Genomic DNA, 103739 nt, shown 5'->3' with positions numbered 1-103739 from the left:
TGGGGCTTAAACCAGGGCAGGGCAGAGGGAATAAAGAAGGGAGAATAATGAAGGGAGAAACCTGAGAGCTGTGTCAAGAGAGAGGAGGCCGTATGATTTCCAGGTGTCTAGACAGAGCAGTTGCAAAGTGATGCTTTTAAAATGAGACGAGTGGTTCGTCTCAAACCTTACAATGCATTCAAAACACATGCAGAGCCTCTACATATGCTGATGCCCAGGGAACACCAGTAAATAAAAAATTTGAAGGGCAGGACAAGGCATCAATATTTTTTCATTTCCTCCCCTCCCCCCTCACCCCCCTCTTTCCACCATGCAGCCAAGCTGGAGAACTGCTGATTTAGAGCACAGCAGGAGGAAGACATGTTTTCAGCCCCTTGTTAGCCTGTGGTATCGCAAGTTGAGCAAGATGGAAACAGTTATCAGGTCTTCACACATTTTCATTTTATTTGGCTCAACATAATGCCAATTTCCAGGCTGTTCGTTCCATTAAAATTCACATGGACTGTAATTCATCAAATCTGCCATTGATTTGGGAAATGCACCATTGTGTAATGCACCACTAAGGAAGAAAAAGTGTAGCATGCGAAGACTTGAAAATAAAAATGTTTCTCTTAGAATCAGTGTTAATACCGGAGGGGCCAAAGTGCATTCCGAAACCAATGTAAATTACATGCTCCAACAATTTGGACTATTTATGTGATTCTTTCACTGATGAACATATGAATCAAACTCCTGGTCATGCCCAGCAACATCCTGCAATTCAGTCTTTCACTTCAAGAAACAGCCAGCCTAGTAAAGCATGGAACTCTGGTGCTTGCATATGGAAGGCTCTGCCAGCAAACTCAGATCCATAGGGTGGAGTTTGACATTCCCTCTGCCTGCAGGAGGGGAGGTGACATGCAATACACCCTCCTGCAGGGAGCTTTTTCTCCTCTGCTTCAGGTATATTCAGCTAGACTCTGAATTCTCTCAGAGCCTGCGGGGATCTGGTCCTGGGCCACGTAGGGGCTGCAGCTGTATGAGAGGGAGTCTTGCTACACTATTAGCTCTGACTTCCTTAACTTCTGCTCATGCCCTTTGTTTGGAAGGGGCCTGGAGGGCCTGAATCTCCTTCCCAAATCTAGGAGAGAAAGGCCCATGTGATGTGACTGTGGGGATGATGATAAAAGCGAATGCAGCCTTTTTAAAAAAAAAAAAAAAGTGTGCTTTGTAAATCACAGCACTCTCTCTTTTGTGCATAACACCCTTACATCCTCTTAAGAGGAGCACGGTGGGCACTGACTGTGTACTCTTGCGACCAGCTGCCAGCCTTTCCTCCGCACCAGACAGGCTTTCCCGGCACAGGGTGATAGCTGTGTCCTGAAGATACAGTTCTTCCACTTCACCACCGGCACAATAGTTTCCCGTTTGCCCATTCAAATCGCCTGGACCTATTCACATCTGTCCTTGGGAGCCTGCCTTTTGTCTCACTGAAGAGGTTGGTCTTGCAACCGAGTCTGAAGCGTATTCATGTGAACCAGTGAGTGGGCTGGGAACCAGCCAGTGAGGCGCGGTGCACACAAAAGGTACAGTCAGCTTGGTTCTCTCGTCTGTGCCTGGGAGAAAAGGGAAGTCAAACAACAACAACAAAAAACCCCAAGTACGTACTGAACATTTGTTCTGCACCAATTAGATGCTTCACCTTCACGATTGAAGACCGCAGAGTGGTCAAAGCTGTGCCTAAAGACTGATCGGGTTCAGAACCTGACTCTTCCAGGGCAGGAGCAGGTGACTTACCTCCTCGGTCCTGTTTGTCTGCCTCTGAAATGGAAATACTAATGCTGACTTCATGGAGTTTCGTGAGGAGCAGATCAGATGACAGCTGTAAAGAGCTCAATGCCCAGCGTTCTCTCTTTAACCCTCAAGGCTGTGCCCTAATGGGGACCAAATGTCCTCCTCGGTGGAAACAAGCTCTCTCTAAGCCTCTGCTCATCTCGATATGATAAACACTGGTGCTTGTAGAGAGGTCTTTCAGGCTTAGTTTTTTAGGTTTGTGTGTGTGTGTGTGTGTTTTGTTTTTGTTTGTTTGTTTGTTTGTTTTTTGGAGGAGATTTTTTTTCCCTCATGCAAGGTCTTAAAGATGCCCAAAGGACGCAAGCTAGCTAAAGGGGCTGTGAGTTTTATACCCTATTCTCTCCTTTCTCTTCTCTTTACAAATTGGAAGAAGGCAGGGCTCTGGTCCAGAGGCTGCCAGCTGCCATGATGAATGGCACTGTCCTCAAGGAACAGCCTCAAGCAACTCACAATCCGGAGGGTCTCCCAAGTACCGTGTGGCATGAAAGACCGCCATGCCCCGCCATGAGGGGTGTGTGTCATAAATGTTGGCACCTCCATAGGATGTACTGCATCTAACCATTAACAATGGTGTTTCTGAAGAATGTTAATGCTCACTGTATAAAGTTAGTGAGAGGAGCTAGTTATAAGTTTGTATGTATACTGTGATCTAAATTCTGGGTTGAGAGATATATTTGAAAAGCTAAAAGGAAATAAAACAAAATACCAACTGTGGTTAGCTATGATAGATAGAATTCATGTCATTTCAATTTTATTTTCATGATTTTATCCTTTTTTTCTTTAAATAAGCATATAATGTTTAAAGAATCAAGGGAAGATGTGGTTTTCTTTTTAAGGCTCCAGAAAGGTGCCACAGGCAGCCTCCTTGCTTGGGAATCTGTTTTTGGTGGCTTGATGGTGTATATAGGTTTTTGTTTATATAAGTAGCACAGAGAAACCATAAAGAGGTTATGGCTTGGCTTTCTGCTCCATGCATACAATTCAAACAGTGTGAAAATCAAGGTAATTCTTAATTTGGAATAAAAATGGGAAAGTGGCCGAAACCAGTTTGGCTCAGTAGATAGAGCATCGGCCTGCGGACTGAAAGGTCCCGGTTTCGATTCCAGACAAAGGCATGTACCTTGGTTGCCGGCACATCCCCAGTGAGGGGTGTGCAAGAGGCAGCTGGTCGATGTTTCTCTCTCATCGATATTTCTAACTCTCTATCCCTCTCAATTCCTCTCTGTGTAAAATCAATAAAATATATTTTAAAAATGTGAAAGTGGATTGTTACCTCAACAGGAACTAATCAGTGTAACAAGTTCAAAAAGTCAAAACAGCTGGTTCTGATTGTAACTTTTACTAGCTGTATGATCTTGAACTCAAGCTTGAGGATCTTCTTACCCAAAGTGTGAGTCCTAAACTAGCAGAATTGGCATATCCTGGCGGCTTATTCAAAATGCAGAATCTGCTCCTGGAGAGAAAGAGCTGGAGGTGATCACTTCATAAGTTACATAAAGGAAGTTGTCATCACCGAATCAGCAATCAGCATTTCAAGAAACGTTAAAGGGACTTGCTTACGAAGAAGAAAAAAGATAAAAATGTGAATAGTAAAATGTCATAACTCCACACCTATCATTAATTACTTAAAATGTAAATGAATTAAATGCTCCAATCAAAAGACATAGGGTGGCTGAATGAAGAAAACAAGACCCTTACATATGCTGCCTACAAGTGACTCTCTTCAGATTGAAAGACACAGAGACTGAAAGTAAAGGGATGGAAAAAGATATTTGATGCAAATAGAAATGAAAAAAAAAAAAAAAAAGGCTGGGTAGGGATACTTATCTCAGACTATCTGACAGAATAGATTTTAAAACAAAGGCTATATTAAGAAACAAAGAAGGACATTTCTTATACAATAGCCAAAAAATTAAAACAACCTAAGTGTCCATCAATAGACAATTGGATAAAGAAAATGTGGTACACATATATACATATATATAAAGAAATATTACTCAGCCCCCCAAAAAAAGAATGAAATCTTACCATTTGCACCAAAATGGATGGACCTAGAGGTTATTATATTATATGTTATATGTTATGTGAAGTAGGTCAGAAAGTGAAAGACAAATACCATATTATTTCACCAAAACAAACAAAAAAAAGAACAATCAAAATAAATGAACTTGGAGATACACAGAACAAATGGATGGTTGCCAGATGGAAGGGTGTTAGGTGGCTGGATGAAAAAGATGAGGGAATTAAAAAATACGAATTGGCAGTTTCACAATAGTCACGGGGATGTACGGCTTAGGGAATATAGTCAATAACATTGTAATAACTATATATGGCGCCAAGTGGGTACTAGACTTATCAGGGGTGATCACCTCATAGGTTATATTAATGCCTAACACTATGCTATACATCTGAAACTAATTCAATATTGAACGTCAACTGTAATTGAAAAGTTTTTTTAAATTAAAAAAAAAAAGAAAAAAACAGACTCTGGGCACCCCCCTTGTAGCTACTGAATGCAAATCTGTAACTTCCCATGAGCCTCAGGTGATTGGTACAAACAGTCAAAGTGTGAAGCCCTGGTCTCCAGCCTGTTCCCTCCATGGTCAGATGAGGGTGGTACTCCCGACCTGAACACCTAGTAGGTGTGATGCTGGAGAGCAGATGAGCTAATATCACACACATACACATGGTTTTAAACTGCAAAACTCTGCACAAATGCTAAGACCTAAAATGCCTTCCGATGTGAAAGACAGGGATGGTTGTGGAGGTCGTATATAAAAGGCTTCTTGGTTAATGGTGATCACTGTAATGGGATTGCTCTTTCCTGATCTTTCTCATGATGCCCTCGTGATATTTTCCAGATTATGACCTTTCAAAGATGAAGGACTTCATCAACCAACAAACGGAAGCTTATGTGGAGAAAGGCATCCTTGATAAAGAAGAGGCCGATGCCATCAGGCGTATTTACAGCAGCCTGTAAAAATGGCAAAGTGGTCCAGGAGTCTTTCCACTGTTTCAGAAGACATAATATAGCTTAAAACTCTCCTAATTCTGTGATTGAAGTTATTTTGACCCAAGGAGTGTTAGGAAGTGCTGGATTTATAGTAGATAACCTTTTAGAAGTGGTTAAGACATAGCTTTCTTGTCATAAAAACTATCTGAAAAGTAAAGGTGTGAGCTGAGATTTTGTACATAGAATCCTTACTTCCTTGTAGATTTACATTTTATAATCAGAGATGGGTTGCTTTGGAAAAGCCTGTAATGGACTGACCTTAGAACTGAACCTTTTTCCTACTGAGTCACACATATGAGCAGCCCCTGAGGAAGTGGGGGTTCTGTTTTCAAGGCATGCTGGTTACCAAAGCACCTCATAGCATATCTGTTACATGTTCTTTTCACTCCCAGTTCCCTTTTGGTTGAAATAAACTTACATTTCTTCAAAGCCTCTAAAGCGTAAAGGAAGCTACCTGCTTTTTTTTTTTCTTTCTTTTCTTTTTCTTAATAGGTAACTTTCTCTTATTTTAAATATATTTTTATTGATTTGAAAGAGGGAGGGAGGAAAAGGGAGAGATAGAAACATCAACATCGATGGATCGATCAGCTGCCTCTTGCATGCCCTCTACTGGGGATCAAGCCCAAAACCAAGGCATGTGCCCTGACTAGTAGGAATCGAACTGGCAACCTCCTGGTGTATTGGTCAACACTCAACTTCTGAACTCACTAGCCAGGCTGCCTTTTTTATTTTCTTCGGCTCTTCCTGCTAGTTCTGTATCAGGCTGAATAGCACAAAGGAACCTGAAAAATGGGCATAGGATTTTCTGGATTCATTAAGAATTTCCCCCCACTCTTAATATTTTCTATTAGTGAGTTTTAAGACATTGGTTTTGTTTATTATGAAGAATAACTATAGCTATAACTGGCTTGGCTCAGTGGATAGAGCATTGGACTGCGGACTGAAAAGTCCTGGGTTCAATTCCAGTCAAGGGCTCAATCCTTCGTAGGGGGTGTGCAGAAGGCAGCCAATTAATGATTCTCATCATTGATATTTCTATCTCTCCCATTCCCTTCCTCTCTGCAATCAATAAAAAAAAAATTGTTTTTAAAAAGAGCGATAACTACTATGTACTCTCGAGGCAGAAAATGAGGTCATAAACACTACATAAAGTGAGGTAAAAATGTATGCCAGCTCTGAGTTTTCTAAACTGGACTCAGCAGAGAGCAAGAGGACCAGACGGTGGGGTAGAAACAGATAAAAATCATTCCCTTCCTTCCCTGTGAAGCAAAGCTGGTGAGCTGAGGTCCCATGGAGGAGAACGATTCCGAATCTCTGGTCCCTGCAAATCCTCTTCCTCAGCCGCCACCACAACCCGCCCAGGGTCCACCTGAAATGTTAGTGGGGAATGTTCCCAAACCAAAGGCTGCTTTGAAAATGGGTTATGCGGTATAAATTACATATTTTTCTGTATGTTTCAGTTGAAAAATCATAAAATCACATAATGCTTTGTGTATTAGCTATCACTACTTTAAAAGGCCATCTGATACTGGTCTTAAATGCCCCTACTTGGCATCTACTTTTTGATGAGGACTGGGAACTCACAGGGAAAATGGAAGAGGCTGTTTTCAGGGTAGGAGTCCCCTACTGCTCCTCCCATCCTCTCTAGTGTCGCAAAAATAAACAAAACCAAAGCCTGGTATGCCAAAAAAAAAACCTAAACTCTTAATCTATTGTAGAGAAGCCAATACTCATTGGTAAGTGGCGAGAGGAAACTAAAAACACTTTTGCCCAAACTACACTTGCCAAAGCATGATGAATCAGACCTGTCTTAATGTCATCCTTGATAACGTGACTGACTCTACTTCACCCATGTCCTGTAGTCCAAATGGGCTGCCTCTACATCAGAGAGAAAAAACTTGCTGTGATGAAAGCATTTTACCTATTTGCTTTTCTATAATTTTAATCAGTCTGGCAGGGGAGTGGTCAGGGGGTGATCAGGCTGGCAGGCAGAAGCGGTTAGGGACAATCAGGAAGGCAGGCAAGCGAGCAGTTGGGAGCCAGTAGTCCAGATTGGAGAGGATGCAGGCTGGGCTGAGGGATACCCCCGACCCCTGCCGCCCCTGTGCATGAATTTCGTGCACCAGGCCTCTAGTTTTTAAAAATAAGAAATTCATGAGCTTATTATAATGTTCTGAGCCCACAGACATTCATTAGCTCCTATTGATACCCAAGACAAAAGGGAGATCATCAGTCCTGTTTTATATGCAAGAAAATTGTTTTGCAAAACATAAACATGGGCACAAGATATGCTCAAACTCATATGGCCAAGATGTGGTAAAGCTGAACCTAGAACCCAGGTTTCTTATCTCAGTCCATACTTCCACAGTGATTCTACATGCAGGCAAGTCGAATCAATGCCAGTCCAGGCCAGCAGGGCTGAGGGAACTCCAGAGAAGCCACACATAACAGCAGCAGGGACCCACCCCCGGTGGGGTTGAGGGAACTTCAGTGGCAGGCTCGCAAATCAGCTGGCCCAGCCCTGCTGTACACGCCATCTTGTGAAGGCATTACAGCTTGAGAGTTAATTTGCATTTTACCTCTTTATTATATAAGATAATAACGAGAGGAAAAAAAAAAACCACAAGATGTTATTTTAAAAAAATGAAATTTAAAAAAACAAAATATGCCTGGCAGGTGTGGTTCAGTTGGTTGAGCATCATCCCAAACACCAACAGTTCAACTCCCAGTCAGGGCATATGCCCAGGCTGCAGGCTCAGACCCCATGTGTATGTCGGGGGGGGGGGGGGGGGGGGGAGGTGGCATGCAGGAGGCAGCTGATCAATGTTTCTCTCTCATGAATGTTTCTATCTCTCCCTTCTCTCTCTCTCTCAAAAAAAAAAATTATATATATATATATATATATATATATATATATATATATATATATTAAACACACAAGGGATTATGTACATTGTGAACAAACAAGAAATTCAAGACAAGGACAAATAGCTACTGCTTCCCATTCCTGCCTCAAGGGTTGGACACGTGCAACTCCAGTTCAGTGAACTCTGAAGCATTGGCACCTAAGGGCACAGTTTCGTGCTTAATAGAAGGAAGATCTAGAAGATCAAGATGGAGGAGAAAGGAAAAAGAAAGAGAGAAAGAAAAGAAATAAAGGGGTTTTTTTGCCCCTCAAAAAGCAGACCCCTTTGGGGACGTTGGGAAGGAATAAATATGAGGAATTTTTTGAAAGCTTAAAGATTTATTCAATCCACCATTTGAATAGAAATTGAGACAAAAACATTTAACTGTAAAGAACGTATTGTTTAAGGTTTCCTGCTGTAATCTATACATATAATAAGACAATTGAAATTATGTGAATAAAAACAGAACCCTTCATTCAAATGAGCACAGTGACTTCAAAACACTATAAAGTCACTAATCAATGAAATCTAAACTAAAAGTCATCAATGTGTCAGCTCATGGTATTGCTTTTTTCTTCTATTGACCAAATTCCATGTTCTCACTATATGTGAAGCATACCAAGTCAAATATTATGAGTGCAAAGGTTACTAGTAACTGCAATTGATTTGCTTTTAGATTACTAAAACTCTTCAAAATTGCAATTAAAATAATAAAAAAACATAAAAGTAGAGGAAAAGCTGTCACTATTTCAAAAATATAACTTAAAATAAAAATTTTCTCATTTGTTAAAAAAATTGGAGACTCAAATGTAAAAACATAGTTTATTTTTTTCAGACCTTAGTAGCTCACTTTTACAAAATAGCAGACAAAATTTGGTTCTCTATATTAATACAGAATATGTAATACATATCCAAATATATATATAGCACTTAATTATAAATACATAGCAAAGCCCGCACCACTCAAACAGCAACCATGTCTTTCACATAATTAGGAATTCTCAAGAGATAAACATTGTTTTAGCTTGACTATGTAAGTAGGCTTTGAAGCTTTATGTCAACTAGTATTTACAAAAGCAAGTTTAAAAACTACCAGCACCTACAAAAGTGATGAGCTTTTGTTATCATGCCATAATGCAGACATAAAATTATAGAAAGCCGGAGGGAACCAATCACTTCAGTGCAACTGCAGTGGAACTACTTAATTGTGACTTAAAGATGTACACTCTGAGAACCCGGGAGAGGTGCTTTTGAATCTTCAGTTGGTGGTTTCCTTGTGATCCAACTCTCTCTTAATCCAGGTGCAATTATGGCCCCTGTTCATCTAACTATGATAGAGTGAGGTTGCGTAGGGATTGTCTTCATCTCTGGAAAGAAAAAAAAAGGAATATAGCATAAACTAATGTTTAAAAACTGTACTCAGAAAACTAACACATATATTTATCATACAACTTAATATCCACTTGACAAAGAAGTGCAGGTGTTATCAACTTACAATATTGTTCATGCATTAAAAATTGTATGAAATACAAATACTCATTGAGGTGTACCTTATTTATTCCATCTTATTGGTGTCTCAATTACTGGAAAAAAGAATAGTACTTGCTATATATTTATATTTACTTCTATTATATTACATTTGCATAAAGTAATAAAACTTATATTAAATTATATTCTCATTTATATGTTTATGTTTTTAATGTTTCACCTTTTTCTCAAAAGGATTTGAGATGCCTATGACAAAGGAATACATATAATAAGATGAATAAAATATGAATAAAAAAATCAGGACTAAAGAAAAGAGAAGGCTACAAATCTATTAACCATAAGAAATAATATATTGGTTGAACTGAGCATCAATTTTAGTTGCAACCTTTCTGGTAAGGGTAAAAGAGGAAAGGTTGCCCTTCTTGGAATCAGGAAGAAAGAAGGAAACTAATTCTATAGGAGAGAGAAAGGTTTGCCGTAGGACCAAATTAAAAAACAAAGAAGAAAACTCACATGAGCAATGTAAGAAACATCTGAAAGCAAACAATGGACAATGTCTTTGACAAATTTTATAAGGATCAGTATTTTACAAAGTATTCTCTAGGGTACTGCTTTCTTTGAAAATGTCAACTATAGTCAACTGCCCAGAATTCCTAGCTGGGCAGTTATGCTACTAAGCAAAGAAGCAAATCTATACTAATAAAAGGGTAATATACTAATTAGACCGGGTCAACCAGCCATCTTCCAGACGTCCAACTCCCTTCTGGACAAAGCTATGGTGGTGGGGGCCGAGGCAGGGGCAGTTAGGGGCAACCAGGCTGGCAGGGGAGGGCTGTTGGAGGTGAGATCAGGCCTGCAGAGGAGGGTAGTTGGGAGTAAGATCAGGCTGGCAAGGGAGGGCAGTTAGGGGCAATCAGGCAGGCAGTGGGGCACGGTAGGGGTGATCAGGCCGCTCCCACAAGGGGAGCACCGATCAGCCAGAAGCCAGGCTTACAACTGGCCAGTGCAGCGGCAGTGGAGGGAGCCTCTTCCAGCTCCGCAACAGCGGTAAGGAGCCGGGAGCAGGTGGGTGGTAAGGAGCAAGGGGTCTTGGACTGCGAGAAGGATGTCTGACTGATGGCTTAGGTCCACTCCCCTGGGGGGGTGGGGTCCCTAAACCAGCAGTTGGACATCCCCTGAGGGCTCCGGGACTGCAAGAGGGCATAGGCCAGTCTGAGGGATCTCCCTCCCGGCCCTAGTTCATATTCCTCTAGTTTTTATAATAACTCACCGAGACAAAGCATTGCAACAGATCAAGCCTTATATAGAATACAATGACTGTTATATAGATTTCATATATTAAAAATGCTTTTCTGGAATTAAAACATAGTTTTTTAAAGCAAAAAAGAAATTTTTTTTTTACCAAGTGTAAATACCTTAAGAGTAATTCATTCAGTCTCTGACATTTTACCAGCGTATTTTTACCTGCTCTCTTCTTTTAGTTTCCTGGCTGCCTGTGTTGATAACTTAATCTGCAAGTCGAGCCTCTGCAGGAAGTCTCTGGCTGACACCTCCTCGGGCGGCACTGGAGGAGCCGGAGAGGCCAGGGGACTGGGAGGAGGCGGGTCTTCCACAGCGGCTACCAGCCCTTCTTCCTGAGAAAAGGGGCCATGGGCAGCCTCACTTTCCGGAGAATCAGCTGAGTTAAGTCCATTAAACACCAAAGGCTTCTCTGAAATAACTGGGATGTCCAAAGTTTTCTTCAGAAATATGCAATCATTGGTAAACAGTTTATTTGCCCTTTTAATCTGTTCCATCTAAAATATATTTAAAAAAAAAAAAAAAGGAAACACAGAGTTACATATAAATAAACCCAGAAATATGGCTTATTATGCAACACAGAACTAAAGATACTCATAAAATAAGATTTAAAAAATAAAATAGCCCTAGCTGGTTTGGCTCAGTGGATAGAGCACGGGCCTGCAGCCTGGAGGGTCCTGGGATTGATTCCAGTCAAGGGCACATGCCTGGGTTGTGGGTTCAATCCCCAGTAGGGAGCATGCAGGAGGCAGCCAATCAATGATTCCCTCTCATCATAGATATATCTATCTCTCTCTCCCCTCTCCCTTCCTCTCTGAAATTAATAAAAATATGTGGGGTGTTTTATTTTTTAAGTAAAACAAAAGTATCCATGAGCAAAATGTGTGCAATGCTTTATCTGGGTTTGAGACTCTTAATTCTGACTTTGCCACTTACCCAGATACCCCCAGTTATTTCAAGAGATGTCAGGAAATTCTTTCTCCCAATTTTAAAGATGGAAACACTAATTTCCCCCCACTATATAAATTGCCCTACAAGAAAGCTTTTACCAAAGACTTTTAAAACCCAGAAGTTAAAAAATACAGAATTTGCCGAAACTGGTTTGGCTCAGTGGTAGAGCATCGGTCTATGGACTGAAAGGTCCCAGGTTCGATTCCGGTCAACGGCATGTACATTGGTTGCGGGCACATCCCCGGTAGGGGTTGTGCAAGAGGCAGCTGGTCGATGTTTCTCTCTCATTGACATTTCTAGCTCTCTATCCCTCTCCCTTCCTCTCTAAAAAAAAATAAATAAAATAAAATAAATTATATAAAAAAAAAACAACAGAATTTTCAGCACTTATTTAATAAATTCCATTCTTATTTTAACATTTCAATTATCTGATTTTTTATGATCTACTAGAGGCCTGGTGCACCACATTTGTGCACTGGGGCGATGGGTACCTCAGCCCTGTCTATGCCCTCTCGCGGTCTGGGACCCCTCAGGGGATGTCTGACTGCCGGCTTAGGCCTGCTCCCCAAGCGGTCCTTAGCCCTGCATGGAGGCAGGAGAGGCTCCTGCCACTGCCACTATACTCACCAACTGTAAAGCCTGGCTTCTGGCTGAGCAGCACTGTCCCTGTGGAAGTGCACTGACCAGCAGGGGGCAGCTCCTGATTGAGCATCTGCCCCTGGTGGTCAGTGCGCATCACAGAGACTGGTGGTTCTGCCATTTGGTTGATTTGCATATTAGGGGTTTTTTTTGTTTGTTTGTTTGTTTTATAAAGAATTTTAGTGAGTTTATTTGAGCCAAACTGTCGACATATGCTAGGAAGCAGAACCTCAACGAATTGAGATAATGCCCCAAAGAATGGGAAGTTCATATCTTGTTTTTATAAATTACCATCAAAAGGAAAATACGTAAGTGGGTTACATGAAATTCACTGATGATAGATTAAGGAAGTGGGATAAAGCAAAGCGGGAAAACCTCTGGGACAGGATAAAAAGTGAAATGATGGGCATATGCTCTTTTACATAGATGGATACAGGATATTTTATCATAGTTAAGAGCTGATAATTAATTTGCTAACAATAACAATGAGGGAATGTCCTGGTGCCATTTGTTGTGCCCTGAGAGGTCCGGCGGGAAAAAAATGAAGTTACAAGTTACCCAGATATTTCAGATATGTTATCTTAGAGACAAAAAGACAAATGGGTTCAGTAAAGATCTAAGTTGATCTTTGTCAGGGAAAATACTGGCCTAGGACATGACTACCTACTATAACCTGTTTTTAGTTAAAGTTTAATTTCAGACTCTCCTTTATGGTTACTCTAGGTCTGATTTTGCCAACTGCCATGTAGACCTTCCCTGAGCTTGTCAGGTTAGCATGTGGCCTTTTTTGTCCACACACACCCCTTTTGGTCATAAATCAATCCAAAGGATGCATTGATAACCAACCTTTGGTTGGATAATGGGATACCCTGGTGCTAGGAAGGCTCATTCCTAGGATGTCTCAGTGTCAGCATGTCTTGCTGAACAGGTGGACCACTGAGGATGGGGCAAGACCATAGATGGCATTTAAGGTCGAATTCTTATTATTCAAAACATGCAGGTAAATGGGAGCCAGTCATATCCTTTATGTCTTTGTTAAAAGTATTCTGGGTCATTTCTAATTTTTGAGCCACAATGATCTGAGTCTTTTTGCTGTTTGTCAAGTTTTGTTTTTTTGCATCTAGTATAACATTTACATACCAGGAATAAAATAACAATAATAAACCAGTAATATTGATTAGGAACAGAAAATATCTAATATTAGATGAGGAAAGATCTGAGGGGAAACAAGTATCTGCTATTGTCCAGAAGTCTCAATTTTTCTTCTGGGCAGTAAATTTTACCCATTCCTATATTTAGATAATATTTATCTAAAATATTCATCTAGATTAGATTTCTATGTTATTCTACCAGGGCAATTACTAGGGAAATGTTCCTGGAGAGGTTTGTGCATATTAGGGTTTTACAATATTACATAGGATTATGTGTTATTTTAGTGCTTCCTGTGTCTCTTGAATTATATTTGGTCAACATAATGGATGCAGGAGGTGGCACAGAGATAAGTCTGATGAGAATTTGGAAGAACAGTGTAGGCCGGAGCTGTGGTCATTAAGAAAGGCCTTACAGAGAAGATGGGGTTCTGATATTGATTCTTTTGACTTCAAATGGACCTTGAAGAATGGGTATAAGTAGGACAGGTAAGGAGAGGAGGAAGAGGGCACTTTACATACAGTATCTCATTGTCTCATGCCCTACAGAGTATCTGAATCTCCCCTTTACTAAAAAGGAAACCAAGTTCATAGAGGTTATGTCCCAAGGAGTCACAATACAACTGGCAGATGAAGACGTTAGAATTTAATACAGGTTTCTACAACCTCAAACTCTTTCACAGCCTGTGAGTGCCAGGGTAAGAAATTTGGGTTTTATTTGAAAAGTGATGGGAAGCCATTGTGCAATGCAGGGAGGGAGTGACAAGATCTGATTACAGTTACAGGTCACTTTGTGGAAAATGGATTCGCATCAGGGAAGCCCGGTTATGGAAGAAACTGCAGTAGCACCGACAAGAGACTAACTAATCCCAAACGATGAAGTGATGTTTTCGGAATAGTTCATACTTATATCTGAGCTTAAATGGGCCTAACGTTCTGAGAATTCCACCTCACATAAAAGGAAGAAGTGTCATGATCCAATCCATGGAAGACCTGGAAAACTCTACAGCTGTCTTGATCTTGCCTGTTTAACATTTTCCAATACCCAATGAATGCTGAGAACAGAGAGTGGGACCTTTTCCAGGTGACCCAGAGCTTCCCTCCGTTTCTTGGGGGCAGATGAGTAAGGGAGAGGGATAGCAATCAAAGGCCTTCATTTCAAAACTCTTTTTTCAAATCAGGATTGAACAGTATGACTCAACCAAGTGTATTGTCTAGTCATTAAGATACAGATTGCAGAATAATTAAGCGCTAACAGGGTGGCCACAAGGTCAACCCTGATGAAATTAGGCAGATCAAGTGCCATCAACAACTTAATAGTTTATTTAAAATGACTCCTGTGAATGCCTTCTCTAAAGGTGAATTCACTGTGAGGGAAATCACAAAACGTCCCCCACAAAAGGTAGCTCGATGGCAGCTGCTGAGCATGGCCCAGAGCTCTCCCCAAAAGCAACCCTGGCCAGTGCCATCAGGCTGCCTGCCTAACAGTGAATGCAAATTTCAAAATATTTCTCTTCCTCTTTAACAGAAATAACATAAATGGAACCACTTTAAGAGTCTCATGCTCTACCGACTGAGCTAGCCGGGCGAGACATGGAACCACTTTAAAATGAAGCTGGAGCCCTAACCAGTTTGACTCAGTGGATAGAGCGTCGGCCTGTGGACCAAAGGGTCCCAGGTTCGATTCCGGTCAAGGGCACAAACCTTGGTTGCAAGCTCCTTCCTACCTGGGCCCTCGTTGGGGCTCATGTAGGAGGTAATCAATCGATGTGTTTCTCTCCATCGATGTTTCTCTCTGTCTTTCTCTCTCTCTGCTACGCTCCCTAAAAAATCAATGGAAAAATACCCTCTGGTGAGGATTAACAAATTAAAAAAAAATTAGGTAAAAATAAATAAAATGGAGCTGGAGCTGCCATACCAGCAGAACTGCTTTGCATGTCTTATGCTCAAACCTTGGAATGTTCAAAACAGGGCAAAATAACCTTTGGACTAAGCCTAAAGCAACATTGCTTCCCAAAACACTGTTTGCAAAGATAACAAGAAAGCAGTTGCTATGACTATTGGACTAAAAATTCAAAACATTGTTTAGAATTAATATCACTATGTCACCTGCACCAATGAAAATGCCTTCCTTCTGTTGATGTAATTGTTCCCATTCTCACAAATGCCTTTGTCTCCTAATTGGAGTATTATTTGAGCTTCTGCTTGAATTAATGTTTCCCAAATAGTTATCCTTTTTTTTTTTTTTTTAAATCTCAATAAATGCATGTTGCCTCTCATTTTACAAGGCCTTTTATTTTTAGGTTAACACTCTCCATTCCTTAAAAAAGACATGCCCTTGACCAGCCCAGTCGTTGAGTGTCAACCTATGAACAAGGAGGTCACGGTTCAATAACTGGTCAGGGCACGTGCTCGGATTGCAGGCTCCATCCCCAGTGTGGGGTGTGCAGGAGGGAAACCAATCAATGATTCTCTCTTATCACTGATGTTTCTCTCTTTTTTCTTCTTCTCCCTTCCTCTCTCTAAAATCAATAAAAACATTTTTTTTTTAAAAACACACCCTTCTAAAGACATTGAAGTAACCTACCTAATAAAAGAGTGATATGCAAATTGACCATCACTCCAACACACAAGATAGCCGGCAGGGGAGGGCAGTTGTGGGTGATCAGGACAGCAGGGGAGGGCAGTTAGGGGCAATCAGTCCAGCAGGGGAGCAGTTAGGTATCAATCAGGCTCACAGGCAAAAGTGGTTAGGGGCAATTAGGCAGGCAGGTGAGCAGTTGGGAGCCAGCAGTCCTGGATAAGGAGCCTTAACGGGCAGTCAGACATTCCTCAAGGGGTCCCAGATTGGAGAGGGTGCAGGCTGGGTTGAGGAACACACACACGAATTTCATGCACCGGGCCTCTAGTCCTATATAACAAAAGGCTAATAAGCAAATTGTCCTCTTGGGAGTTTGACTGCTCACTATGACATGTGCTGCGTGGAATGAAGGAAGGCCCCAGCCATCAGCCAATAACTGGGGAAGAAAGGCCCTGATCATCCCTGATCACCAACCAGGACTAGAGACCCTACCTGTGAAGGAATTTCGTGCACCAGCCCTCTAGTACATAATAACTAACATTGACATAGCACTGTGTGGCTTGCAGAATATTTTCATAAATATACAGCTCTCATTTCATTATCACTTTACAGAAAAGACTTACCTATTATAGGATTCTCTCTAGACCATTTTCTAGTAAATGCTATATTCACACAACCCTACTGTCCCCTGTTAAGTTCTAGGTTTTGGTGGCAACCATACCCTTCCACTGCCATGTGGTAATGGGGGAAAAGATTTACTTCTTTTTCACATTATCTCAGAACCTATGACACTCCATTTATATGAAACTGGAGGCCCAGTGTGTAAAATTCGTGCACAGGTAGGATCCCTAGTGGCTGCTGGCCGGCAGCGCTTCCCTTCCCCCGGCCACCTGCTGCCACCGCCAGCCCTACCCCCTGGTCAAATCCATGGTCATAATCCCAGTCGAGGGGACAATTTGCATATTAGGCTCTTATTATATAGGATGTCCAGAAAAGGCTAATCTATAGGTTAGGAAGTAGATTTGTGGTTGCCTAGGGCTGGAGAAGGGACAGGGAGTAAGGGCAAGGGAACAGGGATCTTTCCAGGGTGATGGGACTGTTCTAAAATTGGATTCTGGGGATGGTTGCACACAACTCTGTAAATTTACTAAAAGTCCTTGAATTGTCCACTTAGGATGGGTGAATTTTACACTATATATATTATTCCTCAATAAAGCTGTGTAAAAAAAGAGAGAGAAAGAATACATGAGAATCTATTAAAACCCCAAGTATTAAAGGCTACTTTACCATACCTCTCACTAACCTATCTATTTATGGTTCTCTTCCCTTTGACCAGCAAGTGTCAACAATTTCCAACAGCAGCAGAGGCTAAAGTTATAAACAGGAGAGATGTACACACACTGACATTTCTAACTCCTGACACTTTTTCCCCCTAAAATGACAATCAGTTCACCTTTTCTCAGCAAGGTGACTTCTTGTTAGGGGAAGTGTTAAGAAGTGGCTGGGCTTAGCAGCTCATTGGAAGGGAAAGAGAAACCCTGGCAATAAAAGGAGACCGGAAGTAACTGAGGGCAATGTGGCCTCTGGAGAAGGGACAGCACAGGCATGTTGACAAGAGATGAAGAAAGGGTTTATGCAAATAACGGGTCCCCTCCCTGCCTCCACCCACTTTCAGTTTCTATTCTGTTCTCTGAACCTTTTTTTTTTTTTTTTGGTTTCAAACAAAGAGTTCGCAGGGGCTACCTGAAGCTGGTAACTTTGCTCAGGAGGCTTGGATCCCACTAAGAAGAGCAGCAAGAGCCATAGCTAAATCTAGTTACTAGGTTAGGCAGGAGCCTTAATGTCTCAATGGAAGAAAGAGTAGCCAGGGAAATTCCAGCCCAAGCAAGTTCATGGCTGAGATCTGACCTTTAATAATTTCTCAACTCAGCTCAATGAGTTTCCGTTTCCCAGACCCACTTTCTTAATTCCTCTTACTCTGGTAAAGATGCTCTCATCTAAATCTATATTTAACTCAATATAAAGACCCACTGCTGCTGGGGACGGGGGAGAAAAGAAGCACCAAGGACCAGCTGCAGCAGTAATCTTTTTGCAGCTTGGAGAGCTAGCCTCAAATCCAACTTCACAATTCAAGTCAAGCAGCTGCACCCCTCATTCAGACGGGGCCCCTTCTTTAAGGGTCTGCTCACCTCCGGGGCTAGTGACTTCATACCAGTCAGGCTTTCCTGTGAATTAAACCCGCCCATACGTGGAGGGCCCAGACCCAGGCTAGACACAGAATATACAGAAATAAATCACACAAACAACCTGGCATCTCACATAGCCACAGGCTGATGGAAAGCACTAGCTGATAAACTCATTATGCATAAAAAGAGAACAGCAAGCACAGCCAGTGTGGTACAGCGGTTGAGCGTCAACCTAGGAACCAAAAAATCATGGTTCAATTCCTGGTCAGGGCACATGCTAGGGTTTCAAGCACAATCCCTAGTAGGGGGCCTGCAGGAGGCAGCTGATTGATGATGTTTCTCTGTCATCATTTCTATCCCTCTATTCCTCTCCCTTCCTTTCTCTCTTAAAACATTTTTTTTTTAAAGAGGCAGCATATGTTATCTTGTAGCCCCAGCATTCTAGCACAGGGCCTCAAACAAACCAGGTTCAATAAAAGTAGCTCAAAAAATAAAGTCAGTTATTAATATCTGTGAATGACTAAAAGGGGTGGTAGACTCATTAAGATATTTCCTAAGTCTCCCTAGCTGTTTGGCTCAGTGGATTGAACGTTGGGCCTGTAGACTGGAGGGTCCCGGGTTCAATTCCAGTCAAGGATACATGCTTGGGTTGTGAGCTCAATACCCAGTTAGGGGGCGTGCAGGAGGCAGCCAATCAATGATTCTCATCACTGATGTTTCTATCTCTTCTCCCTGTGCCTTCCTCTCTGAAATCAATCAATCAATCAATCAATCAATCAGATATTTCCTAAGTCACCAGCAGAAGAACCGAAATCCTTTAGGTGTCAGACCTGCCCAGATTCTCAAATGTCCACATTCTTATTTCCTATAGAGAAGCTTCCTGAATCCCATGGCCCATCTCTATGGAAGAGATACTCAAATGAAACAATAAACTAATAAGCAGAAAATGTACAGCATATCAACAAATTACCTAGAGCCCTAACCGGTTTTGCTCAGTAGATATAGCATCAGCCTACGGACTGAAGGGTCCCAGGTTCGAACCAAGTGCAAGGCTCTTATAAGCATGGGGCCCTGGATGACTGCACAGGCCACACACCCATGAACGGGTCCCTGCATACAGCTCTCAGGAAAAGAGTGTTCCAAACAGATGGAACAGCAAGCACAAAAGCCCCAAGAAGGGGCAGTGCTTTGGGAACAAGCAAAGAAGCCATGCATTTAAAAAAAAAATAAATAAATAAATAAAAATGAAGATTCCGGGGTCTCTTTTCTGGATAATCTGATCCAGTAAGTTCAAGGTCAGCTAGAATCCTTTATTTTTACCCTGGCATTCTCCTATGCAGGAAGTTTGAGGAACACATTTATTTCCACATCATGGGATGTACGTTGCTACTAGACATTGACTGTGTTCTACTTCAGATAGCCAGTTTCCCCTAGTCCCGTGGTCGGCAAACTGCGGCTCTCGAGCCACATGTGGCTCTTTGGCCCCTTGAGTGTGGGCTCTTCCACAAAATACCACGGCCTGGGCGTCTTTTTTGAAGAAGTGGCGTTAGAAGAAGTTTAAAAAATTTGGCTCTCAAAAGAAATTTCAATCCTTGTACTGTTGATATTTGGATCTGTTGACTGATGAGTTTGCCGACCACTGCCCTAGTCACCCAGGACTAGCAACCAGGTCTCCATCTTCACTCCTTGTCAGAGTATGTGCTCTGAGAACCTCCTTCTACCTAAAATATCCTTTACCACCGAGGGACTGAGGTCCAGCATGGATTCCCAGCCGGCTGGCGGGGGGAGCTGTCGTCGGCAGAAAGGCTTCCCTCAGAGTTCCTGCTCCGCTAAGTAAGATTGCAGAGCTGTGCTCTGCTCTTGGCAATCATGGGATGTTCAAGTCTAAGTTTGCCTGGACTCACTCCTAATTTCCAGATGCACTGCCTTGGATCTCTAAATCTCCAACCTTGTATCACCTACTCCTTTAAACAACAGCTTACATACTGTATTTTCCGGCGTATAAGACGACTTTTGAAACGAAAAAAAGTCAACCAAAAATCGGGGTTGTCTTATACGCCGAGTATATCCCAAAAAACGTCTCGATATGCCGCTAAACGAATTTTTTAACTGTAAAATTAGGGGGGTTGTCTTATACGCCGGAAAATACAGTATATTGATGACACTGGTAGTCAATATTAGAAACTTACTCAAATTCTTTCTGCTCAGTCATGGAAAAGAAAAAAACCTTTCTACATTTTTAGGTTCTACTGAAAAATCTTAATTTACAATGAGTAAATCCAGTTAATAACTGCAGATATTAATTCAAGCAAGAATATCACTTCGCTGTTACAGGATTATTGCTTTTATTGGCTCTACATAACCAGTGGAAGAGCCTCTAAAAATGTCATCACCTTCCCTAACTGGATTGGCTCAGTGGATAGAGCATCGGCCTGCGGACTTAAGGGTCCCCAGGTTCGATTCCAGTCAAGGGCATGTACCTTGGTTGTAGGCACATCCCCAATAGGGAGTGTGCAGGAGGCAGCTGACAGATGTTTCTCTTTCATCGATGTTTCTAACTCTCCATCCCTCTCCCTTACTCTCTGTAAAAAAAATAATAAAATACATTTTTTTTAAATGTCATCAGCTGTGTAGTTCAGATCCCAAAGTGGTTGAAACTCACTCAACCAAGAGTGAGTTTCTTTCCAGGAACATTCGTCCATGTCTGGACGGGGGCCGGGCAGAGGTCAAAGATGCTGCTAAACATCCTACAATGCACGGACAATCCTCCCGCCCTCTCAAACGAAGAATTCTCCAGTCTATGATATCAATAGTGCTGCAGTTGAGAAATCCTGTAATAACTATTATGGCCACAGACTATATAGTTCCCAATTCATTATACTTCAGCTTAACATCTTAAAATTGTCTTTCTAAAGCTAATGAAAAAACTGATTCACACTTTAACAGAAAGCAGTGATAAGGTTATGAGTAACAGGATCTATATTAGTGCAAAACAGGGGTTAGAAAGCATTTGGTCTAAGGTGGAGACCTGCCGTGAGCAGATGCTTAGACGCTCTAAGCAAGTCGAGGGAAACCATGGAGGGCAGTGGTTACAGAGAGACGGAGGTGGGCAGTGGCCAGGGAAATACCATTTCTCTGGATATCCTGGGTTCCTAGGTGCAGTCACCTGGCCTAGTAGGTAAGACCCACAGAGACCAGACAAAAAGACTTTCCTTCTCAGTAACCAACATGTTAAGAGAGCTCTTGATAAGTCTAGGATAAAAAATATGGATGGAAATTAGAAGTAACATCTAGACGAGAAAAGCAAATGCTTTATCACTGTGCGGGTTCAAGCTGGTCTCATTGAATAAGCATACTTGAAAAAGTATCCTTACCCCTCATCCATCTTCTCATCTGTATCAAGGAGATTAATTACACCTATCTCCAGACTTATTTGGAAAATGAAGCAAGATGGAACAGGACAAATGCAATGCCTGGCACATAGCAGACGTTCAGCAAAAGATAGCAAGTGTTATTTGCCAATTCTGCTTTCCTCTGGCTTTGGCCCAAACCAGTTCTCACTAATGCACATTAAGAACTGCAGTTGTAAGCTCACCTTTAGCAACTCCCAAGAGGGAAGGATGGGACTATCCATGGCATGATGTCAGTACAGGCCTGCAAAGCAAGATCCCTGCTCTCAAAATGTTTAAATAATAGGAGGAGCGGCTAGGAAAACATATACCAACCTGAAGATGCACATTACTCCGTCTCTGACACTGGTGAAGGGCCAGGAAGAGTTTCATTTTAACAGGCAAATAGAGATAAGATCCCCTTCCTTCCCGTCGCTGTCTAAGGTGCTTCAGGAAGGAACATTGAAAACTGATACCGAACTCAAATGCACAAAAGCCACCCACCGCATAGCTCAGAGGTAATTATAAGTCATTTTAATGAAACAATGTGTTCCCTCAGGTTTCCATGTTCTTCCCAGAGGTGTAATGCAATACGCCCAGGACACACACACTTATAAATTTATAATAAACACAGCTCCCCGGCTCACCTAGACCACAGTTCCTGGCTGCTGCTTAGCGACAGGTGTCACATTCACGGTGGCCAGTGAGCCCAGGGGTGTAATTTCACTTCTAAATAAAGAAAGCATCATCGATCGAACCAGAACATCCTCCTGCAGGCACAACTCCTGCTCCTGACTCATCACGGTGCATGTTTACAACAAAATTCCCCGGCCCACGTCCACAACATCGGTTGGGCTTTGAGTAAATACATGCGTGGTGATATGAACAGGACTGAACAATCGGTTGATTTCGTAGTAGCTCCCGGGGATGCCAAAACTCTGTCCTCTTTGGCCTGTGCCTCACGCGACACAGATCTGGTCGGAGCCTCGGCAGGGCACCGGGAGGGAACCCGATGCACCTGCCTGGCCCGCCCCTCTGGCTGCCGGACCAGCTTTGGCGACCATTTCGGTCTCCAGCGGAGCGCACGCAGGCAGGATCTCCGGGGAGCAGATGGCTGCCTCCTGGACCCCCATTGCTCGCACGCCCCGCCCTGGGCCACCCCCCTCTTGCTCTCCCCTTCCCCCCCCCCCCCCCCCCCGCCCCACATCCCTGCCTCCGGCCCGCCGGCCCTGCTCACCGTGACTCCGTACTTGAGCGCGATGCCCTGCAGCGTGTCCCCCGCGCGGACGCGGTGCTCCACGCGGCGCTCGGTGACGCCGGCGCACAGCGGCGCCCGCACCCGGGCGGTGCTGCCGTAGGAGCGGGTCTTGGTGCGGGCCAGGCTCAGCGACAACTCGGCCTCCTCGGGCTCGGGGCCCGGGCGCGAGTGCGGCGGCGGCGGCGAGAGGGTCGCGGGCCGGGGCGCGCGGGGGCTGCCTTCCCGCAGGGCCAGCGCCGGCGAGGAAGCCGCCATGGGTCCTGCGGGCGCCGCCAGCCGGGACGCGGGCCAAGAGGGCGGCGCCTCCGCCTCTGCCTCTGCCTCTGCCTCTGCCGCCGCCCCCTCTTCCTCCTCACTGAGGCTGCGGGCCGCCGTGCCGCGGGGGCGGCGGGCTGGAGGCGGCGGCGGCGGGCAGCTGCAGGGTTGGCATGGCGGGCACCATCTCCCCCGCTCCCCCGGGGCGCACCTGCCAGGCGGAGGGCGAATCCAGCTCCGGCAGCGCCCCACTCTGCCTGCGCGCCGGCACCGGGAGGCCCTGCTGGTGGAGAAACGGGGCTGGGAGCGGCCTATCCTTAGGCATCCTCCGCGTCAGGTGGATCGTGGCGCCAGGCCGCTGCCTGCCCGTTAGAGGCGGGCAGCCTGCTTAGAGCCCGCCCCGACCTCAGCAAAACACCGAAGCTTTGCTCTGCTCCTTTATTCCTTCCCCAGCAGGCACCAGCTTTCTCAAATATTCAAGGTCTCTCCATGCCGAGGGTAATTTCATCTCCCTGGGTGACCGCTAAACCTAAGTCACAGGAAACATTAACACCATGAAACACACATGTCCCTCTCCAAGCCCCTGTCAACAGCCTGGAGGGTCCAGTCCTTTCAACATTACACCAGGAGGGTAGCGCTTGTAAGGCCTGTGGGTGACCTCAAACTAACCTCCAGCTGTTTGAGTTTCACCCTTCATTGCACACCAGTACCCATTTTAGTCCTGGGCTGCCTTGAAATCTGACTCGCTACGGCCTAATCTCTGGGCTCACTGCTTAGCATTTACTATCTGTACACATCCTTTTTTCTTATCGGCTTGGTTTCCTCTTGACTACCCTGAAATCATAACTCCCCAAAGTGTTCTCATTCACTCCACCAATGGCCTCCTATCTGTATTCTGCATCCTGAACACCCTCTTCCCAACATTCCGGCATGCGGCCCATTCTACACAGAGTGGGTGCGCATTTACTAGGGCCAGGATTTCTGTTGTACTTTGGAGAGCTCTCCAAGATGAGGTTCCTGATAGACAGGAAGTTTGATTCATTGGCTGAAGTTTCCATATGTTGCTGTGCTGGACAGAGACAACGGACCTAGAGCTCAGGAGACGGAACAAAAGATGGGAGAGGAGCAAGTGGTCCCCACATCACCCTTCCAATAAAAAATTCTTCAGTGGCTCCCTATGGACAGCATTGACATTTTTATTACCCACTAGAGGCCCAGTGCATGAAATTTGTGCACGGGGAGGGGGGAGGAAGGGAGGTACCGTCAGCCCAGCCTGAACCCTCTCTAATTTGAGACCCCTTTGGGGATCGGGCCTAAACTGGCAGTCAGACATCCCTCTCGCAATCCTGGACCACTTGCTCCCAATCACTCACCTGCCTGCCTGCCTGGTCACCTCTAACTGCCCCCTCCTTGCCAGCCTGGTTGCTCCTAACTGCCCCCACCTCCTGCTGGCCTTGTCACCCTTACTGCCCCACCCCTGCTAACCTGGTCACCCTCATGGCCCCCACCCCCATTGGCCTGGTCACCCCATGCAGCCTGCTTTTCAGTCGTTTGGTCATCCTTCACTAACCCCCCTGTCTGCCTGGTTGCTCAATGCAGCCTGCTTGTTCAGTCATTTGGTGATTCCTCACTAACCCCTGCTGGCCTGGTTGTAGGCAGCCATCTTGTGAGAGCATGACAATCAATTTGCATATTACCTCTTTTTTATATAGGATATTGTGGTCATCGCCAATCTACAACTCATCCTGTACACTCCATATACTCTTGCCAAACAGCCAGGTGAACTTGCCACTCTTTCACATTCATGCCTTGCCCTGCACCTATAACACTATTCTTCCAATATTCTCTGTCTACCTTTTTTTTTTTTTTTTCTAACTTAAGGCTTATCCCAAATAATGCATCCTCCATGAGACAGTTACTGGTCCTTCTCACCTGTCCCCTCTCCCAGCCAACTATCCAATTGTTATTGTTTTTCCACTAAATCCCAAGATGGTTTTTACCTCTTGTTTAGCATTGAACTTGTGCTTTGTGTCATATACTTGTCTCATCTCTTCTATACAGGCCCTGGGAGGTGTAACTAGATCTTACTCATTTTTTAAACTCAGCAGTGCCTAGCTCAGAGCCTTGAATAAACCATCCAAAGAGTTGAATTGAGGTGTAGTAAAAAGATCATGAAAACTAAATTAGATTAATTAGCAAGAATCTTCCATGCAACTCTTAAGTGGTGCCCAGTGTGCTCGTCCCAGGACCCAAGAGAACCCCAGAGTTTCAATATATACAGACTAGAGGTCTGGTGCACAAAATTTGTGCACTGGGGGGAGGGATGTCCCTCAGCCTGCACCCTCTCCAATCTGGGACCCCTCGGGGGATGTCTAACTCATAATCTTGGACTGCTGGCTCCTAACCACTTGCCTGCCTGCCTGTCTGATTGCCCCTACCTACTTCTGCCACTGGCCTGGTCACCCTCAACTGCCCTCCCCTGCAGGCCTGGTCACCCCCAACTGCCCTTCCCTGCCAGCCTTGTCGCCCCTACCTGCCCTCCCCTGCCAGTCTGGTTCTCCCCAACTCACCTCCCCTGCAGGCCTGGTTCTCCCCAACTGCCCTCCCCTGCTGGCCTGATGGCCAACTGCCTTCCCCTGCTGGGCTGATCACCCACAACTGCCCTCCCCTGCCAGCCATCTTGTGACAATGTGGGGTTGCCATCTTGTGATGACCTGAGGGCGTGAGGGCCACCTAGGCTTTTATTAGTATAGATGAGATCAGGTAATATTTCAAAAAAATAGAAGAAATTGCCCTCAAAGGGTTTATCATCTAGTAGTAAGATGGCATATAAATTGTCTTCCACTAAGGAAAAGTTTACTGAAGAACTTGGAAGTTTTAATTTGAATATTTATAAACTTGTTTATATGATATTAGTGGCCTCGTGCACGAAATTTGTGCTGGGGTAAGGGGGCATAGCCTGGCCTGCATCCTCTCCAATCTGGGACCTCTGTGGGATCGGACCTAAACCTGCAGTTGGACAAACCCCTCGCAATATAGGACTACTGGCTCCTAACCACTCACCTGCCTACCTGCTTGATCTTCCCTAACCACTCTGCCTGCTGGCCTGCTTGCCCCCAACTGCACCCCCCTGCCAGCCTGAACACCCCCAACTGCCCTCCCTCCTCGCCTGATCACCCATAACCACGTCTGCCTCAGCCCTGCCACCATGGCTTTGTCCAGAAGGACATCTGGAAGGTCTCATGGTCTAATTAGCATATTACCCTTTTATTAATATAGATAGGATATGACATACTGCCATAACTATAACATATCTACCAGTATTACTCTATGAGAATACATACTTCATGCAATAGGAAGGCATCTAAGGCATTACATTTTATATGATGTAAGTAGTAGGAAATACTGTATTCATAGCAATAATATACACCCTGTGACTTCCCTTCCTGATCTGGAAATGGTTCCCCAGTTCTTTTGACATTTCCTGGCCCTTAATGTATTTTTTTGGTCATTTAGTGTAACTTTATTTGCTGTTTATTGCACATGATTTGAGGTCTTTAATTTCTAACCACCAAATATTCAAAGAACTATTTTTTCCATGAAGTTTAACATTAACAATAGTGAATTCGTGTATTCATGTGTTTTTATTGTAAACATCTGAATTATTCACATAGTCAGAGATCCTGAACTCATAAGTGTGGACCATGCACAGGTTGGCAGCAAGCCAGGAAGCCACTCTGCAAGCAAACAGATACTCTGCATAAGGAGAAAAGTCATAGCATAACATTTAATGTCCAACCTGAGTCACCTCAGAATGTTATATATATATATATATATATATATATATATATATATATATATATATATATATATATTGACTTCTTAACTCATATAGTATCGGGAACTCAACTGCTTGGTTGATGATGGGGTTGACCTGGTTTCAGGAAGATTATTCCTGAAATAATTAAGGAAAAGGGGGGCTCAATCTTTCTTCTTGGTTGCTTGCTCCTCTCCAGCGCCTTCATCTTCTCATCCTCAGCTTCTTGGGCATCTTCTCCCTCACCTTCACCTCCTTCTTCCTACTTTGCATCCTCAAATTCTTCTTTGGCACCTTCTTCCTCTTCCTCAGCCTCTTCCTTCTCCTTCTCCTCCTCTTCAGCTTCTCCTTCAGAAGGGGGTTCATCCTTAGCTTCCTCAGCTTTTGCAGCCTCAATGGTCTCCTCCACCTAGATCTGCTCCTCCTGGATGTGGCTGGTGTATTAAGAAGGGAAGGAGTGAGCAGACATCAAGTAGGAGCTATTCTGTAAACCAAAGACCTGGGAACTCTGGTAGTAGCTGCTGGCTATGCTTCCCACGCTGGTGAAACCAAACCAGGTCTCCTCACCTTCCAAGAGTTTCCTGTAAGCTGCAATGTCAATATCCAAAACTATCTTCACATTGAAGAGGTCCTGGTAGTCTTTTAAATATCCTGCCATTTCACTCTTTGTGGTTCTCAACTCATTTTCTGATTGTTGACTGTGTCCTGCATAGCACTAATGTCGGAGTTATGCTTATCCTCCAGCTCTTGCAGCTGCTTTCCCAGCGCTTTGTTCACGCCGCAGCCTGCTTCAGTCTCCAGGGTCTTGGCCTTGAGCAGTCGCTGGCCCGTACCACGTAGGTGCTCTTGGCAGCGCTCTCTGTCAGCATGGTGAAGTGGCTCTTGTACCATTCTCCAGCATTCTGCATGTTCTTGACAGCCACCTTCTCATACTGGGTGCGGATGTCCGTGAGCATAGCGGAGAGGTTGGACTTGGAGAACACGTCCATCTCCACGGAGATCTGAGCATACTGGACATGCACCTTCTTCAGAAAGGCGATTTTGTCCATCAGACTTTCAATGTACTTTTTCAGCTCAGCGCTGGCAAGAGCCGCCTCATCTGCACCTTTGCTCACCTCCATCAGCCAGCCCTCTGCATCTTCATGGTTCAGCACCTCTTCCTGGTAGCTCGCCTGCAGGTTGTTCCCAGCCACTTCAGAGCCCCGGGGGCTTCCTAACTGCCCACTTCCCTCTCCTCTCCAGGGACAGGGCGCAGTGGGCCTGGGCACAGTCAGGGCATTTTCATTAAAATCTTCAACCCTGGCCTGCTCCACCGGTGTCCTCAGCTGGCCCCAGGGCAGACAGTGATCCCGGAAATCCTGGCCACCCCTGCCTACGGAGCCTGCAGGCAAAGTCAGGCACTGTCCACTCTGCCTACCCAGTCCCGATCGCTGCCTGCACCTCGCGGGTGACGTCAGGTGCCTGCCCGGTCCCAATAGCTCCCTGCACCCTGCGGGTGACATAGACGTTGCCTGCCGGGCCTGCCAGGTCCCTATCGCAGTCTGGATCCTGCAGTGATGTCAGGCGCTGGCCAGGCTGCTTTCCTGGTCCTGATTGCCACCTGGACTGGACAGTCAGCCTCAGGCGCTGTCCATGACTCCAGCCAGGTTCCCATCGCTGTGGGGACCCCGCGAGCAGAGTCAGCACTATCTGCCGGACCAGCCCAGTCCCGATGGCCACCTGGACCTCGCGGGCAGCGTCAGGAGCTGCCTGCTGGATGGAAGCTTGGCCTCTGCAGGGGATGTCAGGCACTGTCCATGCCACTTTCCAGGTCCCGAGGTGCTTCACTGGGCTGGAGAAAGTTTAGCTAAATTAGAAAGAAGTTCTAATTAAGCAAGTTTATTCTATATCTATAAAAGGCTAAGTTGACTTGCACATGTGCAATACATATAAAGCTCTTGCTGGCTCAGTTCGTTGCAGTGTCTTCCCCATACACCAAAAAGGTTGCATACCAAGGGCACATATATATCAATAGGTTGCAGTTTCAATCCCAGTCAGGACACATATGGGAGGCAATCAGTCAATGTATCTCTCTCATTGATGTTTCTCTTTTTCTATCTCTTTCACTTCCTTCCCCTCTCTCTAAAAATCAATGAATATATCTTTGAAGTGACAATTAAAAAAACACAACAAAAAAAAAAACATCCACTAGAAAAAGTCAAAAGTTATGAACCGGCTATTTACAAAAGATAAAATTTAAAACTCAATTGGTTAATAAATCTAGGGAAAGATACTCAACCTTACCAATAAGCAAAGAAACTTAATTTAAAACTATAATTTCATAAAAGTATGAGATTATAAAAAATTAAAGAATTAGACAATTCTCAGTACTGGTGAGATTGTTGAACAATAAAAACAGTTTAAGTTGGTGCAACTACTGTGAAGAGTTAACTGACAATATCTAGTAAAGTTGGAGAAGTACATTTTTGGTTCTAGCAAGCTGGAAGTCTAAACTACCAAGAACTCCTCCTACTAAAGTACCTACAATTTAGAATAGTTTTTAAATGAAACTGATAATTGAGTGGGAAATTTAGAGAGAAAAAAATGGCCTTATTAATCTAAGCAAGTGGGACTTGAAAGCTATAACCATAAACAACTTGCTTAAAATAACATATGAAGACATAGAAAATCTGAAGCTTTTTATAATCATTAAAGAAATTAAATCAATACCAGTTTGAAATCTTGCTACCAAAAAAATGTCAATATCAGAAAATCTTGCTGAAAAATTCTATTACCTTTCAAGGAAGAGAGCAATCCAATCTTATGTAACAGAAGTAGCAGAAACAACCCCAACTTAGTTCATAGTATAACCATAATCAAAACCCCCAGTATAATCCTGCTCAAAACCAGTTGAGGAAGCCATCACACTGATGTATATGAGAATCTTAAAATTTTTATTAATCCAAACCTCTCAGTGCATACAAAAGATAGCCCAACATGAACAAGATGACATTATCCCAGAAATGCAAGGGTGCCTCAATCTATATCTATAAAAGCCTAAGCAACCAGCCAACCAGCTGACAATGCCAGAAGCTATGACATGCACTGATTACCAGGGGGCAGACACAGGAGCGGAAACTATAGGCAAGGAAAGGAACAGACTGATGAATCTCAGAGGGAAGGGGGAGAGGGGTGGACAGGAAGAGATAAACCAAAGATTTATATGCATACTAGAGACCCCCATGCACCAGTAGGGTGCCTCAGTCTAGCCTGGGAGATCGGCCCGAAACTGGCTCTCCAACATCCTCCGAAGGGTCCCAGATTGCAAGAGGGTGCAGGCCAGTCCAAGAGACCCCACCGGTACACAAATTTGTGCACCAGGCCTCTAGTATTAAAATATTAGTAGATTAAATGACATAATAGATAGAACAAAGGAATTAATCTAATACAGCATGAGCAAAACCTTTGTAGAGAAAAGTTTAACCTTATTAAGATATTAAATTAAAACAATTTTGAAAATACATTAAATAAAACTGAAATAAAATTTTAAAAGCCTATGCCATGTTCATGAAGACACAGAATAAAAAATGTCAGTACTCTTTAAATCAGTGTTTCCCAAACTTCTCTCATGATGAGAATCACCTGGTGGAGTTAAAACACAGATTCCTGAATCCCAACTAAGAAGTGCTAAACTAGAATTTTTGAGAACATATAGGTAAAATTGCATACCTAACTTAGTGCTCTGTATATAAAATCTGTCTTAGAGCACTAGTGAGTGAGCCCCACTGAGTGAGCCCCACCTAGAGCTCATATAAACTTTAGAATTAGCTTGTCATATTTCTTGCAAAGCCATATTAGGATATTAATTGCTGTTGTGTGGAATACACAGATCAATTTAAAGCAGTGTTTCCCAAACTTCTCTCATGATGAGAATCACCTGGTGGAGTTGTTAAAACACAGATTCCTGAATCCCAACTAAGAAGTGCTAAACTAGAATTTTTGAGAACATATAGGTAAAATTGCATACCTAACTTAGTGCTCTGTATATAAAATCTGTCTTAGAGCACTAGTTAAGTATACAATTTTACCTATATGTTCCCAAAAATTCTAGTTTAGCACTTCTTAGTTGGGATTCAGGAATCTGTGTTTTAACAACTCCACCAGGTGATTCTCATCATGAGAGAAGTTTGGGAAACACTGCTTTAAATTGATCTGTGTATTCCACACAACAGCAATTAATATCCTAATATGGCTTTGCAAGAAATATGACAAGCTAATTCTAAAGTTTATATGAGCTCTAGGTGGGGCTCACTCAGTGGTTAGAGCATTGGCCTTTGCACTGAAGCCAATCCATGATTCTCATCATTGATGTTTCTTTCTCTCCCTTCCTCTCTGAAATCAATAAAAACATTTAAAAAAAAAAAAAAAAAAAAAAAAAAAGGAAGGACTTCTGCCCTGACTGGTTTGGCTCAGAGGATAGTGCATTGGCCTGTGGACTCAAGGGTCCCAGATTAGATTCCGGTCAAGGGTATATACCTTGGTTGTGGGCACTTACCCAGTAGGAGGTATGCAGGAGGTAGCTGATCGATGTTTCTCTCTTATCGATGTTTCTAACTCTCTATCCATCTCCTTCCTCTCTGTAAAAAAATCAATGACATATTTAAAAAAAAATAAAATAAAAGGCTTTTTTAGTAAGACCAAAAAAAGCTTTATTCATAAAAGAAAAGATTGATAAGCATAACATTTAAATTAAGAACTTCTGCTAAACAAAAGATACCTTGAAGAATAATTAAATTAGAGATTAAGAGAAATACAGGTGTCTTAGGAACCAAAAATATTTGAATAAAGTATTTGGTTTATACTTCATTATTCAAACTTCAGCTAATTTTTATATGAAAATCAGGAACCAATAGACTCTGAACACTAGGCATTCTTCAATATTTATACTCTGGCTATCTGAATTGAGAAACTGAATAGGTTCTGGTAGCAAAGAATGTTTTATTTGTAACATATGCAACCAGCCAAAGATTAATATTTAGACTTTTTTAAAGAGCTAACTTCTATATAATAAAACCCTAATATGCAAATGGACTGAGTGGAGCAATGACTAGAACAACCAGTCACTATGACATGCACTGACCACCAGGGGGCAGATGCTCAATGCAGGAGCTTCCCCCTAGTGGTCAGTGTGCTTCCACAGGGGGCGCGCTGCTAAGCCAGAAGCCGGGCTCACAGCTGACAAGCGCAGTGGCAGTGGCGGGAGCCTCTCCCACCTCCATTGCAGATGGGAGGTAAGGAGCAAGGGGTCCCGGACAGAGAGATCCCTGGGGGATTAGGCCTAAGCTGGCAGGCAGACATCCCATAGGGGTCCCAAACTGAGAAAGTGTGTAGGCTGGACCGAAGGACCCCTCCCCACCCCAGTGCATGAATCTCATGCACAGGATCTCTAGTACAACTAAGAAAAGACAAATAATCCAATGCCATAACTAGAATTTTATAGAAGATGAAATAAACCTATGAAAAGATGCTAAATCTCATTAAAATCCCAAAACTTCACATTAAGTCCAGAAAGGATAACCATTTTATACTCAGAAGATTGGAAAAAGTTAAGTTTGGCAACACCAGTTATCAATGAAGATATGAATTTTATGCACTGCTGAGAGAAGTATAATTTGATAGAACCACTTTGAAAAACACAAATCTGTGTATGTGCATTTCCTACAAATCATAAATTCTAATAACATAAACTGTATATGACCTATTGAAAATCCTGTGCCTATATGATCTACCAGGAGACATGTGTGAAAATTGCAACATCATTCAGAAGAACAAAAACTGGAACCAATCAATTATTCATCAATAGCAAAATATATAAGTTAATTATACTATACTTATATGATTATATATTTTAACAGCTTTATTAAGAAACTAGAGGCCTGGTGCACAAAATTCGTGCATGGGGTGGAGGGTGTCCTCTCAGCCCAGCCTGTACCCTCTCCAACCTAAGACTCCTCGGAAGATGTCCAACTGCTGGTTTTGACCTGATCCTAGGGATTGGGCCGAAAACAGCAGCCGGACATCCTTCTGGGACTGTTGGCTCTTAACTGTTCACCTGCCTGCCTGCCTGATTGCCCCTAAGTCCTTTCTCCCCTCCCCCCGCTAGTCTGATCACCCCTAACAACCTCTGCCTGCTGACCCAATTGCCCCTAACTGCCCTTCCCTGCCAGCCTGGTCATCCCTAACTGCCCTCCCCTGGAGGCCTGGTCACTTCCAATTGCCCTCCCCTGCAGTTCTGGTTCTCCCCAACTGCCCACCCCTGCAGGCCCAGTCCCCCCCAACTGCCCTTCCCTGCTGGCCTTCTTGTGGAAGCCATCTTGTGTCCACATGGGGGTGGCCTTCTTTGTGTGTTCAAGTGATGGTCAATTTGCATATTACCTCTTTATTAGATAGAATTACTTACATGCCATATAATTATACATTTAAAATATAAAATTCAATGAGCTACATATTCATATTACATTACTACAATAGTATTTTAATTATGGTAAATTTCATATAAAATTAGCCACTTTAACTATGTTTTTTAATAATAAACCATGTTAAAATATACAATTTAGTGGTATTAATTACATTCTCAAAGTTGTGCAACCATCACCACTGTTCTGTTTCTGAAACTTTTTCATCATTAAACAGAAACTATAACCACAAAGCAATGCTGCTCCCCCTAACTGCTGGTAGTTTCTAATCTACTTTCTGTTTCTTTGAATTTGCCCATTCTAGATATTTTATGTAAGTAGAAACTTACATCTGTTCTTTTGTGTGTGGTTTATTTCATTTAGTATGATGTCTTCAAGGTTTACCCATGTTATCTATAGCACGTATCAGAGCTTCATTTCTTTTTATGGCTCAATAATATTCCATTGTAGGGCTATATCACATTTTGTTTGTTCATTTTTCTGGCGATGGACACTTGGGTTGTTTCCACATTTTGGCTTTTGAAAAAAATAATGCTGCAATAAACATTTATATATTAACATCTGTTCAAGTCCTTGCTTTCAATTTCTTTGGGTAGATATCTAGGAGTAGAATTGCCAGGTCATAGGTAATTCTATGTTTAGTTTTTTGAGGAACCACCAAACTATTTTCCATAGCAACTACTCATTTTACAGTTCAATTGGCAATGTATGATGATTCCAACTTCTTCAAATCTGAACAAATATTTTTTCCCAGCCTATGGCTTGACTTTTCATTCTTTTAACAGTATCATTCTCCAAGCCAAATTTTTCAACTTGAATTAAGTCCAACATCATTTTTCTTTCTTTCATGGATCTGCTTTTGGTGATATGTCTAAAAAGTTATCATCAAATCCAAAGTCAACTAGATTTTTTTCTATGTTATCTTCTAAAAATTTTATAATTTTTTGTTTTGCCTTTAGGTTTATAATCCATATTATTTTTTGTAAATGGTGAAAAGTTTATGTTTAGAGTCATTCTTTTGCATATTGATGTCTAGTTATTTTTCATTTCCATTTGTTGAAAAGACTAGTCTACTAAATTTCCTTGGCTTTGTTGTCAAAGATAAGTTAACCCTCTTTGTGTTAATCTATTTCTGGGATTTCTCTTCTGTTCCACTGATCTATTAATTCACCAACACCACATTGTCTTGATTACTCTGGCTTCATAGTAAGTCTTGAAGATGAGTAGTGTAAATCCTCATGACTTTATTCTTCAGTGTGGTATTGGCTATTCTGGTCATTTGCTGCTCCACATTCACATTGGAATCATTTTGTTGATATCTATAAAATAACTTGATAAGATTTTGATTAGGAATGCATTAAATCTATAGGTCAAGTTAAGAAGAATTTACATCCTAACGATATTGAGTTTTCCTATCCAGGAACATAAAATATCTCCCCATTCTTTGACTTCTTTCATCAGAGTTTTATTTCCTTCATAAAGATATTATACATATACCTAATTTTTTTTTTCTGTTTCTGTTTCTTTGTACTAATGCAAATGGTGTTGGCTTTTTTCAAATTCCAATCAGGAAAGCAACTGACTTTTATAGACTGATCTGTGTCCTACAGCCTCGCTGTAATCACTTATGGCAACCTCACTACAGGAGGTATTTTTAAAGTGATTCTTTGGAATTTTCTGCATAGACACTTATGTCATCTATGAACACAGAGTGTTTTATTTCTTCCTTCTCAATCTGAAAATACTTTCCCCACTGCCAAACTCCACTTCTTGTCTTGTTGCATTAAGCAGGACTTCTACAATGATGAATAGGGAATAGCAAGGGGAGACCTCCTTGGTTTGTTTCTGATTTTATGAGGAAAGCATCTCATTTCTCATCATTAAGTATGATGTCAGCTATAGAGATTTTACAGATGCTCTTTATCAAATAGAAAGTTCTTTATTTGTAGTTTGCTGGGAGCTTTTTATTATAAATGAATGTTGGATTTTGTCAAATGCTTTTTCTGTATCATGTGATTTTTTTTAATTTAGCCTGCTGATTGACTGCTGAACCAGTGATGCATACCTAGAATAAGTCCCACTCATTTGTAATATATCTCTTTTTATGCATTGTTGGTTATGATTTGTTAAAAATTTTGAGGATTTTTGTATCTATTTTTATGATAGATATTGGCCTGAAATTTCCCTTTTTTTGTAATGTCTTTGTCTGATTTTGGCATCAGGGTAATAAGTTAGGAAGTATTCCCTCTGCTTTTGTTTTCTGGAAGAAATTACAGCAAATTGATGTTATTTTTCTCTTAAATACTTGGTAAAGCTCATCAGTGAAACTATCTGGAGCCACAAGAAAGCTAATAACGATGAGAGCAGAAATAAATTAAATGGACATTAGAAAATAATAGAGAAAAGTCAACAAAATTAAAAGTTGGTTCTTTGAAAAGATCAACAAAATTTGTAAACCTATGGCTAGACTAGTCTAGAAAAAAAAAAAAGAGGACTCAAATACCAAAATTAGCAATTAAAGAGGAGACATCACTACTGTCCTTACAAAAATAAAAAGGGTAATAAGTGAATATTATACACAATTAAATGCCAACAAACTAGATAACTAATGGGAAATGGATAAATTCTTAGAAGGACACAAATTAATGAAGCTGACACAAGAAGAAATATATAATACTAGAGGCCTGGTGCACAAAATTTGTCCCCGGGGGGAGGAGGTGGTCCCTCAGCCCAGCCTGCATCTTCTCCAATCTGGGACACCTCGAGGGATGTTAAACGGGCAGTCGGACATCCCTCTCACAATCCAGGACTGCTGGCTCCCAACTGCTCACCTGCCTGTCTTCCTGATTGCCCCTAACAGCTTCTGCCTGCTAGCCTGATCACCCCCAAACCACTCCCATGTCAGCCTGATTGATGTCTAACTGCTAACATGCTAGCCTGTTCGCCCCCAACTTCCCTCTTCTGCCTGCCTGGCCACCCCTAACTGCCCTCCCTTGTAGGCCTGGTGCCTCCTAACTGCCCTCTCCTGCTGGCCATCTTGTGGCAGCCATCTTGTGTCCACATGGGGGCAGGATCTTTGACCATATGGGGGCACCTATTGTAGGTTGGAGTGATGGTCAATCTGCATTTTACTCTTTTATTAGATAGGATAGAGGCCTGGTGCATGGGTGGGGGCCAGCTGGTTAGCCCTGAAGGGTGTCCTGGATCAGGGTGGGGGTTCCCTTGGGATGTGGGGCGGCCTGGGCGAGGCCTGTGGTGGTTTGCAGGCTGGCCATGTCCCCCAGCGACCCAAGCGGAGGCCCTGGTATCTGGGATTTATTTACCTTCTACAATTGAAACTTTGTAGCCTGGAGTAAAGCCAAGCCTCCTGCTTGCTCCGTGGCTGCCGCCATTTCTGTTTGGATTTGTTTACCTTCTATAATTGAAACTTTGTAGCCTTGAGTGGAGGTTTAGGCCGGAAAAGGCAGGTGGAAAGCTTGGCTTCTTCAAGTAAATGTTTACTGGATCTTACTGATCTTTACTGACATTTGAGATTGTCTGCTATGAGCTTGCCATGCTTTACTGAGGGCAAGATGTGTATCTAAAATGGAATAAAAAAGCAGACAAGGCCAGGACTCAGTGTGTCTCTTCGAGAAAGAGGCTCCACCTTCCCCCTCCATCCCCAATGACTTCTAAATTCCTGTATCTTGTATAGCATTTCATTTGTGCGTCGGCCCCTACTTCAGATTCTGAACCTCACCATACAGGTCTCGGCAGATCACATGTTTTATGATCCCACTTTTATGAAAAGTCCAGAATAAGCAAATTCAGGGAAGACAGGAAATAGATGAATGGTTTCTAGGGTCTGAGAGTGTGATGGGAAGAGGGAGTGACTACTAATGGGTATAGTGTCTTTTTGGGGGGATTTGAAAATGTTATATTGAGTGACAGTTATGTAACTTTGTGAACTTACTAAAAACGTTGAATTGTACACTTTAAAGGGGTAAATTTATGAGCTATGAACTATATCTCAATGAAGTTGCACTTAAAAATATAATAAAGCCCCATCTCTCAACTATTATTAATTCACGACCAAGGTTATTTAATCTATATTCCTGCCCTGCCACCCAACCACCACTCTCACACTGGATTATTATTATTTTTTAAATATATTTTACTGATTTTGTTCAGAGAGGAAGGGAGAGAGATAGAAACATCAATGAGAGAGAGTCATCGATCAGCTGCCTCTTGCACACCCCCTACTGGGGACATGCCCGCAACCAAGGTACGTGCCCTTGACCAGAATCGAACCCGGGACCTTTCAGTCCCCAAGCCGACGCTCTATCCATTGAGCCAAACCGGTTTCAGCTCACACTGGATTATTTTAAAAGCAAACCCGAAATATCATTTCTTTCATTAAAAAAAAAAAAATCAGTATTTTTCAGCAATATTCAGTAGTATCCCTCCACAATATAACTCTTTAAAAATATATATAATGAGCCAAAACCGGTTTTGCTCAGTGGATAGAGCGTCGACCTGCAGGCTGAAAGGTCCCAGGTTCGATTTCGGTCAAGGACATGTATGTTGGTTGCAGGCACATCCCCAGCAGCAAGAGGCAGCTGCTCAATGATTCTCTCTCATAGATGTTTCTAACTCTCTATCCCTCTCTCTTCCTCTCTGTAAAGAATCAATAAAATATATATATTTTTTAAAAACACAAAAACATCTTTCAGAAAAAAAAAAAAATATATATATAATGACATCATTATTACATTTAAAACAGCACCTTAATATAATCAAATACCCTATGTTCACATTTTCCCCAATGTGATTTTTTTTCTTTTTTTATTAAATTTATTCTTTTAAAGTGTGTTTTTATTGATTTGAGAAAGAGAGGAAGTAAGGAGAGAGAGAGAAACATCAATGGGAGAGAGAACCGCACACACCCTGGGATCAAGCCTGCAGCCTAGGTATTGGCCCTGACTGGAACTGAACCAGGACCTTTTGGTGCATGGGATTACACTGAACCAACCAAGCCACATGGGCCAGGGCTCCTAATGTGATTTTTTAAATTATCTGCTTTGCTCAAATGAAAATCTACACACTGCACTGATTATTTCTCTCTTGTTTCTATGTATCTATAAGCTCTCCCTCTTTTACTTTTCTTACAATTTATTTATTGAGGAAATGAGCTATTTGTCTTGTAGAGTTTCTCACATTCTGGGTTTTGCAAATTGCATTACTGTGATGTCATTTAAGATTATCACTATTATAATGATTCGCTTTTAGATGCTTGCTGCCAATTACACTATAAATTTGACTTAATTCATGGTTCATCAACACAATCATCAATGCTATACTGTTTACCATATTCTTTGTAGCATACTTGACACAAATTATTTAATTTAATCTGCATAACAATTCTGTATGCTGTTACCCAGACTAGAGATGTGGAAAATAGGCATGGAAATAAAAAATAAAAACTAAAAACACTTGGTCACAATCAGCCAGGTAATAAATGTCTGGGTTCAAACCCAGGTTTGCCTAATGTTAAAACCCATACCTCTATCTATTACATAATAATATCCCCATCTTTTGCCTGTGGCTTGTGGTTCTTGTTTGTTTTTATCAACTCTAAGAAATAGTTTTTCAGTCCACCCAAAGAACGAACTTTCACATTTCATCTGTAACACTTAGTATGCGTTCAGCTTCAAGTAATAGAAAACTCCATCTCAAATTGACTCAACAATAAGGATATTTATTATCTCACATAACAGGAAATCCAGAAGTAGGGCAGACCAGGGCTGATTGACTTACTGACTCAACAACAACATCATTCTATCTCTTCATTCTGCTATCACCAGTGTGCTGACTTTGTCCTAAGGCTAGATCCCCTGATGGTTCTAAGATGGCTATTCCAGTTTCAGGTAACACAGCCATATGTAAAAACATCCAGTGGAGTCAGTGGCGCATTTCCCTGTATGTCTCCGTTTAAGAGCAAGAAAACCTTTCCCAGAAGGCCATCAGTAGACCTCTCCTCAGTTCTCCCTAGCCAGAACTGGGTCACATTGCCACCTCTAATCTCTCACTGGCCAATCAAAAGGACAAGAGGATCCTATCCCCCTTGCCCATGACAGGTTTAGGAGTGCACCTCTGAGATGGTAATAGGGTCACCTTCTCTATTGGGTGAACACATGTGCAGGCCTCTGAAAACAAGAAGGATGGGATGGATGTCGAGTAGGTAAGCAATAGTATCTCTGACATGCTTCTAATGAGGTATGTGCATTTTCCATTGTGAATAACAAAAATACTTCATTGTAACAGCCAAGCAGAATTTTTTACTTTCTACCAGATGACTTTTACTGTTGATGTATTTTCATGAAGAAGAGACTAGGCAAGATGATCTGTAAGGTTCCTTCCAGCTCTAGGATTCTGTTTCAATTTTACTTTTTCGTTTTTCAACAAGCAAATTGAAAACTTAAACCTACAAGGTATGGTCCAGAAATAATGATGGGTTTCAACTGATCACAGGCATGGCTGACATCCTTTTCTCCTTTAAAACATTTTTAACTAAATATATATATTTCCTTGATTTCAGAAAGGAAGGGAGGGTAAGAGATAGAAACATCAATGATGAGAATCATTGATCAGCTGCCTCTTGCACGCCCCCTCCCGGGGATGAAGCCACAACCCAGGCATGTGCCCTGACTGGGAATCCAACCCTGACCTCCTGGTTCATAGGTGGATGCTCAACCACTGACCCACACTGGGCGGGCTCCTTTAAATTTTTTTAGACTTAGATTTAAGGAACTAAACACACTGAAATTTATATCTGTCCATTAAGGTGGTTTTTTAGTTGTTAGTTTTTTGAAAGGCAATTATCATTTATTTGAGATTTTTAAAATACCTATTGGGAAGCACAATTCAGGCGGAAACTTAGATAGTGTTCCAATTAGGAGACTAATGCAAGGTGTATTTATGAGAAAGGAAAGGGGAACAATTACATCATTAAAAGGAAAGCATTTCTATTGGTGCAAATAACATAATGTAGTCCCTGTTCATTAAATTTTAATGTAAAAATAGAAAGGTTAAGTGTTCTACCTTCCCCACTCATCCATTAACACCTACTAGCTTCTAGCCCTCCTAGTACAAAGATTGATTAGAAGTTCCTTTTCATAACTTTTTCTTTGTTTAGTGTCAACATTGACTGTCAGATATTTCTTGCACCTCTGCTTTGGCTGCCAACTATGACTTTAACTGAAGAAATCATTTTTATGCCTGCTTCCTTTCATAGTTTTTGTCTGAATAATGCTCCTTTCATTTAATCACACGCAGACATTTTACACTATTGAGTATCTTTGCTATATCAAATCTTTACTACTCTTTCTTTATCTGAATAAAATTGTTTTATTATCTCCAGTGTATGCCTAGCATCAGCTTTCTCTGGGAAAACTGCCGGCTTGATGTGTAAGCAGTCCTGTTATTTATCAGAAGGCTATCATTTGTGACAAATGCACAACACAAATTCAAGACATCATGTCTGTTTCACGTGACATTTGGAATAACAAATGTACAGAAAACATGGGGATGTGATTTAAACTGGTTTGGTCACACCTTCATTTCATTGAACTCTTCTCAAGCTTGGACTTGTCATTCTGGTGAGGAGACCCAGGGTGCAGTCCATTACCACAGCTCATAGTGGAAGCCACACTGGTTTCTCAGTCAGCAGCTCCTGTGTGCATTGTCCTGCATGCTAGTTCCAAAAGCTTTAGACAATTAGCCTTATTTTCTGATGCAGACCATTTGCTGGGGAAGGTATGACCCTGTGTTGAAATGCACAGAGGAAAGACAGTGCTGAGGGTGCCTCTTTGGGAAAGGCTCAGAGTACCCAGCATGGAAGGAGCAAAGATAGGCTGAACGACCAGCTGGATGACCTTGAATAAGTCATATCACCTCTCTGTGCTGCCTAGAACTCCAATTGGAGAAAAATCTTCACTCTGCATTTCATAGGTTATTGTAAAAATCAAATGAGAACATGAATAGACAGGAAAGTATGTTCACAGATGCATAGGGATGTTATTATTTGCAAACAGGGAATTTCCTCTGCAGCACTGTTTTGTTTTGTTTTGTTTTGTTTTGTTTTGCTTTCCCAAAAGACTGCTGCACAAGTTTTGACAGATTATGGTTCTGTTTTACCTCCATTCACCCTTTGCCTATTTCAGACAGAGATTACACCAGCAATGCTGCTCCCGTCCCTTCAGTTCTTTTTTCTTTCATCACATCTGGATGCCCATCTCACCATGGTGTGAAATACTGCATAGTAGCTACTTAGAAAACTCAAAGTACCTCAAACCGTCCAGCTACATGCTACAAGCAAAAGTTACACTAGAAGTATGCAGCAAGGGTTCAAAAAAGAGATCGAAAAAGCTTCTGGAAGGTAACCCCATTAAGCCGTATATTTTAGTAATTTCGGTATTTGTCCTATGTCACCGCACCCCACTTCCATGTTTCAAAGACAAGACAGTATTTTTCTCAATCTTTGTAGCTCCCAAGAACCTGGCAGAGAGGACATCTCAGTGCATGTTCAGGAATAAAGCAAACCAGCTAAATAGCTGACCATTAACCGGTTGGTTTTAACATTTATTTACCCAGCCCATCACAGCCCAGTTCTCTTTAGCTTATCATTATAGGTAAGGCTTACTGGGTAAAAAGAGTGGGGGCAGGGAGGGCGGGCCAAAACCGGTTTGGCTCAATGGATAGAGCATCAGCCTGCAGACTGAAGGGTCCCAGGTTTGATTGTGGTCAAGGGCATGTACCTTGGTTGCCAGCACATCCCCAGTGGGGCGTGTGCAGGAGGCAGCTGATCAATATTTTTAACTCTCTCCCTTCCTCCCTGTAAAAAATCAATAATATATAAATTTTTTTTCTTTTAAAAGTGTGCAGGGGAAGGTCCCTGTACTCCCAGGGAAGGAACCTTTATTGAGCATGTGCTAAGTGCGCTTTCACATGGGCACCTACTACGCATTTGGTCCCCACAACTCGTGCTTTAACCGTGCTTTACAGATAAGGATGCTAAGGCTCTCAGAGCTAAGTTGTTCAGCCTCACGTCTACTGAAGCCGCAGCCTGCGCGTGGGCTCTCAAACACCCTCGCCCCCAAACTTCAGATCTGCCCGCTCACCTCCCCATCATCCCCAAGCCTGTACCCCAGCTGCTCCTCTTTCCCACGCCTGCGCCCCAGGCCCGTGGAGAGCCTGTAAAACCTGGGGCAGGCCTGGTCTGTATCTGAGCCTTCTCTGCATCTGAACTGGCTCACGCACCCACCAGCTCCCCACAAGCTTGAAGAGCCCTTGCCACCCTCCCTGTCTGTCTGCAGCCCTCGCTTCTCCAAGAGCCTACACAGCTTTCCCCCAAGGCTGAGCTATCCTCGCCTGCAGAGCGCTTATGGGGTTCGGACGCAGAATCCGGGAGGAGGGATGGAGAACCCCGGGCGGCTGGGACCAGGCAGGGGGTCTCGCCTCCGCGCGGCCCCGGCGAGACGCGCCGCTGGAACTACGCTTCCCAGCCTGCCCCGCTGCCGCGCGCCGGGCGCCGTGCCCGGCCGGGGCCGCCTGTTGATCGCGCGCTCGCCTGGCCGCGGCGCGCCCTGCGAGTGGCCCGCGCTCCGGGCGGACTGACTGACGGCTCGCACCGCCGGCTCCGGGATGGACGCACGAACCGGTGAGCGCGCAGGGGCTGGGTGGGGGCCAGCCGGGACCAGGCGCGGGGTGCAGCCCCGGTCCGCAGCGCAGGGGTAGCCGCGCCCTCCGGCAGCTGGAGGATGCTCGGCGGCGTCGGCGCTCTGCCCGCCGGCTGGGCGCGGGGAGCGGGGCCGCCTCGTGCCTCCCGGGCTGCGCGGGGCCGCGCTGAGCACTGAGCTGCCCCGGTGCGCGGGCGGGAGGCAGGTCCCACGCCCCGCACCGCCGCTCCGCAGCCTCTGCAGCCGCCGTGCCGCAGCAGCGAGGGCGCGGTCCCCTGCCCTCCCCGGGCTGCGGGCTGGGTTTTTCCACCCTGGGCTTTGTTTCCCACTTTCTCCTCTCCCGTGAGCGTTTGACGAGCTCCTGGAGCCCTGCGTACGCCTCTCCCCGCACCGCCTCTCCCTGCACCGTTACCTTGGGCGACGGGAAAGGGTGGACCCCCGCCAACGCCCTTTTCTAAGATCTCCGGAGCTGTCACCCACAGGCGGTCCGGCTTTCAGAGAGCGGCCTGACGCAGTCCTCGGGACCCTTTATTTTTCCTGGTTAAAGAAATGGTAGCCAGTCCCCTTAAATTTTCCGTTGATGTGCAGAAATTAAGATTGATTTTTTTATATGCTATAACAATAATAATATTGATAAAATTCTTCTATTGGGAATGGTTACCTTACGTATCCAGTGGTGATGCAGGCCAAATGCAAATTACCAGCAAAATGGTACGGCTTCACCCTGCCCTTTACACATCGGAATCACGAGGCCCTTGGGAAGGGAATGAAGAGAACATCGGAGCAGGTGTTTTTAAGATGGGTTCTTGTCCTGGCTCTGCCATGAAGAAGCTGAGGGACTCTGGGCAAGGCCCTTCCCCTCTCTGAGCCCCTCCCTCCAGGTAAAATGGGACCTCTGGGTAAATGAGTTCTAAACCTCTGTTCTCCCAGGACTGTCACATGGGGAACTGAAGAGAGGAGGGTGCTGTGTTCAGCACCATCACGGAAAGCCTGGTTGTGACAGAACAAGTGGCTTTCTCCTAGTGAGGAGCAAAGATTGTTCGTGCTTCGGCAATCTAATCTCTTAAAAAAGTGATTTCCTCTGTCTACGCTCTTTAACCCAATAGATATGCATAGCCACTGTGTTCGTTTTTGTAGATTACTGTAAATTTTGTAGGCAACGTGTTATGTTCGTTTTTTATTTGCTGAGGGTGAGGTGAGGGTGAGGCAGCCATGGCAGACGCGGTCAGTAAGGCTGTGGGGGAAAAGCCCAGCAAGAAGTAACTAGAGAGAATATACACCGAGGAAAGCGAGGGCGGGTGCTGGTGGATTGATGTGAATAACAAATACTACACCACAGAAGGCGTGAGAGAGCCAGAGAACCAGTGCAATGCCAGCCCTGCCGTGACTGATTCAGACAGGGGCTCATCCAAGGCACAAAACCTCGGAGCAAAAGGTTGTTGGAGAACAGGACTCGCACATTATTTCAAAGTGTCTCACCAGAGAGATGACCTAGGAAACCTGTGCCCTTCCAGTGGTGAGGTGAGGAGGTTATCACTTTAATCTAATGATCAGGCTTACCAGTACCTAGAATGGGTCTCTGGTCAGATGCAATAAGGCCATAACTTCACTATGGTGTGTTCTTGCCAAAAAGACTGGAGGAAGGGGGAGTGTGGCAGATTAAAATACTCAAGTGATGTGACAACCAGTTCGGGCATGTGAACTTGGGATCCTAGATCAGGGGGCAAAAAAAAATAGCTATAAAAGATGATTTGGCCCTAGCCAGTTTGGCTTAGTGGATAAGAGAGTCGGCCTGCAAACCAAAGGGTCCCAGGTTCGATTCCGGTCAAGGGCACATACCTCAATTGAAGGCTCCTCCCTCCCCAGCTTGGGCCATGGTCAGGGCGTGTGCAGGAGGCAACCAGTCAATGTGTTTCTCTCACATTGATGTTTCTCTCTCTCTCTCTCTCTCTCTCTCTCTCTCTCTCTCTCTCTCTCTCTCTCCCTCTCTCACATAAATAAATAAATAAATAAATAAATAAATAAATAAATAAATAAATAAGATTATTTGGTGACAATTGGGGAAAGTTGAATATGGACTGAATGTTAAATAATATTATGGGATTTCTTTTAATTTCCTCAGGTGGAGTAGTGGTGCTGTGGTTGCATAGGATACTGCCCTTATTCTTTTGAGATGTGGGTGCTAGAGGCAAAGTGTTATGACATCTGCAACTTTCAGCTGGTTCAGGAAAAAAGGTCTAAGAGTGGGGAGCAAGCTCAGAAATACAGCAAAGGGATGACATTTGGTGAACCAAAGACAGTGGTATACAGGTACTTACTGTGTTATCCTTTTGCCTTTTGGTAGATTGAAACTCTTGAAATAAAATAATTGGGGGATATTAATAAAATAAACAAGGAGAAAGCACTGTAGAGGGCTGTGTGGTTGGTGACAGACAGCTGCAGTGAAGCTGTGGGGAACTCATCGTAAATCTGTGGATTCAAGTTCCCAACATGGGAATCCTATTGCAGGTAGGAGTGGGGTCTGGGAAAGTTCCCTTTTTTGGTTTATTTTGGCTACTATCAATCATTGTCTTAGAACACCCCAAATCCTAACTCTGACCTCAAATATTAACAATTCCCAAACCTTAGAAATTCTAGACCTACCCAAGAACCATCTTGAAATACTGTCCCTTTCCTCTCTATGTTCAAGATCTCTGTAAACACAGAAGGACATCCATGTGGTGGCTCTTTTTATTTTGAGTTAGGGAGGTGTTAGAGGAAAAAATTCAACTTTTTGATAGAACAGAATTTGTAGGGTTTCCTTTCATTCCCTTTATTTGTAAATCACATACAACCATATGTTTCCTTATTGACTATAAGTGGTTCAAAAGATTCATAGAAGTCATGTGCAAAAGAGACTTCCTATTTCCAGACCAAGAAAACAGAAATAGCTTGTGTTTGTTTCACCTAAATGACATTTTAGGTGAAATGTCACCTAAAATGTCTCACCTAATGACATTTTTCTGTTGACTTTTAGAGAGAGAGGAAGAGAGAGGGAAAGACAAGAAACATCAATGTGAGAGAAACACATCAATTGATTATCTACTTTATGTGCCCGAACAGAATCTTTTGTAACAATAATGTTTTTCCTATCCCTGAAATATATATATTCCTGTTTTTACGTTTTGCCTTCCTGTTTTGACATCTCTTTCATAAGGTTTGCCAGTATCCGGATTTCCCTAGTGACAGCTAGGGAATGAGACAGAGTGGGAATGAGAAGATCACCTCTAGTAGTGTGGATAACAGGCGTTCATGAAACAGGGCAAAAGGCTAGCCGTGCCGAGCCTGGACCTAGGAGTAAAAGCAAATCTGAGGCACCAGTCCTAAGGAAGGAGACCTCTCATCAGAGTGGTTGGAGGGGCCCAGAGTCTAGTGAGCTGGGCTTTTCTGTTCTGCCAGTATTTGCAAGGAAGACCATCTCTGTTGTGTATAGCTGACAACCATTCTGACTGGGCAGTGCCCATTCCATACCAGTTGCTAAGTGTTTTTTTTTTTCATCACTTGGTAAGCCTTCGTGAGTCAAGGTCCACACTATACCTATAAGTTATAACAAAGCATTGGTCAACACCTGGGATACCGATGTCAGAGAAAGAGACTAGTTAGGTGGGTCAAAAACTACATAAGCAGGCAGAAGTGAGTCAAAAGACAAAAAGTAGAGAACCCCTAATGCCAGTCAGTCAGGAATTGAAAAGCTCATAACTTCCCAAAGGCAAGAGGAGAAAACATAGCTAGCACCAATAGGCAGTTAAAAACTAAGATGGCACAGATACCCAAGTGGCATGCACGGAGTTAGGAACAGGGACTCCCCAGCAGATGGACAATAAGGGCAGCAGCAGGGAGTAGAAGCTGACAAGAGAATTAGAAACCAGGTGGCAGTCTGGCAGACAGCAAGACTTTCATGCTAAAGAGCTTCTGCTACAGCCAAGAAGTTTCTTGGCTACTTCCTACCCAGGTGGAAACCTATCTCATATTTTCGAAAGCCTACACACGGTGGCTTGCTACACCTGGCAACACTGACTCAGAGCCCTTATAGGATGCTGCCTCGCTCTGTTCAACAGACTCTGTCAAGGATCACAGAGGGAACAAATACCTCAAATAGAAGATTACCCCCAGACCAAGGACAAATGAGAAATGGTTTTGGCTGAGGGTTTACATGTGGTAGACACTGAACCTAGTACACACACGATCACATTTAGCATCATCTCCACCTTCTGAGGTAGTACTGGCTTTTACTCATTTTATAAAGAGAGGAACAGAGACTCAGAGATTTGTCACCCATTTATGGATCTATAACCATTAAACCCAGGGCTGGTTGACTCCAGGGCTCATGCTTTTAGCCTTCCATCTTCTGAATCTAGAGGGGGGATGGTCACTGGCGGGCACATTGTTTTAAAAGGAGACTTTTAAAGCACAATTTGAGCTATCCCAGTGGTCAGCAAACTCATTTGTCAACCAGAGCCAAATATCAACAGTACAATGATTGAAATTTTTTTTGAGAGACGAAAATCGTACGTGCGCGCCCGCATGTGGTGTTTCGTAGAAGAGCCACAATCAAGGGCTCCGCAAGTGGCTCTCGAACCGCAGTTTGCTGACTGCTGAGCTATCCTAACTTTTGTGTTGTAAGATTGGCAAGTTAAGCCAAAACCGGTTTGGCTCAGTGGATGGAGCATCAGCCTGTGGACTGAAGGGTTCCAGGATCAATTCCGGTCAAGGGCATGTACCTTGGTTGCGGGCACATCCCCAGTAGGAGGCGTGCAGGAGGCAGATGATCGATGTTTCTCTCTCATCGATGTTTCTAACTCTCTATCTCTCTCCCTTCCTCTCTATAAAAAATCAATAAAATATATTTAATTAAAAAAATTGGCAAGTTAAGCACAAATAGTCTCGGATACAAACTCTTCATCCCTCTTTCAGCTTGTTCCCTCCAATTGCCTTGTCACAGTTTTTGGCCTGAAATTCCTCCTTATTCCAACCTATTCTCTGTCGTTTTTCTCTTGCAAGAATATTCTCTGTCGTTTTTCTCTTGCAAGAATATGGTAGAAGCCATTTGGTTATTTAAAATAAATAAATAAATAAATAAATAAAAATTGGGGGATATAAATAACATAGTAGGTAAATAAAGAGATGACTATGCCATCTTAAAAAAGCTAGATTCCAAAGCACAGGCTGTATTTTGTACACATCTTTGTATTTACCCACAGCTAGAAAGGAATTAAATATGTAGGATCAAATCAAATTTTATTGGAATTATGTAAATATGCTGATTTTATTCTAATTTGCTTTAGAAAATGTAGATTTGGCTCTTTTACAGATTGGCTCTTGTAAAAACTATTATGAAATCTTGAATATGCGTGATAAAGAATAACAATGTCAGCCCTGACTAGTTTGGCTCAGTGGATAGAGCGTCGGCCTGCAGACTGAGAGGTCTCAGGTTTGATTCTGGTCAAGGACATGTACCTTGGTTTCAGGCACATCCCCAGTAGGAGGTGTGCAGGAGGCAGCTGGTTGATGTTTTTCTCTCATCGATGTTTCTAACTCTCTATCACTCTCCCTTCCTTTCTGTAAAAAATCAATTAAAAATATATTAAAAAGAAAAGAATAACAACTTCTCCCTTATTAACGACCCTCACTTGAGATTAAATCATTACCAGTACAGTTGAAGTCCTAGTCCCCCTTCTCCAATCAAATCTCCGCTCCTCCAATGTGGTCCGTCCTTCCCATGAGCAGTCCTTCGTGTCTTCCCTAGGCAGGTATGTGCTCCGAAGCAACCCGTGGCGCTGTTTTGTCCATTTAAAAACCTTTTCACCAGGTTTTTATGAGTAGTTTTTGTTTGTTCTTTTGTAAAAATTACTCTCTGATTTGGATTGGTTTTAATAAACGGGGCTGCTTGTTTTGGCTTTGGTTAGTAGTCTTTGCATATAGGCAGGACACTTCATGTTGTATCTGATTTTCCTTTTTCATTGCACAGTTACACAAAGAAGGCAGTGGAAAGGAAGCCACACTCCTGGATTTCCTTCTCAGGGCTTGTACCTTTAGGTAATAGTAAGAGTTACATGAGAGCCCAAGTCATTCTTCCTTCCGCTCCAGTCCCTGCTCCTGTTTCCCATTTTCCGGCCGTGGCTCAGTAGGTGTGTGCCCACCTGGCTACTTGGCCTTGTTTCATTCCAGGGTGCACAGGAGTATCTTGTTGCGTGTTAAGCGCTTGCCATGGACAGACTCTCTTCTGGAGGTGAGGCCGTGGCAGTGCTTTGCAAACTTTCCGCTGCGGCATCACTAACAGGAGGAGAGGATAAACATGAACCCTTCTGGGCCTGGCTGGGGCTAGAGCTGGTCAGCCATGAGCCAGAAATCTGCAACTTGATTTTAAAGGCGTTCTTCTCCATAGTGTATCTGTATTTGTTATTAAAAAATAATAGCTAGCTTTCCCCAAAATCTTCAACTCAAAGTTGTACTCCAAGAGGATGTACCTTTTATTTTTTCTCCTCTGGCCTTGAGATCCCTTGGTACACTGACACAACAGATGCAGTTTTACCAGGTGCTGTTCCATAGTATTAACATATGATTGTAGCCCTGGCTGTGTGGTTCAGTTGGGTGTTGTCCCATGCACCAAAAGGTTGGTGGTTTGATTCCCAGTCAGGGCACATGCCTGGGTTGTGGGCTCGATCCATGTTGTGCTCTCCCATTGATGTTTCTTCTCTCTTTCTCTTCTTCCCTCTCTCTCTCTCTCTCTCTCTCCTTTCTTCTTTCTCTAAAAATCAATAAAAATATTTTTAAAAACCATGTTATTGTAACTACTTAATTAATTGTCTCTCTCACTGCTAAACCATAAGCTCATTTGGGGCATAGGCTATCATCTGTTTTATTTGTTCCTGTTGTCCCAGCAGTATCTGGAAAACATGACTTTCTTTTTCTTTTCTTTTTTTAATATGTTTTATTGATTTTTTTTATAGAGAGGAAGGGAGAGGGATAGAGACTTAGAAACATCGATGAGAGAGAAACATCCATCAGCTGCCTCCTTCACGCCTCCTACTGGGGATGTGCCCGCAACCAAGGTACATGCTCTTGACCAGAATCGAACCCGGGACCCTTCAGTCCAAAGCTCTATCCACTGAGCCAAACCGGTTTCGGCTGGAAAACATGACTTTCAATAGATATTTGTTGAATGAATATGCAAACCTGAGCTGGAGAAGGAATATAAAAAATTTTGATATTGTCCCTGTCCTCTGAGAGTTTGAGGTGTATTTGGAGAGAGAAACATAGATGTAACACACATGAAAAGATAATGGGAGAGCAAGGAATGAACAGCAAATTATTAACATAGGCGATTCGAGTTAAGGAAGCAGAGCAACTTCTATGGGCTTATGTGGCCTCAAAATTCCTTGACAGGGTGGAGGCATTGGATATAGGAATGAGCTCTGGATCAGTGGGTCCCTTCACCTCTCTCAGCTCATTTCCTTCAGCAGACATTCGTTGCACAATATTTGTTGGATGCCTACTTTTGTTCAAGGCCTGTGCTGAGAGCCAGGATTACAACAGTGACTGAAGTCCCCACCCTCACAAAGATAAGCCAGGAAGACAAAGATAAGATAAGCAATTACTATAAAGTCTAGGACAACTCAGACTGAGGGGTATGCCATGTTGTATCTGATTTTCCTTTTTGGAAGGAAATGGAGAGTAATTCGGGGGATGGAGAGTAACTCAGACCTTGCCTGGGGGTCCGAACAAGACCTCTCTGAGGAGTTGAAGCTTGCCTGAGACTAGAAGATGAGTAAGACAGCAGTGAGCCCACGAAGGAGGGGGTAGGAGTGCTCTGAGCAAACAACATAAGGCATGATCCAGGAGCTGGACGTGGTCCAGGAGGCTGGAGCCAGGAGGAGAATAGGGGGGCGGTGGGAGTGCCGTGCAAGATGAGGCTGGCGAGGATGACAGAGGCCAGACTGTGAATCTGAACTGTACCCTCCAGGCAACGGGGAAGCCTCTGGAGAATTTTAATAACTAGAGGAGGGTTGTTTAAAAAGATCTCTTTGGCTGAAACCGGTTTGGCTCAGTGGACAGAGGGTCTGCCTGCGGACTGAAAGGTCCCGGGTTCAATTCCAGTCAAGGGCATGTACCTTGGTTGCGGGCACAACCCCAGTAGGGGTGGTGCAAGAGGCAGCTGATTGATGATTCTCTCTCATCGATGTTTCTAACTCTCTGTCCCTCTCTCTTCCTCTCTGTAAAAATCAATAAAATATATTTAAAAGAAAAAAAAGATCTCTTTAGTCATTTGTATGTTGAATAGATCAAAGGGGTAAGAGGGATGGGCCAGTGAGGTAGAGTGAAGTAAGTGGGTTTTTAACAGATTTAGGTACAGAAAGGATTTGGTGATTGATGGGTGGAGAGGAAGACAAGGTATCAAGAATGGCCCCCTGGTTTTGGGACCAACATCCAGAAGTTAGAAATTCTAGAGAAGGAGAAGCTATTTGGAAGGAAAGATGATGGGAATACTTCTGACATCTGAGAAGCCTGAGGCAGCCAAGTAGAGATGTCAGTTCAGCAGTTGGAAATATATAAATCTTGCCCAGCTGGTGTGGCTCAGTGGATAAGCATCGACCCATGAACCAGGTCACATTTCTTTTCCCAGTCAGGGCACATGCCAGGTTGCAGGCTCGATCCAAGATCCACATATGAGGCTTGCAGGAGGCAGTCAATCAATGATTTTCTCTTATCACTGATGTTTCTATCTCTCTCCCTCTCCCTTCCTCTCTCTGAAATCAATAAAAACATATTTAAAAAAAAAAAAAGAAATATATAAATCTAGCCCTTAGGAACAAAGTCTAAAACAAAAATACAGATTTGAGGATCTTTGGGGTATGGGTAATAATTAAAACTCTGGAGGAGATGAGTTACCCCAGGAAAAATGTGTAGTGTGAGAAAACAAGTTTTAAGAGGACCTTGCAGCCTGCCAGTATTTAAGGTGGAAGAAGAGGAATTGGCAAAGAGACTGAATAGCCCGGCCAGGGTTACTCAGTGGTTGAGTGTCGACCTACGAACCAAGAGATGGCTGGTTCAGTTCCCACTCAGGGCACATGCCCATGTTGCAGGAGGCAGCCAATCAATGATTCTCTCTTATCATTGATGTTTTTGTCTCCCTCGCCCTTCCTCTGAAATCAATACTGTGTGTGTGTGTGTGTGTGTGTGTGTGTGTGTGTGTGTGTGTGTGATTGAGATGGAGTGATCAGAGAAGTAGGAGAAAACCATCGATGCTGCTGAGCTGGGTGGTCTTTCAGGCCTCATCAGCTCTGACAGTCTGTGGTCCCAGAGCTGGAATCTAAGCCAGAGCACAATTTGAGTGTGTACTCCGTGTTTTATTGGGACCTTGGCTGATCCAGTAATATTACTTGGAGTGTCCTCAGGATATTACTGGATCAGCCAAGGTCCCAATAAAACACGGAGTACACACTCAAATTGAATAATTAGAAGGAATTTTAATGAAGAGGGTATTTACGAAGATGTGGGGAGGGCCTAAGGAATCTAATTCGGCAGAGATCTGGTCCTAGCCACAGAGATCCCTCACCACCCAACGACTGTACAGAGAAGGCTGCCTGTAGGACATGTGGCCTGCGGACCCACCTTCCTCCCCTCTCCCCCTGCCCTCCAGTGCCCTGGTACTTGCCTCCTATGGGCCAAACAGAAGCCAGAGAGCAAGGAAGCCACTGATGCTGTGTAAATACATCATCTTCCTGGGGCACAGAGCAGGGTGGGGAGTGGATGTGGAGGGCAAACAAGACATCCGGAACAAGTACGTGGGAACATGGAAGTGTACGGATAAGAGCATGCATTTGCTTCTTTCTGAAGGCTCTGGGGGAGAATTCACTTACTTGTCTTTTCCAGTTTCTCTAGACCCCCTCTCCCCCCACCCCTCTGCCCCTTCCTCCACCTTCAAAACAATTGCATCTGCTTCTGTGGTCACAGCATGTTCTCTGATTCCTGTTTTCTTTTTTCTTCTTTTAATCTTTCTTGTGATTAGTTGTGCCCACCCAGATAATGCAGGATAACCTCCCCATTAAAAAAAAAAAATTGTATTTGCCCTAACTGGTTTGGCTCAGTGGACAGAGCGTCGGCCTTAGGACTGAAAGGTCCCAGGTTCAATTCTGGTCAAGGGCATGTACCTTGGTTGCAGGCACATCCCCAGTAGGGGGTGTGCAGGAGGCAGCTGATTGATATTTCTCTCTCATCGATGTTTCTAACTCTCTATCCCTCACCCTTCCTCTCTGTAAAAAAAAAAAAAATCAGTAAAATATATTTTTTAAAAATTTGTATTTCATCACACCAGTCTCTTTGCCATGTAAGTAACATTCCCAGGTTCTGGGGATTAGCATAGGGACATCTTTAGGGCGGCATTATTCTGCCTACAACAGAGAGCGAGTAAACCATTTTGACTGGATTGGAGGGCTCCCTAGGAAAGTAATGAAAACAGGACGGGCAGAACAAAGCCGATTTATGGGATCATACATGCTAACCTGTCTGAATGTTTTTCTTTGGAGAAGAGGGAGCCATTGGAAGTCCTTCACCAGGGTAGTGGCTTGTTGGCAGTGTTAAGAAAGATGATCTGACCGTGGTGCTCTGGGTGGCCTAGGGGAAAGAGCAGAAACCTTTCAGGATGCAATTAGAGTAGTCCAGGCCCAGCGGAACAAAAGTCTGAAACAAGAATGACAGGAAGGGATGGTGTGAACAGTGCAGTGCAGTAAGATTCTGTAAGAGGCCTAACCAACTGGACATGGAAGGAAGGGGAGGAATCTGAGCTTTGGCAGTGACGGGCTGGTAGATTATCGGTACGACCTAGAAAATCAGGAGAGCAAATCTGTTTCCAGGGAAAACGATGAATTGGGATATAGTCGTAGAGGCCTGGAATAGCAATACAAATAGAATCTTACCAATGATAAGATGCTGCCTATCGTAAACACATGAATATTTTATGTGCCACTGAGGAAAGATTAAAATATGGTGCAGGCCTTCTTAAATGTATAATTTTTACTTTATTGAAAGAGCTATTTTAGCCTTACACACAGATTTTTGAAGACTTTTAATTAACATACAATAAATTGCACATATTTAAAGTGTATACAGTTTAATATGTTTTGCAATATGCATGCATCTATGACACTATCAGCACAATCAAGGTAGTTCATAACCCCCAAATTGCCTTTTTTTTTTATAATATACTTTTAGTTTTTAGTTAGAGTTGAGGTTCAGTATAGTTTCAGGTGCACTACCCAGTGATTGGACATTTATCTAATTTACAAAGTGTTCATCCCGATAACTCTAGTACCTTTTAACACCATACATAGTTATTATAATATTGCTAGCTATATTTCCTATGCTGTACTTTACATCCCCATGACTATTTTGCACCTACTAATTTGTACTTCTTTTTAAAAAAAAATCTTATTGTTGAAAGTATTACATGTATTCCCTTTATTCCCACTAGCCCGCCCCTCCTTCCAGCTCAGGCCTTCACCTCTTGATTATCTTGTCCACTGGTTATGCTTACTAGTATATGCATGCAAGTTCTTTGGCTTATCTCTTAAATCCCCAAACCCCACCTCCACCCAACCTCCCCTGCCTTCCCTCTGAGGTTTGACGGTCTGTTCGATGCTTCTGTGTCTCTGGTTTTATTTTTGTTCATCAGATTATGTTATATTCCACAAATGAGTGAGATCCTGTGATACTTGCCCCTTTGTAATTCCTCCCCCGGTCTCTCCCTACCTCCCTTCAATCTGTAAGCAACTACTGATTTGCTTTCAGTCATATAGCTCAGACTACATATTCTAGAATTTTAGATAAATGTAATTATATCATATACATCCCTTTGGGTCTGGATTTTTTCATTCAGTATAATTATTTTGAGGTTCATCCATATCATCATGTGTATCAATAATTCATTTGTTTTTATTTCTGAGTAGATTCCATTATGTGGACATACCACACTTTGTTAATCCATCCACCTACTAATGACCATTCAGGTTGTTTGCATTTTTTGTCTGTTACAAATAAAGCTGCTCTGAACATACACAAATTTTAAAAATAGCATACCATCCCTGTGCAACATAAAAAAAGGGAAAATTCAAGTGAAATGAATTGGCTAATATTCCTAATATGGTGCCTTTGTTTACACTGTTCCTTTTTCCAACTCTTTGAATCATTTTTTGACTCATAGTCATCAATGTCAGTTTTGTTTCCATCCAGTACCTCCTCCTTGCCATCAAAAATGGTAATTTTATAAAAAATCATTGATGTTGGGTCTTAAACCAATCTGTAATTATATGGAACTGACCTAATCTGGACCTTCCTTTGGGAGTGTTGCTAAATACACTAGAGTCGCCATGTCTCCCACTTCCTTGGTTTTAAAGAGTCCCTGGAATTTTTTTCCAAATCCCTGACACCTATTCTGCTAGTTTTGAAGCTGGTGCTTTTGATATTTATGCGTATGTAGACTGTGACAAGTCTTTCTTGACTGCTGCTGTGTCAGTGGGTTGATAGCCATCAATTGTCAGATAAATGTCAATTTCAGAATGTTAAATTGTGGGAAACTGTTCATCTTAGAACCCGTAGGTAAGGTAGTTTAACCAATATGTTTGATGGCTAAGAGCCTGGCTGATTGAGATCCTTGTCCATAGTCACTCAGTAAATTGGTGGTAGCTGGGACCAGAACAAAGTGTATTTAGTATAGTTGGTTTCTCTGACTTAGTGGGATGAATTTTGTTTTGTTTTTCCTGGACTCTAGCCATTGAAACTAAAAGAAAGTAGGCTTATGAAAGGGAAAGAGAGTTACATTATATATGGAAATGACACAGTAGAAAACAATAAACTTAAATATGGTGAATAGTTGAATTAATAAGGAGAGGGAAACAGCATTCTTTCCATGCCAAACCATTTTTCATTCTTACTGTTTGAATTATCTTATTAAAAACAGGGCTTCTCAGATCATTCCTCTACTTTAAAAATTTGGAGCAGCTCCTTATCTCCCAACAGAATAAAGCCTGGGTTCCCAGGCAAGGCATATATGTCTTCCTTGTCTTTCCTCTTCCTTCCCAGCAACTCTCCCCTCTATTTAAAAAAAAAAAAAAAAAAATATATATATATATATATATATATATATATATATATATATATATATTATTGATTTTAGAGAGGAAGGGAGAGGGAGAGAGAGATAGAAACATCAATGATGAGAGAAAATTATTGATAGGCACCTCCTGCACGCCCCCTACTGGGGATCGAGTCTGCAACCCAGGCATGCGCCCTTGGCTGGAATCGAACCTGGGACCCTTCAGTCCACAAGCCAATGCTCTATCCACAGAGCCAAACCGGCTAGGGCAACTCTCCCCTCTAGACACACAAGCATTCCCCAACTTACCATGTACTTTCTTATCTTTGTGCCTTTATATACACTGTTCTTTTTTCCTAAGAATGACCCTTCCCCACTCATGTCTACCCTATGACCTCTATGACCTCTTTCTTCAAGTTTCAAACTCAAACTCCTTTTCATGGTGTCCCCTCAAACCTGAGATCCCCTTATCCAGTAATTATCTTTTTATATGTTTAAACCCACTTTATACATTACTTTTGTTATAACACTTCTCCTATTTGTGTGTCTTGCTGAGCTGTGATCTTCTTGGGGAAGGGTCATATCTTGTTTGCCTTTGTATTCCTGTTTTCCAGAACTCTGCCTGGTAATTAGTGGGCATATGGCAAATATTAATTTCCTTGAAAGATTTGACAGATAGTAATACCTCCTAAAGAGAAACATAATCAGTTGGGTACATTGTTATTTCCTGAATGCAGTACTATCTTTCTAGGGAATACCTATAAAATCCTCTGCAAAGAAGAAGGGATTGAGTAAAAATTTCACTGGGAGTGGAAGTTTAGGGGTGAGATGGTATAAAAAGAGGGGATTGAAAGGGGAATGGAATAGGAATGTAAAGGATTGAGCAGGATGGCCCAGGGAACAAAAAGGAAGTAGGACTAAAAGAGAATGGGAGAGGAGGAAAAAAGAACAGCGAGGAGAAGAGTGGAGAGGGTGAGCATGCAGCCAGGATTTCAGAATCTCCTTAGTCTAATGGCAGGGGGGCTGCTGGACAATGCTTTCTCACATGGATGTTCCAAGCTCTCTTTCTGAATGAACCCCATTTTGTATTCTTCCCATCACTCTTTCTCTGAAAAGACACGAGTGTGCTGCTCACAACTGCCGTACAATTGGTGCATTGTTCTTCACTGTGCTCTGTGGAAAGCTGGAGGAGGCAGAGTAGTGTAGCGGGAAGGCACTCACTACCCTGGGAATCCGAAGGCCTGGCACATCCCAGGTCTGGAGCCTCAAGCAGAGCATTTAGCCACTTTCCATCTCAGACTCTCTATCTGTAAAATAGGTTATTAGTGTCTGTCCAGGCTTTCTTTCCAGGTTGCTGTAAAGATCTAAGTAAGTAAAATAATATATATGAAAATACTTTGTAAGTGGTCAGGTTGCTCTACAAGTGAGGTAATGTTACCTTTTTTGTTGAATTATTCGTTCAATAGAGAGACTCCACTGGGCAGATAGCATAGCCCTGTCTCCTGTTAATAAATCCTGTTTGCAGAAAGGAGGTAACAGTGTTTCTTTCTTATTAGTGGCATTCTGAGGTCTCAGGAAGCTGGCCCATTTAAATGTCCGCGGCCCATGAGAAGGGCATCTGAGAAACCATGGCGCTCCCTTTCCAAAAAGAGTTGGAGAAATATAAGAACATTGATGAAGATGAGCTTCTTGGAAAACTCTCAGAAGAGGAATTGAAACACTTGGAAAATGTTCTGGATGACCTAGATCCTCAGGTTAGTGACCTGGAACTGAAGCAGTGTGGCTAGTGATAGTCCCGGGTAAATGGCGTGGCATGTCCTTAAACAATGGTGTAGAAATCTCTTAGCTCCAAATGCAGATTCTGTGTTCTTCCCTGATTGGTCCTGAGTCACTTTCTACGAAATTTATGGAGAATCTCAGTAACCACAATCTATAATACGATATGGCAAATGTATTTCTCAAAAACAAGTTTAATGTATATGGGGGAAAGTAGTTTCCATGGATTGATAAAAGAGTAGTCTGGCTTGGGTGGGGGGAAAAATGGGAAAGGGAGAAAAGGAACAAATCTTACCAAATTTCCTCTGTGAATCACACATTCTGCTGGACATAAAAGCCCCTTAGGTAAATGTATCATCCCAATTTCATAAATGAGGGGATAAAGTAGAAGTAATTTGCCTAAGATCCCATACTATAATAGTAAATGTCAGAGATGATATTTAAACCAGGTCTTTATCCCCAAAGACAGATCTTTTCTGTGTCTAGTTTCTTTAAAATGGCCGGTGTAGTTCAGTTGGTTGGGCATCATCCTGTGCACCGAAAGGTTGCCAGTTTGATTTCAGTCAGGGCACATGCCCAGGCTGCAGGCTCAATCCCCAGCAGGAGGTGTGCAGGAGGCAGTCAATCGATGTTTCACTCTCACATTGTTGTTTCTCTTTCTCTCCCTCTCCTTTTCTCTTTCTCTAAAAATCAATTAAAAAAATCTTTTTTTTAATGTCTAAATAACTTGAAATCTTTGGTGATCCTACAACAATAGGTAGATTAGAATAACTGACCATAATATCAGATACACTTAAGTGGAGCAAATGCTTTTGATATTATCAAGTACACTAGTATTTTCATGGGCTCTTGAAAAGCTAAGTAACTTGTTATAGTGTTTCCTTCAGACCTGCTGATGTTAGCTTAAACTTAGAATCAGTGGCATCCAACATAATGGTTTCACTAGAAATAAAAATGTCACTAAAAATTATCTGTATGATAATCCGATGTGGCAGGTGCTTTCAATACTGTGTTTACTTTTAAAAATATAAGTATTCTGATTGTATTGTTTAAACTTTAGGAAGGAATCTCTAAGCTTAATCAAGCTTGGCTGTTTCCCCAGGAGAAGGGTTGGAAATAAGAGAGAATAGCCGTATGAGCTCCTCTGTAGAATATCCATATGACTGCCTGGGAGCACCTCGGGTGCAGACGTGGCCAAAGCTAAGTGGGATCTAAGGGGCTGTGGAGGGGGTGGCCATGCGCTGTCACATTCTGGAAGGCAGCTGCAGGAGTCCCAGAAGCTGCTCCAGCACATGTGTGCTGCCTGCATTTGCAGCCCTCCTCTCCTCAGCACAGGATGTTAGAGCAGGTAGGGCCTCAGATGTGCCAAAGAACTCCACCCTTAGCTCACCCCTCCCCATGTGCAGCCGAGGAGGGAGGTAACAGTATCAGCTGGCACCTTGCTTCCTGCTCACACCTCTGTCTCACCAGAGCGCCCTGCTGCCAGCCGGATTCCGACAGAAAGACCAGACCCAGAAAGCAGCCACCGGCCCCTTTGACCGCGAGCACCTGCTCATGTACCTGGAGAAGGAGGCTCTGGAACAGAAAGACAGGGAAGACTTTGTGCCTTTCACCGGAGAAAAGAAAGGTGAGCACCACAGGGGGCGCCTCTTGGGACAGAGGGGCTCCGAACGTTATGTCCTGGAAGGCCAAGCCGGGGAACTGACCTGGGAATGGGACGTAAGCCCACAATTGGATTCAGTGTTTAAAAGAATCGTGGCCGATGGATACATGTCCGTGTAGACATTTGTCCAGACCCATAGAATGTACACCCCCAAGAGGGAGCTCCAGTGTAAACGCTAAGCTGTGGGTGATAGTGATATCCATGTAGGCTCATTGGTTGTAACAGATGGACCGCTCTGAGGTGAAATATCAATAGAGGGGGGGACTGTCAGTGTGGGGCGAAGGGGTATATGGGGACTCTCAGTGCTTTCCTCTGTGAGCCTAAAAACTGCTCCCCAAAATAAAGTTTATTAACTAAGCAACAAAGAAGCATGGAGGCTAGTTAAATGAATACCTAGAGTGTGGTGGTACTCCAATTAATTCTGTAAAAAAAAGAATTCTTGTCGAAACCGGTTTGGCTCAGTGGATAGAGCGTCGGCCTGTGGACTGAAAGGTACCAGGTATGATTCTAGTCAAGGGCATGTACCTTGGTTGCAGGCACATCCCCAGTGGGGGGTGTGCAAGAGGCAGCTGATTGATGATTCTCTCTCATTGATGTTTCTAACTCTCTATCCCTCTCTCTTCCTCTCTGTAAAAAATCAATAAAATATATATTTTTTTAAAGAATTCTTAACTCCCAAATAAATTTTTGGGAGTATGAAGTAGTGTTGTGCCCAAGAGAAGGTCCCATAAGCGTGAATGCTCTTAGGCCAGGGCTTTCCCCGCTGCAGAAATCTACTCCATGTGTAGGCATTGGCTGTGTTCCTAGGTGTTACCATGAGAGGTAGTGCAGAATTGGTAGTCAGTTCATTCAGCATTGACCTCCGCTGTGCAGAGCCGAGTGCCCGGTGCTGAGACCAGTGAGTAAGACCCTGCCCTGCCCTCAAGGAGCTGGTGGTCTAGTGAGAGAAACACTGTGACAGACCTGGGAAGACTGTGGGAAAGGCATCACAGATTCAAGACAGGAAAACCTTCCTCTGTAGCTTTCGATCCTGAGCCATTTGGAGGAAAAAGTGGCTATCACTCACTTGTCCAGCTTCTTCAGCTATAGACGGCAACTTGGGCCCATGGGTACTAGTAAAATCATTGTAATCTCATGGCGACCACAGTCTAAAATATATGTATAAATATATTTTTTAAATTGGTTTTTAGAGAGAGAAAAACATCTCAACCATCAATCAGCGGCCTCCTACACAGCCCCCACCGGGGTTCAAGCTCATAACCCCAGCATGTGCCCTAATTGGGAATCGAACCAGCAGTCCTTCAGTGCACAGGACAATGCCCAGCCAACTGAGCCACACCAGCTGGGGCTACCACAGTCTTTTAAAAACACCAATCAGATCATGCTGCTTCCCTGCTTAAAACCCCAAATCCTTACTGTGCTTCTCATAGTCCCGGGAGACTTCTCCCTGCCCCACTTCTCCCTGACAGTCTTTCCTCGCTAAGCCTCAGCCCCAATATCTTCATTCGGTTCCCCGAACCTGCTGAGTTTTTCCCCCATCTCAGGGTCTTCTCTTGGGCTCTTCCCTCTGACACACATCTCCATCTTTTTTGCTTTCTAAATCTCAGCTTAAATGCCCAGGCCTCCCGCTTCCCTTCTGTCTAAAATAGACTCTTTCTTTCTGCCCTGACACTCGTTACTTTCACAGCCTTGTGACAGTGTTTATCCTTTATTTGTTTGGGGTTTCCCGTGTTTTCCACATGAGATTGAGATCTCCACAGTGGGGCTGTGTCTCTTGCATCCTGGCACAGAAACTGACACGGGGAGGCACTCGATAAACATGGACTCGAATGGACGCCACCTCTGAGCTTCTGTGGGGCTGGGAACACAGCTCCCCTGCTGGCCTGAGTCACAGCAGCGCTACCTCCGCTTACACAGACAGCGCTCAGGCTCTCCTCTGAGCCAGGCATGTTTGACGGGTCATGCACCATGGATGATGCGTTTTTATTAAGAAAGTAAAGTTGTACAGTAACAAACCAGGCAAATAATCAAGGATTACTGTAGAAATATGGAACTCTTTCTATGACAACATAGTTGCTATTGAACTAATTTAATTGTGAAATAAAAATTAAATTATTTAATGCCCAATTTTCAATAAAATTCCTGTTAACATCCAGTATTAGGGTAGTGACTGGATAACAAGAAAGCTGCTGTGTTCTGTTCTTAGAGTAGAGATTTGAGGAGGTAAATTGCCCTCTCAATCCAGATCAACTTACAGATGGTTCATGGGGAACCTACGGGTGCAGAAGCAGTCTGAGTTATAAATGGGGATTCAAGAGGAGCATACAGCTGCACAGGTAGCTTAGGAGAAGGTGAGAAGCAACACAGTTGAGCAAAAAAGAAGTTTTCCACACAGAGCAGAGGGATGAGGGTGAGGTGGGAGAGTCTGCAGGGCCCCGGGAGGGACCAGTGGGTGCTCTAGAAGCTGTGGGGGGCTATGGTGAGGGTCTCAGGAGAGGGGTGGCACACCTCAGTTCTGAAGGCTGTGTGCCTGACTACATTTAACTCTCTGGTGTAGCTTTTTTCACTGAGAACTTACTTGGTCGGAGCCCAGGGAATGGCTGTGTGGCAGCAGCTGTCCTGAATGCCGATAGCTGTGGCCACCTGTGCAGATAGTGTTGGGAGGTGCCCTGGACAGTACCAGGGTTACGTAGAAATCTGATTTTGACTCTGAACCCGAGATCATCTGGTTGGGGTGTTGCAGATATTGGCATATTCAGAAGTGAGTAGGGGCAAAATGAATGTAATTCGATTGACAGGGTAAGGTGGGAGACGGTGGCAGAGAATGTGCACGTGGGAAGCACAGGGAGCCCCACTGCCCAGACCCCCACGGCTCTGAGTACGCCAGCCCTGGTCATTTTCTTTTAAATCAGGCTGACTTTGGTATGCTGTAGAGAGGTGGCTGCGTCCCGGGTCACTACTACCTAGTCACGTGATCCTAGATGGAACATCCTACTGGTCTGCCACCTCAGTTGGTGAGAGGAAAATTCTGGATGATCACGTTTGTCCCTTCGGAATCCCGGGGCCATTTGGATGAGTCTAGTCCGAATATTTGCAGGGTCCAAGACAAGAAGACAAACAGAAGTCCAAGTACCTTTAAAAAAAAACCAAACACACAAATATTTAAAAGTTAGCAAACTGTTAAAATATGTTATAGCCTACAAATATACATAGGCCAGGACTCTCGGACTTCCAAGAGTTCTACACAGGGATGTCTGTCCTCTGCCAGAACCTCAAATGCATATGGTTGACACCTCATTCATACTCACCCAGCACAGCCTCCCCTTGGCCCGGGGGTGTGCATCCCAGCAGTGTGATCTGCATTCAGGAGGGTGGGCATGGAAGCAGGCTCTGGGCTCTTAGGCAAAGAATCCCAGGGTCCGAGGTGCCTGGGTGTGGTCTGGCAGGCAGCCTCTTTGTCCCATGATTCTTCCCTTGTTGGGGTAGAAGCAGTGTGTGTGTGTGTGTGTGTGTGTGTGTGTGTGTGTGTGTGTGTGTGTCGGGGGTAGGGAGGTTTGCAGCCAGAGCAGACCAGAGCTGAGCTCTTTAAAGTTGGAGTCCACAGTAGGGTCCCCGCCCCCCTTGCCCAGGTCTAAGGGCAGTGCTGCTGATCGATGGGAAGGAGGGTGGTAGAAGCCATTTCTCTCTGTGGTTAAGGACTGCAGTCTCCTTGGATGTCAGTGTTGTAGAATGCAGGATTCCTCCTCTGACCTTCCTTCCTTCTAATTGTGGGTTATTGATAATGGCATCATCCCAGCAATTCAGGCTGCCCAGTTGGATGTGCAACAGCTTAATGACTTGGCTCTTAACGGCCAGAGCTGCAGTCTCTGATGGGCCCACTTCTCCTGTTATAAGCAGTCCACACCATGGTTTTTGTTTTTCTTCTGATTTAAAGGGAGAGTCTTTATCCCCAAAGAAAAGCCTGTAGAAACACGTAAAGAAGAAAAAGTGACTCTTGATCCAGAACTGGAAGAAGCTTTGGCCAGTGCTTCCGACACTGAACTCTACGATCTTGCAGGTTAGTCCTCAGCTCTGGGTCACTTCGTTCTGTGATTTCCAGGTCTGCCTCCATGGCAGTAAGTTTTTATTGTGATAACTGGTTGGCCTCAATCTTTATGTAGCTCTAAGACTTGGTACAGGTGACTTAACCTCTCTGAGCAAACATTCTGCTGAAGTTCAGCTGTACAATGCCCCAATAAAACCCATCCTACCAAACTCAGAGTTTCTATGAGAAATCAGAGAATAGAGTTGAAGGAGTGCTGAGAACTTACACAATAAAATAACAGCCCTTGCGCTTCCTAAAGCGCTTTCACATTGGGGACTTTATCACCACAAAATTTCCATGACATTCTTGCTCTTCCCCAGTTGCTGTTCCATTTGGATCCCCACTAAGAGGTCTGTTGAACCCAACTATGGAATGGGGGCAATTACTGTTACATTCACTCAGGGCAGTAAATCCACATTCATCCCAATCCGCTGACTTTTCCCCTAGTTTTCTTAACAGTAGCAACAGTACAATAATTATTGGCATTATTGTTTGAATTGGTTATACTTGCAGATAGAAAAAGCCCAAAAAGTACAAAAGAATATATAATGGCCCTGGCCAGTTTGGCTCAGCAGATAGAGCCCACAAGGTCCCAGGTTTGATTCAAGGTCACGTACCTAGGTTGCAGGTTCCTTCCTGCCTGTGCCATGGTCAGTGCTCATACAGGAAGCAACCAATTAATGTGTTTTTCACACTGATGTTTTTCTCTGTCTTTCCCTCTGTCTTCCAATCTCCCTAAAAAAAAATAATAAATAAATAAAATAAAATTTAAAAAAAGATGGAAAAATATCCTCAGGTGAGGAATAACAAAAGAATATATAATGAAAGTAAGTCTCTCACCCTGATTCCATAAGCCCCCTCCCATTTCTTATCTATTCTTCTAGAAAGAGTCCATGCATATAACAGCATATTTGTGTACCAATGGGGTGCACTTTTTTTCCAAATAAGATGGATATGTGGATCATGAGGGTTATTAGGTCATCCCAGGAGAGAGGTATTTTAAAAAATAGTCCATAGCTTTAGCAAGACTTTTTACGTTTTTATTCCATTGGAAGGCATCTATATATATAGAAAAGCCTAAGCTACCAAATGACCGGTTGACCAGTCGCTATGACATACACTGACCACCAGGGGGCAAAGACTCAACGCAGGAGCTGCCCCCCGGTGGTCAGTATGCTCCTACAGCCAACCTCCCCTGTCCAGCCAACCTCCTGCACTCCATCTCCGCAGCCGGCTGGCCCCGATCAGCTCCAATTGGAACTGGGCAAGACGGCCCCTATCAGCCCTATTCACTTACCAGGCCAAGGGATCCCACCCATTCACAAATTTGTGCACCGGGCCTCTAGTATAATTATGATCTCCATCCTCCCAGGAGAACCAGCTATGCCTTATTCTAATAGCATGCAAATCGTTCTAGCTACATTTTCATTCCTTCTGTGATATTAGTGGTCAGTATTAAATTCACATATTTGAAACCCTCTCAGAAGTCACTGCCCCATTGAGGCACCTGTGCCACACAATTAGGAAGGTGCTTAGCAGTGACCAGTCTCCTTAGCCCTGTGGTTGCTGTGGAGAGATCTTGTTATGGTGACTGTTGCCTCTCAGTCTGTCCTGGAATTGCCCAAAGGGAGAATGCAGGGCTGGGCTTAAATTCCCAGGAAATGTTTTAGGAGAAGGAAAGAGATAAACACCCATCATTTGGAAGATCCTTAAATTCATGCAGTGAAACCAGGGGGATAATCCCCAAAGAAAACCGTGGTGTTCGTTTTACGTAGCCTCCCTCCCTCAGCACCAGGAAGAAGCCCGCATCTTCTCTAGGGCGGCTCTCTCCGGAAGAGGTAGAGCTGCCAGCCTCTGAAAGAGTGTCAGTGCCCCGCCCATGGTACTCCAGCAGACCCAGAGCAGAAGGGCACATCATTCCTCCAGCGAGCACCCCCACCGTGGCCCTGTTTCTGTGTGGTCCCCAGCCAAGCCATTCTAGTTCTCTGTCTGCTGACCTGGAGATTTGATCTTGTCAGTGCACATAACAGCAGTCTGATTGGGGCTAGGCAGTGGGGACGGATCCATCTACCTGCCAGGTTTACCGGAAACAGGTAACACAAAAATTAACACTTGGCAATGGAGCCAAATTATAATTAGGAGTTATCAGTGAGTATGGGACCAAAGCAAGATGCGTCTTTTTGGATGGTCTCAGTAGCTTGTGCTTATCAAATAGGGCCTCTCCCTAGACAATGCCAGAAACAGTAATAAATGCTTATTTACTAATAAGAATTTATAAAGCACTTAGAACAGTGCCTGATGCATAGGGAGTCATTTCATCTTTTTTTTTTTTTTTTTATCCTCACCTCAGGAGTGAGGATATTTTTCTATAGATTTTTAGAGAGAGTAGAAGGGAGGGAGCAGTGGGGGAGAGAAAAAGAGGAGGGAGAGAGAAACATCCATGTGAGAGAGATACATCAATTTGTTGCCTCCCACACACACCCCTACTGGGGTAGGAATCAAACCTGCAACCCAGGTACGTGCCCTTGACCAGGAATCAAACCTGTGATTCTCTGGTGCTCAGGCTGACACTTTAACCCCTGAACACACTGGCCAGGACATTCATTTTATTTTTGTAGTAGGTAAAGCATGATTATTTTCCCTATTTTACAGATGGGAAAACTGAGGTTCGGAGGCATTTAGTAACTTCTCAAGTCACACAGGTAGTACATGACAGTATTCATATTGACTGCTCCTGGGTGTCCTTTTAACCCTAGGCTTGCTGTTCCGTATGGTGTGCTGGCCTCCTGCCTCCTTCTAATGTGCAGATTGCAGTACAGCTGATGAGGAGCTCTGCCCCCTATTACCAGATGATCCATTCTGGGATCCTTCACCAGGTGGCCTCTGGCCGCCTGTAATTTTATTAGCAAGGTTAGAGCTGGGTGTGCAGTTGCAGCTTCAGCCTGCCTGGTGTGCATTCTTCCCCCAGTGCTGTTCCTCGCATGCTGTGCTGCCCCCTGGTGCCAATTCCATGTAGTACAGGAGCCTCAAATCTCAGCATGCTCAGCCTTCCCTTGCCAGTGTCTCTATTTTATTTTTTTTAAATATATTTTATTGGTTTTTGTTTTTGTTTTTTTACAGAGAGGAAGGGAGAGGAATAGAGAGTTAGAAACATCGATGAGACAGAGAAACATCAATCAGTTGCCTCCTGCACACCCTCAACTGGGGATGTGCCTGCAACCAAGGTACATGCCCTTGACAGGAATCAAACTGTGAGATGCTTTAGATAAGAAAAGGGCAACTTCTCGTGGTGAAGCTTACATTGAAAGAGACCCATGATCTTCCTGCTCTTTGCCTCTGAAAAAATACATGCCATCATCTCTATATCATCAAATCTTAAAATATCCTTAGATTCAGTCCGGCCCTCACGTTTTATGGATGGGAAAGCTGATGAGTTGAATCTACTTTAGTAAGAGGTCTTAGCAGGTTTTCAGTAATTTGGGACCATCACAAGACCATTCCCTCGGATCCCGAATGGTGTCACAGGTCCAGATCTAGAAAGACCTGTGTAGATTGCTGGTGGTCTTACAGGGAGTGTGTGTGTGTGTGTGTGTGTGTGTGTGTGTGTGTGTGTGTGTTACTGTATCAGTTTATTTAACACTATATATGTACCACACACTGTGCAAGGAAATATGGGTCTGGAGCTCATCTTTATGATACAAAGAATCGTTCTTCAAGGAACAAATTAATAATGTGGCTATCCTAACATGTTTTTTCACTGATTTTTTTTTTTTCTTCCAGCTGTTCTTGGAGTACACAATATGCTCAATAACCCGAAGTTTGATGAAGAAACACCCAACAGTAAAGATGGCAAAGGGCCTGTGCGAAGTAAGTTGACGCGGAATCTGTGGTTCTGTGAGGCTTGGGAGGAGAGCCTGCTGACTGGGGCTCCTGGTGCGTCCTGACCCCTGTGCTGCGGCCTTGGAGGGTGGCTTCTGTCCGTTCACCGAGGATCCCTGGGCTCGGGGCAACCAGACCAGCATAGAGCAGCTGGTCCTGGGAACTCTGTCTGGCAGTGCAGCTAGTAACAGCCAGTTGTTTTGTCCAAAACACACTCTGTAGTTAGGTCCCTTCAGTCAAAAGGTAAAGTTGCTGATAGGTTGCATAGTTAGAGTGGAATGCAGAGTTTCCTGTTCCCAAGGAGGTTTTCATCAAGCATCTTAAATAAGTTCTTTTCTCTATTTCAGTGTCTTTTTGGTCTCAACAATGGGTACTTGTCATTAGAATTTGAATACCCAGATCCCCCAGAGAGCATGAGAGACACACTGGGATGGATTTGCTGGCACCAAAGTGCCAGACCATTTCCTGGCCAAGGGTCAGCTCATTAGATTCTCCCACTTACTCATTGGTCATCTTCCAGATATCTACTGTGTGTCGTGGGTTTTATCTTTAGGTGCAAAGGTAAAAGATGGTCACTGCCCAGAGGAACTTACCTACCCATAGTAGGGACAGACCAATAATGTAATTCTGGACAATGTGATCCAGGTGCTGTGAAAAACTCCCCAAAGACCACAGCTTTTCTGAGATGAATTCTATTTTATTCTCTTTGATGAAAACTTGGGAGACGCTTTCTAGTCTCAGCAGCATATATATAAATCATCATGGGTAATTTACACAGACAACGAGCAATGTTCCTTTTATTTTCTTTCTGGTTTCTTATGCATACAGATAAAAAAAATGTTCATTGGTAATTTCAACATGAGAAAGGGTAACATTCTGACAACATGTTTGCTGTTAAAAGTCTGGTGCCTAACCTTCTTGGCTTTTATACACATACATATTGTTAAAAACACACATTTTTTTTAGAGCATTTTTAGGTTCACAACAAAAATGAGAGGAAGTCACAGGGATGTTTTATATATCCCCTGCCTTTCCTCACGGATAGCCTCCCCCATTACCAACATCCTGCAACAGAGCGGTACATATGTTACAATTGGTGAGCCTGCATTGACACATTGCTTTTACCCAAAGCCCGTAGTTTACATTAAGGTTCAGGAAGAGATGCACCTGTGGATGGAAATGCTGAGAATGAGGAAAATGGGGAGCAGGAGGCTGACAGTGAGGAGGATGAAAAAGAGGAAGAAGGAGGAGAGGGGGAAGAAAAGGAAGAGGAAGGTGGTGGTGAGGAAGAGGATGGAGATGAAGATGAGGAGGCTGAAGATGAGGAGGATGACGATGATGAGGATGACAATGTTGACACCAAGAAGCAGAAGACTGATGAGGATGACTAGACAGCAAAAAACCAAAAAGTTGGAGGCCCCCGTGGCCTATTCACCCTCTACTTCCCGTCTCAGAATCTAAATGTGGTCACCTTTGAGGAGAGACTCCCGCCCGCCTGCCCACCCACCTACCTCAGGCAGCGCCACCTGCAGGTGACACGCGGTCTTCACCACCCAACCAAAACCACCATGTGAATTTGCAACAGGGGAGAAAAAAAGAACCAAAACGTCCAAGGCCCTGCTTTTTTTCTTAAAAGTATTTTAAAAAGGAAAATTTGTTTGCATTTTTATTCACATTTTATATTTTTGTACATATTGTTAGGGGTCAGTCATTTTTAATGATCTTGGGATGACCAAACCAGCCTTCGGAGCATTCTCTGTCCTTCTTCTGACTTGACTTGTGGTGTGACGGTGTTCATTATATTCTCAAAGGAGAAAAAAAAGAAGAAAAAAAAACTTGTCAAAAAAGCAAAACAACAACAACAAAAAATCTTATTCCGGGCATTCCAGTAACTTTTTGTGTATGTGCTTAGCTGTACTATAAGTAGTTGGTTTGTATGAGATGGTTAAAAAGGCCAAAGGTGAAAAGGTTTCTTTTTTCCAGTCTATGAAGTTGCTGTTTATTTTTTTGGCCTGTTAGATGTATGCGTGAAACAATGTTGTCCACAATAAACGGGAATTTTATTTTGCTGAGGTGTTCTAACAAAAAAAACAAACAAAAACAAACAACACAAATAAGCCTATTTTTCTTATTCTCTGAAAGTGAACTGTTTCCTGTTGCGCACACCAAACAAGTGAGTCCAAGACTAATGACGTGGCCATCGGCTGCTAAAATACGCACTGCCAGTATTAGTGGAGAGAAATGGGGTGCCTGGGCATCGGGGAAAGGAATGCAACATGATTATAGTAATCAGTCATTAGCGAGCGTTGTAATGCATTATTAATAATTATGTATCACAAGTCATTGTAAAAATTAAGTTATGAAACTTTTTTTTAAAATCAATCTTTATTGTTCATATTATTACAAAGGTTCCTCATTTTTCCCCCCTCCACCAGGTTCCCACCCCACCCTCTGCTCTTTCCCCACCCCCCATTGTCCTCATCCATAGGTGCAGAGTTTATGTTCAGTCTCTTCATGAAACTTTTATTGTATGGTTTCTTACATACTATTGTATTGGCTGGGTCGCAAGTTTGTCATGCTTGCTGTAGGGTCTCCTGCACTTTTGGCTCCATGCAGTGTCAGCTACTGAGACTTCTCACTGCGGTTGAGAAGCATCAATCTTTGAAACTATAACTCAGAGCCGTACCGTTCCCATGCTTGTTTAGTTGAGAATAAGCTTACTGTCATTGATAATAAAGTATTATTAGAATCAGAGCATATGAGCCAAAACCATTTTGGCTCAGTGGATAGAGCGTCGGCCTGCGGACTGAAAGGTCCCAGGTTCGATTCTGGTCAAAGGCATGTACCTTGGTTGCGGGCACATCCCCAGTAGGAGGTGTGCAAGAGGCAGCTGATCGATGATTCTCTCTCATCGATGTTTCTAACTCTCTATCCCTCTCTCTTCCTCTCTGTAAAAAATCTATAAAATATATTTTTTTAAAAATCAGAGCATATGAAAGAAAGGTCATTTGGGGGGGAATCATCACTGATTTTGACAGGAGAATCCTTACTTTTTTTTTTTTTTAATTTGTGTCCTAGATGTGGTCAAAGGTGAAAAGGTCAAGCCTGTATTTGAGGAACCACCCAACCCCACGAATGTGGAAGTAAGTCTGCAGCAGATGAAAGCTAACGATCCCAGCCTCCAAGAAGTCAACCTCAACAACATTAAGGTATCTCACCGTGATTGTGGTCAGTCACTTGATTTATCATGAGTTTAGGAAACTTAAAGGGATGACTGATTACCTATTTGAAATCTTTTGAGTCACTGATTTTTAAAAAAATATATATTTTATTGATTTTTTTACAGAGAGGAAGGGAGAGAGATAGAGAGCTTGAAACGTCGATGAGAGAGAAATATCGACCAGCTGCCTCTTGCATACCCCCTACCGGGGATGTGCCCGCAACCAAGGTACATGCCCTTGACCGAAATCGAACCCGGGACCTTTCAGTCCGCAGACTGATGCTCTACCACTGAGCCAAACCGGTTTCTGCTAAGTCACTGATTTTTGAGGCAAGATATCCTATTCAAAAGAAGAAGTAGATTTAAAAAATAAGTGATTTCTAGAATTCTTGGAAACAATAATAGTAGTTGTGTTAAATAATATACTGATTATCTATTGTTGAGTAGCAAATTACTTCAAAACTTACAGGCTTAAAAGAAAAAACATTTATTCACACAGTTTTTGAGTATCAGGAAACAGGAAGTGACTTAGCTGGGTGGTATGGCTCAGTGTTTCAAAAAGGCTATTAGCCAGGGCTGCAATCACGTACAGGCCCGCCTGAGGCAGGAGGACCTACTTCTGAGAAGGTACACTCATGTGCCTGTTTACAGGAAGCCTCTGTTTCTACCAGATGGCCCTTTCCTTCGGGTGGCCTGAGTGTCCTCACTTCATTGACAGCTGGCTTCCCCCAGTGTGGGTGATCCAAGAGAAGGAGGACAGTCAGGAAGCCACAGTGCATTTATTACTTCTTCTAGGAAGTCACACATTGTCACTTACACGTTATTCTATTTGGCAATAGGTCATGTGACTCTCAAGTGGAGACATGTGTGTGTGTGTGTGTGTGTGTGTGTGTGTGTGTGTGTGTTGTATATGAGAGAGAGAGAGAGAGAGAGAGAGCATTGTCTGACATGTTTTGTTCATTCTTATTGGGCCAATTTCTAGCATTTAATAATAATAACAGACTTATATTGAGTACTCATTATGTATCAGATTTTTTGCGGGACTTAAAGAGGTTAAGTTGCTCACAGTCCCAGAATTTGTCTGTGGGACATATAAGACTCACATCAACCTCTGGCTGCGCTCCATATGGCCTCCCTCCCCCGTGGTCAGTACCTGGCTAAGCGCTGTAGAAGAGGGAGTAGGATTCATTTTGTCTATTCTGAAGAACTTGTTAGGAGAATAACACTAAACAAATAATTAGAGCATGATGTGGTAAGCCCCCAAATGTTATGGAATTGCAGGTAAGGAAAACTTTGATCCTGCCCATGAGAGCCAATAAACAAAGGAGGTGATATTTTAGCTGAGTCTTTTTTTTTTTTTAATATATTTTATTGATTTTTTACAGAGAGGAAGAGAGAGGAATAGAGAGTTATAAACATCGATGAGAGAGAATCATCGATCAGCTGCCTCTTGCACACCCCCCCCCCCCCCACTGGGGATGTGCCCGCAACCAAGGTACATGCCCTTGACCGGAATCGAACCTGGGACCTTTCAGTCTGCAGGCTGACGCTCTACCCACTGAGCCAAACCAGTTTCGGCTAGCTGAGTCTTAAAAGACCAGTAGGAATTAATCGGAGAAAGGACAGAGGAATTTCCAGATAAAGGAAAAAGCATATCAAAAAGTATAGAGGAGAGAAAGACCATGGCATATTAAAAGAATAGCAAGTAGGTCCATCTGGTTCGAACACAGAGAATGAAAGAGAAGAGGGGAGTATGGTAGGTGCATAATTTTTTAGTTAGTAAACAGAAAGGTGATGCCAGAGTGACTCCTGTTACATTCCCTTATTAGACACAGTGTTGCTATTGGCTGTGGATGGCTTCAGTTGTTGGACGATGGGTGATAATGTCTTTTAGAGGGGATAACATGCAATTAGTCATCTAAATATATAAAGTACTTAAAGCTATGGATCCTTGGTTTATCAGCTCTCTGTACCTTCCCCATCGTAGAACATTCCAATCCCAACCCTGAAAGAATTTGCAAAGGCTCTGGAGACCAACACCCACGTCAAGAAGTTCAGCCTGGCTGCCACCCGCAGCAATGACCCTGTGGCAATTGTGAGTAAAATTCTTAGAAATGTAACGTGAAAATATTAAATTCATTTTAAACTCTTTAATTTGCCTTATTAACAACTTTTAGATCTGGTAAATTTATTTTTGACACAGTTAATAAACAAAATAAGTTATAATAAGACAATAAAACAAGATCCAGTTGTCAGGCACTTTGAATTATGTAGAATTTTGTTAGCAATACACTTTTTAGGGGAAAGAAACAGGATTAGATGAGACATTTAGCTAAATAAATATCTAGATTTTGTTCTGGGCTTAGTACAAATTTTCTGAAATTTTTTGCATCTATAATAACATTCTGTCACAATCATAAGACCTCCAAATCCTACAAGAAATTGGCACATATAAAAATGTTAAAGTTTATTTCATTTTAATCTTTAAAATGGATTAGTATGTTTCAAAAATATTTTAACAACCAAACCTTGAAGCGTTTTTGTGTTTGATATTGTTAACCGGAATATGAAAATAAAAAACCAAAGCCCTGTTCCTTCTGTGCACATTTGATAATTCAGCTAAACAAGGACCCCTTGACCCAATTAACTACTGCTACAATCACCATCATCAGTGTTACTCCTCCTCTTAATAGCTAACATTTCTTGAGCAACTAGTAAATTCCAGCACTGATCTCTATACTTTACACACGTCACCTCACCTAATCTCCACTCTAGTATTATCAGGTATGTACTATTATTAGTTCCCACTTTGACAAATGAGCAATCTGAGGCTCAGAGAGGTGAATGAACTCTTCTAAGGTGACTCAGCCTGTAGGCAGTAGAGCCAGGGTTCACCACCAGGTCTTTCTGGTTCCTCAATGAGAATGCTTAACCATCAAACGATGCTGTGTTTACACACAATGCCTCACTGTCAGACATTTGCTAAAATATGTCAGTTATCAGGAGCCTGAGTATCTCCCTGTGGTCCTACAGCATCTAATGCGCAGCTAGAAAATCAGAAGTTTTCTTTACTTGATGCCATGACTTAAAGTAACAGGTCTTTTGGAAGATCTGAAATACTTAAAAAACAGACAATGTGAAAGTTATGGTGCTGGCACAGGATAGATGTTTGAAAAACACTTGATAAATGAATGGATGAGTGTGCCCTCCAGCCTCAGCAATAGAGAATAGAGATTACATAAGCACTAAGCTGAAAAATTGATATTTTCACCAGAAATTATTACTTATCTAAATTTGTAAGTTGAGAGCAGTTTTGAATTTAAAACCTATCATTAAATTAGAAAAAGAGCACAACTAGCTCATTGGTAAAATGAAATTAACCATTTAAGAATTCTTATCTGTATATAATTTTATATAATCTCTGCCTTTTAGATTTGTTTTCAATAAAGCAAAAAATATTCACAGTGCATTCTGTATGTAAGTGGCCAAAGGGATGATAAACAAAGAAATAACTTGTCACTCCTACTTGATATATTATCTATATATATAAACGGCTAAGCAACCGTCCGACCATCTGACCAGTAGCTATGACACACACTGACCACCAGGGGGCAGACGCTCAATGCAGGTGCTGCCGAGCTGCGGTGACTTGGCAGCAGTAGTTCTCAGGTGATGCACCCCAGAACCAGAGAGGAAGGAGCCTGATTCCAGGATGCATCACCAGAGAACTGCCCTCTTGCAATCTGGGATCCCTCGTGGCATGTCAGAGAGCTGTTTTCAGCCCCATTCCTGCAGGCCAGGCTGAGGGACCCCACCTGCTGAAGGGACCCTGCTCACTCTGCAGATGCCCTTCAAGCCGAGACACTGCCCTAGGTGCGGCTAGCGAGGGAGGGACCAAGGGAGGTTGGCTCCAGGGTGTGTCCAACCTGTCTCTCTCAGTCCTACCCTGCCGGCCACCTTCTAATTAATTTCCCTTCAGTGTGCATGAATCCATGCACTGGGATTCATGCACATTGAATAAAATGGCAGGAAGAGGAATAATTTCTAATCCATTACCAGCACTACTAATAAATAATCTAACCTACTCAGATCAAATAGGTAGCTTTCTAACTGAACTAAGTAAATTCCAAATATAGCCATTTTTTTTTCTTTTTAAAAAAAATATATTTTATTGAGTTTTTACAGAGAGGAAGAGAGAGGGATAGAGAGAAACATCGACAAGAGAGAATCATCGATCAGCTGCCTCTTGCACATCCCCTACTGGGGATGTGCCCGCAACCAAGGTACATGCCCTTGACCGGAATCGAACCTGGGACCTTTCAGTCTGCAGGCTGATACTCTATCCACTGAGCCAAACAGGTTTCGGCAGTAATTTCTTTGATACTGTTTTTAATCAACAACTATGGTGAATGCACTCTGTGTGACCAGCATACTATACAATTGTGAGAAAGAATTGCTATCCTTCGGGGTGTGAAGAGAAAAGACTTTTTGGCTTTATGCTAAGATGGCCCAGCTCTCACCTGGCTGCCCCTAGATCAGTGGTCCTAATGGGTGGTGCACAGATCACTGGCGGTCCGTGAGGTCCAAAAGGTATGCGACCGCTGCCCCAGATGATTCCCCTCTCAGTTTTGCCATGGTCAGGAAGGAGCCTTCGGGTAGTTTGAAAATTGGTTCATTACCCCACAGGCAACAGAGATCTTCCGTCTGTGTTTATGACTGAACGCCTCACTGTTGAGAAGTAAAAAGCAGCATTAAAGCCAAGCACTTCAAGACACTTTTCTATGTAAGGTTCAAAACCTGATTCAACAAGGCACTTGTGAGATCATTATAAATGTAGACAAACAATGTGTATGTAAGATTGCATTATCCCCATTTTATAGATGAGGCAACTGAGGCTCAGAGAGGCTGAGTAACTTAACTAAGATTAAGCATGTAGTCAAGCCAGGAAGTGAATTTAGTGAATTTAATTAAGTTTAGTTCACCAGATATTTCCATATAAGTTCACCAAGTACTTCCACTTAACCACACTATAGAAGTGAGTATTGACGCAACTTGCCGTCACTGAATGCCAGTGTAGAGAAAAGACCCAAATATATAAAAAATGCTATTATTATTAACAATGATGCCCCAGAAAAGTCAAGAGTTTATTACAGCACTGTACAATCAAAAGAAAATGGCAGCCACAAATGTAAGCCATATGCATAATTTTCAGTTTTCCAGTAACCACATTAAAAAATAAAAAGAGCGCTGGCTGGTGTGCTCAATGGTTAGAGTGTTGGCCTTCACACCGAAGGGTCCCAGTTTCGATCCCTGGTTCCAGTTGGGGCATGTACAGGAGGCAACCCATGGATGTGTCTCTCTCGCATTGATGTTTCTCTCTCTTTGTCTCTCTTTCTCTCCCCTCCCCTCACTCCTTCCCTCACTTCCACTCTCTGAAAAGCAATGGAAGAAATATCCTCAGGTGAAGATTAACAACAACAACAGAAACACAAACAAACAAACAAAAAAGAAAGAAATGAAATTAGTTTTAACTTTAATAATATATTTTATTTAAACCAATATATTGAAAATTTCAAAATACAAGTTGGAAATATAATGAGGCATTTTACCTTATTGTTTTCGTGTACATCTTTGTGCATTTTACATTTACATTTACAGCATGACTCCAGCCATTTTTCAGGGCCTCCACAGCTGCGTGTCTGGTGTCTACCATTTGGATGACACTGATATAGACACTGCAGAAACCTGCATTTTTAAAAATATATATTTTATTGATTTTTTACAGAGAGGAAGAGAGAGGGATACAGAGTTAGAAACATCGATGAGAGAGAATCATCCATCAGCTGCCTCCTGCACACCCCCTACCGGGGATGTGCCCGCAACCCATGTACATGCCCTTGACCGGAATCGAACCCGGGACCTTTTAGTCCCCAAGCCGACGCTCTATCCATTGAGCCAAACCGGTCTCAGCAAGAAACCTGCATTTTTATACAGCGCTGTACAGTACAGAAAGCTAAGCCTTCTCTCTAAGATATATTTTACCCTAATTATTTCTATAATATTAAGAAATGTGGTCTTTGTTTTGCTAATGTTATCCTCCCCAACACATGTAATAGATGCTCAAATATTTGCTGAACTTAAATGAACTTGGGCCTTCTGCCCAGGGTTATGTTTGGCTGGGTCTCCCCTGTTTTGTTCAGTATGAGAAAAGTGTTTTCTCAAGTTTAAAAGAAATTGGCAAGCTCTGGCAGCCTGCCAGGAGGTCCTGCAGCTTTTTCTATAACGGCGTAATTGCTCTGACATTTTGTTATTCTAATAATGAAAGTAAATCTCAAAGCTTGAAGCATCCACAAGGAAAAGCCTGATGCATTCCCTCTAGTGCTCTGATTAAAATGTGTACATTTAATTCTAATTAAAGACCTGGCACTTCGATTTACACGGTATACAGTCATGTCAGTCCAAATCTTTGTACTTGCTTTTTAGGTCAAGCAACTGCCTGACTAATGCACAGGATTATTCTTCTAGTCCGGTGGTTCTCAACTCAGGGCAGTTTTGCCCTCCAGGGACATTTGGCAGCGTCTGGAGATAATTTTGGTTGTCATTACTGGGAGGGGAAGAGGGGGTACTGTTGGCATTTAGTGGGTCTCAGTACACAAGACATCCCCCCACAGCAAGGAATTCCTGCCTCAAATGTCCACAGTGCAAAGCCTGAGAAACCCCCAAGTTGGATTCCTTCTCCATCCTTCCTGTTTCTTCCTCCATAAAAACAACTTAAATAGTTTAGACGTTCCTTGTTCTGTTCCCCAGAATAATCACTGTTGGTTTGTTTTTCATTCTTCTGGTTGTTGTCTTTATAACTTTAATTAAAGTATCTGTCAATCCTGGCTGAATGTTAGTCACCTGGGGAGCTTTTCAAAAACGCAGCTATCCATCATGGACACAGACAATAGTGGGATGAAGGCCTGTGGTAGGATGGGGGTTGGGTGGAGGCGGGCAAAGCGGTGGGGGGTGAGATGGGGATCTGTAGTACTGTCAACAATTTAAAATGTAGCTATCAAGGCCACCAGGTTCTGATTTCATTATTCTGGGTTGGGACCTAAGCATTGGTATATTTTTAAGGCTTCCAGGTCATTCTAATATGCAATCACAGTAGAAAAACACTAGTATACATACATTTTTATTTTATTTTCATTTTTATTTTTAATTTGCCATCTTAGATAATTTATTATCATCCATTAGAAAAGATGAAGGCATTTCTGAACTCACTCTACCTTCCATCCCTCCTTCCTCTTCTATCACCAAATTGTAGTTATTTTATTATCTTCACATTTGAACTTTATATATTTTATATAATATTTTTAAAATAAATATATTTTTAATGATTTCAGAGGGGAAGGGAGAGGGAGATACAAACATCAATGATGAGAGAGAATCATTGATCGGTTGCCTCCTGCACACCCCCACTGGGGATTGAGCCCTCAACCCAGGCATATGCCTGGACCAGGAATAGAACTATGACCTTCTGGTTCATAGATCAATGCTTAACCACTGAGCTATTCCAGCGGCTTTACATCATATTTTATGTTATATATATGGATTGACTCCAAATTTTAAAACTTATCCTTAGCATATACAATTCTCAAGTGCCTTGAAATTGAGTGACACTTTTTTCCATGTAACTTTTTTTTCTTTATATATATATATATATATATATATATATATATATATATATATATATATATTATTGATTTCAGAGAGGAAGGGAGAGGGAGAGAGAGTTAGAAACATCAATGATGAGAGAGAATTATTGATTGGCTGCTTCCTGCATGCCCCCTATTGGGGATCCAGCCTGCAACCCTGGACTTGTGCCCTTGACCAGAATCGAACCTGGGACCCTTTGATCTGTAGACTGATTCTATCCACTGAGCCAAACCAACTAGAGCAAACTTATTTTTTCTTGCTAGAACTTTGAGGACTCTCTCTCCTTGAAGTTCTGAAATTTCACTTGTATATGCCCACCTATGAGTCTTTTTTATTCATTCCTCTGAGCCTCAGTGGGTCCTTTCAGATAAAGACTTGTAGCTGCCCTACAAGAATTATCTGAGGAATTCTGATTTTGGATGACCTGAAGTGATATGACTAAATCAGTAGTGTCTAAATGCTAATCAGTAGTAAACGTTTTATTTTAATTCATTCATAAAGGAAGGGGCAAAATGAAATAATTCTGAAATTAAATCCTTTGTACATATTTCCTAATGTTAAACTGCCTTTTCTCAAAAATAACATTGGTAGTGATAACAGGTGGCAGTGAAGTGTTGTTTTGTGTGTGTGTGTGTGTGTGTGTGTGTGTGTGTTTGTGAGTTGTAATCCTATGTCAGTATCTTCTTTTTTTTTTTTTTTTTCTTTTTTTTTTTTAGTTTTGCAGATATATAAAATTCATAAGTGTGGGCTGCTGGACCAAACAATTTTTTGAGTTTTAAATTATCTTTTAGCTTTGAGGTGAAAGTATGATTTAACTAAGTTTTTTAAGTACTGTTAAAAAAAAAAAGACTCATTTAATTTGGGGGTGGGGAGTTTCTAAAGACTTATTCAGGAAATAGGTCTTTAGAAACCCTAATGGTTATTTCCTTTTTGAATTAATAAGGCTTTTGCAGATATGCTGAAAGTGAACAAGACCTTGAAAAGTCTAAACATAGAATCCAATTTTATAACTGGAGCTGGGATCCTGGCCCTGGTAGAGGCGCTGAGAGAAAATGACACCTTGACAGAAATCAAGATCGACAACCAGGTAAGCCGACCGGCAGGCTGCCTGGGAAAGGTACGCCACAATGGAGTGAGTTAAAGGACAAAATTCTGTAGCTCGGTTTTATGTTTTGGCTTTCCTGTACTTTATAAAAGCTGCAGGCCTGTGGGGGAGGAGGGGGCCACGTGCTCCGGATTAAGCATTGCACAGGGGGGCAGCCTGAGCTATAAAGAGCCAGGTAGCCCCCAGCCCTGGGCTGGTCAGGCCCAGAGGAGGAAGAGCAGGTGGGGGCAGAGGTATGGCAGCTGCTTTGTTCAGCCGTCATCACTGCGGCCTCTCAGCAGGAATCTCAGCCAGTGCCTGCTCCAGCCTTGCTGTTGCCTATCACTGGGACTATGGCTACAGTGCGGCCACTCCCAGAGGCAGACTACCTGTCCCTGGATGGAGGTTCCGGAGCTGAATGAGTACAGCGGGCGCCTGCAGTCTGGTGCTGGCCACAGAGCCCATTTAAAGGACTTTGGGTTCTGTGTCCGGCCGGCACGGCTCAGTGGTTGAGTGTCAATCTATGAACCAGGGATGGCAAAGCGGGGGTGGGGAGTGGAGAGGGTTGAGGGGAAGGGGGGTTACAGTTTGACTCCTGGTCAGGACAACACGCCCAGGTTGCAGGCTCGATCCCCAGTGTGGGGTGTGCAGGAGGCAGCCAATCAATGATTCTCATCACTGATGTTTCTATCTCTCTCTCCCTTCCTCTCTGAAATCAATAAAAATATTTTTTAAAATAAATAAATAAAGGAGTTTGGGTTCTAGAAGATGGCCTGGCTTAGATTATCATCAGCCGAAACCGGTTTGGCTCAGTGGATAGAGCGTTGGCCTGCGGACTGAGGGGTCCTGGGTTCGATTCTGGTTAAGGACACGTTCCTTAGTTGTGGGCACACAGCTGATTGATGTTTCTAACTCTCTATCCCTCTCTCTTCCTCTCTTTAATAAAAAAATCAATAAAATATATTTGAAAGTAGCATCAGACTCACCCACGGTGCAGTCATAATCTCAGCTCTGTTACAGCGTTTCTCAGGTTCCCATCACCAGCCAAAGCTAGTTGTTTTTCCCTGGAGCCACCACTTCCTGTCCCCCGAAGACCTCTTTCCCGGCCTTAGCCTGTCTGCCCTGCCTCCAGACTTCTGCTGCTTCACTGGCTCCAGCTCACAGGGAGCATGTCTCAGTTCTCGGCGTGTAACCCTGCTCCTTCGTCACAGGAAAGTGTCTACAGTGAGATTCAGGGACTCTGAGGGGTCTAGACACTGTGCAGTAGGAAGAAAGGGCCCTGGAATGGAACTGAAAGAGGAGAGAGCAAGGAGTCTTGTACTATGAGCATTCTTTTGTGGGGTGGGGGAGAGACAGTGAGGAAAGTACCTGTTGAGAGTGCCCCCTGCATATCTGGGAAATTTCCTGGTCTAGACCCTCTAAGATCTGATAAAGCCCCAGGATCCTACTCAGGACCTTTTTTTTTTTTTTTTCCTTTTTTTCTTTTCCCCCCCCCCCTTCATTATATTTTTATTGATTTTGGAAAGGAAAGGAAAGGGAAGGGAAGGGAAGGGAAGGGAAGGGAAGGGAAGGGAAGGGAAGGGAAGGGAAGGGAAGGGAAGGGAAGGAAAGGAGGAGAGAAACATCAATGATGAGAGAGAATCATTGATCATTGAGAAACATCAATGATGAGAGAGAATCATTGATCATTTGCCTCCTGCACGCCCCACACTGGGGATTCAGCCTGCAACCCGGGCATGTGTCCTGACCAGGAATGGAATCATGACCTCCTGGTTCATAGGTCGATGGCTCAACCACTGAGCCGTGCTGGCTGGGCCTGCGCAGGACTTCTGCCTAAGCCTGGAGATAGGTTCCATGGACAGCTCTACTCTGTTTTTTTGCTGACCAGGACAACAGGACTGTTCAGCCCTGTACTCCTCATGAAGCTTGTTACTAGGGAAGTGGGAACCCTCCCGGGAGGCAGGAAGGCTTTCTCACCATCCCCAGAGGGGATGCATCACCAACACAGCTTTCCAAACGCAGAGGTGTGGAGGGACGCCCAGGGGAAGACCAGACACGTTCAGGGGAAGCCGATGCTGTGTGTGTGGGTGTGTGTCCAGCAGCTAGTAAATTAAAGATCATCAGGAAGGAGGAGAGCAGGAGCACAAGTGAGAAAAATGCCAAAGGAAAAGAAGTGATAGCTCAGGGATATTTATCAACTAGAGTAGTATCAGGAAGAAGTTGAGCTCTCTTAGTAAATATTCCCAGGAGATCTAAGACAGAAGTGGACACTTTAGCCCAAAGTATATTTAACTTCTTGGGTTGGCTTAGGCCATAGTGAAACCCCATATCCGAAATAACGATCTCGATACTCTGTTCCTAGTTCTTTGTAAAATACCATCTAATTAGGGTTGCCAGATAAAATACAGTTTAACTTGAATTTCAGATAAGCAACAATTACTTTTTAGTATAACTATATCCCAAGAATATCATGGGACATACTCATACTACATTATTTATTTGTTATTTATTGAAATTTAAATTTAACTGGTGTTCTGTATTTTTATTAGCTAAATCTGACAGCCTTATATGTAGTGAGTGAGCTGAAATCCTGAAAATTTAGAATAGAGCAGCTTTTTCTAATGCATGTGAAGAAGACCCTAAAATACAGTCCTTCTTAAATTCCCTCTAGATCCAGTAAGGAGTGTGCGGGAGGCAGCCAATCGATGTCTCTCGCTCTCCCTTCATCTCTCTGTAAAATCAATAAAAACATTTTTTTAAAACAATAATAAGCCCTGGCTGGTGTGGCTCAGAAGTTAGAGTGTCAGCCCAAATACCGAAGGTTCTCGGGTTTGATTCCCCGTCAAGGGCCGGTTCCTCGGTTGCAGTTCGATCCCCTCCCCAGTCAGGGCACTTGCAGGAGACAACCAATGATGGGTCTCTCTCACATTAATGTTTCTCTTTTGCTCTCTTTCTCTTTCCCTATCCCTCTCTCTCCCCCCTTTCTCTCTTTTCTTCACTTCCCTTTCACTCTCTGTAAAACTTAATGGGAAAAATATCCTCAGATGAAGATTAACAAAAATGATACAAATAAATAAATAAATAAATAAATAAAAAATCCCATCTAAAGTATCATCCTCACCTTCCCTCCTCAGTCTTCTAGGCATGGATTTGTGTAATTTCTCAACTCTGAAATGACTTCTCTTTACTCGTGACAAGAAGAGGGTTAAGTTCTAGAACAATTGGAAAGATGTTTTTGCTTTATTTTAAGAATGAGGAAATTCATAAACAAACCTTGATTTCCATCCACAGTTTCGTTCACTGACTCACAGACTGTTAGAAGTAAATCTCTGTTTCCTCCTCTGTCTAAGGAAGGGTTTGAAATAAACTAATCTCACAGACTGTTAGAAGTAAATCTCTGTTTCCTCCTCTGTCTAAGGAAGGGTTTGAAATAAACTAATCCCTAATTTCCTCAGGCAGGGCCAGCAGCTGAGACCCAGTAAGACCAGTGCTGCAGGAAACTGCACCAGGATGGAGGCCTGCTGAGAACACCCCACCTGGTGGGTTCCAGCTAAACATGTAATGACTTAATCAGGTGCCCTGTGAGCACAATCGGTAATGCATATTCACGAATAAATAAATTGAGGTAGTGAAAAAAGGTTACTTAAAGAAAAACAGACTGTTTCCTGGCCAGTGTGGCTCAGTTGGTTAAGCATCATCCCCTGCACCAAAAGGTCGCTGGTTTGATTCCTGGTCAGGGCACATGCCCAGGTTGCAGTGAGGGTGGATTTGGGATGTGGAGGTATATGCAGGAGGCAACCCATTGATGTTTCTCTCTCGCCCCCCATCTCTTTTCCTCCCTCTCTCTCAGAATCAATTTTTTAAAAGACGTTAATAAAAATAAAGAAAAACAAAAGGTTATATGAAGAAATGTATGCTTAAACTTTTGTTTCTTTTTTTCTTTGTATTTAGTGACTTAATATAAAGAAACATACTATCCAAATTATAAGAAATTCTGGTGCTCATTTAGTATCCTGGGTTTATACAACACAAGACCTCAAAAAGACAAACAAACAAAACAAAACAAAAACTCAGGCTGAGAAAGAAAGATGCCCTATATTATATTACTTTCTCCTCCTCTTTTACATGCCCCCAACATAATTTTCAGCTCCTACATCCTTTATATCAATATGCCATCCTCCAAGTTATCCAAGTGCTAGACTCCATATGCTTGAGATTTGTCAGGAGAAGTAAGGGGACTTTTATGTTGCCCCTCTCAGTCAATCACATCCAACAGGAGCTCCTGCCACCCTGGGAGAGCACCACGTTGGCCCATTCGAGGGGCAGAAGCCAGAACGGTGGCAGCCCCGACTGGAGGCTGGATCTCAGTCCTTAATTCAGTCCCATTGTTCGAAAGTGTGTCATGAGCTAAAGTTGCTCATGATACTGTGAGGTCAGTATCTCTTACTTTATTGCTGCTCCTCCCTCCCATAGATCCTCATTGCTGAGAACGCTGACTCCACCCTGTGATTCCCAAATCTGTTGTCTTACTGGAAGTACCACATTTTTGTTAATATCTTAGCAAGAGACTCATTTGACAGGTTGTTTGATGAAACGAAAGATAAAGAGCAAAGGACACAAAAACTTTCTCCATAAACGTATATCCTTCATCTACCCCATACTTAAAATTTCCAAATTTAAAAGGTATTAAAGCAATCCAATTGCATAATACTGGCACAGAAATAGAGTGGCAGGGTAATAGAGTCCAGAAACACTCAAGTATACATAAGAATTTTGCAACAAAGAGGTATTTCAAATCATTGAAGAAAAATGAAGTAAAAGATGGTGTGACAGTTTGCTACCAGAATCCATTTTGGAACAAAATAAAGTTGGTGTTTTATTTTAATTCCTTTTTTAAATATTCTTTTATTGATTTCAGAGAGGAAGGGAGAGAGATAGAAAGATAGAAACATCAATGAACAGACAGAATCATTGATTGGCTGCCTCTTGCACACCTCCTACTAGGGATCAAGCCTACAATCCAGGCATGAGCCTTTGACCGGAATCGAACCCAGGATCCTTCAGTCTGTAGGCTGACACTATCCACTGAGCCAAACTGGCTAGGGTATATTTTAATTCTTATATTAAAATTCATTTCAGATGAAATAAGATTTAAATATTACAATATGCAAAATCATAAAACAAGTGGAAAATATCAGGAGTGGAGACTTTCTAAACATGACATAAAATCTAGATTGATAAATTTGACCATATGAAAGGGAGAAAATGTGTTTAAGTAATCAAAAAAAGAAAGAAATTGAACAAGTATTTTCAGCAAATTTGACAAAGGGCTAATTTCCTAATATATAATAAATTTACAAGCCTTAAAAAAATAAAAAGCCCAGGAAAAATGGGCAACTTACAGAGATTGGTAGTTAAAAAAAAAAAAGTATGAGAAAATTAATTGTTCTTATTCATAATTTGAGAAAAGCAAATTAAAGCAATTAAATATATACAAAGTAAAATGTAAATTTCACTTATTGGATTAACAGGGATGAAAAGATTGGTAATATCCCATGTTGGTTAGGGTAAGGAAAACAGTAACTCAAACACTGTTAGCAAATGTAAAAATTGCCATAGCCTTTGAGGATAAGTCAGTAATATGTCAAAAATTAAAACATGCTTACACCTGGATCCTGCTGAAATTTGCCTCCCAGGCACAGTTGCAGAAACGCCCCAGGATACACTGTGTGTGCACGGGAAGGTCCCTGCAGCACGGTTTGCAATAGTAGAAATGGAAAGCAATATAACAAACAGTCATTAGGACCTAGCTGCAGACATTATGATGCATTACTACAGTGGAATGCTGGGCAGCTGTCCAATGAGGTAATATGTGTTTACCTACATGAAAAGGTGTTACTAATCTTAAAAGAAAAAGAAAAGCATCTTTCAGAACAATATGCTACTAGAATCCATTTCTGTGGGGGGGAAATAGGTGTACATAAGATTACATAGACATGTGAATACATAGAAAATGTTTAAGACTACATACTGTATTCCAAACTGGCTTCCTCTGTGGGGAATGTGAATATTAGGGGAAGGGAGCTTTTATATTTTACTAGAGGCCTGGTGCACAAAACTCGTGCACTGGGGAGGGTGTCCCTCAGCCCAGCCTCCACCTTCTCCAATCTGGCCGATGTCTGGCTGCTGGTTTAGGACTGAACCACATGGTCTAAACCGTTAGCTGGGCATCCCTCTCATAATCCAGGACCGCTGGCTCCTAACAGCTTGTCTGCCTGCCTGCCTGATTTCCCCTAATCACTTCTGCCTGCCAGCCTGATCGCCCCCTAACTGCTCCCCTACTGGCCTGATTGACACTTAACTGCTCCCCTGCCAGCCGATCACCCCCAACTGCCCTCCCCTGCAGGCCTGGTTCCCCCCCCCGCAACTGCCCTCCCCTGTCGGTCAGCTTGTGACAATGTGGGGGCAGCCATCTTGTGATACAAGGGAGTGAGGATCAATTTGCATATTACCTTTTTATTATATAGGATACACTTTATTGTGTATCCTATATAATAAAAAAAAGTGTCCTTTTTACTTTAAAATATTTAATGAATATATTATGAAAAAAATGTACCGTGTCCCTTAAATTTAATTTTAAATTCTTATTTTTACATGTTTCCATTTTTAAAAATCTACATTTAATGTTTAGCAAAATATCTCTTTTCACAAACATAAAGAAATGTGATAACTTTTCTGTAGTTCAGTAACCCCTTCAGTGTGTGATAACTCACTTGACTGTGGTGAAGCCTCTTGGGGATCTCCTAGTGAGACTCTGCTGAGAAAGAACTGCTCATTAATTGATTATCTTTAATTATTTTTGGATATGGATCCCAGAATAGAAAATTCAGTAATTGGATTGGTTGCTATAATTCAGTTTTCCTATTAAAAGACACCCTTTGTTTAAACCATAAACAATGGGGTAAATTGGAAACACCAAATACTGGTTTTGCTTTCATTTTACATCTGGAATCATCTTTTCCTTCATAAATAATTGGCTTAGTCCTCTCAGCTGACTTTGCTATCTATCTGTCGGGTTTTGCTTCTAGACAAGGAGCAAATGACTGCATGGAAGAAAATATCTCAGGTGACTTTTTCCCATTCATTTGGAGACTTTTGGCTCTTTGTTTGTTGTCCAACAAGTAGCCACGTATCTTTTCCACACACGTAACTGTTTTTTTCATTCTTCTTGGTCATCCTATGTATCTACCTGCACCTGCAACCAGAGACAGCAGTTGGGAACAGCCGTAGAGATGGAAATTGCCCAGATGCTCGAGGAGAATTCAAGGATCCTCAAATTTGGATATCAGTTTACCAAGCAAGGGCCACGAACAAGAGTGGCAGCTGCCATCACAAAGAATAATGACCTGGGTAATGCGGGCATACTGTGGTGCTGTTAGCAACTAGAAAAAGCATGGTGATCGTTCATTTCTCCACGTCAGCTCTGACATATCACCATCCCACTGGCCTTCAGTGCTAGCCCTTCATCAGGGGCAAACTATTACGTGGTCATGGGAACCTTCGTCCTCTTCACAGGTTAAGCTTTATTGTAGCATCCTCTCGAGAACGGTTTGTCCTTTTTTTCCAGACAACCTGTCATTTTTGCTTTGTTTTCTTTATGTACTTGCTTCTTCTTTCCTTACTTATTGCATGTAATCACTCTCTGCTGTTATCTACACCAGCAGATGGGTGGACACAATGGCACGGACATTCCTAATTCACTTTGTTTGTGCCTGACTGTGCTTTTGTAGCTGGGTTTAAATATGGTTACGCCTGATACTTGGATAATTTACATGCGAACTGAACTAGTGAAACCATGCTGTGAAGGGACACTCAGAGGTAGCTTTTTCAGTTAGCCTCTCCTTAATGTTTCCTGCTGCCCACTCTTGGCTGAGGATCTGTGGCATTTCTTCTGTTCACACGAGGTGGGGCATGTCTAGTCAACCACGGCACAGAGGAATGGGACAGGTTGGGAAGGTTTGGTCTGGGGACATCCCCGCCACTCGAAGCAGCATAGCAAAAGGGCACCCAGGGGTAGACAGTCCACTTGACAAGCAGTGAGCCAATAGCAGGCCTCAGTCCCCAGTATGAGATTCAGGGTCAGAATACCAGACCTTGGGCAGGGGAACTGGGCACAGTGTTCTGCGAAGTATGGTGCTGGCCACAGGGAGGATTCAGATAGTAGAGAAGATAGAAGCTGAAGGGTTCGAACCAGAAGGGAGCAGGTAACATTAGTGTCCAGCTCTCTGCCTGCACACTGAGCCAAGACCCTGAGGCCCAGCCACAGAGCAATGTGTGGCATCTGGAGCCTGGCTGGGCAGATGGCAGTGCTTGCCTTTGGGCTGCAGAGGGTGAGGCTAAGGAGGCGTCCCAGCAAACAGGGCTTTGGGGAAGGGTAGAGGTAACAGCCGGAAGATGTTTAGGAAAAGCGGAGGATTCCGCAGTTGAACAACATCTCATTCAGGCACAAGAAATTTGAAGTAAATGGAGGGGCCAGCCCAGCCCAGGAGCAGTAACTGTGGGTTAGACCTTTCCATTTTCGCAGCCTAGGCAGTAGGCTGGGCTATTTAAAGTGGAGAGTTGGGGCAGGGTCACAGTCAGGGCACCATTTCTGCCAAATCCAAAAAGATGAGAGTAGCCCTCCTGCTATCCACTAGAGGAGCCTGCAGGCGGGAGGTGAAAGGGGGAAGAAGACGGGGGCAGGAACTGGGAATGGGCAGTCAGGCAACTTCTTGGATACGAGGAACCAGTTTAAGGGAACCTTCATCTCTAAGTTTGGTTGCCATCTGAATCACACCTTCCTTGGAGGTTGATATTTAGGAGATCTGATTTAAAACAGGTTTAGAAACTTCCAACTTTCTATTGCAGATCCTCCTGGTCTACAAGCCATAATCAGAGTTAACGGGTTGTGAATGTGTCATCCTGGGGCGTTAAAGCTGATAGGTGATTGAGCTGCACAGACGTTGAGAAGGGCTGTGGATAAGTGACCAAGGAAATATTTGGAAGTTCTCTGCATTGTGGATCTATTCTACTCCGTAGAACTGGGAAAGTCCTAACATTCAAATTCTCAGCTGTCAGACATAGCTTTATGTAAATGTAAACCCAGTTCGACCCTGGGTTGATTCTCTCATTGTTAACCAAGAATGAGAGAATAATCCAGTGGGCAATTGAATATTGAAATTTAAGGTAACTCTATCCTCAAGTGTGTGAGATTGCTGCTTTGAGTGATTGATGTTGTTTATCTGAAATTTAAGGAGTATCCCTTCACTTTGTCATTTTAACCTTTCTTTCTTTCTTACCTAGTTCGTAAGAAGCGAGTTGAAGGAGAACGAAAATAAATTTCTACAAGAGGCGAAGTTCCACCACGGCGGCCATTTAAAAGCGAACAAAAGCGCTGCTCCCTCCCCACCGGGTCTATTTTACCAAAGGTTCATTTCCATTAACCACAAAGCTAATATTTAATTTTTATTCTTTTTTAGCACTACTGATTTATCTGGGATTTTTAAACACATTCGGTTGTTTTATTTGCTCGTGGGCACCTCTGGCAACTTGCACCAGTGAACCTAGGCAGGTCTTAGTGGGTGGCAACAATTGAAAAGGCCTTAACCACTTTCATATTGGGTTGTCTCCCTTGCATGAACTTTTTATGACCACTACAAGGCATTTAGTATGTAAGTGTGTTTGTAACGGATTATGATAGAGGCCTACCTCTGTTTACATGCATAGCTTTGAGTTAGGCTAAATACAGCAGAAGTGTTCTGCTGACCATATAAGAAGTTAGTATTGCCAATCTTTCACAGGGTGAGAAATGCAACCCAAGTTAGCACAAATTCTTAGTTCCAGAAATAACACTGAATGCACATGCCCCACTGATCAAAAATCAATGGGATCATCTTCATAAAAACAAGACAGCATTATGATGCTTTAACATAGCCTTAGTAAATAAGTATATAATGTTTATTAACCCACAGATATAACTTCAAGATAGACTCACGGGAAGGACAATGAATTGGCACACCTACTTGACTAATTATTCAACATAAATTCAATCTTTAACATGTCTCTGATGGATAGCTTTTTACAAAGCTGTTTTAAAGTTTTCCAGACAGGATGGGATATTTTTAAGTTTTAGTAAGAGGGAGGCTTTTAAAACAGTACACACCCAAATAAAACAATAATAATTGTACATTAATCAAGGCTGTCTGATGCACATGACTGAATTATTTTGGCAAATTTTAGAAGGATTTATTGCTTTTTCTTTAGTGTAACAAGATTGCAGGGTAAAAGGTGAACATTCAAGTTAATTATACTGATTTTTGTCTACATGGCATGATCCATCCAGATACTTACCAACTTCAGGAAAAAGTGTGAATTATCACTTATCCAGATGTTTGTCATCTCAAGAACAAAGGCTGTGACAGCACAGCGGCAATGATTGCATGGTAGTGTGCGTTAATCTTGCAGCGGCCTGATGCTGAAATAAGAAAACAAGTGACTACAGCCTTTGGCCCAAGTGCACTTGTCTCTGATAACTGTCAGGGCCCAAGGCTGGAATTGGTGGCACTCTTACTTAAACTAGCTTTTATGTCTCCCTTCCTTATTCCCTTCTCCCCTTCCTTCCAACCCATTCTCTTTCCTCTTTTCTCTGTAATGCTGAGTCTTGTAAAGGTGGCATGCCTAGTGCTGGTAACCTCTGGAGCTAAAGGGGTTGCTGACTCTGGCAGAAGGTGGGCCCAGCCCAGGATTTGTTTAGTAATTGAGTGTTCCTGCGTTGCTTGATAGCAGTAAAACAAGTTTTTAAAAATGAGACATTAATTCACATATTATTCTAGCTAGCTTGTAGAACACATGGGCACCGTTTCAGATAGATAGCCTTTATAAAATTGGACATTTACCTATATTCTAAGTACTCACATCTGTAGCCCTAAAATTCTTTGAAACCTCATTTTCTTGAGAATATTTTACATTTTTGAGGGACTTATGAGCAGAACCTGTTGATGTTTTTAGGACGCTAAAAATTCTTTAGTTTTCCACTATGTCTCCCTATCTATACAAAAAAAAAAAAAGCACAGTAAATAGTATTTAATTGTTTTCAGTCTGATTTTTCCTTTCCCCTTACTTACTTGGATGTGGAATGTTGGAGCCAGCTCATGCAGGCTTACTGATTATTAAATTTTCAAGAATTTTGCAAACTGGTTGTTAAACATGGCCATTATTAAAAATTAAATGTCATGCACTTAAAATCAAGTTACATTAAAAACAAAAAGTAATACTCAAAAGTACATTTACTATTTCCTGTGCTCTTAAGACTATTTGCATCTGTTGTTGTCGGTATGGCAGACATGCTATAATGCTGTACTGTTTACATCTCCTCTGAACTCAGAAGTTCAGGACCTCTTGCTGGGAGTTTGAAATTGGCTATGGTGGTGGGAGTATTTACACCAAGGAAATTAGCAAATTTTACAGATCAGGGCTTCCTCCTATCCCATGCCCCAGTTGCTGGTTTATAAACACGCATCAGCAATGTATACAACTCTTTGTGTGGTGTGTGTGTGTGTATACATATGTATGGCTACCATGTTGCCAAAGGGGAGAACATTTCTCTTCCATTTCTTTCTCCTAGCACTTTAGATTCATTGCAGATATATTTAAATGCTGCATGACCCTGCAAATAGGACTTTTTCCTTTCTTTTCTCATTCACTCTTATTCTTAGCTTCACCCCTAAGGAATCTTGAATTCTACAGAGTGTTTTCTGCAGCCCCAAGGTGCTGAAGACTGGGGGCTAAAGCAGTTTCTGACAAACTCTGGCAGAAAGCAAGAAAAAAGTCAGAATTTAATAGAGACTGTACTGCAGCTGTTGATAGTATTAAAGCAAGATAATGGGGTATTATCAAAATTTAGCACTGTTTTAGCTTGTAAAATAGTTGGCTCACATGTAATAGAATCTATGAAATCTAATATTTATATCTAATCATTTTATCTTAATATTACCTGTGTTTTAAAAGTAGCTTGAAAGGTGACATTTTCATGAGTATTCACATATTAAAGATAACTATTAGAAGATAAACTTACAGTTTGTAGAGTCTATAAATCATTTAATTAGCCTAGGACTTCATCTCTCGAGCATCTTCCCAAAGTGTGCAAGTAGTCTTTTCATTATTATGAGCATGATTAATCCCTTACCATTCATCATGGTGGCACATAACATGTATAAAATATTTTTATATGTATGTACTTGCCAAATATGATGCTGATATTTGGCAACATCTGGACAACCAATTGAAGGGAGATAATCCCTTCCCTCTTTTTGATGTGGATAGGCCCACAGTAAGTACAGAATCACTCACCAGGACCTGCAGGCTCATATCACAGCATGACTTGTAAAAGGTGACTTTTAGAAGACAAATTCTGAAAGTCCGGAGATCACATCACTAGTCCAGCACTCCATCTCCCCACCGTACGGAAGTGTGTAGAGGATGCTACTTCGTCGTCATGGGCATGAGTAAATCTTTCCCTTTTATCTTGTTAGGACCTAATGTAAATAAGAGTTTGTGTGTGTGTGTGTGTGTGTGTGTGTGTGTGTGTGTGTGTGTCGCCAAATATCTAAATAACTAGGTGTTTGGCTACATCTGGACAACCGATTGAAGGGGGATGCTCTCTCCCAACTCCTTGTCCCTTGTCCTTTTTAGAGTTGCTGCGGGCCCAGGTTAATGTGAAATCACTCCCTAGAGTTTGCATTTTAGGTCCTCACCCCCCAAATTTCACAGTGTGCATGGTCAACAACCTTAGGGAATAAAGATTAGAAACTTCATTGTTTCAACATCAAATCTCTCCATATGCCTATAGTGTATAAGACGAAGCTCTTTCCTTCCATCTGTGTAGGGTATACTCTATATAAGTGTTTTGTAAATAAAGATCACTAATTACTGTATGGAGCTCCTTGGCTAAAGCTGGACAACTGATTGGAGGGAGATGCTGTCCCTCAGGCCCTTTTCCCTTATCCCTCTCAAAGTTGCTGCAGGCCTAGCTTAGATAGAGAATTACTAACCTGGACAGACATGTGCAGCTCACCCATCTGAGAGCACACAGATTACTGTACAATAAAAGCCCATCTCCACTTCAAAATTCAGAAACCCCAAATGCCTGTACTCCTCAAAACCATTTTCCTAAGTCAGTGGTCTGCAAACTGCAGCTCGTGAGCCACATGCGAGCTCTGTTGACTAATGAGTTTGCCGACCACTGTTCCAAGGGAAGCCTGGAACACCAGATCACAGCAGCAGCTTCTCTGCCAGGCAGGGCACCAGCATGAGGGAGACCCGAGTGCTCTGAATAACTGCCAGGAGGTCGGGTCAGACGCTCAAATTTGAAAACACTGCTAAGCATCAGCATGCTTTAAATTCACAGAAGAGTTGGCAGCTATTTCCTTCTTCATGCATATGGATGCTTAGACATCTAGGCACTGCAAGGGGGACAGGAAGTACAAAAACTCTGGACTGATACAATCTGATATGTGTTTCTTGGGTTTTGAGGGTAGAGTGCCTTTCTGCAAAGTGGATACCATCTTCAGTGCAAGTATTTATGGCAGCAGCACCAATGGGCAAGGGTGGTAAGTTGTGAATTCTGGGTTCTGTGGCCTGTTACCTGTTTCTGGAATCGGGTTTAAGTCAAGATCCTGAAGCTTCCTCCCTCTCATACACTAATGATGCAGTAATAGCTCCTTTCCTTTTTAAAAAACCTTTATTGTTGAAAGTATTACATAGTCCCCTTTTCCCCTCATTAACCTCTTCTAACCTCCCCCCGCGCCCCCCCCCCCCACCCCAGGCCTTCACCACCTTTTTGTCTGTGTCTATGGGTTATGCATATATGCATACAAGTTCTTTGGTTGATGTCTTGCTACTTTCATTTTAATGAGCAGAGAACTAAGATGAAATGTTTTAGCTCTGCCTTCCAGTGGCAGTTTTTCCCTTTGCTCCTCATTTCAAATCTTCCCACCACATACCATGCCATCCTCAAAACTAAAGGACTGAGACAAAGAAAAGGTGTGAGAATGACTAGAAGCATCAGGCAGAGCATTCTGGGTGAAAATCACATGACCCCCTCCCCTAACAAACCGGGAGGAGGAAAATACCTAGAAACCAGGATGGATTCATTGTTTTCTTGTTACCAACTCTGGATTAGATTGGGTTTCGATTGTGGTTCAGGAGCTTAGAAAAGTGGAGAGGCTGAGTGAGGTGGAAAAGGAAGATGGAAATTAGAGTTCTTAACTTGTATAACAGCAGAAGTAACTCTGATCAGCTTTCCTCTTTCCCATCTGCCCTTAACATCAATGATTGAACATTCAGGAGATGGACAGAGGCAGATTCCAAGGTTTAAATTTTGAACCTGCCTCTGGGTACTGTGCTAGGAAGACTGTACGTGCACTAAAGATTATCCCAGTTTTGTGGCGCATCATTGATTTGAAGGAGGGTGAAGATTAGACATTTCTCTGGTATCTTCCATGGTAGTCATTCTGAGCACTTAGGCTTTGCTAGTTGGTCTGGTGGAGGAGAACCATATTAACAGATTTAGAGACTGACTCCTAATCCTATCACTGACACTTAGCAGGTATATATGATCATTTAATTGCCTGCCAATTATCCTATATAATAAAAGGCTAATATGCAAATAGACTGAACAATGGAACAACTGGTCACTATGATGCTCACGGACCACCAGGAGGCAGGTGCTCAAGGCAGGAGCTACCCCCTGGTGGTCAGTGTGCTCCCACAGGGGGAGCACCACTCAGCCAGAAGCTAGCGAGCAGGCAAGCAGTGAGGAGTGAGGCCTCCCGGACTGCGAGAGGGTACAAGCCAGGCTGAGGGATCCTCCCTGATGCACAAATTTCATGCACTAGGCCTCTAGTAGACTAAATAGGGGAAAGAGCACTGGATTTGGAGTCAAGAAACCTGGACACTTGGCTCCACACTTTCTTAGCTGGGTGACTTTGGAGCAAGCCACTTAGTCTCTCAAGCCTAAGTTCTTCACCTATATTCCAATGGGAACAATACCTTCACTAACTACCTCACAGAGTTGTGGTTTGAATATAATCAGCTAGTAGGATGAAAATATTATACTGGAAAGGACTGTACAAAAGTGAGAGATCATTTCTATTATCTACTAGAAGACTGGTGCACAAAATTCATGCATGGGTAGGGTCCCTAGGCCTGGCCGGCAATTAGGGCCTATCAGGGCTTCTGGCTACCAGCCTGGGCCTTCCTTCCCTGGCTGCCAGCAGCCCCCTTGTGGTCAGCGCACATTACAGCAAGCAATCGAACTACCAGTCTCCCAGTGGAACTCCCAAGAGGACACTTTGCATATTAGCCTTTTATACATATTGATTCACTAGTATTTTCCTCTGACCAACAATTAGATCTTCCACATCTTTTTTAGTATGGGGAATGGAAGCATGAGTATGATATAGAGGACTGGGATTACTTTATTTTCCACAAAGACATGGGAGACGTGGTTGATGGGGCAGGGTGTGTTATTTCCAGTGATGTGTGTGGTAGGGCATTTTCCTGAGTCACTTTGACAGCTCGTTGGGACGGGTCAGGACCCTTGCAGAGAGGCCAGGGTTGGACACAGGGGGAAGCAAACAGTGACAAGGGTCTCGGACACTGCTGCCCTCCTGTCAGCTCTGTCGCCATTCAGGGTGGGGCAGGCTGTGGCCTGAGGTGTGCCTACGGGGCTAGGAGTAGAATGTCCTTGGGGCTGTGGCAGCTGTGTAACAGGCTGAGCTCTGGTAGTAAAGGGAAGCAGCATCACTTGAGAGATCAGCTCTCCTGGGCAGCAGCTGCCTTGTTATCACCAGCAACCTTAGCCTGGCCAGAAAATGCTAAGAAGGATCTTGAAACCTAGCCTCACAGAACTTTCACAAGCAATTGGAGATAGGGACTCTCATCAATCTTTGTACCTTTTGTAACATCTAGTAAGGTGCCTTGTACAAAATAGGTGCTTAATAAACATTGCTTGAATTGTCCTCCAGCTCCAAAAACTAAATAAGTAAAAATGCTCCATTTGTCACCATGTATTTTTGGAAAACAATGCTGATTTGGATATCAGTTGTGTGTGACTTTGGGCAAGACTTTCTACCTATTTTGACTTCATTTCATCTGGAAAATGAAGTGAGCAGATCAGATGCTGTCTAAGGTCCCTTCCAGCTCCTGAATCCGGATTCTAACCGGTTCCCATTGCAGTTTCATCTCTCTTCACAAGGCACTGTTCAGAGGAAGGGGTCTGAACTTGCCACCGACAGACAGTTGTCTGTACCTCCTCGGCAGTTTTTACTGTCTTCAGAGTAGTTCTCAAGGAACAGCCTTTTCTGAAAGAATATTTTAACATTTATAATATCTTCTCCTCAAAATCGGTGGAGGAAAGGGGGAAATGCAAAGAAGGAAATGGAGCACAGTTAACAGCACATTTCTCATAGGCTTTCATTTAAAATGTGTGTGTGTGTGTGTGTGTGTGTGTGTGTGTGTGTGTGTACGCGCGCGCACGTGTTTGGGTGTCTGCACACATGTTGACTGGATAACAGAGAAGCTGATCAGAAGTACACAGTGCAATTGAGAGAAGCTGGGCCAGGATTAACATGTTCCCTTTGGATAGATAGGAATTGGCCATATGTGGAATGAAATGAATAGAAAAAAGGCACATGTTATGAAATTTTATTTTAGTCGTAAACATTGCCAGTGACAATCCTTAGTTAAGAAAGAAATTGTACTGACATAAAATTTCTATCTCTGCCACTTTATGTTTTTTTTTTAATACAATTCCACATGGAATATTTGTATTTTAATTAAACCTTTATCTTAATTTTGTTTCATTCATTCGAGGGAAACAAACAAGCATTTTTCATTGCACTTATAAATGTACAATATGCCCTAACCCAGTGGTCAGCAAACTGCGGCTCATCAGCCACATGCAACTCTTTGGCCCCTTGAGATTTTAGAAAAGACCAGCTTAGGAGGACCCTAATTAAGTTAATAACAAAGTACCTACTACCTATATAGTTTAAGTTTAAAAATTTGTCTCTCAAAAGAAATTTCAATCGTTGTACTGTTGATATTTGGCTCTGTTGACTAATGAGTTTGCCAACCACTACCCTAACCAGTTTGGCTCAGTGGATAGAATGTTGACCTGCGGACTCAAGGGTCCCAGGTTCGATTCCAGTCAAGGGCATGTACCTTGGTTGCGGGCACATCCCCGGTGGGAGGTGTGCGGGAAGCAGCAGATCAGTGTTTCTCTCCCATAAATGTTTCTAACTCTCTATTCCCTCCCTTCCTCTCTGTAAAAAAATCAATAAAATATATTTTAAAATGTACAATACTTGCATGCCACCAATCTATAATATCAGTTTAGATGCCTGTAATGTGGGTTTTATGTGTACCTGTATTGTTTTGAAAGAGAACAAAGGAAATAATACTTTGTAAACTGTTTAAACTTATATTGGCAACATTTATTTGGCTAAGCAGTTATTGAAAAATCTTGTTTTATTTTTTTATGTTGAAAGTTTTCAATCAAAAGTGGACATTTATTATATTAGTTAGGGAATTAATAACTGAGTTGCTTTTTACATGTGAAATGGAACATTGTGAGGGAATTAAATGTGTGATAAAGCAAAATGTAATGAAGTGCAAAATACTTTTACCCTGATCCCAGTTGGCACAAGTAGGTGCCATGTTTGACCCTTGGGAATTTGCCAGCCAGACTTAATGCTAATGTAAATGTATACTGTTTTAATTAATCAAGATAGTTTTGCTTTGAAAGATAAAATCTATTTGTTTGTGTCTGAAATGAAATTTCCAAGTGAAAATATGTACAGAGCATTAGAAATGAATAAACTTTCCTTTTAAAATGAAAGTAAAGACTGGTTGAATGTGGTTAAATTTTAGACACATTGTCCCTTTAAAAATAACTATTTGGCACCGTGTTAGATGAATCCATTTGCAGAAAGAACTATAAAGTGCCCTTATTATGAAGATAAGGAGTAGACAGGCAACCAGAAGTAGCCAGAGGGGGGAAGGAGAACTCATTATAACAGAAATGCACATATTCAACTAAACAGTTAAAATTTATTAGTATAAATGGGAATAAGAATACAGACAACCCAAATGGGTTAACTGTTTCACCTTGAATTTTTTATATTAACTTAGGACTTACTGTTTTAAACGTATGCTGGGATAAAAATCATAAAGTTACCGATCAAGTTTTGCCCTGGAAAAACAAGAAAGCCTACTCTTCCTGCCCTTCTGCTGAACTCTGCTGAACTCTTTGTCACTTAAGCGGATGACAAGGTCCAAGAAGGAGCATTTAAGACCCATTCTGGTTTCTACTTGCTGTTTCATACCTTCCCATGGACAAGGCAGTCTAGTAATTGTTTTTATTTAAAGGACTCTCTTTCCATCGATGGGGCCATAATGAATAGGAGTTACAAGTGTGAACTTTGAGGTCATACTTGCCTAGTTCAAATCTCACTTGTTACTTGTGTGAATTTCTGCAAATTACCTAGCCTCAGTTTCTTCACCTGTAGACCAGGAATCATGATCATACTTCAACAGTGGTTACATCATGAGGATGAATGTACAGTGCTTGGCGTACAAAGGGCACTTAGGTTTTTCTATCCTAAATACTAACCTAAATAAGTATCCATGGATCTTAATGCCAACAAAGTTTTCCTTTATATGCTGACAATGTTGGGAATTTAAGCAGGACTGAATCTTACTCAGTTTTGTGTTTCCATCTGGCAGACAGACAGGCCCTCCCCTGTCATTCTGAGAATTGAATATAAACAAGACAGCTGACTCGGGACTTACTCCTGACCCACCCTCTCATTACGCTCTGCTCCTCGCGGCTTCCCTGATGTCTCAACGTGTTTGTACCTGCTCTGCTTTCTGGGTGTCCTCCTTTGGATTTGGCAGCCTGCCATTGGTCTGCCGAGGTTAGACTGGGCACTGCTATGGACCACTCCTCTCAGTTTAATCATTCAGCCTTTCTCTGTGCTACATGAAATGGTGCCCCACACCCTCTCTGCCCCAGCTGCTAACCCACTTCCCTGTCCTACCACTCAGGGAGCATGAGCAGATGCTCACAACCTCTAGCAAGTGTCCAACATGTCACAGGACCTCAGTAGGAACTAGATGTATGTATGCTTGAATGAGGTTGGGCTATGCTTTAGACTCAACCAACCTAAGAAGGGAGATGATGTAGGAAAATCAGGAAGATGCATGTCTCAAAAGGTGTATGTGTTAGTGTCTTTAAATCTACACCACTGAATCCATCAATCCTGAGCAAAACTCTAGAAAGGTGTAATACCCACTTCAGTGGTTTATAAGCACCAGGAAGTGAAGCAGTGATCCATAAGAAACAGCACAGATTCATTTAATAAGTAATAGGAAATCATGACAGTTTGGTCAAATTGAACACACTGTATTTGGGTTTTAGCAAGATGTTTATCAGAGTCTCAAAACGTTCTTGAGCCGAAACCAGTTTGGCTCAATGATTAGAGCACATGTGTCAAACACAAGGCCCGCGGGCCAAATCCAGCCCGCCAGGCCTTGCAATGTGGCCTGCACCGCGCTGTTATCACTGCACTCCGCTGTCAGTTTATGACATTGTCAGTTTATGACTGTTCAGTAAACCATTCGGCCCGCGATTTAGGCTGGATTTTAGATTTTGGCCCCTTCTCTGATTGAGTTCAACACCCCTAGATTAGAGCGTCGGCTTGGGGACTGAAGGGTCCCGGGTTCAATTCCGGTCAAGGGCATGTACCTTGGTTGCGGGCATATCCCCAGTAGGGGGTGTGCAAGAGGCAGCTGATTGATGACTCTCTCTCATCGATGTTTCTAGCTCTCTGTCTCTCTCCCTTCCTCTCTGTACAAAATCAATAAAATATATTTTTAAAACGTTCTTGAGACATGCAGGCTGCATAACTGTGCAGGTAAATACCGCGTTTCCCAAAAATAAGACATCCTCTGAAAATAAGACCTAGCGCATGGAAAGATAAGACATCCCCTGAAAATAAGACCTAGCGCAACTTTGGGGGGGCGGGGGGGGAAATTAATATGAGACACTGTCTTATTTTCAGGGAAACAGGGTAGTTAGATGACTAGGTTAAAGAGGTTTTTTTGACTCTTGATTATAAGTAAATGCATGGAAGAAATTTAACCAGTAGGGCTTAGCCACTGCAGGGCTCTTTCCATGGCATGTTTTAAATAGATGTTCACCAGTAATCTATAATAATAAAAGGGTAATATGCTAATTAAACCAGACGTCATTCTCTGCATTCTTCCTGATGAAGCTGGGGCCAGATGGAAGCAGCCCAGATCCCAGGTGCCTGCAGGCAGCCAGAAGGAAGCAGCCAGGTGCCAGAGGAGGCAGGAGTGGGAGGGGGGAGGGGGCTATTCTTGCACAAATTTTCATGCATCGGGCCTCTAGTCCTATCTAATAAAAGAGTAATATGTAACCATCACTCCCCTACACCCACAAGCCATACCCAACAGCCAATCAGGAGTGAGTATATAAATTAACCCAACCAAGATGGCTGCAGCCACAGAGTGAGCAGGAGGCTTGGGTTTTCCCTGCAATGGAGGAAGCCAAGCTTTCCACACACCCTGGCTGGCCTAGGCCTCCATTCAAGGTTACAAAGTTTCAATTGTAGAAGATAGATAAATCCCAGATATCAGGGCCTTTGCTTGGGTTGCCGGGGGGCGTGGCCAGCCTGCAAACCACCACAGGCCCTCACCCAGGCCGCCCTACACCCCAAGGAACCCCCACCCTGATCCGGGACACCCTTCAGGGCAAACCAACTGGCCCCCACCAGTGCATCAGGCCTCTATCATCCTATCTAATAAAAAAGTGATATGCAAATTGATCATCACTCCAACACACAAGATAGCCACCCCCATGAAGTCACAGATGGCTGCCCCTATGTGGATATAGGATGGTCGCCACAAGATGGCCAACAGGGGAGGGCAGTTGGGAGAGACCAGACCTGCAAGGGAGGGAAGTTGGAGGTGGTCAAGCCTGCAGGGGAGGGCAGTTAAGGGTGACCAGAATGGCAGAGGAGGGAAGTTGGGACGACTGGGCCTACAGGGAAGGGCAGTTGTGAGGCACCCAGGCCTGCAGGGGAGGGCAGTTAGGGGTGACCAGGCCTGCAGGGGAGGGCAGTTAGGGGTAGCCAGGCCTGCAGGGGATGGCAGTTAGGGGCAAACAGGCTGGCTGGGGAACAGTTAGGCATCAATCAGGCTGGCAGGGGAATGATTAGGGGGTGATCAGGCTGACAGGCAGAAGTGGTTAGGAGCAATCAGGAAGGTATTCAGGCGAGCAGTTGGGAGCCAGCAGTCCTGGATTGTGAGAGGGATGTCTCATATTAGAAAGGTTGCATGCTGGGCTGAGGGACACACACACCCCATGCATGAATTTCATGCACCGGGCTTCTAGTTTGAATATAATACTGATAAAATAACTACTGGGTCTCCAGCTGATGGGCCCTAGGAGGCCAAAGTATAAGCCTGTATGTACCTACTCAAATAAAAATCTAACACAAACCTTGGGCAGTTTGACTCAATGAATAGAGCATCAGCCCAGGTTTGATTCAGGTCAAGCCTGTACCTCCCAAGGGCGTTTACTTGGGTTACAGGCTCTCACCCCAGCCCTGGCCTGGGTGCATGGGAAAGGCAACCAATATATGTGTCTCTCTCACATCAATGTTTTTCTGTCTCTCCCCCTCCCTTGCATTCTCTTTAAAAAATCAATTTTTAAAAATTTAACACAAGTAACAATACAAAAAAATCTTTGTATTGTCTACTTTTAATCCAAAAAAATCAACTAATATGCCTTTGCCAGGTAGCTCAGTTGGTTACAGTTGTGGTCAGCAAACTGCAGCTCGTGAGACACATATGGCTCTTTGGCCCCTTGAGTGTGGCTCTTCCACAAAATACCATGGCTTGGGCAAGTCTATTTTGAAGAAGTGGCATTAGAAGAAGTTTAAGTTAAAAAAATTTGGCTCTCAAAAGAAATTGCAATTGTTGTACTGTTGACATTTGGCTCTGTAGACTAATGAGTTTGCCGACCACTGGGTTAGAGTATTGTCCTGATATGCCAAGATTGTGGGTATACGAGAATCAATTAATGAATGCATAAATAAGTGGAACAACAAATCAATGTTTCTGAAAAAAGTCAATAAAAATTCAGCTACAAAAGATAGAATGGAGAAAATATGACTTAACTGTCATCTGTGTGGATAAAGACTTTGATTTTTACTGATTGAAAGCTACCTGTGAATAAGCAGTAGCATGTGCCTGCCTAAAATCTAACTGTATCTTAGTGACAGTAGACAAAGAGTCTTGGCTGTTTGGCCTGTGCGTTGGGCCTCAGCTTTCAGAATGCCTACTTCAATATTATTTCCATCATCCTTAAACTTTGGCATGGTTAAGTGTAAAAGTTATTCTTATATCTAATCAGTAACAGTGTCACTGATTTTTAAAAAAAGTATTTTATTTAGACTTATTATTATGCAAATATTCAGATACAGGCAGTAAAAAATCTGACTGTTGATATTTTTTCAAAATATAAATGCATAGTAAATATTAGATAAGTAAAATTCGTAAATAAATAAAATATATCTTTAACAATTAGAGATTGTTAAAGATATATTTTATGTTAAAAATCAATTCAAAATAATTAAAAATTGTTAATGTTCAAGTAGAAAAATAGGGACAGCTACTACAAATATAGAGAATGTAATAGCTAGATAACTTAGGAAGAAAGCTATTTTTTTTTTTTTAGTTAATAAATACAAAAATTTAATAATACAAAAAAACAAACAAACAGGGATTACATTATAACTCTGTTCTTTGTGGAAATGTTTAGTGTACCTAGCATTTACAATTTAAAACCAGAATTTAATTCTTATTTAATTCCATTTAGGACATTTATCTTTTTCATCCACTCACCTCGGTTGAAATTTGAATCTCTCTAGTAACTGTAAGAGAGTCTAACAGCTGACAGTGTTGGGAAATTATTGTTCCTATACTTGTATATAATGTAAATATACAATGTTTAGCACTATCATTTAAAATAAGAATATTAAAATAATAAAATTTACATTTTTGGCCCTAGCCTGTTAGGCTCAGTGGCTAAAAAGTTAGCTAAATTTTGGCATAATTCTTTAGGTTTATTTGTGTATTCTAGAAGTTTGTTATCTGACAGTGATATTTGTCAGCAACTTGGCTTCAGCTGAAAATTCAAATTCTCAGCCCTTTGGTATTTGGCAGAAGTGTGTATGCATCTCCAGTGGAAGCGTAGCAGGGAATGAAAATATGAGGCATGTCAAAATTAATTCCATCTAATGGCATTAGGGAAGTTTGAGTGAGAAACAGGCATTTGAGATGGACAATGAAACATGAGGCTTCAGATGGGTTGACAGGGAAGGATATTTCAAGCCAGAGTGTGCTCAAATTCTTTTGTATGAAATTCTGTGCCCCTGCCACTGTTTATCTTCCGATTCCTACCTCCCACTGCTTTCATTAACACCAATCTTCCAGAATGAAATTCTTACGCCTTCGTTTCAACTTTAGCTGAAATATTCTCAACTCTCCTATAAAATACATTTTTAGAAAATACTTAAGCGTATCAAGGAAACTATTTCCTAAAGGAACCCTTTGATAACAAGAAAGTAGCTTCTGGCACTAGTTTGCATATGATGATTCAGTGTGACATTGCTTTATGAGTTCTTCAGGCTGCAAGTTTAAAGATAACACTAATGAGGGCTTGTAATACATTCAGTAGAATTCCAGTGTTGTTTTATCACTTTCATTCTAACCCAACCCTGAAAACTAACAGAGCTGTACTCTGTCCCTTACTCAAATATTTTACCTAACAGTCTCAGATTTGTTCTCTTTAGTTGTTGAACTTGAACTTTTCCATCACTTGGAGGAGTGGGATTAAATTCTTGGGGGAGTGGTGCCATACCACTTCTGTTTTCTAGGATCACCTCTCACTGAATCGGCAATGCAGCATTCAGCTTTTACTAGCCCATAGTCAAAACAATCAGTCTATAGTCAAAACAAACCTGAATCTCAGTGTTTGGTGGGGGCTCTGATCCACGTGACTTCTCATTCTGGGACCCAGGAAGGACCATCCTCTGTGTGGTTCATGACATTCTCTTGGTGAAGGGAGAGAGTAAGCACGT

The 103739-nt window shown here is 42.8% G+C and overlaps 3 protein-coding genes and 1 pseudogene across 7 annotated transcripts in view; 2 read left to right on the top strand and 2 right to left on the bottom strand.

Moving 5' to 3' along the window:
- The window catches only part of SCG3 (secretogranin III), a 47332-nt gene extending 42054 nt beyond the window's left edge, over window positions 1-5278 (top strand). The window contains exon 12 of the mRNA XM_084894342.1: window positions 4695-5278. Within this exon, the coding sequence (XP_084750468.1) occupies window positions 4695-4813 (119 nt within the window). The 3' untranslated portion in view covers window positions 4814-5278. The remainder of the gene's footprint in view (window positions 1-4694) is intronic.
- Window positions 5279-8555: 3277 nt separating this feature from the next.
- LYSMD2 (LysM domain containing 2) lies at window positions 8556-23293 on the bottom strand. 3 transcript variants are annotated; one of them, XM_084894623.1, is made up of 4 exons: window positions 22671-22742; window positions 22081-22162; window positions 10705-11036; window positions 8556-9119 (listed from the first exon to the last, which is right to left on the bottom strand). In XM_084894623.1, the coding sequence occupies exons 3-4, from the start codon at window positions 11034-11036 to the stop codon at window positions 9077-9079; spliced, it is 375 nt and encodes a 124-aa protein (XP_084750749.1). In that variant the 5' UTR covers window positions 22081-22162; window positions 22671-22742; the 3' UTR covers window positions 8556-9076. The 3 variants fall into 3 exon arrangements, with proteins under 3 accessions (XP_084750749.1, XP_084750748.1, XP_084750747.1); XM_084894622.1 differs by lacking the exon at window positions 22081-22162 and having other exon boundaries at window positions 10656-11036; window positions 22671-23293; XM_084894621.1 differs by lacking the exon at window positions 22081-22162 and having other exon boundaries at window positions 22671-23285.
- Window positions 23294-26927: 3634 nt separating this feature from the next.
- Window positions 26928-41516, bottom strand: LOC311620330 (neurofilament light polypeptide-like; annotated as a pseudogene). Its single transcript has 3 exons — window positions 41497-41516; window positions 28181-28594; window positions 26928-28023 (listed from the first exon to the last, which is right to left on the bottom strand). The product of its transcript is annotated as a neurofilament light polypeptide-like (transcript).
- Window positions 41517-42797: 1281 nt separating this feature from the next.
- TMOD2 (tropomodulin 2) lies at window positions 42798-97413 on the top strand. Of its 2 annotated transcripts, XM_084894591.1 has the most exons (10): window positions 42798-42915; window positions 57620-57817; window positions 59310-59466; window positions 63437-63559; window positions 67367-67453; window positions 70544-70674; window positions 72673-72780; window positions 79330-79473; window positions 86736-86880; window positions 88813-97413. In XM_084894591.1, exons 2-10 carry the CDS (start codon window positions 57692-57694, stop codon window positions 88845-88847), a joined length of 1056 nt encoding a protein of 351 aa, XP_084750717.1. In that variant the 5' UTR covers window positions 42798-42915; window positions 57620-57691; the 3' UTR covers window positions 88848-97413. The 2 variants fall into 2 exon arrangements, with proteins under 2 accessions (XP_084750717.1, XP_084750718.1); XM_084894592.1 differs by lacking the exon at window positions 86736-86880.
- Window positions 97414-103739: the final 6326 nt, after the last annotated feature.

This window comes from Pipistrellus hanaki (assembly GCF_964339955.1).
Source record: "Pipistrellus hanaki genome assembly, chromosome: 1".
Taxonomy (NCBI): Eukaryota; Metazoa; Chordata; class Mammalia; order Chiroptera; family Vespertilionidae; genus Pipistrellus; species Pipistrellus hanaki.
This window is presented reverse-complemented; position numbering and strand designations above follow the sequence as displayed.

Excerpts from the sequence above, each read along its gene's own strand:
- LYSMD2 (XM_084894621.1), bottom strand. The coding sequence starts at position 22,946 with ATGGCGGCTTCCTCGCCGGCGCTGGCCCTGCGGGAAGGCAGCCCCCGC. Across the intron at positions 11,037-22,670 it reads CGCTCAAGTACGGAGTCACG|ATGGAACAGATTAAAAGGGC; the intron begins GTGAGCAGGGCC and ends AATATATTTTAG. Across the intron at positions 9,120-10,704 it reads AAACTAAAAGAAGAGAGCAG|AGATGAAGACAATCCCTACG; the intron begins GTAAAAATACGC and ends TTTTCTTTCCAG.
- TMOD2 (XM_084894591.1), top strand. The coding sequence starts at position 57,692 with ATGGCGCTCCCTTTCCAAAAAGAGTTGGAGAAATATAAGAACATTGAT. Across the intron at positions 67,454-70,543 it reads TGGCAAAGGGCCTGTGCGAA|ATGTGGTCAAAGGTGAAAAG; the intron begins GTAAGTTGACGC and ends TTTGTGTCCTAG. Across the intron at positions 86,881-88,812 it reads CACAAAGAATAATGACCTGG|TTCGTAAGAAGCGAGTTGAA; the intron begins GTAATGCGGGCA and ends TTTCTTACCTAG.